Source organism: Hyperoodon ampullatus, assembly GCF_949752795.1.
Source record: "Hyperoodon ampullatus genome assembly, chromosome: 2".
NCBI lineage: Eukaryota > Metazoa > Chordata > Mammalia > Artiodactyla > Ziphiidae > Hyperoodon > Hyperoodon ampullatus.
In genome coordinates, this window is record NC_136915.1 from 119,232,698 (window position 1) to 119,376,876 (window position 144,179).

Genomic DNA, 144,179 nt, shown 5'->3' on the forward strand with positions numbered 1-144,179 from the left:
GCCCCCTTCTTTTTGACCCCCAAGGAGGCTTTCTGCACATGTGCAATGTCTCCCTTGCCCCAAGGATAGGAAATGTATGACCTCTTGAGCTTTTAACAGGGTTTAGTCCCACTCTGTCCCTGCCATAAAAATGTCCAACGTCCAGTTATTTACCCTATTTCTCTTGCTGGTTTTTATATCAGGGTGCAGATCTCGAAATATAGACAGGAGTCATAAATATGTAGTCCTGGAGCTCCTCTGTCTTTTGCTTCAGGAAATGTAAACAGGGGGCTGGTAATGAATGTCCAGCCTGGAGCCCGTCTTCTTCTCACCCCAGGAAGTGTGATCAGGAGGCCAGTTGTAAATATCTAGCCTGGAGCCCATCTATCTCCTGCCTCAAATCTACTGCTGACACCGGGTTGTGGTAAAGTGCAGCGTTTATTGCAGGGAGGCAAGCAAGGAGTTCAGGACAGCTAGTTCTCAAAAAGCCCACACTCCTCAATGGGTTTCAGCAAAGCTTTTTTTTTTTTTTTTTTTTTTTTTGCGGTACGCGGGTCTCCCACCGCTGTGGCCTCTCCCGTTGTAGAGCACAGGCTCTGGAAGCCCAGGCCCAGCGACCACGGCTCACAGGTCCAGCCTCTCCACGGCATGCAGGATCCTCCTGGACCGGGGCACGAACCCACGTCCCCTGCATCGGCAGGCAGACTCCCAACCACTGCGCCACCAGGGAAGCCCTCAGCAAAGCATTTTTAAAGGCAAGGTGAGGGAGTAGAGTCCCAGGGTATGTGATCAGCTTGTGCACAATTCTCTAATTGGCGGTGGTGAGGTAACAGGACAGTGTCACGGGGCTTAACATTATCAATCTTTAGATGCCAATAGGTCTGGAAACTACTGCTCATGATCATCAAGTAGCTAATTTCTTCCCTTTGGTGGTGGTTTTAGCAGCTGTAAAACAACTCAGGAAATGTGCATCAGATGCTATTATATAGGCACTTCAGGAAGGAGCTAAAAGCAGAGGATATGGGGGAGGGGTCTGTCCCAAGAAGGCCCCATAGGGTCCTGCTGAGTTATAAAAGTATTATATTTAATGCTGATACCTCTAAAGACACGTCTGTTTTAATCAAACTGTTGCAGGAAGGGGGATCCCTTCCAGGGCCCGAGAGTGGGCTCTTATCCAACACTTGGAAATGAATTGTCTGAGGAGACACACGTGCTGACAAAGCAGGAGACTTTATTGGAAAGGAGCGCCAGGGCAGAGAGCAGCAGTGTAAGGGAACCCAGGAGGACTGCTGTGCCATGTGGCTCACAGTCTCGGGTTTTATGGTGATGGGATTAGTTTCTGGGTTGTCTCTGGCCAATCATTCTGAATCACGGTCCTTCCTGGTGACAAGTGCATAGCTCAGCCAAGATGGATTCCAGCAAGAAAGATTCTGGGAGGTTGGTAGGACATGTGGACTGGTGTCTCCTCTCTTCTTTTGAACTTTCCAGAATTCTTCCGGTTGGTGGTAGCTTGTTAGTTCCGAGTTCCTTACCAGGCCCTCCTGTTGTAAGATAACTCATGCAAGTGGTTACTATCGGGCCTGGCCAGGGCGGGCAGTTTTGGTCAGTGGTTCCCCAACACAACAACTCGGGAAATGTGCATCAAATACTGTAATCTAGGTACTTCAGAGAGGAGCTAAAGCAGAGGATATGGGGGTAGGGCCTGTCCCGGGAAGGCTCCATTGGGTCCTGATGGGTTATGATAATGTAAAACTCACTTTTAGTTTATAAAAACTCACTTTTTTAGTTTATATAAAAAAAAACAGTTGGATCCAAATAGTGTTTCTGGCAGATGGAATAAGTTAAGGTTACCTACTCAGATGGCATAACTTTTTACTAATATTTGTGATGACTGAAGATTTTTCATCTACCTAGTTTCCAAATAGCTCTTCCTTTTTCTGATAAGAATTACCTCACTGACATCTGCATTTCAAAGACATGGGCTAGATAAGAGTTCCTAGAGAAGACTGGGTAATATATTTACATCTCAAAGACCAAGGAAAGAAAGCAAGTTCCTCTAACAAGGAATTTTATTTTCTAAATCCAGAATTCTATAATACTGACAAGCTTTTGAGATGAATGGGAAGGTTTTGGAATTGGTAAGCAGCGTAAGTGAGCTTTAAATGGTTTCTTGGGCTACATTCAGTTCTTATAAGAACAGTTTTTTTTGTTGTTTGTTTTTTTGTTTTTGCGGTACGCAGGCCTCTCACTGTTGTGGCCTCTCCCGTTGTGGAGCACAGGCTCCGGACGCGCAGGCTCAGCGGCCATGGCTCACGGGCCCAGCCGCTCCGTGGCATGTGGGATCTTCCCGTACCGGGGCACGAACCCGTGTCCCCTGCATCGGCAGGCGGACTCTCAAGCACTGCGCCACCAGGGAAGCCCAGAACAGTTGTTTTTGATTCCTCAAAGAAATACACTGCAACCTGAATACCTCAAAAGGCTGACCCACCAGATAAATGGAATATTTCCTGGCATATCAGTAAACAAAGGACGTCACAGTCATCAATGATTGCAGCCCTCCAATGTGAGCCAATGAGCTGGTGAGCCCATGAGCTGGTGAGCCCTGGGGAAACTCAGGGCTGAAAAGAATACCTGCCATCTAGCAGCCATCAGACTGCAGCCACTCCCTGTGGTGAGCCCCAAGAAAACTCAGGATGTGAAAACACAGGGTACTGGCCCCAGATACCTGAGGTGCATATCAAAGGAATGATTTCAGTGATCCCAGACTCTTGCATCTTCCCATACGTAGAAAAGCACTAAATTCCTTGAGATATCTGGTTTTCTTTAATTAACAATAATCTTTTGACATTCCGACTACCTGATCTCTGTTGCAGAACTCCTATATATCCTGGCTCCTCCACTCACCTCCTTGGAGCAGTTTCTCAGAGCTATCTGAAACGCTGTCTCCCAGGCTGCAGTTCTCATTTTGCCCCAAATAAAACTTAACTCGCAGCTCTCACATTGTGCAGTTTTTTTTAAGTCAGTCAACACACCCATCCAACTACATCATCTTCAGTTTGCTTCTTTATATCAGGAGAAAATCTTCAACTAAATAGAACTTAAAAGAAAATGTCAGTACATCAACTATACTTCAATAAAAATAAAATAAAATTTAAAAGATGGAGTTGCTCAACTTTAAAATAAAAGTATCCTATGTTCTATATATATAGCTGTTTCTCTTTGGAATGTTTTTCTTCCCCCTGGGTACATAGTGTTATTTAGCTTAGGGGAAAAGGCCTTAAAAAATAGGATGTAGGGCTTCCCTGGTGGCGCAGTGGTTTACAGTCCGCCTGCCGATGCAGGGGACACGGGTTCGTGCCCCGGTCCGGGAAGATCCCACATGCCACAGAGTGGCTGGGGCCATGAGCCATGGCCACTAAGCCTGCGCGTCCGGAGCCTGTGCTCCGCAACGGGAGAGGCCACAACAGTGAGAGGCCCGCGTACCGCAAAACAAAAACAAAACAAACAAGCAAAAAAGGATGTAAACATAATAGCTCTCCCAAGATCCAGAGCCACTCACAAAAGTCGCCAAGACAAAAACTTAGATAATTCCCCTGAGAGCTGGCAACAGTCAGTAGGACCACAGCTATAAATGGGATGCACCCTTGTTTTGTGCTAGTCTCAGCCTATCAACAACCAGTGTTGTGGTTGGACCAGCTCTTGTGGTTCTTATAATGATTGCCAGATGCCCTTCAGCAATAACCATCAGGAAACTTTGAAAAAAATAGAGGCTTATTACTTATAACACCTGGAAATTACACAGCACACCTGGGGCCACACAGCAAGGTCATGGGGAGACAGAGAGTGCACGTGGGCCCGGGGTTCTGCTTTTATTGGGGCTGAGGGTGGGTCCTAGGGTTTTGGGGGCTCATTGTTTATTGGTGAATTTAAAACGTAAGAGCAGAAATTTAAAGGACAGGATGGAAAAAACAAAAACCATGTAGACCAATTGGTCAGTTATTTAAATCTACCAAAATCTCTAAAACAAAGGAGCCTCAGTGAGTGGAGGTGGCCTGGCTCTTTATCTACTTGTGTGGTTGGTACTGTGTTTAGCTGAGATAGCCTTCTTTGAAAGGGCTGCCCCTTGAAATGGATGCCTTGGCAATCAAAGCTTAAGGCAGCCACTTGTATTGCAAAAAAGAAGAAAACTGTCAGGGCTTACACTACAAACCCATATTTCTGCCTGGCCATAATTTGGGGGCCCCAACCTGATGGTTGCCAAGTCAAGTTCTCAACACAAAGTGAGACAAACAGAAGAAAAGAGCTGTCCCTGGGAGAGAAGAATTGACAACCAATAGGTACCCCAAAACCAAAATCAAAAAAGCCTGAATTTGGAAAAGAAAGGACAACATGAAATTTTATTTTCCTCTCTTGACCAGGCACTACAGAGACCTGGGAGACCTGACTATGGTAAGAATTCTCATCCTTCACCAGCTTCTGCCAGTTTTTCCAGGATCCCTTCTGGAGGCTCTGGAGCATGAGGTATTTAGAGTGTAGCTCTGGTATCTATCAGAATTTAACAAGGGTTTCCATTAATCTTAGTTCTAGTGTCCCCTTGGCTGTTTAAGGGAATAATTGGTAGCAGTTTACCAGAGACTCCCTCAGAGTCTCACCAACCCTGAGAGGGGCCATTTGGTGACCTTCCTTTGAGGGTAGATATGGGGTATCTGTAAGGCCACTAACTTGGCAGACTTTTGTTTACAGTTCTATAGTCTCTTCAGAGTGGAAAGGCAGTTCGGACAGAGGATTAGCAGACTGTGGGCGCTCAGGTAAAGGAGGACAGGGGAGTAGTAGGAGTCACATCAGTCTTGTAGTCTTTTGTTTTAGGTACCTCTTGTGTCTTTACTTTTTCATTACCCTTTTGCAATGAATCTTTCAATGAAGCTCTCTGGGACTCTTGAAGCCTTTTGGAGGCATACCAATTAAAATAGGTATCCCATTCTGTTTGTTTGATTTGAGGACTCTTACTTTCAAGTGTACTTTTAAATGAGCCATCTTGTCTAACTGGAAGATTCCCTATAATGGCCGTTGTCATTCTAAGTTGTCTTAGTAAGATGTTGCCATTTTTGTAGATATCTATAGCTTCTTGGACCGCATTTATCAGACATAAAGTAGGCAGGTGTGCCAGAAGGTGGCAAGCTTAATTCTTTGATATTTGAGGGTCCCACTTGTGTAGCTAAGCCTTGGATCTCTTAGAGCCAAATTAATGCTTAATGGGGATGTGCCACCCGATTGGGGATTATGTGGTGTTTTCTTTTGTTTGTTTTTTTGATTATTTTTTTGGCTGTGTTGGGTCTTCATTGCAGTGAGCGGGGGCTGCTCCTTGTTGTGGTGCATGGGCTTCTCAATGCGGTGGCTTCTCTTATTGCGGAGCACAGGCTCTAGGCACATGACCTTCAGTAGTTGTGGCTTGAGGGCTTAGTTGCTCCACAGCATGCGGGATCTTTCCCGACCAGGGCTCGAAACCGTGTCCCCTGTATTGGCAGGCAGATTCTTAGCCACTGCACCACCAGGGAAGTCTCGGGGAATGTGGTGTTTAACAGTGTACCTAGGGGACTTCCCTGTTGGTCCAGTGATTAAGAATCTGCCTTCCAATGCAGGGGACTTGGGTTCCATCCCTGGTCGGGGAACTAAGATCCCACATGCTGCGGGGCAACTAAGCCCACGTGCTCCAACTACTGAGCCCGTGCACTCCGGAGCCCCCTCACCACAGCTGCAAAGAAGTCTGTGTGCCGCAATGAAGAGCCCAGTCACTGCAACGAAAGATCCTGTGTGTCATACCTAAGACATGACGCAGCCAACAAATTAATTAATTAATTAATTAAAAACCAAAAGTGTACCTTGTTACATGGAAATTTTCATCAGGTTGGCATGTAACCTACTGTTGATCTAAACCATTCCTTGACCAACTTATCCTAGCCCAGCAGTCTGAGAGTGAGGTGGTGAGCCCTCTGACAGCATTTAAGTGTTTGATCTGTGGCCACCAATTTCGTTGCTTTGGTTTTCAAGATTCCCATAGTAGTAGATTTTTTTTTTTTTTTGCGGTACGCGGGCCTCTCACTGTTGTGGCCTCTCCAGTTGCAGAGCACAGGCTCCGGACGTGCAGGGACAGCGGCCATGGCTCACGGGCCAAGCCACTTCGCGGCATGTGGGATCTTCCCGTACCGGGGCACGAACCCGTGTCCCCTGCATCGGCAGGCGGACTCTCAACCACTGCGCCACCAGGGAAGCCCAGTAGTAGATCTTTATTCCTTTAATGAGAATATCTCTTTATAGTGGCAAATGTTGTAATGTCTTTCAGTAATTTGACTTGCCTACTTAGATTTTGATGAGCTTTTGGTCAAAATAGTCCAAATTTATTGTCTTAATTCAATTTCCCAAGTCCCCCAGCAGTTTATGCTGTGGACTTACCTCAAGCTTTGTGAGTTTCCTAATGGATGCCATCATGCTTTCTTTTGCTTCAGGGGCTCCTATTATTTTCCCTCATTTAAATAATTCTCCCTTGTTCAACCAGACTTACTGTTTCTGACTGCTTGAGCACTGTTCCTGAGATATGTCAGTACCTCCTGAAGGTGCTTACACTATAGCTGATTGGGCATAAACTCAAATGTTGTGGCCTACTAGGTCTCACCATGAAATATCTGAAGTCTCTCACACCCCAAATTTCCACCTAAAAGGATTAGAACAAACAAACTTGAGCTCCAAATGGGAACTAGGTGGAGCTCGATCTAAGAGAAATTGCCAGAGATACTGGAGAGCAGCTGGAGAGGTAGCAAACTAAAGTGGCTCTGTAGGAACCTTCACCTTCATCTAGGAGCCAGCCCGGGAATCTTCAGTGGCTGTTTTCACATCACACCTCATTGACAATAGAGGCTATACCTTCGAGAGATTGCAGGTTCGCTTCCAGACCACTGCAATAAAGCCAATATTGCAATAAAACGAGTCACACAAATTTTTTGGTTTCCCAGCACATATGAAAAGCTATGTTTATACTATACCATAGTCTATGAAGTATGCAACAGCATCATGTCTATAAAACAATATACACACCTTAATTTACGATGACCTTATTGCTGAAAATACCAAAACAATTTCAATAGTAACATCAAAGATCACTGATCACAGATCACTATAACAGATATAATAATAATGAAAAAGTTCAAAATATTATGAGAATTACCAATGTGCCACTTTGTGACACAGAGACACAAGGTGAGCCAAAAGCAGTTGGGAAAAATGGTACCAATAGACTTACTCAACAAGGGTTGCCAGAAACCTTCAATTTGTAAAAAATGCAATATCTGCAAAGTGCAGTTAAGTTAGCACAATAAAATAAGATATGCCTGACCTGTCCAATAACAAAACTAAAACAATTTAGTTACAAGATTGATATCCTTTATTCAAGGGAAAACAAGCCATGGATTGAGGTAGTACAGTTCCTCATAAGCAGTGGAGAACTCTTCCCAAGGGATTTGGGCAAGATCAAGTTTTATAGAGCTTTAGAAGAGGCAATGTGGAAACAGGGCATGACTGGCTAGGAGGTTGGGAATTTCCTTATAAGGCTAACAGGTCCTGATTTCTAGAGTAAGGTAAGCTAAGTAAAGCTGAGTTGGAGGATTATGATTGGTGTATGTTACGTCCCTGGACAGGTTTTTCCTGTTAAGTGCAGGCTGACTTAGGTTTAGATTTATGATGTGGTCTGGTCCACTGGGGTGGCTCCAATGTGTGGGTCCCATTATATAAATTAACCCTTAAGGCGTTATGTCAGCTCACGGAAGTCTTTTCAGTGGTTAAAGAAATTTTTTCACCTAAAAATCAGATAAGGGCTGGAGGTAGATTGGGGTTGGCAGGTGGGGTAGAACGGGGCCAGTAGAAAAGCCTTGGCCAAAGGAGTGGGGCTGTTGAGGTTTCTGAAGACCACAGAGTGTAAGAACAGGTTTCAAAATGTCATTTCCTTGAATATTACAGCTTGCTTCCTCAGAGAGCTTTTGGGAGAGAGGCCCCAGCAAAGGGCCGCAAGAGAGATCCCAGAGCAACTCATGTTCTGGGGATGTTGAGGGTGAACAAGTGTCAATGAGGGTGACAACAGAAAGCAAAAAAGGGAAACTAGCATTGACTGGATACCCACAACGAAACCAGGGACTTTGCTAGCAGGCAAATTCTCTTTTAATTTTCAAAAACCTTGAGTGCAGTGGTTCTCAACCAGGGGCAATGTTGCCCCCAAGAGAACATTTGCCAATGTCTAGAGACATTTTTATTTTCACAACTAGGGGGTGCCCCTGGTATCTAGTGGGTAGAGGTCAGGGATGCTGCTAAACATCCTACAGTGTATAGGACAGGTCCTCACAATGAGAATTATTTGGCCCCAAATGTCAATAGTACTGAGGCTGAGAAACCCTGCTTGAAGGACAGGCAGGCTAATCTTCATTTATACAGATGAGGAATCTGTAGTTCTGAGAAGCTACCTGTCATTCAAAACTAGACTTACACAGCTCTAAAGCCCTGCTCTTGACCATGCCATAGTGACAAGAACAGTGATGGGTAAGAAAGATAAAGAACCAGGGCACTAATTGCTGCCCAAAGATATTTGTCGGAGGAATGAGTACAAGAGTGAACGACAAAGGGGAACAAGAGGATGGCTGTGATCATCCTGTTGCCACTGTGACACACGTCTTTGTCCTTGTTCCACAATCCAAAACAGAGTCAGGATATGATAATAAAGAAAATCAAATGGTGGGGGCTGGCCTCAAGTCGCTATGTTCGATCTCAGGAGGAGTCTGATGCCAGTGTTTGCGCCTCTAAATAGATCTAGAAGTATGGGGAGTCTGCTGACACACTCTCCTCCATTGCCTTTTCTAAGCAGAGAGTCAGACAGGTTCTGAGCTGAGTTTGGGTGACCATTTATTCCCCTCTTCCTCCCAGAGGCTGAGCCCAGCTGTGACCCCAGAGGAAGAGGAGAAACTGTTTCCCAGTTTCCACATTTTCTGTGAATTTGGAGTGGGACTCAGCCAGATTGATTCTGGGAAACCCTGAAACTTCTGAGAGGGAAAAGTTGAGACGAAAGAGGGTGGAAGGGGAGGAGCCAATGACAAAAACAGCACTTCTTTTCACTTCCTCTTTTGGACTCCAGAATTTGTCTGTTCTCTGGGGTGGAATCTGTCAAGCCTCGAGAGAAGTCTGTGCCTGCTGGGCTGTGCTGTCAGAGCCAACCTGCTCGCTCCAGGAGGTGATGGGGATCCCCTCATTCCTAGCCCTCCCTGCTGCCAGGAGTGACCGAGCTGACTGCACATCCTGCCATCCTTTGGGCCACATGCTACTGTGGACGGCTCTGCTATTCCTGGGTGAGGCAGGGTCCCCAGGAGGGGCAGTGGAGCAGGGACAGAGGCAGGCATGCTTTTCTAACTCAGCTGCTGTCATCTCGGTTGGGGCTGGGCTTGGGCAAGGATGAGGGCTGGTGCGTGAAGCACGTCAGGAAAGTCAGGAGGGTGAAGGCAGGCTGATGAAAATCAGATTCTGACAACCTTGCTGGCCTTGGCAAATTATGAAATTGGCAGAGTTTTCCTTTTTAATTAACTTATTTATTTATTTTTGGCTGAGTTGGATCTTTCTTGCTGCACGCGGGCTTTCTCTAGTTGTGGAGAGCAGGGGCTACTCTTCGTCGCGGTGCGTGGGCTTCTCATTGCGGTGGCTTCTCTTGTTGCAGAGCATGGGCTCTAGGTGTGCGGGCTCAGTAGTTGTGGCACGTGGGCTTAGTTGTTCTGTGGCATGTGAGATCTTCGCGGATCAGGGCTCGAACCCGTGTCCCCTGCACTGGCAGGTGGATCCTTAACCACTGCACCACCAGGGAAGCCCAGCAGAGTTCATTTTTTTTTAAGTCTTTTGCCCAATTTCACTGGGCACCCAGGTCCCTGGTGCTCTGCCACCCGCCAGAGCAGAGCGAGCTGCGAGCAAAGTCTGGTGACCTAGACTTGAAGGACTAATGAGTGGCCAAGGTGTTTACCTTCCTTAGAAATTGTTTCTCACTGGGACCGTATCTTAGGCGGGAGGGCTAATGCTGTCTTAGGCCAATGGGAGGTGGGGGGAAGCAGTAAAACGCATGGTTGGGGGCAGTGGCTGTTCTCTTTGCCCCTGAAACCACTTCAGGCAGCAGAAGCCTATTCTCTTTATGTGAAAGGAGATTCCCCTGGGCAAAAGCACAGGAGGGTCTGGGTTATCCACGGAATAGGGATCAGAGAATACATAAGCCAGGCAATTCTAGAATCAGTTGTGGGACCAGAGGAATCATGCATACCTCCTTGCACTGCAGACAGAAGTGAAGAAAAGACCAAGCGCAGCAGAGCAAATTTACTAAAGTGTCAGAATGGCAATTTAGTCTTTCTGAAGATGGAGACAGTAAATTTATAGAGATACCAATCTGGCCCCTGTGTGGTAATTTCATTAACACACAGCTAAACAAGTAAAGACATGGAAACCCAGGTGAACATAATGCAGACAGAGACCATCAAGAGAGTTAAGGGGATTTGCAAGGAGGTGATTATTTATAATGATGTATCATCATATCGGAACACCAGGCTGATCTTTGCTTTCTCTTTTACAGCTCCTGTTGTTGGGAAACCTGGTAACTGCTCACCACATCCTCTCCCTCCCCCAGCTACCCTCTCTCTGCTCCCTGCACCCTGTCTGGAGGTGCTCTAGGGGCACCAGCAATCCAGGACCGAGGTAGAGCCAGGAAAGAGTAATTGCTCCCACAAGGTGCCCTGCCCCGCCCCCCTGCTGTGTCCACCCCTTTCCTTCCTCCCAGGGAAGCTGAGGATGCACAGCCATGGGGCACAAGCGCCTCAGCCCTTATGCTTCTGTTATGGTGAGACCTCACAGATTCTGTCACAGAATATAACTGTCCTCTGTCTCAGTCACCTTCCTCTTTCCAAACTAAATCACAAGCCCAGGCCATTTTAGTTTCAGTTGCATACAAAATCACATGATCTGCTTATGTTATTCCCATAACATATCTGGCACGTTAGTTAATTTGCTCTGCTGCTGTTGTATTTTCCTCACTTTATGTCTGCAATGATAAATCTTTTACTTTTCATGTATCTGAAGGCTTCAGGGCCTGTTCCCCTGGACACAAATAGGAGATACCACTGGTTCTGGTGGGATGAACACTGCTGGGCACTGCTTTCTCTGCACCACTAACCTCTCCACCTCCCAGGACTGGTAGTGGGATGGGGCTCTACCTGGGCTACTGAACGCAGGGCTCCCTAGACTGGCCTGCCAACCTTTCTCCTCTTTCTTATTCTTCTGAGGCCACAGAGACTCCTCTGTGCTTGGGTGTCAGGACAGGTCTATTCTAAAGGAGAAAGAATGGGGACTTCTCTGGTGGTCCAGTGGTAAAGAATCTGCCTTACAATGCTAGGGGACGCAGGTTCAATCCCTGGTCAGGGAGCTAAGCCTGTGCCTCAACTGGAGCCCACGGGCCACAAACTATAGAGCCTGTGCGTCACAATTAGAGAAGAGAAAACCCACACGCCATAACTAGAAAGAAGCCCGTGCACCAAAAGGAAAGATCGCACACTGCAGCGAAGATCCCTCATGCCGCAACTAAGACCCGACACAGCCAAAAAATAAATAAATAAATACAGCTTTTTTGTTGTTGATCTGACTCCTTCCATTCTTTTTTAAAAATGTATTTATTTCTTTTTATTTAGAAATAAATACATCTTAAACAAAAAGAATGGAAGAAGTCAGAACAGAAACGTGGTGTCTGACTCTCAGCCTGGCACCTCCACCAGATGTCCCCATTTGTTTTCTTCCAGCTGTGCAGAGAGTTTATCCACTAGTGTCTGAATGCCTCAGCTTACAGGGGAGGAAAGTGATTCCCCTAAGGATGTATGTGTAGTGTGTTTGTGTGTGCGTGCGTGTGTCTGTGTGTGTGTGTGTGTGTGTATGCTTGCCCCCTCTCCCATTCCCCTACCTCTTATCCCCTCCCCTGGGGAGGAGGCAAGCACCCTGAGAGAACCTGGGTTCCTGGGGGCCCCTGTTTGGGCTGCATGAGTGGGAGGAGCTGCCTTTGGTTGCACAACAGTTCTGGGTTGGTTTCCTCTCTTGATGTCTCCAGCATGGCCACAGTTTTCCATCATCTGAGATTTGGGGTCTGCTTAGGCCCTTGGGGTCCCTTTCCTCATGCTGCCTTCTCTCTCTGGCCCTCAGCAGGTCACCCGAAGGCTGTGGTGAACATTCAGCCTGCGTGGATCAATGTGCTCAAGGAGGATTACGTGATGCTGATGTGTCAGGGGACCAACCTGTATGAAGGCAACCTCACCCTGTGGTTCCATAATGGGAGCTTCATCCAGAGCCAGAACCAGTCCAGCTATAGCTTTAAGGCCAGCAGCAATGACAGCGGGGACTACAGGTGTCAGAGAGAGCAGACCAGCCTCAGCGACCCTGTGCATCTGGATGTGATTTCCGGTCAGTGGAGGAAGGCCTGGGAGAGTCTGGGAGAACAAGGATAGAAGAAATCTGCTTACGTGGCAGAGGTTTTTTGGAAAGGGGAATTGCCTGCTTACTGGGAAGCATGGCTGTGAGTTGTTTGAAGGGGTTTTTGTCCACTCATTTCCCTTTTCACACACCCCATTGCTTAGTACGTGTGGTGAGGTGGAAGTTCCTAAGAGATTTCTCAAAATATGTTGGGCTGTGTTGTCTCGGTGCTGACTGAGCAAGAAGGTGACAAGGCCACTGACAGTCAGCTGGGTATGAGAGAAACAGAAGGAAATCCCTAATTCTTGGAAAAACTTCCATTTTTATGGGAGAGTCAAATGCAGAGACAGACCACAACTAAATCCTAGCCCTGGAAATTAAAGCCATGTAAACATGATGATTTCATTTACCTTTGAGCTTCAGTTTCCTCATCAGCTCAGTGGAGATACTACTGCCTCCCCCATCAGGTTCTGGTGAGAATCAGCATTTCCCTGCCCCCGTGCCCTCTGTGCAACTTGAGGTGAAAGTTGTGTCTTAACCACCTTTTATATCCAGCCCCAGGCACGGGACAGGGCTTAATAGATGTTTGCTGAACAGATCAATGATCCTCCAAAGCTCCTGGCAAGAAAACATTCTCCATAGAGAAAAGCTGCAGTGTGATTATGATGAATATTGTCATCGCTATTCTTCACTTAGTCCCCTTCCCTCACCCAACTCTCAGATTCTCCTCGAAGGTATCTAGGCCCGGTGGGCCTGCAGCTCCAGGCCTGCAATCTCTACCCTCTGTGCTCAGCAGGAAAAGACAGTCCTGGAGGGAAGCACCAGAGGCCCGGCAGGGCCTCAACCTCAGTGCTCCTGCCTCTCTAGGAAGGGGTGGAAGTGAGGGATCCCTCCCCCGAGACTGAGCAAGTTCCCACCCGACCAGCAGGTGCGTTGACAAGGAACCCTGGCACATGAGGTGGACACCACCCTGAAGGACCTAGGTGAGGAGCTAGATGTGAAGGCCTGGCGCCAGAGCACCAGCCATGGGGACCCTGAAACACTATCATGGAGACTAGAGTCAACAGAACACCAGCTGCACCACTGGGAGTCCCTACTCAGGTGGTAGCGCTCGTTCCCAGACAGCTCAGTGCCACGGTATGAACAGCAGGCGGAGCAGGCACTGCAGGGGCAGCTCCGTGGGCCTCAGTATCTCCACCAGTTCGTGTCCAGCAGCAGCTCAGCAGGCCCAGCTGCATAGCCTGGCTGCTATCTAGTGGCCACAACTGCTGGCAGCCAGCAGGCCAGCTCCCCCAAACACCAGCACAACGCAGCAGCTGAGCACCACCCAGGCCTCAGTCAATCTGGCCACAACATCAGCCTCCCAACTCACCAGCCAATCCCGGAGTGAACTCTCCCAGTGTTACCACTTTGACCCAATGTGTGCTACTGGGGAACACCACCTCCTCCCCCTCAACCTGTCCCAGGCCCAGATGTATCTAAGACCACATCTTAGCTGGGAAACCTATTCCAGGTAAAGCAGACCTTGGCCCAGAATGTGCCTCTAGCTTCTCAACTCATCCTTTTGCCTATTAGGGCAGTGGCAGTAGTCCAGCAGGAGGGGCTGTCTGCTCAGGCTGCTGGAGTCCATGTAGATGCAGTTTAGGTAAAGACCTTGGCACTGAGGAACAACAGGCTCAGCCCAAAGCTCCACCCAGAAAGCTATTCCCCTGTTTAGCCTCCCCCAGGCCTCTAGCCAGGCCCTAGCTGTGGCTCAGGCTCCCTCTAGGGCCTCAGGCCAGTTCTTTAGCCTTAGTCCAGCTGGTGGGGCAGTGGGAAGAGCATTCGAAGGTACATGGGTCCAGGCGGAAGTGGCCACCCACCTGGGCCTTTGGGTCAGTGGCCCTCCTCAGGAATAGGTGGTGCTTGGAGCTCTCCCAGGAAAGGCACAGGAGTGGTGGAGCCCTTGCCTGCATCCCCAACAGTGACTGATCCAGGGCAGCTAGTGCAGTGGCCAAAAAGACAGAAGCAGGTGGGAGTGGTCAGCAAGACAGGACAGCTGCACCTGCGCCCAGCCAGACCCTTACTAGCTCAGTCACCACACACAGATCCAGCCCCATTCACTGATTTAGCAACAGCAACAGATCCAGCTCTTGGAGAAACAGGTGGTGATGCGGCAGCAGATTGTTATCTACCACTGGCGACAGCTCCAGCACCATCAGCTCCGGTACCCTCCCCACAGCTACACCTCTCCAGCTGGTCCAGCAGCAGCCACAAGTCTCACTGCCCCTCAGCCACCACAGTCCAGGTCCCTGTTGTCTTCTGCATGCAGTCCGTGCACCTGCCGGGCAAACCCAGACGCTGGCTGTCAAATGCAAGGAGGAGGGCGATGACGTCTCCACGTTGGGTTCCGTGCTCCTGCCAGGGCTTCTCCAGTAGCAGAGAGCCCCAAGGCCACGGAGGAGGAGAGCAGGCTTGGAGAAGAAGCTGAACTAGTGACCAGTGGGAATGCTAATTCACCAAGCAGTGAATTAGCAGCCGTGGCCCCTGCCCATCAGCACCTCCTCCTACACTAGCCATGGTGTCCAGATAAATGGTGACTCAAACAAACCTCCACAAGCCATTGTGAAGCCCCAGATGCTCACCCACATGATTGAGGCCTTTGGTATCCAGGACGGAGCAGAATCTGTCCCAGTGTGCTGTTCTCCATTACTGAAAAGCCACTACAGACTGGCCTCCCAACAGGGCTGAATGAGAATCAGTCAGGTGGCCCCTGGGGAGGGGAGAGCCCATCTGCTGAGTAGTCAAGAAGACAAATCTCCTGAAGTTCCAGCACTGTGGGAAGTACAGTCCTGGAGAACAGTTTTGTGACTCCAAGAGTTGTACTAAAGAGTTGTGCTCCATGACGTACTAAAAGGTACAGTGTGAACCGTAGCTGCCAGTTCTGGTTGAAGAGGAGAAACATGAAAATGTTTCAGGAAGCCCACTATGCCTTGTGTTCACCAGTGTGGACCCTGCTGTAGCTCCTCTTCCATCACCCATGCTAAGATCCAGGGCAAGTGCCACAGGGGTCAGGAGGACTCTAGCTGGGGTTCAGAGAATTCCAGTCATGGTAAAGAACTCTCTCCAATGTCCCTGGGCCTTTATCGGTGAGAGATGGACATGGGGAATGTGACCCAGGGAACCTCCATACAGCTGTGCCTACATCAGGATTCATTGCATCAACCCTGTGTTCCTGTCCAGTAATCTTAGCCACTGGAGTGCAGAGGAGGTGTATGAGTTTATTGCTTCTCTACACGGCTTCCAGGAGATTGCAGAGGAGTTTTGTTCCCAGGAGATGGATGGAAAGGCCCTTTTTTGACCTAAAGAACACCTCGTGAGTGCCGTGAACATGAAGCTCGGCCCTGCCCTCACGATCTGCACCAAGAAATTGTCCTCGAGGAGACCTAAGGTGGCCCTCTTGCACAAACCAGCCTAAGGCTGCCCCTTCCACTGTCCAGGTTACAACCTGGTACCAGTAGAGACTTTGCTGAGAAGCAAGTGCTGTTCTAATGACGTGCACCTGCAGTAGAGGGGATTCCCCAGACAGGGAGGAGAAGTGCAGGAATTGGTTGCTGGTGCTACATGGAAGCAGCTTTGACATTTTCTCTGGGTTGTACTTCATTTAAAAAAATCTTCACAATTCTCAGCATTCCCACCTACCCCAATCCAACCTTTATAAAAGAGGCAGTCTAGGGCTTCCCTGATGGCACAGTGGTTGAGAGTCCGCCTGCCGATGCAGGGGACACGGGTTCGTGCCCCGGTCCGGGAAGATCCCACATGCCACGGAGTGGCTGGGGCCATGAGCCATGGCCGCTGAGCCTGCGTGTCCGGAGCCTGTGCTCCGCAATGGGAGAGGCCACAGCAGTGAGAGGCCCACGTACCGCAAAAAAAAAAAAAAAAAAAAAAAAAAGACGTAGTCTAGGGAACCAGGACTGCTCACCTAATCCTGGAGTGGAATCTCTAGCCAGGGCCTGAGTTCCTCAAGAGCAGGAATACACAGGATGGTATGGGAGGAAATGGGTGGAACGCAGTGGTGGCTCCCCAGTGGGAGAGGTGGGGTGTTCTGGCTTGTGTGACCCAAGTCGCAAGATCTGGTGCTCCCCACCTGCCCTCTGGGTTGTCCCACTGTAGCCGTGGCCCAGAGTTTTCTCTTCGTTGTCACTCCCTCCCTCAGTATTGAACATTTTCTCCTGCATTTGTGGCAGGCTCAGCGGCCAGTGTAGAGCCTTTTTTGGCATCATTCCGATCTGCTGAAGGGGCTAATAATCGTGGTGACTAGCACACGTGTGGCTGTTGTCATTTCTTTCTCATGTCCCGGCTCCCTTCCAACGTATCTATTGTTTTCTACCCTTTCTTTCCAATTCCAACTCTACTCTGTCCTATAGCTTTAGGAAAAAGGAATGCGTGGGCTGAGGTCAGATTATAAGTACCCACCTTAGCCTCTATTCCCTATATGACAAAGAAATTAAATATCTTTTTCCCCAGTAAAAGGATGAAAATCGGGGGAAAAAAGTACACAGCAGGCTAATGGCCCACCCGTGTCACTGCTGCCAAAGTCCCCGCTGAAGTGAAATTCCATATTTACTAACATGCACCAAATAAGCTAATATTTGTTAGATGTCCGTGACTTTCCCCAAAGACACTTGACTCTGCTGTGTCCCCCTCACATGTTGTCTCCTATGTCACACTGAGTCCTTCCCTCCCTCCCTCCCTCAGGGAAGGGACTGTACTCTTGGGTCTCCTGTATCCTTCCTGCAGAAAGAAGCCTGTTGGGCAGGACAGGAACAGGAAGACAAGCATATCCTGAGCACCTACTATGTGCCAGGAACTACTGTAGATAGCTAATGGTATTATTGTGACTCTTTTCACATACGAGGAAACGGAGGCCCAGAAAAGTTAAATTATTTGCCCAAGATCACAGAGCTCATACATGATGGAGCCAGAATTACAGACCAGGGGTGTCTGATTCCAGACTTAAGCTCTTCCCTCCACACACAGGGGCCCACCAGTAAGGATGGTCTGGGTCTCGGATTTGAGTCAAGACCTCCTGGGTCCTGTGGTCCCTTTGTGTCTTTCAGACTGGCTGCTGCTCCAGACCCCCAGCCTCGTGTTCCAGGAAGGGAAGCCCATCGTGCTGAGGTGCCACAGCTGGAAAAACAGCCCTCTGAATAAGGTCATATTCTTCCAGAATGGAAAATCCAAGATGTTTTCCCATCTGCGTTCCACCTTCTCTATCCCACAAGCAAACCTCAGTCACAGTGGCGAGTACCACTGCACGGGATTTATCGGGCAGACAGTGCACTCATCACAGCCTGTGACCATCACTATCCAAGGTGGGAACCAATGCTGTTCAAGGAGCTTTACACCTTGGAAGGATAGGTAGTTAGAGGATCACTGATCTTTTTCGTACTTCAGAACCTTTGTTCTCACGAGTATGCCTGTTTGACATCAACGGGAAAGTTCTAGCTTGACCTAATTGCTGTGTGAATTTGCAGCTCTGTTCCAGCTCATTTCTCAGGGATTATAGAAATGGGTGTCCTTCATTTGGAGTTTTAACTCTTAGGGGACAGAAGCCACCCTTTCATCCTCCATATCCATCCACCAGACATTGCCACTCTCCCTCTTTTCCACCTTATTCAAACCACTTTATCATATGTCCCTCTAGGTGTCTTATGCTTGCTTGTGTCTCCCTACTGAACCTCTCAGCCTAAGCTCAAATCTTAGCTCAAAGCAGCTGCGTTGGCATGAGAATCTCTCTCTACGTACAAAGAAAGAGGCTTCTGACTGTTCTTGAGAAATTGTACATTGTGGGATCCATATCATACCCTTTCAGTCAGCATCACAAGCTATTTATGCCAGACTAATGTTGGTTAGTGAATACCCAGTCCTGGGCTCAGAGGAGGTGGTGAGTGAAGATCTGTTGATGTGGTCTGTGGATTCCCTAGTTCAATGTTTCCCAAAGGCTGTTCCCCAATCACATAACTCCTTGAGAGGGCTTTCAGAATGAAGGGTTCTGTGATCAAATTAATGCAGAACGCACTACATACTCTGTTCCTCTCCTTTTATATTCATAATTCAGATTAAAGTATTCACGAAGTCCTGTCTTAAAGGAAACTTTTAAACTAGGTTTCATAAGGCATTTGCTAAACCCAGGTAACCACAAAACCTTTTTTCTTTATAACTTCTATTAATGTCCTTCAGAAGAGATGTGCCTGAGGTCATCCTTTGGGAAATGCTGATCCAGTGCTTTATTTGGAAAGGCAGAGAGAGGAAGGATAGATCCTCTGAAGCCTTCCGGGGCTAGCTGTCTGCTCTTGGCCTTTGCCTCAGCCTTTAGCTTGGGTGACTTCACAAAGGCTTCTCACCGGGGACCTGAGCGTTTATTCCAAATTTCTGTCGTAACAGCTGTCATTTTTCCCATCCCTCTGCCTCTCCTATTAGGTTCGGCAATTCTATTCATCACTCCACCTTGGTATCAAATCACTTTCTGCCTGGTGATGGGGCTCCTTTTTGCAGTGGATACAGGGCTGTATTTTTCTGTGCAGAGAGACCTTCAAAGCTCAGTGGGAGACTGGAAGAACTGCAAAGTCAGATGGAGCCAAGGCCCTCAGGATAAATGACCCCTCATCCCACAGCTAACAGCAGTGGCAGCAGCATCTCTTCAGGCCAAAACTTTCCTCTTCCCCAGGCCCCACCTTGACAGCAACGTGGGCTAAGGAGCCTCCAGGGAAAGAAAAGGCCTGTGATCTCCAGAGCTAAAATCCTAATAGGCCCTACCTTCACTGATTTCCCTAAGGCCAAGGCACAGTCACAGCCCACCCAGCTCTACAAGGACTCAGAGCAAATGTGTTTTCACAGATCTTTGACAGAGGTTCCTCAAATACATGAAATCTCAGGAAATCCTGCTTCTACTTCCAAAATAAATCCAACAATCTGACCACTTCTCAGTACTCTACTACTAGCATCTTAGTCCAAGCCACCATCATCTCACTTGAATTACTGCAGCAGCCTCCTGACTGCTCTCCCTGCACTCACCCATGACACTTGACAGTCCATTCTCACCATAACAGCCATTGTGTGTTGTATCTGTCACGTCTTTTCTTGAAGCCATGCAATAGCTTCCCTCTTGCATTTAAAGTAATAGCTAAAGCCTTTGTAATGTTCTACAAGGCACTACATGATCTTGTTCCTCAGTGCCTCTCTAACCTCATCTACTGCTCTCCTTTGCTTCCTTGAACTCTTCAGTTATACTTCTGCTACAGGCTTATATGTTATTTACTGTTTCTGAAATGTTCATTCATACAGATATCTACATCATGCTTCATCATGGTCTTTACTCAAATATCACCTTATCAGTGAGGTCTCCTTGATCATTCGGTATAACCCCACTCCTCCACCATCTCCTAATCCCACTCTCCTGCTTTATTTTCCCCATTGTACTCATCACCAACTGGAGTACCATATGTTCACTTGTTTGATTGTTTACTGCTGTATTTTTCCCCTATTGTATGTATCACCAATTGACTATCCCCTCTCCCATCAGAATATGCTCCAGGAGAGCAGGGCCTTTGTCTGTTTTGTTCACTACCATATACTTAGAGTCAAGGTCAATGTCTGGCACTTGATAAAGCACTCAATACATATTTGTGGAATGAGTAAATTCTTTAGCATTTGAAATTAGAGACATTTTTAGGTACATCTACTCCATCTTCCCAGAAGCAGAGGTCCAATTCAGTACTACTGAACACCCTATTAGATACTACCCAATATATACCACTAGTACATGCATTTCAGCTTTGAATATATTTGCCTACACTCAGTATTATTTACTTTCACCCATCACATCTTTTAAAGTAGTATATCAGTTGGACCTACCTCCCTTTAATTGAATTGACTTCCTAAGCCTGTAGAGTAGCATTGTGAAAAGCATACTGAAGAGAGCCAAACAACCTGGATTTGTGTTTCATTTCTACATTTGCTAGCTGGTTTGTCTTGAAGAATTCATTTAACTATTTTATGAATTAGATTCTTCTTCTGTAAAATGGTAATATCTTTATCTCCCTCCCCAGGGATATCATGTGAGGTTAAAGTGTAACAACATATATGGAAGCATAATGTCTTTGGAACATAATAGGCGTTTAATAAATGCTCATGGAACCTGATGTCTTTGGAGCACACTATTTGGCTGGCATTTTCCCCTTAAATAGATAAGATTGCTTTTACTATAGTAACTGAAAAAAAAGGTAAGAAGGTCTAAGTTGGAGTTGGGGTGGACTAGAAGGTAGAACTGAGTTAGTTACATTTTTGTGGCTAGTCACATCAGAAAAAAAAATGGGGATAATCCCATTTGACCAGCTGTAGCCAGTATATTAAGCTCATATGCTGTAAAAATACAATCTCAGTGGCATAAAACATCAAAGGTTTATTTCTTATTCATTTTCTGCTTCCAGTCTTCCTGAAAGACTCCCCAGGAAGCTGTCTTTCATGGGATGGCTCAGGTTTATACTTCCATTTCAACACCAGCTACCACACATTGCCAAGGAAGGCAAAGAGAACAGTGGCAATTAGGATGGTAATTAAATGCCCTCTGCCCAGAAGTAACATATCACACATACTTAAATTTCATTGATCAAAACAAGTCATATGGGGGCTTCCCTGGTGGCGCAGTGGTTGAGAGTCCGCCTGCCGATGCAGGGGACACGGGTTTTTGCCCCGGTCTGGGAGGATCCCACATGCCGCGGAGCGGCTGGGCCCGTGAGCCATGGCCGCTGAGCCTGCGCGGCCGGAGCCTGTGCTCCGCAGCGGGAGAGGCCACAACGGTGAGAGGCCCGCGTACCGCAAAAAAAAAACCAAAACAAGTCATATGGCCTGATCTCAAGAGGCATGGAATTGCAATCCCTTTCTGAGGCTAGAAGGAGGAGAATCATAAACATTGGTGAGCATCATCAATGTCTATCACACTAACATTCCTTACTGTACCACTGTGAGGGGTAAAAATGAATAAAGTATATGTGGCACTATCTGATAGACATAGCGGATCACTCCTCTTTTTCTTATTAACAGAAGCAGGATTTATTTGGGTATAGAGCAGGTACATAGTTTAGGGGAAACAGGAATCCTCTTTTGCTCCTGGATGAAATCAGAGATTTTTAAAGCTAGAAAGTGTCAGAAATGATGAAATTCAATCTTGTCATCTTAAAATTGAGAAAGGTATAGCCCAGATGGTTGAAATGACTTGTTCAAGGATGTACAGATAGTTGGTATCACAGATCTTTATATATAGTTTTGGATCATACTATACAACTTGCTTTTTGTGCTCAGTTTTGGGTCAAGAGCATCCCTCCACAATGACCTTATTATTATTATTATAATTATTATTATTATTATTTTCGGTACGCGGGCCTCTCACCGTTGTGGCCTCTCCCGTTGCGGAGCACAGGCTCCGGCCGCGCAGGTTCAGCGGCCATGGCTCACGGGCCCAGCCGCTCCGCGGCATGTGGGATCTTCCCGGACTAGGGCACGAACCCGTGTCCCCTGCATCGGCAGGTGGACTGTCAACCACTGCGCCACAAGGGAAGCCCCACAATTGCCTTTTAAGTCATCACTTGAATGTCTCTTCTACTTTTTAAAAAAAATAATTTATTTATTTATGGCCATATTGGGTCTTTGTTGCTGCGCACGGGCTTTCTCTAATTGTGGTGAGCACGGGCTACTCTTCGTCATGGTGCGTGGGCTTCTCATTGCAGTGGCTTTTCTTGTTGGAGAGCTCAAGCTGTAGGCGAACAGACTTAGTTATTCCGTGGCATGTAGGATCTTTCTGGACCAGGGATCAAACCCATGTCCCCAGCATTTGCAGGCAGATTCTCAACCACTGTGCCACCAGGGAAATCCCTGTTCTACTTTTAAAGACACTCAACCTAAGTTACTAAACATAAGTGGATATGTTTAAGTGTATGTATAAAATTTGCATTGCATAATAAGCTTCTGTATTATGAATTAAAAAATAAAGTGAATGACATTGGAAGCACGCCTGTGTAATGCTGTGTCTAGGTACAGAGGTGCTTGCTTTCAAAGGGCTATACCTGGAACTCTTGGGGGTAGATGTGCAGGTGGGGTTTTGAGGCTGCTGAGGGCTGGGAGAGAAGGTCAGAGTAGCTTGACAAGGCAGTCCCTGAACAGTCCAGGGCACAGACCCCAGGCCTGGCCACCTTTTCCTTTCTGAAGTGAGCACCCTTTTCTTGCAGGCCCTTGCCTAAAATGTCCTAACTTTGACACGCAGGCCTGGGCAGCCTAAACACTGAAAGTGAATGAATTTAAAGCTGACAGCTTCTCTCCCTCCTGGGTTATAAAACAGGTTCCTTCCTTTTGAGGATGATATGATTTTCCACCATGGAAGTCACTCATTGCATATGTCTTCAAACATTCCCTTTTTTCCAGTCCAGAAGTGGGACTGACATCTGCATCCTGACTCCCTCCTCCCTCTTCAAAGGCCCTGAAGCATTCCAAAGGATTCTGAGCCATCTGAGGAGAAAAGACCCACTTACAGAGCAAAGGTTTTTAGTTCCTCTTTTTAAAAATTAGGAGTTGCCTTTGAATCGGGTGAATAATAATATATTATGTAATAGTTGAAGCTACTAGAGTTTAACATTAGAATGTGTCATGTTCCCCTGGGTACTGTGCTCTTAGTATAGTGGTGACTATCCCTGTCTGTCATGCAGGAAACCAGAGTTCCTTCCCCCATGGTGAGGTTATAGAGAACATTTGCTTCTCTTTCCTCCATTTCCATCCTCACATCTCCAAAAAGTCTCCTTCTTTTGGCTTTCTGGGAGTCCACGTCAAATAGAAACACCAAAAAATTCAAATGGGATATTCTGGATTAAGGAAAGTGAGACATGGCAAAGACTCACTTTGCAAGGCCATAGCACTGATGGCAACAAATGTGGCTTTACTGACCAGTGAACTCATCTCCTCCCCTGGCCTTCAGGACATACGATGGACTGCAGCCTCCAGGAATTTACTCCCCATGTGCGTCCTGGGCTCCGGCTGGGAACCCGTCCAGGCCTCAGAGAAAAACGCACACTGTGCCTTTCCAACCGGCCCCTTGGGACGATGCTCCTTGGAGACACTGGCCCAGGGAGGAGGCTCAACCACAGGAGGGGCATTTCACCACAGTTCATCCATCCACATGCTCCTTCCTCCTGTGCTGTGTTCTCTCCAGGGCTGGGTGGAGAGGTCATGCCTGGGTCCCCAAGCCACAACACCAAGTTCCGGCTCCTCTCAGGAATGCGACTTGGTAAAGGAGGAAACACCAAATGAACCCAGCCTTCAACTAATTGGTTTTGTTTATTTCAGTGTCACAAATCCTAGAATAGAAAAAGTCTTAACATATACACACTACTATATGTAAAACAGATAACTAATAAGGACCTAGGTAACTCTTCTCAGTACTTTGTAAATGACCTATATGGGAAAAGAATCTAAAAAAAGATTGTATATATGTATAAGTGATTCACTTGGCTGTACAGCGGAAACTAATACAACATTTTAAATCAACTGTACTCCAATAAAATTTTTTTAAAAAAAGAAAGGAACACAGTGCACTGGCCGGGAATCGAACCCGGGCCTCCCGCGTGGCAGGCGAGAATTCTACCACTGAACCACCAGTGCTAACTAAATTTAGAATGCCATCTCTTAAAGACATCTCTGGCCCTAGTTTCATTCCAGAACAGAAATCGGGCCACCTCTCTTAGCCACAATTTCGAAAACACTGCCTTTAGGTTTCAAAACAACAACAACAACAACATAATAATAATTAAGACTTAAGAAAAAACCCTATTATTTAAACCCCTGCCTCGAGGCCATGGCTCTATTCGCATGGTGACATGCTTTCCGGCTTTTCTCGAGCCGCTGGACTCTGAACAGCCCTCTTCAACCACCCAGAGGAAGAACTGTTTTCTTGAGAAGTTTTTGCTTTACCTGAATTCTGCCCCAACCGCTCGCCCTTAGAACAAGCCGGGAGAAGCTGGAACTTTCTCTGCAGCTCTGAGTCAGACGCAGCTGGGGCCGCCCCTCCTTGCACGGCCCGATCCGCCCGAACCTTCCCCCGGAGCCAGCCCGGCGCCTCCTGGGCTGAATTAGCGGAGCGGGGGACCGGGCGGCTCTGGGCTCTCCGCGAAGGCGCTGGAAGTTTCGCGTCGGCGGGGGCGGGGGGACGGCGGGCCTCCGGCAACCGGATAAAAAGCTCGTGGAAGCGGAGCCGAGCAGATCCGAGCTGGGCAGGCAGGAGAGTCGCACCGCTGAGCGCACCTCCACGGCTGAGCCGCTCGAAGTTCCGCAGACTCCTGCATTTGAATCGGTATCACACTCGTCCCCAGAAGCGCGAGAAGCCACAGCCATGTCTGCTGCAAGGGAAGTGGCCATAGGCATCGACCTGGGCACCACATACTCATGCGTGGGCATGTTCCAGCAAGGCCGGGTGGAGATCCTCGCCAACGACCAGGGCAACCGCACCACCCCCAGCTACTTGACCTTCACCGACACCGAGCGTCGGGTGGGCGATGCGGCCAAGAGCCAGGCGGATCTGAACCCACACAACACAGTGTTCCACGCCAAGTGACTGATCGGGCGCAAGTTCGCAGACCCCACTGTGCAGTCGGACATGAAGCACTGGCCCTTCCAGGTGGTGAGCGAGGGCGGCAAGCCCAAGGTGCGTGTGTTCTACCGCGGGGAGGACAAGGCGTTCTACACCCCGAGGAGATCTCATCGTCCATGGTGCTGAGCAAGATGGAGACAGCGGAGGCGTTCCTGGGCCAGCCCCTGAGGCACGCTGTAATCACGGTGCCCTCCTACTTCAACGACTCCCAGCATCAGGCCACCAAGGACGCGGGTGCCATCGCGGGGCTCACTCAACATGCCGAAGATCATCAGCCAGCCCACGGCGGCTGCCATGGCCTATGGCCTGGACCGGCAGGGCGCCGGAGAGCGCAACGTGCTCATTTTCGACTTGGGTGGGGGTACCTTCCACGTGTCGGTCCTCACTATCGACGCCGGTGTGTTTGAGGTGAAGGCCACGGCTGGAGACACTCATCTGGGTGGAGAGGACTTCGACAACCGGCTGGTGAACCACTTCGTGGAGGAGTTCCGGCGGAAGTACGGGAAGGATTTGAGCAGGAACAAGCGGGCCCCGCGCAGGCTCTGCACAGCCTCTGAGCGCGCCAAGCGCACCCTGCCCTCCAGCACCCAGGTCACTCTGGAGATCGATTCCCCGTTTGAGGGCGTAGACTTATACACTTCCATCACTCGAGCCCGCTTTGAAGAACTGTGCTTGGACCTCTCCTGCAGCACCCTGGAGCCAGTGGAGAAGGCCCTAAGGGGTGCCAAGCTGGACAAGGCCCAGATCCATGACATTGTCCTAGTGGGTGGCACTACCCGCCACCCCAAGGTACAAAAATTCTTGCAGGACTTCTTCAGTGGCAGGGAGCTGAACAAGAGCATCAACCTGGATGAGGCTGTGGCTTATGGGGCTGCTGTGCAGGCAGCAGTGTTGATGGGGGACAAGTGTGAGAAGGTGCAGGATCTCCTGCTGCTGGATGTGTCTCCCCTTGTCCCTGGGGCTAGAGACAGCTGGTGGGGTGATGACTACGCTGATCCAGAGGAATGCCACCATCCCGACCAAGCAGACCCACACTTTCACTACCTATTCAGACAACCAGCCTGGGGTCCTGATCCAGGTGTATGAGGGTGAGTGGGCCATGACTAGGGACAACAACAGGCTGGGATGCTTTGAGCTCAGTGGCATCCCTCCTGCCCCACGTGGAGTCCCCCAGATCGAGGTGACTTTTGACATTGACGCCGGTGGCATCCTGAGTGTGACAACCACTGACAGGAGCACAGGCAAAGCTAACAAGATCACCATCACCAATGACAAGGGCCGGCTGAGCAAGGAGGAAGTGGGGAAGACGGTTTGTGAGTCTGAACAGTACAAGGATGTTCAGGATGAGGGTGAGGCCCAGAGGGACAGGGTGGCTGCCAGAAACTCTCTGGAGGCCTATGTCTTCCATGTGAAGAGCTCTTTGCAAGAGGAGAGACTTAGAGACAAGATTCCTGAAGAGGACAGGCGCAAAGTACAAGACAAGTGTCAGGAAGTCCTTGCTTGGCTGGAGCACAACCAGTTGGCAGAGAAAGAGGAATATGAGCCTCAGAAGAGGGAGCTGGAGCATATCTGTCGCCCCATCTTCTCCAGGCTCTATGGGGGGGCTGGTGTCCCTGGCGGAGCAGTTGTGGAGCTCAAGCCTGACAGGGAGCCCCCAGTACTGGCCCTGTCATTGAGGAAGTCGATTAAATGGCCCCTCCTGGCAAGGCAGCTGTGACTGTAAGGGCTGGGCTTGTGGATTTTCTAGACTGTCTACTATGATCCAGCTTATGTTAGAGGTGGGAGTAGAGGAGAATCTTGCCCCCAAACAGGGAGATTTTTGGTCAGTATGTTTTATAACTGAGGTATTTGCCAGTTGACTTTTAAAAATTCTTCTTCTCCTACTTCAGACAAGCAGAAGTAATCATTATGAACATTTGTGTGGCACTTTATCACTGCTTTTATCTACATTTAATGTATTTTGTTACTTGCATGTATGGATTTTGTTATGTGAAATAAGAGAGCTAAATAAACTTTTAAAGTTTCTTCTTAGTTTTCATTCTATCCAATTAAGTAGATGAAGGGGCAGGGCTATCAGAAGCAGAAAATGTTGGGGTGGGTGCTGAAAGAGGGATGGGAATAAAATTCATGAGGCTGTGTGCATGATTTCTATAAGGGAAAACAAGATAAGAGGAAGAGTTTGAGGCAGGCACATTGAGATAGTATTGAAATGAGGTCAGACAGGAGAGAATTGTGACACTGTGTTAAAAGAGGGAGGAAGGTGGAGCTGGAAAAGCAGAGAATGAAGAGAAACTTAAGCCCTAGCAAGACCCTAAAATAAAAATTCTGTATTAGGAGCCCAGTTTAGTTTGTCAGTCAGTGTGTCCTAACACACTGCCAAAGAGTTTATATGCTAATTATCTGCCTCTAATAATGTGACCTTATTCATTGTTCATTAGAGAGCAGACCCCAAGTCTTGGACTCTGGGGAATATGTTAGACTAAGAGTGTAAGTCTAGTGGTGTAATTAAAGTTATTATTATATTATCTATGTGAGAGAAATAGCATGGCCCCATCTGCTTTCTGCTGATGAGCCCTAGGATGATGATGATGATGACAATGGCAATTGTGTAGCAAAATGGCTACATTGGAACCAGAAGGCTTAGGTTTTCAGTGCTGTTACTTTATCTACTCTGCAAGTTAAACTCTCTGAGCTTCAGTTTTCCCTTCTATATAATGGGGATGATGATGAAATAGTACCTCAGAATTGTTATAAGGGTACAATTATCTAAATATGTGAGGAGTGAAGAAGAATGTTAGGCATATAGTATATGAGCAACAAATATTAGCTATCACTAATTATTATTAATTGATTGTCAACTATGTACCAGGTACTTGATTATACAATGTAATCATCACAGCAACATCACAGTGTATTATCTCTTTTGAAGGTGAGGATCTGGAGGTTAAAAGACATTAAACGATTACTCAAGGGCCATAGCTATTAAGTCGGGGAAGCGGGGTGGTGGGGAGAGTTGGAATTAAGAGCCCTGTCCTGCCTGATTCTAGAGCCTGTACATTGTCACCTCACAAACAGGCCGTAACTCCACTTATTACCAGATCTTCACCCAGATGTTGTGAAATTGTACATATTATTCCTTTAGAACACAGTTGGATGCTGAGCCCTGAGAGAAAAAGTACGCTTTATTGTATATTTACATTATCCATTAAGTGAATATGTGTTTTTTATAGCAAGTGACTGAACCTGGGAAATATCCTAAGGCTCAACTCTATTGCCAGTTAAATGACATATAAGAGAAGGATAAATTTGTGTAAGTTACTTCCCAGTCAGCCCAATCCACACTGTACCTCTCCCAGGTGCAAAGAGAGATTTATTTTTATCTCAGAAAAGAAGGCAGCCTTGGTTAGAGCAATGCTATGTTATATTTAGCTAAGGGTGATTTCTTGCAGGTAGAGAGGAGGTTGCAGTAACAACCCATTTGTCCCCTGGTTGTCATTTCACATTTTTAACTGCTTTTTCCTGCGTCTTGCCTAAGTCCTATGCCAGCTGGCTTCACATTGAAGGAACCTGCAAAAAAGAGATGATGTCACATACACATTCTGTATTATACTTTCCCTGTCCTGAATTTCCTTCCAGCTTCCAACATTGACCACCCCAAACTGTTTGTAACTTCTCAAGCAGAATGATGGCACCTACAGGGTTTAGACAGTTTCCTAGCATTTCAACAATCTCTCTCTCTCTCGTTAAAAACACACACAGCATATAAGAAGGAGAATTTCATTGTGCTTAGTTGTCAAAACACTTCAGATCTTCTCATTTGGATGGTATCTATTTTTCTACAGAGGGATTTAAACAAACTAACCACTTCATCTACTTTTAAATGACTGTTGATGCTTTAGATTCTCTGGGGATTGTTTCCTGTTAATAGGCATCTAAATGTCATTGTATTGTGTGTGTATATATATATAGTCTTAGTTCGATTACTGTAATCATAGCTATGCGTGATTACAATAAAAATATTAGAACAAATTAAATATTTGTTCCCCAAAATATTAGAACAAATTAAATCAAAATATATGCCCATTATTAAAAAATCAAATCTTGCTACAATCCTTCTAATGAAAAACCAGCAGTCTTGGGAATTCCCTGGTAGTCCAGTTGTTAGGATTCTGCACTTTCACTGCCATGGCTGGGGTTCAATCCTTGGTATGGGAACCAAGATCCCACAAGCCTCATGGGGTGGCCAAACAGCAACAAGAACAAAAAAACCCCAGCAGTTTCTTGCCCCACTCCCAAATGCTACTCCTAACAGGCAACCACTTTCAAGTTTTTTTTTAAGGCCTTTTTATTTTGCAATAATTTTAGACTGACAGAGAGTTGTAAAGATACTACAGAAAGTCACTGTATATACTTCATCCAGCTTCCCCTCATGTTAAGAAGATTTCATATTTTTCCACTAATGTTCTTTTACTGTTTCAGAAGCCAATCCGGGTTAACTCGTTGCATTTAGTCATCATGTCTTCCCTAAAATTTGCAACAGTTTCTTAATCTTCCGATGTTTTTCAAGACCTTCACATTTTGAAGAGTACTGGTTAGGTATATTTGGTAGATTGTTCCTCAATTTGGGTTTGTCAGTTTTCTCATGATTACAGTGGGGTTTTGGGGAAGTATACCACAGGGTGAAGTGCCCGTCTTATTGTATTATATCAGGAGGTATGTGATATCAATGTGACTTATAAATGTGGGAATCTTATGAAATGTAGATTCAGTAGGTCTGAGGTACAGCCTGAGATCTGTATTTCTAATAAGCTGCTAGGTCATCTCAATCCTCACAACAATTCTATCTCCATTTTACTACAAGCAAACTAAGGCTCAGAAAAGTCAAATACATTTCCCAAGGTCGCAGCCCAGTAAGTAACAAAGAATGTAGTTTGTCTGGCGAGCTTTCATTAACCAACCTAAGATCCTTCCATCCTCATGCTTATGGACCTCACACATTCAGCCCCTTCGGACTGACAGTTCTTCCCTCTTCCGGAAAGCACATGATTTTTCTATAAATCAGCTCCTCCCAAATTAGAGAGTAGCTTGTTTGCGGTCTTCAAGAAAAAGTTCTTGAAACAACTCCATGAGTTTACCTTTGCTCTCTAGTACTTTCCCCCGTTTGGTGTGTTGATTTCCGTTCCGGGTCTTTGAGGACCCAGCAAACGTACTGAATTAGAATTGGTGGTGGGAGCTGGCCCGGCAAGATGCTGGGGAATCCGAGTCTCACCAAAGTTTGACACTGCAGCCTGAGCATGAAAAGACTCAGGTCAGCTACAGCAAGTTTAGGCATCTGGGTTGAGGGCTTTTCCTTGTTCAGGGGAGTCTTTTGTATCTACATGCAGTAAATAGGCACAGAGAAACCGGAGTCTAAAGGAAAGAAAAAAATTTTTTTGTATTTAGGGATAGATCTAGATATATTCAGTTTCATAGCCAAAACGAAACACAATCTTCATGTGTAGATAGGCAGCATAGAAAGGTGTTTATTAATCGATACTCCTTTCTCCACGAATTCAATCCTACTTGTATTTTGGAAAAAAGTGAGCAAAAGTATGCTGTCAGAAGTGGGATTCGAACCCACGCCTCCAGGAGAGACTGCGACCTGAACGCAGCGCCTTAGACCGCTCGGCCATCCTGACACCCGAAAACAAAGTTTTCTTATTGCCTTCTAAGATTGTCAAACATCTCGGTACCGTGATGTAAAACTCTATCAATGCTGTTTGCTGTTTATTTGAATAAACTTAGAACTCTCCCTGGACTTCTTCGCAAAACAGGAAAAATAAAACTGGCTCCGACTCCTATCTCTTACTTCTTCATCATCCTAAACTGTAAAGATCCATTTCTCCAGTGTCCCTTCGAGCTCTCCTCTAGCTCCTTCTCTCGGGGGACCGAGCCACACGAGGGTGGACCTCCTAGCTGGCCGGTCCCCCTCGAACTCTCCGCCCCAAATCGCCGTTGCCGAACCCAACACCCGGTGGATCCAGTGCTGGGGCGCGCCAAGCGGCGGAGCTGGGAGCGCGGACGACAGAAGGCGGCGGGGGAGAAAATTCCCCGGGCCAAGAGAGGCGTTGGCTTTCACTCCGGGCTCCGCGTGTTCCAGCACTCCGGCTCCGGGCGCCGGGTGTTCTCTGCGTTCCCGGCCCCGCGTCGTTAGTTGGCGGGGCTGACTAAGAGAAGTAAGGACGGGGTCCATCCTCACCGAGAAAAGGCTTTGTGTGCTTTGGGATCTCGGATATGAAGCAATACCAAAAGCCATCTGTGACGTCATGGCTAGTAGTATACTTATATATGTAATTCAGGAGTAACGCGCATGCGGGCGTTGGTGGTATAGTGGTAAGCATAGCTGCCTTCCAAGCAGTTGACCCGGGTTCGATTCCCGGCCAACGCAGTTTCCGTTTTATCACCCTCAGCAAGTTCCTGAAGAGAGCGAGAAATAGACCGTGCAATATATTTTTAAAGCCTGAGCGAAACTGGGAACCGAAACTAAGAACTGCAGCCAAACCTCCGTTTCTCCCCTGACCTCCTTGTATACCCTGGGGAACTCATTCTCTGCCCAGCAACATTTTGGGGGGATTAGATTCTAAAGGCTTTCTTTCCTCTCTTACCTTCCCTCCTGCCTTCCTTTTTAAACTGCCAACTCGTGAGAAATCTTTGGTATCTTCTGGATTCTGCGATGTCTTCTCTGAAACTCAGCCTCGGAAGGGGGCCATGGATTTGTATCTGCGAGACTCATACGGTAGCTACAAGCTATTGGGCACTTGAAACTGGCGGGTGCGTCTGAGGAACTGCATTTTTTTCCCCCCAAATCTCCCAGTTCATCACACCCCCACCCCCACCCCCCGCCGCTTTCCCCCCTTGGTGTCCATACCTTTGTGCTCTACATCTGTGTCTCAATTTCTGTCTGGCAAACCGGTTCATCTGTACCATTTTTCTAGGTTCCACATATATGCATTATATACGATATTTGTTTTTCTCTTTCTGACTTACTTCACTCTGTATGACAGTCTCCAGATCCATCCACGTCTCTACAAATGACCCAATTTCATTCTTTTTTATGGCTGAGTAATATTCCATTCTATATATGTACCACATCTCCTTTATCCATTCGTCTGTCGATGGGCATTTAGGTTGCTTCCACGACCTGGCTATTGTAAATAGTGCTGCAATGAACATTGGGGTGCATGTGTCTTTTTGAAGTATGGTTTTCTCTGGGTATATCCCCAGCAGTGGGATTGCTGGATCATATGGTAATTCTATTTTTAGTTTTTTAAGACACCTCCATATTGTTCTCCATAGTGGCTGTATCAATTTGCACTCCCACCAACAGTGAAAGAGGGTTCCCTTTTCTCCACATCCTCTCCAGCATTTGTTGCTTGTAGATTTTCTGATGATGCCCATTCTAACTGGTGTGAGGTGGTACCTCATTGTAGTTTTGATTTGCATTTCTCTAATAATTAGTGATGTTGGGCAGCTTTTCATGTGCTTCTTGACCATCTGTATATCTTCTTTGGAGAAGTGTCTGTTTAGGTCTTCTGCCCATTTTTGGATTGGGTTGTTTGTTTCTTTAATATTGAGCTGCATGAGCTGTTTATATATTTTGGAGATTACTCCTTTGTCCATTGATTGGTTTGCAAATATTTTCTCCCATTTTGAGGGTTGTCTTTTCGTCTTGTTTATGGTTCCCTTTGCTGTGCAAAAGCTTTGAAGTTTCATAACGTCCCATGTGTTTATTTTTGTTTTTATTTCCATTACTCTAGGAGGTGAATCAAAAAAGATCTTGCTGTGATTTATGTCAAAGAGTGTTCTTCCTATGTTTTCCTCTAAGAGTTTTATAGTGTCCAGTCTTACATTTAGGTCTCTAATCCATTTTGAGTTTATGTTTGTGTATGGTGTTAGGGAGTGTTCTAATTTCATTCTTTTACATGTAGCTGTCCAGTTTTCCCAGCACCACTTATTGAAGAGACTGTCTTTTCTCCATTGTATATCCTTGCCTCCTTTGTCATACATTAGTTGACCATAGGTGCGTGGGTTTATCTCTGGGCTTTCTATCTTGTTCCATTGATCTATGTTTCTGTTTTTGTGCCAGTACCATACTTTCTTGATTACTGTAGCTTTGTAGTATAGTCTGAAGTCAGGGAGTCTGATTCCTCCAGCTCTGTTTTTTTCCCTCAAGACTGCTTTGGCTATTCGGGGTCTTCTGTGTCTCCATACAAATTTTAAGATTTTTTGTTCTAGTTCCGTAAAAAATGCCATTGGTAATTTGATAGGGATTGCATTGAATCTGTAGATTGCTTTGGGTAGTATAGCCATTTTCACAATATTTATTCCTCCAATCCAAGAACATGATATGTCTCTCCATCTGTTGGTATCATCTTTAATTTCTTTCATCACTGTCTTATAGTTTTCTGCATACAGGTCTTTTGTCTCACTAGGTAGGTTTATTCCTAGGTATTTTATTCTTTTTGTTGCAGTGGTAAATGAGGGTGTTTCCTTAGTTTCTCTTTCAGATTTTTCATCATATATGTATAGTAATGCAAGAGATTTCTGTGCATTAATTTTGTATCCTGCAACTTTACCAAATTCATTGATTAGCTCTAGTAGTTTTCTGGTGGCATCTTTCAGATTCTCTATGTACAGTATCATGTCATCTGCAAACAGTGACAGTTTTACTTCTTCTTTTCCAATTTGTATTCCTTTTATTTCTTTTTCTTCTCTGATTGCCATGGCTAGGACTTGCAAAACTATGTTGAATAATAGTGGTGAGAGTGGACATCCTTGTCTTGTTCCTGATCTTAGAGGAAATGCTTTCAGTTTTTCACCATTGAGAATGATGTTTGCTGTGGGTTTGTCATATATGGCCTTTATTATGTTGAGGTAGGTTCCCTCTATGCCCACTTTCTGGATAATTTTTATCATAAATGGGTGTTAAATTTTGTCAAAAGCTTTTTCTGCATCTCTTGAGGTGGTCATATGGTTTTTATTCTTCAATTTGTTAATGTGGTGTATCACATTGATTGATTTGCATATATTGGAGAATACTTGCATCTCTGGGATAAATCCCACTTGACCATGGTGTATGATCCTTTTACTGTGTTGTTGGATTCTGTTTGCTAGTATTTTGCTGAGGATTTTTGCATCTATATTCATTAGTGATATTGGTCTGTAATTTTCTTTTTTTGTAGTATCTTTGTCTGGTTTTGGTATCAGGGTGATGGTGGTCTCATAGAATGAGTTTGGGAGTGTTCCTTCCTCAGCAATTTTTTGGAAGAGCTTGAGAAGAATGGGTGTTAACTCTTCTCTAAATGTTTGATAGAATTCTCCTGTGAAGCCATCTAGTCCTGAACTTTTGTTCATTGGAAGATTTTTAATCACAGTGTCAATTTCATTACTTGTGACTGGTCCGTTCATATTTTCTATTTCTTCCTGGTTCAGTCTTGGAAGGTTATACCTTTCAAAGAATTTGTCCATTTCTTCCAGGTTGTCCATTTTATTGACATAGAGTTGCTTGTAGTAGTCTCTTAGGATGCTTTGTATTTCTGTGGCGTCTGTTGTAACTTCTACTTTTCCATTTCTAATTTTATTGATTTGAGTCCTCTCCCTCTTTTTCTTGATGAGTCTGGCTAAAGGTTTATCAATTTTGTTTATCTTCTCAAAGAACCAGCTTTTAGTTTTATTGATCTTTGCTATTGTTTTCTTTGGTTCTATTTCATTTATTTCTGCTCTGATCTTCATGATTTCTTTCCTTATGCTAATTTTGGGTTTTGCTTGTTCTTCTTTCCCGAGTTCCTTTAGGTGTAACGTTAGATTGTTTATTTGAGATTTTTCTTGTTTCTTGAGGTAGGCTTGTATAGCTATAACTTCCCTCTTAGAACTGCTTTTGCTGCATCCCATAGGTTTTATTGTCGTGTTTTCATTGTCATTTGTCTCTAGGTATGTTTTGATTTCCTCAGTGATCGCTTGGTTATTGGGTAATGTACTGTTTAGCCTCCATGTGTTTGTGTTTTTTCCCCTGTAATTGATTTCTAATCTCATAGCATTGTAGTCAGAAAAGATGCTTGATATGATTTCGGTTTTCTTAAATTTACTGAGGCTTGATTTGTGACCCAAGATGTGATCTATCCTGGAGAATGTTCCCGTGCACACTTGAGAAAAAAGTGTAAACTGCTGTTTTTGGATGGAATGTCCTATAAATATCAATTAAATCTATCTGGTCTATTGTGTCATTTAAAGCTTGTGTTTCCTTATTAATTTTCTGTTTGGATGATCTGTCCATTGGCATAAGTGAGGTGTTAAAGTCCCCCACTATTACTGTGTCACAGTCAATTTCCTCTTTTATAGCTGTTAGCAGTTGCCTTATGTATTGAGGTGCTCCTATGTTGGGTGCATATATATTTATAATTGTTATATCTTCTTCTTGGATTGATCCCTTGATCATTATGTAGTGTCCTTCCTTGTCTCTTGTAACATTCTTTATTTTAAAGTCCATTTTATCTGATATGAGTGTCGCTACTCCAGCTTTCTTCTGATTTCCATTTGCATGGAATATCTTTTTCCATCCCCTCACTTTCAGTCTGTATGTGTCCCTAGCTCTGAAGTGGGTCTCTTGTAGACAGCATATATATGGATCTTGTTTTTGTATCCATTCAACAGCCCTGTGTCTTTTGGTTGGAGCATTTAATCCATTCACGTTTAAGGTAATTATCAATATGTATGTTCCTATGACCATTTTCTTAATTGTTTCGGTTTTGTTTTTTTAGGTCCTTTTCTTCTCTTGTGTTTCCCACTTAGAGAAGTTCCTTCAGCATTTGTTGTAGAGCTGGTTTGGTGGTGCTGAATTCTCTTAGCTTTTGCTTGTCTGTAAAGCTTTTGATTTCTCCATCGAATCTGAATGAGATCCTTGCTGGGTAGAGTAATCTTCGTTGTAGGTTCTTTCCTTTCATCACTTTTAGTATATCATGCCATTCCCTTCTGGCTTGTAGAGTTTCTGCTGAGAAATCAGCTGTTAACCTTATGGGAGTTCCCTTGAATATTATTTGTCGTTTTTCCCTTGTTGCATTCTATAACTTTTCTTTGTCTTTAATTTTTGCCAGTTTGATTACGATGTGTCTCGGCGTGTTTCTCCTTGGGTTTATCCTGTATGGGACTCTCTGTGCTTCCTGGACTTGGGTGGCTATTTCCTTTCCCATGTTAGGGAAGTTTTCGACTATAATCTCTTCAAATATTTTCTCGGGTCCTTTCTCTCTCTCTTCTCCTTTTGGGACCCCTATAATGTGAATATTGGTGCGTCTATGTTGTCCCAGAGGTCTCTTAGGCTGTCTTCATTTCTTTACATTCTTTTTTCTTTGTTTCTGTTCCGTGGCAGTGAATTCCACCATTCTGTCTTCCAGGTCACTTTTCCATTCTTCTGCCTCAGTTATTCTGCTATTGATTCCTTCTAGTGTATTTTTCATTTCAATTATTGTATTGTTCATCTCTGTTTGCTTGTTCTTTAATTTCTAGGTCTTTGTTAAACATTTCTTGCATCTTCTTCATCTTTGCCTCCATTCTTTTTCTGAGGTCCTGGATCATCTTCACTCTCATTATTCTGAATTCTTTTTCTGGAAGGTTGCCTATCTCCACTTCATTTAGTTCTTTTTCTGGGTTTTATCTTGTTCCCTCATCTGGTACATAGCCCTCTGCCTTTTCATCTTGTCTATCTTTCTATGAATGTGGTTTTTGTTCCACAGGCTGCAGGATTGTAGTTCTTCTTGCATCTGCTGTCTGCCCTCTGGTGGATGAGACTATCTAAGAGGCTTGTGCAAGTCTCCTGATGGGAGGGACTGGTGGTGGGTAGAGCTGGCTGTTGCAGAACTGCATTTTTAAGTCTATTTAATTGAAATCAACACATTAACTAATTGAAATTAATTAATTAATTGAAATAAATCAACGTAAAAATGTAAACAGATACTCAATCCAGCTATTGCAGAACGTTTAAGTACGTTAGGAACAGCTTTCGTAAGTGAATCCACTTTTTCAACTGTAAGTGTCATGAAATCTAAATATTAATCAAGTTTTTCCAATGAAAATTTGACGTCTGAGTAGAAATGTGCTGTCTGTAAGTGTAAAATACTTACCGGTTTGAAAACTAAGAACAACAACAAAATCTAATTAATATTTGTGTATTAGTTACATGTTGAAATAATATTTTGGAATATTGGGTTAAATCAGATATATATTTAAAATTATCACCTGTTTTTTCTTACTTTTTACTGTGGCTATTAGAAATTTAAAACTACCTGTGGAGCTCCCATTATGTTTCAGTTGCAACGTGACAGTCTAGATACAGTAAAATAACAACTTGACCAACAACCAACCGTCTTTCAAGGAATAAATTCCTATGGCAGTTTAGAAGTAACTTCCTAAGCAATGATTTTAAACCCTCTACTGTTGGTTTCCTCGTCGGCATACTGGTGAGTGGCCTGGCCTGGCCTGTCAGGTAGGAGATCAGCATTCGATTCCCAGATGGGGAGATAGAAGAACTTTTTTGTTCTCTCTCACTGCCGAGACAAAAACTAATCTTAAACAACTTTGGATTCTCTCCAAGAGAATGTCTCTTGCATGCGAATTTCCTGGATGGTGGGCAAGAGTACTAGTAGGTATGGTTGTTTTGACCCTGGTTCTGCGTTAAATGCATTGGATCATTAATCCTGCAATCACGTTTCCACCTGATCTGCTGTTGAATGGGCCTACCACTGAGTGTATCTTTTCCCATCCCCATTATTTCCTGCTGCCCTCTGGAAGAGCATCCCAGGATTCAGGCTCTGCCTTAAGCCCTGTATTCCAGATTCCCACCTTTCCTTCTTATCTTCTCCTTCTCCTTGTTATCGACGATTCTCTAGGCGCTCCTTCTTTCTTCCTCCTATGTATATTGCTATTCAGTAGGCGCCAGCCTAAATTCTCAGGCCCCCACTCTTTCTATTGCCATACTACGTGAAAGTATGCAACTTTATGAAACAACCTCCCCTACAAGGGGTGATGAGGAATAAACGAAGATTTTATGTCTAAACCAGAAACAGAGAAATGAGACACTGGTCTGACAATCAGAAGACCATTTTTTTGTTTGTTTGTTTGTTTGTTTATCACTAATGAATGGTTTGCTTTTTTGCAAGTCATTTAACTTCTCTGGGCTGCGGTTTCTTCATCTGTAAAGTGGAGGAGCCAAAGTACAGTTTTTGAGATGCTTTGCAGCCCTAGAGTCCTTCGAAGTAGTGCCTTGCACTAGCACCTGGTACATACTATATGCTCATTTTTTTAAAAGATAATATTTTTTCCTGAATATAAAGGTAATATATAGTCCTTATAGAAAATATGGAGAATAAGCAAATCACGAAGAAGTAAAAGGCACCCATATTTCCATCATCCAGGAAATCCTTATTAATATTTTGCTGTATGTTTATCTCTTTGGCATTTTTAAAATGCAAGGTTGGAATCATACGGTACATACTGTTTTTTTAAACTACTTGAGTGTTTACTTAAACATGTGAATATTTCTATATTTATTAAATATTAGTCTAAAACATTAGTTTAATGACTTCATTGTGTTATACTATATGGCTGCACCGTAATTTTTTTAATCTCCTATTTTTGAACATTTATGTCGTTTCCAGTGTTTTTTCCTCCTCTGGTGGGGCAGTTCTTGAAATCTCTGCTCAGTAGTCTTTTAGCCTTCCAGCTATTATTTTCACACTGGCCTCCCTCAAATCAGTACACATCAGGTTCAAGGGTGAGCCAAAGATATGACAGGTGATTCATTTGCGGAATTGCTTTTCCCTAATGATGCTCCCTCCTTTCTCAGATTTACTCCTTTAATTTCCAGCCAATTTGGCAGCTCTAAACTCTACCTTGGTGCATGAGGTATAAGACTGGTTTTCAGCATGAGTTTATATGCCTGAGGGTTTGACTGGTGAGTGCCCTCAGAATGAAGATATTACACATTGTGGTTACTTCTTCCAAGGCTTGAATCCTCTGTATTTTCTATCTAATTTAATTGCTCTTCAGTGCCTTCAAACAGATTTTTTTAAAATATTTTATCCAGAATTTATCACTGTTATCTGTGGAATGGTTAGTTCTATGAAAACTATTCTTCCATTATGAGAACTGGAATTGCTTTTAAATTTTATTCATAATGTTTGAAGTTCAGAAGTTTCTAATTTCATGTAGTCAAATATTTTTCCTAGTAGTTTCTTTCTTAACTTTTTATATACATAGAAAAGTCTTTCCCACCCTGATATCAGATCAGTTTTTAACCTTTATTTTCTCATAGTAATTTTGTTCGTTTTTACTTTTTGGCATTATCTCTTTAATTCTTTTTGAAATTATTTTGAGATATAACATAAGGTAAGTCCATACCTCTACCCATCCCTCCACCTGATGGTTCTCTGTTCAATTTATCCGATAGCCCACCCCCCAATCACTGATTTGAAATCAGTGATTTGACATCGTTGATGCGTACTAACACATCCATGCTCTTCAAACAAAGCAAAACAAAAACTCTGGGACATCCTTGACTCCAGCCCCAGCTTGGATCCATGAAACAGTGGTGAAACTAGAAGATATCGAGCTTCCTTTTGGATATTGTAGCTGATTGTGAGTCAAAGGCTTACACTCTTTTACTCTGCTGTCCTTTGTGTCATTTCCTGAACATGCTTTTTGATATTCAGCTATGTGAGTGATGTCCCACTCTGATTTCCAAAACAGTTTGACAACAGACCCACCTTGGATCATGAGATGTTAATCATGAATCCACGAGATTTCAAGCTTTCTCTTAGATATTGAGGATGATTGGGATGGCACAAACTTTTTTCTATTACACTGCTTGGATCTTTTCCACAGGAATTTGGGAGGAGGAGTCCAACACAAGGACTTGGAGCCCTTTCCCCACCCCCCACAAGTTGTCATTTATGAACAAAAACATGCACAGACCCTTGCCACAGCTTATCACACCATAATCACATCCGTAGCCCACTACTACCTAGTTCTTTAGAGCTTTCGATCCCCTCATACCCTATAAGTCCCATACTGAGGATGGAGATGGGAAGTCTGTTTGCTTTTATTTTAATTTGGCGTTGATCTTATTTTATTTTTGCTTTTTCAGTTTACTCACTGCAGTGGATATGTGGATTGGTTTGTTCAACACCTATTCCAATGGCATTCTGGCATTGTTGTAGTGGCCTGTGCTGTAGTGGCTGGAAAACCAAACTATATTTTCTAGATTCCTCTGCAACTGGGGTTCCGGATATGATTTACTTTCACCAACCAGATACACTTTAGTGAGATTTTGATTTGGAGCCGAGTTACATGGGAGAGAGGCAGGAATATAATTTTGCTGATATAAATAGTGGCTAATACTGCTTTGTTATAGAACTAGAGATTGTGAAAGCTTTTAAATTTATTTTGCAGCAGTTTTTACTGTATAGTGTGGTAGTCCAATATACAGAGTAGTTTTGGGGGAGTTATTCCTGGAAGTCGGCCTGGAGTCTGTTTTTTCAGTTTTCCCAATGCCTCATTAATTATCTGTACCCCTCAATAAATACTTTGTATTTAAACAAGCTAGAGTAGATTATCTTGTTTGCAATTAAGAACTCTATGTGCTCATCTTTGAATGAGAAGTAATCTAAGTAATCTATCTAGATCTGGTGTTTGTCCATAAATATGGGGATAGAGGCTTTTTGCTTCTCCCTCATTGTCCACTTAAATGCTATTATTTTCCTCCCAGATCTTAAGCAGAAAGGCTAGTTTGCATTAACAAAGATTAAATTTTAACAAAACAATTCACACAAAACAGCACATTATAAATATAAAATGTAGAAAATAATAAAATGAGCATCCCTGTATTTCAATACCCTGCTCAAGAAAGAAACAGAACAGAAGAAGCCTTCTATGTTTCTCTCTTTGATGCATTTCTCTCCTTCCCAATAAGGAGTCTTATTTTGGATTTTATATTTATTATTTCTTTGGCTTTTATAAATTTCACTACATGTGTATGTGTTATCAAATAATATATTATTTGTATTTTCACACTTTTAAAGTTTATACAACTGGTATCAGGTGGTATGTATTCTTTTGCAACTAGCATTTTTTCCACTAAATATTATTTTTATGGAATTCATTTATGTTGAAACACCGAGCTAGGAATGGTATTCTGAAGATTTAAAACAGTTACAAGAATATACGTTTCAAATATTCTCTATTATTCTTTAATTATATATATAGACAAGTGTGTTTATGTATCTTATAAAACGGATTTCCGGGTAATGTAAGGGCAAATACTATGTCAAATATTTCTACTCATCTCCAAATTAGCTGATTTTTAATAATTGTTGGTTTTGTTTTATACAGCTGTCACTAGCTAAATGATGCCGCTACCTGAGCCCTGGTTTAACATAGTGGAAATCCATCAAATTCCTCCAATTCCTTTCCAATAAATTGATAGTCATTAGGTAACTTGTCTCAATAAGCAGAAAACTTTTTACTAAAATTAGGAAGGGATGGGTGTTGATACTGAATCCCTTGTCATCTTCTGTGGAACTAACAGCAATTTTATTGACATTTTTTTCTAGCCTTTAAAATATTGTCTAAGGTTTTATATATCTGTTATCTGTATTATACAAAAATCATTTATTGGAATGACATGTATAATTAGGTTGACCTCAGCCATTCAGGCTGGATGAGGCAACATAATGTGGTGGTTAAGCACATGGGCTCTGTTGTACTTCCTGTGTTTGAATCTTGGCTCTCTGTCTCAGTTTCTTCATCTGTAAAAGGGGATAATGATGATAATTACAATTCCCAAATGAGTTAATAAATGTTTAGAATGGTGCCTGGCAATGCACAGCATTAATTATTCATTTTATTACTAAAACAAATTTTAATGCCCATGGTGGGAGGATGTTTGGGATTAAAAAACAAAAACAAAAACAAAACCTCGTCACAGGAAAGGAAGGTGAAATAAAACATGGATGGAAAAAGAGAACAACTGCACCTCAGTCATCCCTTAGCCCCCGATTTTTCTTATGCTCCAGTGCCACAGTGCCAGCAGGGGCCACAACACCTGGCTGATGCCTTCATTGTGCCCTATTACTGCCTGCCTGCTCTCTCTGTTATTCCCTGACTCTCTTGGTGCCAAGATTTCGTGGAGGCTGCAGTTCCCAGAAGTGGCCACAAACAAGGGTGACTACAGAGCTGTACTGAGTAGTGGTGGGTAGCCACTGTCTTGGGGGGCCAAACACTGGACACTTATTAACTGGACCATGGTTCAGGCAGCCCTGTCCTGGGAGACGTACAGGGACAGGGACCTATATCCAGGACCTGCAGTAGGCTGGCTTAAATTAGACCTGCAGGTTGGGAGGCATTGAGTGGCCTCCTTGGAAGTGACTGCCTACAGTCACTTAGAGTTGGCCAGCAGTGGTATGGGGTGGGTTTCTGGGGTGTCTAGGGAGAGCCAAAGCGGAACCCAGAGGATGATTCTTTCTGAGGAGTTAATTGGTATGGCACTGACCACTCAGAATAGTTACTAGCTATATATTTCCCTCATTGTAACAGGATTAATTGCATTTCAGAAGTTTTCTGTTGTTTTTTTTCTAACAGATTTAACAGAAAATACTGTTTAACTCATATGCTGAACATTGATGGTTAGTACAGTATTTATTCCTTTTCCCAAGTGCACATGTAAAACCTTGAGCATTTGATAATTCTGGTATGTTATATTTTTATTACTACTCTCTAAGTATTTTTAAATTTTCATTCAATTTCTCTTTGATCCATGAGTTATTTAAAAACAGGTGTTTTTAAAGTTTCCAAATATGTGAGGTCTTCAAAAGTTATTTTTGTACAGTAATTGCTTTCTGAGTTAAACTTCATTCTGTTCAAAGATACATATGTAGTAGTGCCAATTCCATGAGTACGTTAAGACTTGTTTTATGGACTCATATGAAGTCAATTTCCATAAATATTCCAGGTGCATTTGAGAAGAAAGTATAACCAATAATTATTGGTTGCAGAGTTCTCTCTCTATGTATATATCTATTAAATCAAGCTTGTTAAATGTGTTTATATGCTTTTATTCCCCTTCTGCTTGACCTATCAAATGCTGAGAGAAGTATGTTGAATTCTCCCACTGTGGTGATGGATTTGTCAATTTTCCTCTTGGCATAATAATTCTTGCTTTTATATTTTAATGCTATTTTAATAGATACATATGTGTTTAGAATTATTATATGTTCATCGTGAGTTTAATCTTTTATTAGCATATGGTGACCATCTTCATCCCTAGTACGGCATTATTTCTTAAACTTTATTTTGTCTGATATTATTGATATATAGCTATATACCAACTACCAACTTTCTTTTTGTTAGAATATTCCTGGCATATCTTTAACAATTCTTTTACATTCAGTCTTTCTGTTTATGTTTTAATGTCATTCTTCTAAACAAAATAAAATGTATTTTAAAAATCCACTTTTGTCTTTAACTGGCAAGTTTTCTCCAGTTATACTTGTTGTGATTACTGATATATTTTCGATTTATTTACCACCCCATTTTGTACTTGCTGTAATGTGTACATGCAAAGTGAAGCATAGGAAATATATGTATATTTAGAATAAACTTGAAAGTTATTTTTAATTTTTGCATCCAATCCAATAAAGGAGATGAAGATGAGAGTAGTGACTCCCAAACTTGGACTTCACAAAGGAGTAAAAATTTCCCCCAAATGCTGGTGACCAATATAGGGTTGCCAACTTTTTATTTTGCCAAGTTAGGAAATTGATAAAACAATCAGAGCCACATCAACTATCATCTATCCTCATCATAATTTTATAAAAGAAAGGACATTTAAAAACAAAAATTTAAAGTGTGAAAAAGCAATGCCAGCTTAGAGGTCATTTAGCAAACTTATCTGAGATACACACACACACATATATATAATTTATGCACATACATCTCTATGTTTGTGTGTATTCTCATTTCACTGGAAATCATTGAAAACTTTGACCTGCACCTAAACTGGAACCCACTAATTAAGAGGATGGTGGTGCAGAAGGAAGAAGAAGGTTCTATGTGGAGGGTTCAGAGGTGCCCTGGGGCTTGGGCAACAGAGAAAATGGCTGCTTATGTGTGCTTGGGTGCAGCAAGGAGCCGGTGTGGTAGCCGGGTTGGGTATGCCTGGGGTGGAGGTGATGTGATTCACGAAGCCCGTGACTGTTAAATGGCCCAAGAACAAAGAGAGGAGCTTCTCTCTAAACTGGAGAGAAGAGGAGAAACTTATTAGGCCCAGCACTGACCAGGATCCCTAGGTTGATTATGTTGGATAAAGGGCCTCGGGTAGTTGGATGTGGATTATGTCAGAGTGAAAGTCCTTAAATTACAGCCATTTATAAATCCTGTGTCCCGTCTGGGTGCCTAATATGCTAGTAGAAACCTTTCAAAACAGCTGGGGTTGAAGATTAATTTTGTTATGTTACGCTCCCTTACTTAGATACAACATTTTGCCGGACATGATTGGACATGTGACGCAGTATTTTAAAATTTCACAATAATAAGCTTATTATAAGTTAACACTCGCGCACGGACACATGAATGCATAAATTGTCTAGATCAGCAAAAAAGTATATTGATATACTTCTCAGAGCAAAACCAAGTGAACTCGTGAACCCACAGAGAGCATTCATTCATTTTGGGTTCCCCAAAGACCCTTCGTTCATTCGGTCTCGGCTGCTCTCGTTTTCTTAGCATCTTCCGGGTAGAAAGTGAGTTCTGTCCCAGATCTAAGCAGGTGCTAGAGCAGGTCCTAGGGGAAAAGACCTGCTTCTCTCGGGGCTACTAACTGTCCTGGTGCGCGGGAACGTGATGGCTCCACCGGTTCCTATGCCAGCCTTAACTAGAGTTCTTCGAAGACGCAGAGAACACAACGGGGTTATGTGTCAGTGAACTAAGTTGGTAAAAAAAAAAGTTTGCTGTCTGTCTCTGTGGCGCAATTGGTTAGCGCGTTCGGCTGTTAACCGAAAGGTTGGTGGTTCGAGCCCACCCAGGGACGGAAATACCACCCTTTTGAATCCCGGGACGTGTCAGTGTCACTCCACTCGGGCTCCGCCCATCCTACCACGTGTTTTGCTAAAAGTTTCGAGTCTACGTGATTAAGGTTGCAACTAGTAATACAATTTTTACTTGCTCGAGTAAGGTTCTACTAAAATTGCATCATGAAACTGATGCTTTAAAAATACTTACCAGCCAGAGGAAGTGAGTATTCATAATCCCAAACTGAAATCTTTTACCCAACATCTGCCTGCCTTGCCTTTGTACTTTTATTTTCTAACTCGTGAAACGGGCGTTTCCAGACCCTGGGCCCTTAGTCATGCTACGTCCTACTGGTTACCAATTTTTGGAGAACCTACCTTCTAAATATTTGAATAACCATCTTCCTCTTCAGCCTGCTGACATTTACTTCTTCATTACTTATCCCTTCGATTACTGCAATAACTACCTAGCCGCCTAGGCAGTTTCCTGTCATCGGCTGTCCTCTCCTTTCCAGCCTCCAGGTAGCTGCCAGAGAGGCTTTCTTTAGAAGAGACCTGTTTAAAATCCCTCAATGGCCTGCAGGGTCGACTACAACCTCCTTAGCTTGGAAGGCAGTGCCTTTCATAATCTGGCCCCTGAACTCTCTCCTCTTCTTCACTGACTCTTTAGACTTGAACAGAACCAAACTACTTTCTTGACCCCCTTCTCTGGCTTTTGAATCATTGCCCATATGGGCCTTCAGCGCTTCTCCTTTTTGCCTGGCAAACTCCTAGTCATCCATCATCACAACACCAAAAATTAGGCCTCTTTTCTGCAGCCCTATCTTCATTCTCTTTTTTTTTTTTTCTGGACGCGCATGCTCAGCGGCCCTGGCTCACAGGCCCAGCCGCTCCGCGGCATGTAGAAGGCTTCGCGGATCGGGGCACGAACCCGTGTCCGCTGTTCCGGCAAACAAACTCTCAACCACCGCGCCGCCAGGGAAGCCCCATTCTCTTTTTATTTACGTGTTTATGTTTCTGTTTTTTCTCACTAAGAATGAAAGTTCCTCCAGGGAAAGACCCTGGGTCGTTCATCTTGGTATCTTCAGCACCTAAACTCAAGCTTGGCACATTGTAAATACTAAATAAATGTGAGCTGAATGTTCAGCATTTCCAAATGCGCTTGTCCGATGTCTGAATCTCATCTAATATTCCTATACCAAGCTTGAATTGTCTTGGCATAAAGGTTATAATTGACACAATTAGGCTGGCCAGATACCTCTGCCCAGGCCCCACCTCCTTCCTAGCTCTTTCCTGCTCCATGCTCTAAAACTATCTCTAATTCTCATTCATCCTCCTATCCAATACCACCTATGAAATTTTCCCTTTACCCCGTTGTCCCAACAAGATTTGGTGAATTAGCAAGATGACTAATTCATATGAATTGTGGTGAGATGGTTGCTGAGACGAGAGGGGTTCCTCATCAACCCAAACTAATCCTTATGTAACCGAAAGTGGGGTCGGGCTGCTCGCCACTCAAAAGCTAGTAAAGAGGCAAGGCTGGTGGAAAGGAAAGTTTGCTTTATTTTGGATGCCGGCAACCTGGGGGGAGGGGTGGACCCTGTCCAAAGGCCGACTCCCCTCACTGACAATCAGTGGGCAAGAGATTTTATAGGCTGCGGGAGGGGGCTACATGCAGAAACAGCACAGTCAGCTCTGACAGTCATCTTGACCAATTGGTCACAGGTGGTCTAAGCAGCGTCATCTTGATTGTTTTAAGTACAGTTCCTCTTCAGTTTGAGGGTCGGTTTGTTCCCATTTCCTTGAGGCCAATTCTTGGAATTGTGGCAGCTTTTGTCATGGCTACAATCTGGACATCATGTACTTAACTCTTTCCACCTGGTCAGGTTTCAGTATCTATAAGACAGCTCACAGGAAATGGCTCAGAATATTATCTATAGCCTTTGAGAAGGAACTAAAGGTCCTTGACTATGCTTAATGACTAAACTATTATAATTTGGTCTCCTTTGACTGTTTTCCTTCGTTTCTGCATTTTTTCACTTCTCTGATTAAACTTATTCTTTGGCTAAAGTTTTTCCACAGACAAAAGGCAGGCAGAGGACATGGGGGACAAGTACCATAGGGTCCTGCTCCGTTTCACTGATAGAATTTTGGACAATGGGAGGAAAAAAAGATTTTTTCATTCTTGTTTTATTACCATGGCTTTTCCATCTTCTGTCTGACAGTAGAAGCAGGATCTTGTAAAATGCCTTACTGAAATCAAGAAATGGTTCTATTTAAAACTTCTGAAACACAAAGAGAGATAGCTAAAGCTTTCTTCTATAAGCAGTGATTGCCTTCTCCACCTCTACTCCATTGTTACTGACATGCTGAGGGATTTCAAAATTTCATAATTTAACTCAGTAGAGTTCAGTACATTTAATATTGGTTATCCAACATTTGTTTAAAGGATGATGTGATCAAAGCTGTATCTGAATTAGATACTAAAATGGAAAAGCTGGTTTTATAGTCCCTGCCACTGCTCTCTAATTCTCACTATTGTGCCCAGTAAAAGCATTCTCACCTCCTACCCATTCCTTCCTGTGCAGTTGTGGTTGACTTCTTCTCATGCTTTCTCTGTTTGGGTGCGGAGGTATCTCTGTTCACTGAGCTTAATATGGGACAACAATGTTGCTCTCCTTCCAATGGCTTTATTCTGTGCTTTCTTTTCTAAATCCTCCAACCCCTACACCCCTTCCTGGACCATTTCCTACTCATGACATTAAGAGGGTTGATCATTGTATACTTGCAGACCATCCCAATTCTGACATGGGCTCCCCTGAAAAACTCTATTCTACATCACCTCTGTGATTTTCTTTTACCTCTACCATGGCTCATATTCTAGGAAGACAGCCCAGGTGGTGGTCTTCTCTGGTCTTTCCTGGACTACCCTGCTCTTCCTTAGCCACCCCCTTCATTGGTTCTGCTGTCTCCCTTAGACCCCCCAGACGTACCCGCAGTCTGTCTAGAAAGAGTTTTAGGATGCCTTGAAGGCAGCCAGCCCTGCAGCAACAGATGCAGACTACTATCCAGCTGGTTCTCAACCATGAATTCTCTTATTTACATATCCATTTATTTAAGGACAATATTCATACATCAAGGGTAATCATCAAGAGTCTGTATTGTTGCTTTGCTGGGACGGAATGGTTAGAATAGAGAAAGCATCCATGTCGCTCTGAGACTTCTATTCCTGGTAATGCAGCTGCTTACTGGGGCTTCACTGTTGGCACTTGAAGATCACAGTCCCTTCCTTTCCATAGGAGACCAAGAGAAAACAGAGTTGGGTGAAGAACCCTCAGCCTAGAGTCTGAGGTGTAATTTTCCTGCTGCTCCCAGAGATGCCTGTTGGGCATGGTGGGGCTGTGAATTTAGAAAGGGGTTCAGAGATGCTTCTTTTATCACTACCATGGGATGGGGATGCTGCTTTTATGACCCTCATTTGCCCTGAGGGCCCCGAGTCCATGTGACTTTGCCATTCCTCCAGTCCTCCTTTGAGTTTCGAAGGTCTCTCTTCATAGAAAAATACAGCCCCGTGTCCACTGCAAACAGGAGTCCCATCACCAGGAGGAAAGTGATTTGGTGCCAAGGTGGAAAGAATGATGAGCTGGATGGTGGACTTTCTTGACCTAATAGGAGAAGCAGAGGGATGAGAATAAAATGACATTTGTTGAGGCAGAAATTTGGAATAAACAGTGAGGTCATCAGTGGAAAGTCTTTCTGACACCTGATAAGAGACAGATTCTAAGGAATATGGGGGAGTCTGGCGGAAAGCCATAGCTTCCTCCCACTGAGTCTGGGTCTTAATGCTACCTGAGCAAAAGTGTTTTCATGTTTGATGGAGGTATGTGACATAGTGTTGAGCAAGGTAGGTTGTAGCTGGGTTTTGTGTGAAATTATGAAAGTAGTCAAAGTTTAGGTTGGTGTGAGAACACTATTTCTTAATTCAGTAACTTTCTCTTATGTCTCAAAATAATACTCATTGTTTTTACCCCGCTAAAGGAAATCTTAAAAAAAAAAAAAAAAAAGTGAACCATTGAAATCTGCTACTTACCATCGGAAAATTGATAATATTTCTTTATCACGGCTCAGTAACTAATAACCCAAAATGGAAAGAGGTAGAATTTGCTTGTTGTCAACCTCTTAGCCCTTAATATTGTTATTTTAAAGTCATTCCTCACTGTAGTCTATAAACTGGTAACATTAGAGTGGATTTTTAGTCTTAATTTTTTTAACTCTTAATTTTGATTTAATTTCAAACTTAAAAAAAGGTTACCAGTAAATTATAAATAACTCTCATATATTCTTTACCTAGATTTACTAATTGTTGGCATTTTGCCCCTATTTTCTTTATTATTTGCTTTCTCATTCTCTATTTGAGAGTATTTATTTTCAATTTAAATTGTGATAAAGTTATTTTTTATACAAATTATGGCACTGTTTTGTTAAAATCTCAGAAGATGTGTGGCTATCTTGCTGTCTTACTACATGTAAATTGCTTACAACAAACATCTTAGTCTGATTATAGGTGGAAGTTTTGTGAAATTAGGAAGTCCAGGAGCACCGTGGCAGGGGATCTCTGACCCTGGAGGATGGTACTACAGAAACTGCAGATGTTTTCTAAGTGACTTAGTGGAATTCAAAATTCTGTCATAGGACATTGGCGCCTGTCCAATCCTTTCATTTTATCTAGTGGTTCAGTATACAGGTTTTGAATCTTTGGTGTGCCCTTGGAGACACAATAATTACCCCCCTCCCTTTTTTCCACCTCAGTTACTTCATCTGTAGAGTTAATATTACCGATCTCTTAATGTTGTTGTGAGGGATTACTATGATCATCAGACTAGTTGCATGTAAATAAGCACTCAGCACAGTGTCCAGCACATTGAAAGATGCCCGATAAATGTCAGCATGTCTTTGTTACAGAAGTGGAAACTGAGGTTTAGAGAGTCTAACTGGCCACAGTTACATGGTTAATTAGCAGCAGAGCCAGAACACAGGTTATGGGTTTTTCTGTGAGAAAGTGAGGTGATACTGCCAGCTTCGCTTTTGGCTATGACTTGAGGTTTGGAGGGGAAAGGAGAACAGGTAATGATGGGCCAGCATGATAGAGACAGATAACATTATGGATATAGTTTGAATGAGGTGAGTAAGGACAGGCATATTTATGGGGGAGGAAATGTGACTTCTGCACCTGCTGTCACATTGCAGAGTGAATGACCCTTGTAAAGAAGTCTGTGGAATGGTCAGCAATCTCCTCCCAACTCATCTTCCCAGTGTGAATGCAGAGTCCCCACACATGGTGCTCTGGGCCCTTTAGATGTGCTCTGTACATCTCTTACCTTGAACAGTGATGTTCATAGCCTCTGAAGACTCGTTTTTACTCCCGATAATCCCCCTGCAGAAGTAGGAGCCACTGTGTTCAAGTTTTGCTTCTGGAATGTAGAAGTCAGAATTCTGATAAAAAAACTTCTTGCCTTTGCCATTCTGGAAATATTGAACCTTTTGTACAGTAGTTTTCTTCCAACTGTGACACTTCAGCTCAATGGGCTCCCCCTCCTGGACCACCCACCGAGGGGCCTGGAGCAACAGCCAGCCTGAAAGACACAAAGAGAACACAGGCCCAGGAAGCCTCAGCATTCAGTGCAAAGCTTTTGTGAAGGGAGGGGATGCTCACAACCCAGATCCTGGGGGATGATAGAAAGCCAGACTGGGAGCCATCCTTACATAGCTTTTTTTGGGAAAAAGCCAACTGGGCCCTGCAAGAGAACTCAAGTCACACCAAGAACTTTTGTCTAATGGTGGAGAGGGAGAGACACACACATGGTCAAAACATAAGGTTAGAGCATAGGGTCTAAGTGATGAGGCAGGTGAGAAGCAATTTGCAATATCCTTAATTGGCTACACTTCGATTTGCTATGGCAGGTAATAAGGAGCCATTGTAAGTTCTAGATGAAAGAGTAAAAATTGTATTAGAAAATGAAGATTTGCCCAATTAAAGGAAAGGTAGACTTCAGAAGGAATGGATAGTTGTAGGAATATTGGAAGACTGTTGCAGCCAGTCAGGAAGAAGGTTACTCAGTGGCCACAGGAGTGGCTGCAGAAATCATGAAGGAGAACTCAATATAAAAGTCAGGGAGGGGGGACTTCCTGCATGGTGCAGTGGGTAAGAATCCGCTTGCCAATGCAGGGGACATGGGTTTGATCCCTGGTCTGGAAAGACCCCACATGCCATGGAGCAATTAATCCCGTGCGCCACAACTACTGAGCCTGCACTCTAGAGCCTGCAAGCCATAACTACTGAAGCCCGGTGGCACAACTACTGAAGCCCGTGTGCCTAGAGCCTGTGCTCCGTAACAAGAGAAGCCACTGCAATGAGAAGTCTGTGCAGCGCAACAAAGAGTAGCCTCCGCTTGCCACATCTAGTGAAAGCCTGCATGAAGCCAAAAAAGAAAAAAATTAAATTAAATCTTAAAAAAAAAAAGAAGTCAGGGAGGGGGAAAAAAAGCATGCGTGGTAGTGCTGATGGTAATTTGTGGTTTCTGAAGGGCCACAGCGTCTCAGCAAGGCCATCTTCATTACTGAGCACAGCCTCTGAGAGAGAGAATGTTATGTCACCAAGATACTTGTTTTCACAACTGCCTTGCCAAGTAACCAGCCTCCACACACACAGAGAGAACTTGAAATTGTGGTCAGGAAGTTGGCCTGAATAATTTAAAATGATATTGCATAGAAATTTTAAAGTGACATGAGAAAACATTCATCAGACAATGTTAAGTTAAAAAGACAGAATACAAAAAGTATGTATGCTCAGAAAAAAAGAAAAAACATGGACTTAAATATTAACAGGGGTTACCTATGTAATCATATATGTATATATATGGTCTGGTTTCTTTGGGGGGAACATTCTTGTTCCATTCTGGCTGTCATGGACTCAGTGAATGTCCAAATGTACATTCATTAAACTAACATTTTATTGAGCACTTACTATGTTGTGCAGACTGGGGATACCCAGATGACTAAGACAGATCAAAGAATCTGTGATCTAGACATAGAACTAATTACAATACAGTGTGATAAGTGCTACAACAGGCTAAGAACAAAGGACTGAAGGACCAAAGAGAACGGAACAAAGAAATTCTGCCCAAAGAAAGTAAGGAAAGCTTCTCAGAGAAGTAGATAAGCGAAATGGGTCCTAAAGAATGATCAGGAGTTTGCCTGCTGAAGTTAATGCTCTTGGTCACAGTTTAAAACAGTTCTCACTGATTAGACTTCTAAGGTCAGTTTGTAGAGCCAAGTTTAAGACAAACTAATAACTACCAGATATGACTTGTCTGTTGCTTCCTGTTGGTAATTCCCCATTTTATTTGGTCATAGGTGGCCATCTATCTCTCACCTAGCTAGATAATAGACATTCCTCTTTGTAGCTCTGTAGACTGAGAACCATGTCAGCTAAGTGACACAGTCAGGCAAAGAAGCCAAGAAAATCAGCTTCAGATTCCATGGAATTCTGTTGTAGGTCCACCTTCATTAGGCCCTCCTTCCCCTCCAGACTTGTTCCACTCACATACAATATACAGATGGGGCAGCCATGAAAATAGAGTCAGGCTTACAAGGTGACGCTGCAGGTAACGGGCTATGTGGTGTGATTTCAGGAACACCAGGAGAGATCTCTGCCTCCAAAATACTTCGTCTACTTGCATCTAATGAGTGGATTCTGTTAATACACAAAGACTTTGATTCCATGATGAATATGCAGGCTGAATGTGTATATATATCTCTATTAGGAGAGATATCACATGGCCAAATTTATGCTGAAGTGTATATTTTGAGTGTGGCATTAATGGGAAGAGAGAGATAGATATTATGGTAAATTAGGGATGGCTTGTGGGGTAGCTTAGGGCATTGTGTGTCTGAGAGTGAGGAGATTGAGGTCCTAAAATGGATTCATTAATTTATTCAATAACTATTATTGAGCATCAGTGTCATGTCCTGACCTTCAGATAACACCATTCATGCTGTATGTATTCTATGCGAATGTTGATTCCTGGAATTGTGCAGTGCAGCAGCCCTGTAGTATATGCCAGGCTTTGACTTTTTGCCTAAGGCCTACTTATAGCTAGGACTACAATTCTGATATAATTCAGTAGGACTACAGATCATCTCATCTTAGTTTTAAGCCCCAGGAACATCATCTTCTGGTGCTTCCCAAGTCTTTCAGGGCCTCTTGTTTTACCATTTATTGGTGATTTCCCTTTTCCCCTTCACCTACTCACCCATGTAGACTTTTAGCTTCACCGGGTCACTGAGTGTGGAGAGGCCTGTCTGACACTTGTAGTCTCCACTATCCTCAACTTTGGCATCTGTGATGAAGTAGCTGGAGGCCTGGTTTGAGATGAGAGTCCCATTGTGCCACCACTGTGTGGAATTGTCTCCAAGAGGGTAGTCCCCCTGGCACTTTAGAGTCACTTGGTCATTCGTGAGCACCCGGTCCCACTGAGGGTCTAGGAGTACCACAGCCTTTGGGAGATCTGCCGAGGAGTCAAGAGAATGTAGATAAGGGCAGGGAAATGAGCCAACCCTACAATGGCATTCCCAGGGAGGCTCAAAACCCATTGCGAACCGAGAGTTGGCAACTCAGCCTTAGCATAGCACTCAGTCTGAGCATATTGGCTTGGAGAGGCTTGGCCTCCTTCTTGGTCTCTCTTTATCTTGAGCAAAATTGGCCAGAGAAGCATAGGGTCAAGCCCTACTGTGTTGGGGGAATTACCCCTGCCAACCCCACATCAGCAATTTCCTATGCAAAGAACATTTCCTAATACCCTGTGGCTATTGCACATTTACATTCCTCACTTGACCCATCCAAGACCACAAAGGAAACTCACCAGCTTGAGTGCCAGCTGAAACTGTAAGAAAAAAGAGTGAAACGAATATTGAGTAGCAGCTGAGATCAGGGTGACTGGAGTGTGGAGTGAGTTTAAACTCCCCTGCCCACCTCTGCCCTGGGAGGCCTGTGTTCCCAAGAATCAAGATAAATATAGTGGATAGCTCTCCCATTGCCTGTCCTCTGGTCTCCAATGTCTGTGCCTCCTACTACCTTGTCCACCCAAACCAATTTTCAACGCCATTCCCTTACTCTGTGGTCCCCGTTCGAACTCCCAGATTAAGGGTACAGATCAAATATCCCTGAATCAAGCCATAAAAACAACCTCACCCCAAGTCCCCTGGAAAGGGAGGAAATTAAAAGACTTAGGAACACTGGAATGTGAGAACGGAAGAGACAGACCTTCAGGACCATCTAGTCCATACTCTTCAGTTTATAGATAGACAAACTGAGACCCAGAGGGGTGAAGTAAGGGAGACCTCACGTCCCCCTTCATCTCCTGATTATGCCCAAATCAGGGCCAGCAATTCTCCACATCTCTAACACTTGAAGCTTTGTCCTAGAAGCTAAATCTAGATCTATAGACATGGTAAGGGGTCCTATCCCTTGGTAGGGGTCTCATCCCTTGCCTGAAAAGGGATGTCTGCTGAACCCAGGGCATCTTGAGCTCAACTGCCAGGCAGGGTGATTCTGACTTACCTAGAACCAGCAGAACCGTTGGTGGTAGCAGCTGCCACATGCTGTGCATTAGAGTAGACAAGTCACCACAGATATCAGAGCCCTAAGGGGACCTAGTTGACTTGAAGAGAGGAAATAAACAGCCTTTCTCTCCACCCCTCAAGCCTATTACTCATCAGTTTCCTTTTCTGGAAACCTCATTTGATTCCTGAATCTGAACTCTGACAAATGAAACCCCACCTCTCTGGTTTGGATCCACCCGGTGACACGAACAGGACAACAGGACCCTGGGAATGAGACTCAGTAAGGAGGACATTCCCTGAGGGGGTCTCTTGTTCTACCTCAAAACTTCTCACTCTCCTGCTTGGCCCAGACCCATCTCCACCCAGCCAGGGCCTGCATACAGAAAGCAGTCATTTAAATCATCAGGTCATTAGAAGTGTCCCTCACCCCAATATTATCTCCACCAACATTTTCTTTCAAAATTGGAAATGCATATGCCTCTGGGATCTCTTACTAACCCCTTAGTGTGAATTCGATCATGAGATTTACATCCTCTATTAAAAGAAACACAGGCAGTGGGAGAGAAATGGGCTCTGGGAGGAGGAGTTACCATTGAAAGGTTGGAAGGAACACAGAAAAGGTGGAAACGGGGTGGGGGGGAAGGGGGCAGGGTGAGGCGAGGACTAGAGCATTTTACCTTCACCCCAGTGTTATTAGGGCTGTGCTGGGCCACAGTAGTTCAGGTTAGCTTGGGCCCCTCAGGGACCCACTGGGCCTCAGCTGGTCTGTGAGCCTAGCAGCCTGAGTTCCAGGGCCTCTTACCAGAAAAAGTGTAGGCGCAGTGGTTAGGAAGTGGTAAGGTTGCTAACCTCTTCTTCTCTTTTCTCAACATTCCTCCTGCCAACACATACACACCCATACCCTCCCCCACCCTCACCCCTACTTTGTTTTGCTCTCACATCAGTCCAGGTCTCAGACAGAAAATCAAATGGCTCTGCTTGGCCATATCATGCCCCCAGCAGATTCCTGGACATCTGGGGCAGGTCTCACTTGGAAAAACCTTGGAAAAGCCCAGGAGGTGAGCAGCAGACAGAAGTGAGCCAGTGATGTTTGGCAGGGGTAGAGTGGACGCAGGGGCTGGCACAAGGGCCTGCTGAGCACTGCTTTGGACTCACGCCCCTCTCCACTCCAGAGTCAAATAAAAACTGCTTCACAGGTTTTGATTTCTGTTTTGTTTTGCTCCTGAGTAGAGTTCATTGATCCTCCACCATCCCCATCCTCCCCCAGCATGTTCCTGCAGCAACCCTCCCCCACAGGCCCTTGGATTAGATGTCTGACTAAGATGGCATTCTAGTGCTCCTTCTTAAGTGATTTGTTTACACCTTCCAAAATCCAGACTAGTATCTGAAAGCCTCAGGCTCTATGATATAGTACTTCAGATGCTTATCTGGGAAACCTAAAACAGAAAGAGTACCTTCAGGGCTTTCTGCGGTTTCTGAGGCGAAAGGTGGCTAACCCCCCCTCAGCGCTCTCTGTTGTTCATTGCTACTGAAGTGGCTTTCTGCAATGTGATGTGGTGCAAGGCATTCACTTTAGTTTTCCTTCTTTGAGGTTTTATTTTCTTGTTGACTCGTTTTCTGTCTGTGGCCTTCAAATGGAGGGAGGAACTGTCAGCTGCCCAGAGGGTGGGCTAGACAGGAAGGAGAGGAGGGAGAGCACAGGAGGACAGCAGAAGAATGGGAAACGTTCTGCAGGTTTTCCTGAACAATCCTCCAGTTGAGTGTGTTGGGGTGGTATGGGTTAATTTTACAGTGATAGGTAAAATGCAAAGTTTTAAAAGAAAGACAGATGGTCTTGGCATATTTTATTTTATTTTTTTATTTTTTGCGGTACGCGGGCCTCTCACTATTGGGGCCTCTCCTGTGCGGAGCACAGGCTCCAGACACACAGGCTCAGTGGCCATGGCTCACGGGCCCAGCCGCTCGGCAGCATGTGGGATCCTCCCGGACTGGGGCACGAACCCGTGTCCCCTGATTGGCAGGTGGACTCTCAACCACTGCGCCACCAGGGAAGCCCCCTTGGCATATTTTAGGCTGGAGTGTTTGTCTTCACGCTTGCTTTTTCTTTTCTCCCTCATCCTTTTCTTTACTCCCTCCTTTCTTCTCTTCCCTAATGTTGAAATGACAGCCACAGCACAAGGTTCTGAGATTACAGAGTTCATCAGTTATCATCCCCTGGGATTTATAGTTTCTTAAGGGGAGACTACCAGATGAGCATCTGAAGTGCTTTAGGGACTATGAGAGTATTTCTGAAATTCTGTGTATGCACAAAGAAGCCAGTGGCTAATTCTGTCTGGGGGAGGACTCCATGTGGAAGAGAGAACACTTTAATTGGATCACAGATAATTATATGTTCAGCAGGAAGGCTTTTGAGGGAAATAGTCATTTCAGGCAAAAGGAGCAGCATCAGCAGAGACTTGGAGTGAAATAGGCTGGCATGTTTACAGAGCTGGGTATAGCTCCACAGGATTTGTGAGTACTACAAAGGAGAAGCACAAGCTCTTAAAGGGTTAAGAGGGCTGTATTTCAGGTGAGTGTGGGATGGAATTCCAACTCCACCACTTATTTAACCTGTCGAGGTCTCAGTTTCCATATCTCTAAACTTGGGCTAACAAAAATGGTACTAACCCCAAGGAGTTGTTGTGAGGTTTAAATGAAATAATGCATATAAAGTTGTTGGTTCCACATCTGGTACCATACTGGTTGATGACTATTAGAAGTGCAACACAGGAGGTTGAGGCCTTCTCTCGTTTTCTGACTTAAGTTGTGACACTCCCATCCCCTGTACTCCTTCAGGAGCTCGTGCTTCTCCTTTGTAGTACTCATCACATTTGTGGACTATAAGTTCTTTGAGGGTAGGGAATCTGTTCCTCTTGTTCATCATTGTATCCCCAGCATATTGCACAGTGTCTGGAATAGACTAGTCATTCAATTAATATTTATTGGGTGATCATAAATGACTTTGTATGTCACGGTGAACAACTTGTATGTTCTGGAACTGCTATCACAGTAGTTTTTACAAAATGTAAAACTGATCATCAAGGTTTTAAGCTGGGGAATGACACAGTCCAAGCAACAGGTTGGAGGGGAGAAAGATTGAAGGTGGAGGGAAAATTTGGGAAGTTATTTTAACAGTTTAGCTGAAAGATAGGAGATTCTCTGATAAAAAAGTGAGAATGCAATGGAAGCGTCTAGGAGAGATGTTAAGTAAATAGAACGGATGGGATTTGGCTGAGTAATTGGCAATGAGGAATGATGGAGGAAGAGGGGCTAGGTGATGCTCAACTTTCTGATTTGGGTGATCAGGAGGATGGTGACATATTTCCTGGACATAAGAAATAGAGGAAGAGGAGCAGACATTGGGAGAGGGAGATAAGGATCTCAGCTTTTGACACTGAGTTGGAGGTTGGTGGTGATTTTAGGTGGAGATGCCAAGTAAGCAGTTGGACGTATGGCTGTGGAACTCAGAAGGGTCTGGACAAAAGAAGATTTAGGAGGCACCAACATGGTTGATGTTTTAAACTTTTGATAAAAGCTTTAGGCCCTCTCCCAAGAAAAAATGCACACATACACATCATTTTTCCTATAATTTAAGAAGCTGCATGTGAAGCCCATCCAAAGATCCTAGGTTAAGATGAAGTATAAATATCATCTCTCTGATTATAAGAGTATTGAGTGAGAAAAAAGGGGAACAGTGAGGGAAAGGAAGGGGAAATGAGGGGAGAGGTGGGGAGGGGGAGAGGAGAGGACCAATGACAGAAACTTGACACTCAGCAACTTTGACGGGGTGTATAAAGGAAGAATAGCTGACAAAGGAGATTGGGTAGGAGGGGCTAAAGAAGTGAGGAGAACAGGACAGCCCAGGGAGGACGGATCTTCAATGAGGGAGAAGTTAACAGTATAAAATGCTGTAGAAAAGTTCAAGAAAGGGTTCTTTCAATGTGGCAATCTGGGAACAATTCATGACCTTTGCCTGAGCAATGTTAGGGGCTGGGATTGGGGGACAGGAGCTTGATAACTTTTGGTTGAAGGCTGAGTAGAAATGAAATAGTGTTTTAATGAGTTACCACTCCTTTTAAGAATCTCTGTTATGCTTTCATAACAGAGAAAGCATAACAGAGGGGATCCACTCCTCTCCCCCTTTTTATCAGCACCTCAGTGTCCCTGGGGGAAGCCTCCACTGTGAGTAGTCGATAGAAAGTGGTAGTTGCTTTTTACTACAGAAGCCAAAGGAGTCAGATCTCCCCTTCCGTCACCTTGGGCTCGTGTTATGGGCTAAATTGTGTCTCCCCTAAATTTATATGTTGAAGTCCTAATCCCCAGTACCTCAGAATGTGGCCATATTTTGAGATAGGGACTTTAAAGTTAAAATGAGGTCATTATGGTGGACCCTAACCCAGTATGACTGGTACAGTTATAACAAGAGGAGATTAGGACACAGACATGCACAGAAGGAAGACCATGTGAAGACACAAGAAGATGGCTATCGTGGGCTTCCCTGGTGGCGCAGTGGTTAAAAATCCGCCTGCCAATGCAGGGGACATGGGTTCGAGCCCCGGTTGGGGAAGATCCCACATGCCTCGCAGCAACAAGCCTGTGCACCACAACTAATGAACCTGCACTCTAGAGCCCGCGAGCCACAACTACTGAGTCTCTGTGCCACAACTGCCTGTGTGCTTAGAGCCCATGCTCTGCAACAAGAGAAGTCACCACAATAAGAAGCCCGCGTACTGCAACAAAGAGTAGCCCCTGCTCGCTGCACCTAGAGAAAGCCCACGTGCAGCAATGAAGACCCAATGCAGCCAAAAAAAAAAAAAGAAAAAGAAGAAGATGGCTATCAGGACTTCCCTGGTGGTCCACTGGTTAAGAATCCATCTTGTAATGCAAGGGACGCCGGTTCAATCCCTGGTCAGGGAACTAAGATCCCACATGCTGCGGGGCAACTAAGCCAGCGTGCCACAACTAGAGCGCCTGAGTGCCGCAACTACAGAGCCCATATCCTCTGGAGCCCGTGCGCTGCAGCGAAAGATCCTGTGTGCCGCAACTAAGACCCAGTGAAGCCAAAAATAAATAAATAAATATTTTTTAAAAGATGGCTATCTTAAGCCAAGGAGAGAGGCCACAGGAAAATAAAACCCTGACAACACCTTGATCTCTGATTTCTAGCACCCAGAACTGTGGGAAAATAAATTTCTGTGGTTTAAGCTCCCCAGTCTGGGGTACTTTGTTATGGCAACCTGAGTTGACTAATACAGAAAGCCAGAGCAGGCCTGTGATCGAGGCTTGGCCAGTTTGTCTTTTCTGGGATGTCGAATTCTGAATAAGTGAGACTTATTCACTTATAAGCGAGATTCACTTAGAAGAGAGGGAGATGGTTGGGTCCCATTCACCACAACAGTGGGATAGGCCGATCTACCTCCAGCTTCCCCCCCATGATAATTTCCTTTCTTTAAACTGAATATATCCAGAATCTGATACAGTTGCTTATTATCAAGAGCCCTGAGTGATACAGTAAGAAAGGAGAATTAGAAGATGGTACTTCTGAACTTCCCTGTTGGCACAGTGGCTAAGAATCCACCTGCCAATGCAGGGGACACAGGTTCGAGCCCTGGTCCACAAAGATCTCACATTCCGCGGAGCAATTAAGCCCATGCGCCACAACTACTGAAGCCTGCGTGCCTACAGCCTGTGCTCAGCAACAAGAGAAGCCACCGCAATGAGAAGCCCGCACACCGCAACGAAGAGTAGCCCCTGCTCGCCGCAACTAGAGAAAGCCTGCGTGCAGCAATGAAAACCCAACACAGCCAAAAAAAAAAAAAAAAAGAAGATGGTAACTAGAGGGGGTCAAGGAAAAAAAGGGAGATTTTGTTTTGTTTTAAGTAAAGATTTGAACTTGTTTACGGGTCTTTGGGAAGAAGTCAGCAGAGTGGGAGAAGTTGGATGCATGATAAGGAGGGAACACCTGATGAAGCAGGTGCAGATCCTAAAGACATGAGAATAGAACATGGGTGGAGTGTTGGTTCTGAACTGGGTATGGAACACCTCTCGCACTGAGCTAAAAGCAGGAGGTGAGAAAGATGCATATGCAAATCTATTTTCAGAATTGAGTAAGAACGTTAAAGTAGTTTGTATCCGCTAGCCTTGATTTTCTTGGGTAAGGAGTCGGTCATCTGTTGAGAAAGAGGGGGTGAAGGTGATGATAGTAGGGGGCTTAAAGATACCAGAGAAGGTTTAGAATGACCATTACAGTGAATAGGAGAAGGAGCTGACAGTTTACATGTAAAAGGATTGCCAAGCAATGCCAAGGGCCCAGCAGAGGTTGAAGTTTATGGATTTGTAGCTAGGCCAATCCTCAGTGTTGGCAACTTTTCTTCAGTAGTATTCAGGCCAACGGCTCTCTGGCTAGCTTGCCGAGAGCAGTCCTGAGCAGGAATGCAGGTAGGTTATGCCACCTGTAGAACCTCCAAAGCAGTGCATTTGGATTGCGGAAATACTAGAATGAAGGCAGGTAGAAGTTCAGTGAAGTCATCCAACACACAGAGTCAGGAGAGGGTGTGTGCGAGGCAGGCTGGCCTGGTCGTCTTTGGCATAGCCCAGGACAAGAATTCCAGCTATCGATTGCTGTGTAACAAACCATCCCAAAATTTAAAATAATAATCATTATGGTGTAAAATAACTATTTTATTGTTCTCATGGATTATATGGGTCAGGAATTCAGACAGGGCATGGTAGGGATGGCTTATATCTGCTCCACCATATCTGGGGCCTCCCCTGGGAAGAATCAAACAGCTAGGGGCTAGTATCATCTGTAGGCTTTTTCATTAAAAAATGGGGGAAAACTGAGAAAGACAAAGGCGCTCGGAAAGTAAAAAATACTAAGAAAGATACCCAGGTTCACAGACACTGAATCTCAAACATAGATGGAAAATGCACACAGAATTAGACACACACACAGAGGTCTGGAAACAGATGTGAATATAGAAACACACAAAAGCAGTCAAGAAGAGAGAACAACTCCAAAAATAGGAAGAGACAGACACAAGGGAAGAAAACTACAAGGAATTGAAATCGATTTTGTGGTGTAACCTTAAACCACAGCCTGTATTTTAGCAGTGGTCACTGAAATAATATAGCCTATTGACAGGTAAGAGCTTTACAGAAATTTGATGTTCTATGCAAATGCCCTACCTTGTTATCTCACATCAGAACACACTTAGACTCCTCCCAAACTTGAAGAATTTTAAGTTGGTGATGTGTTATGGTAAACATACTGGTTGAGGAGGAAGGAAATCCAGGTTTTGGTTTCAGTCTGACAGAGGCTAGCTGTCAAGCCACTTCTCTTTCCTAAAGTTCTATTTCCTCATCTGTAATTGAGGTAATTGAGCTAGAGTATGTCTAGTTCTTTCCATTTTAATATTCTATCATTTTGAATGCTGGCTTCCACTTGTAATTTCTAGGCATTGCAGAAAGTGAGGCAGGAAAGACAGGGCCGAGCCCAAGGACAGCCTCCTCATGTATACGCATTAGGGAGAAGGCAAAGACACTTCCTTGTTTTGCACTTAATGAGGCCATGATGCATGGAGGAATGACTTCTAAAACAGGAACATTGTAGCATCTGAATGAGAAACTCTCACCATGAAAACCGAGGAGCGTGCGCAAAAAAAATGCACAGGTTGCCTGATGACCCGATAGGAGCTTCACTCGACTAGTACGGAAAAATTTAAGGGAAAACAACTCTTAAGAGTGCATGTAAGGTGGCTTCAGGAGACAAGTGCACAGGACCAGGAGTGCATGTAAGGTGGCTTCAGGAGACAAGTGCACTGGACCAGGAGCTGATGCAACCTGGTGCATCCAGGCCACACTTCAACCCTCCCCTCAATGAATATTCCACCTCTAATCAAAAAGACCCCCACCCATTCAAGAGCCTAAAAATAAGATTTAAAAGGAGATAAAAAATTCTGCGGGGCTGGCCTCACTTGGGAGGACTCCCACACTCTTCTTCTCCAAGTGTGTAACTTTCGCTTCTGCCCTAAATAAACTGCTTCTTTGTTCTCTTTGCTCCTCAATCTCTGTGTGTTTTTCTTTGTGTTATGTGTCCCTTGCCCAAATTCTTTTGGATGAGCTGAACAAGAGCCTGGACTTTTGATAAAGCTTTTTCGGTATCAAAAGTAGTAAACTTTGGCTTTTGAAAATCCTAATGAAGGCCACTGGGCTATTTTTGAGAGCCCAGGGAATTTTCTAACAGAGCTAGCAAATTTTCTAACAGAGCTAGAAAGCAAAGGAATGCTTTCTCTTCCATGCAAACCAGATAAACCTACTAGAAAAATAAAAGTGACACTGAAAAGAAACCTTAATTTTGAAAGGGAAATGGAAATACTGTTTTGTTTTGGTTTTTCATTAGTGCTATCCCTTCATCAGGGGGAATGTGAGCAGAGCTCAGAACCATTCCTAGAGATTCAGCCCTTGTTCCTCTCACCTATATTTTGTGTTGGTGCTTTAAACAATGTTTTTGGAAAATACACACATTATCTATAATATATTCTTTCTGTTTCTATATTCTTCTAATTCAGAAGTAAATAAAGTAAAAATGACAGTGATACCTCTCTCCCCCAATTTCACTCCCCTCTTCAAGGATAACCACTGAGAAATTTGTTGTCCTTCCAGAACTTTCCCTATACATTTATATTCATGTAAACACACATCTACCCTTACATATTTATATTTTGTTCATTTTTGTTGTTATTGTTTACATATCACATCACATAATTATTCTGCAACTTGCTTTTTTACAATTCCACATACACATAGGCACACAAATGCACACACCACTCAATATTTTCACTTTTTTTTTTTTTTTTTTTTGGCCGTGCAGCTTGTGGGATCTTAGTTCCTAGACCAGGGATTGAACCCGGGCCCCGGCAGTGAAAGCTTGGAGTCCTAACCACTGTGAGACAGGCTGGGACCTGGGACACTTTGCTGGGACCTGGGACCCTTTGCTGCAGTGTTGCAAGGCTTGCACCTGGACACACCTCTCCTCAAGCAACAAAATACAAAGAAACTGTATGGGACTAAAAATAACTGTGTGCGTGCACAGTTGGCACAAATTCTGGACCCAAAAGACGCAAAGAGACCAAAAAACCCAACTGCAACTTTCGAAGAGCTTGGAGCAAAAACAGGGTGTCCTGAGCAAAAGCAGGGTACTGAGCATGCTCCCTGCACACAACCCCACCTAAGAGGTGGGCAAAACACCTAAGCCACCCCTCTGTTCCGACCCCCTGGACACACACCTACCCTCCCCCCACATAAGGAACAAGCTTGCCTCCTCCTTCAGAGAGTGAGCAAGCAAGGGAACCTGTTGTTTGTTCCCGCTACCCCCTGCTGCAGCAGGGGCCCCAATAAAACCTTGCCTGAATTTCTTGTCTGATCTCTAGTCAATTTCTATTGATTGGGAAAGGTCAAGAACCCTGGTTGGTAACATATTTTGTGGCCCGCAATGGGGGCTTGTCCCCTCTGGGGAGAGGATCTGGGCCCCTCCAGGACCACAAACACAGCTTCCCCGTGGGTGACAAGTGGCCACCTGAACCTCTTGTTTCAGCGTCACCGCATTTGGTAAGTCTGCCTTCCTGGCCTCTGGGGGCCTCAGTACCCTCATTCAGGCAACGCTTTCCCCCTCCCCTTTGTCCTTTTCCCCCTCACCATTTCCCCTTTTCCCTCCCCTGATATCTACTTCTCTCTCTGTCTTCTCCTCTCTCTGTCGTTTCTTACTTCTGTCCTATCCTTCTGAGAGAGTGGACATGAGACAGCTACAGTGTCACTCCTCTCAGCTTGTGAGACCTGCTCCCTCTGACCAGCAACGAGGGACGAGCAGAGGTGGGAGAGGCTCGCCTCATACCATGCAAACCTTGGTCCAGCGGCCTCTCCCTGAGCGGAGATTTATGAGCATGATAGAGGTTGAAACCTCATCTCGTGTAGTGGATGGAAGTCCAATTGTCCCAATATTCTCCCCTTTATTTTCCTGCCACCAAGAGAAGTCCCATTGGGAACGGGCTGAAGTGGCAGATTTCTATATACTGGGGTACGTGTGGGTGAGAGTCCCACCTGTGGGTTGGGGACCCACAGACTGATCTCGGAGGGACATCGGTGAGCGGTCCTGAAGAGAGATCTTAGTTCCCTGCCCAGGAATTGAATCTGAGTAGCCTGGATGAAAACCAGGAATCCTAACTGCTAGGCCACCAGGGGCTAGAGGTTAGAAGTGAAGTGGCCCTAGCTCTTTCCCCAATTTGAAAGCAAGAATGTTTCAAGGAGGCAAAAACTGTTAAAACAGGTACAAAGTTTATTATTAAAGACACAGCACAAGGAATGGGAGAGCACACAGAGAAGCAGTTTGTTTATCTAAGACAGAAGCAAGGCAGAAATACATGCCCAGAGAGAAAGGGTATGGGCGTCCTCTTTAATGAGGAGGAGCGCAGTAAAGAGGTGATTTAAATCCCTTGTATAGGACAGTTCTTCCGGGTCTCCGTTTACCTTTGGCCAATTATCTCGTTTCTTTTTTCACACCTGACTGGTCCCAAGACCCTCCCCAACATGCGTGTGCAACTTTTTGCTAAGATGGATCCCACCCCAGAGGCGTGTGGGTGCATGCCCACACTTATTATGGCGTGGTGCCCCCTCCATTTTTGACCCCCAAGGAGCCTTCCTGCGCATGTGCAGACAGGGAGGTTTTTCTTGACCTCAGGAGTGGGCACCTTATCCCTTTACTTCAGCAGAGCTCAGCTCTGCCACTGGCTTTGTCCTTGGAGTGTCTGGGTGAGAACAAAGCTTCAGTTTTACTCCACGTGACAAACACCAGCTGTCCGGCCCAGGTGCCCATCCATCTCGTACAAGACAACGTACAAATTGTGTGCATGGGTGAGAGTCCCATCTGTGAGTTGCAGTTCTGCAGACGATGTACAACTGGCTGGTTTCTGGGCTTGATCACCCCGGTGGGCAGTGGACAGGGTGCTGCTTCCTTCACTGGCCCTTTCTGGAAGCGCGCAGGTTGGTGCCTGAAGAGACACCAGCAGGGGGCAGGTTGAAAAGGCAATCTCTTTCTGTCTCTTTCTCTTTTTCAGTCTTTTCTGTCCTTCCTCCCTTTACCTCTCCCTTGGTCCTCACACCTGCACCCCCGTCCCCTTTATCTTGAAAACTTCTTGTTTGTGTCTTTTAAGTTTTTTCTTTTTAAAAAATTATTTATTTATTTATTCATTTATTTATGGCTGTGTTGGGTCTTCACTGCTGCACGCAGGCTTTCTCTAGTTGCAGCGAGCAGGGGCTACTCTTCATTGTGGTGCATGGGCTCCTCACTGTGGTGGCTTCTCTTGTTGCGGAGGGCAGGCTCTAGGTGCACGGGCTTCAGTAGTTGTGGCACGCAGGCTCAGTAGTTGTGGTTCACGGGCTCTAGAGCACAGTAGTTGTGGTGCATGGACTTATTTGCTCCGTGGCATGTGGGATCTTCCCGGACCAGGGCTCGAACCCGGGTCCCCTGCATTGGCAGATGGATTCTTAACCGCTGCACCAGCAGGGAAGTCTGAGCTGGTTATTTCTGAATGGAAAGAATAAGGGACAAAATATGGGTACAGAAAGTTATAGAAGGTTTGTGGGAGGGGAACATTGAGAAAAGAATTTGGTATGTAGTCAGAGTCTTCTAAGGTTGCATTAAATTTAATTAGGTAAATGGATTTTATAAAGAGTAGGCTGATACAGGACTGGATTTGGTTTTTCTCTCTCATAAGAGAACAAAGTTTTCCTGGAATACTCCTTTTGGTATCAGATTGTGTGAGTTTCTCTGCCTTTAAGTGATCTGTGTTTACTTTTGATATTGTTTTTCCCACCTTAGCTCAAGGAATAATGGTTTCACAGCGACCTGTGATCCTTTCTGACCAGGTGTTTTAAACGTTTTTCAAGTTTTTGACAGACTTCCCAAATATCAAATTCTAATTGAAATTCTCTTGACTTCCAGTTAACTTTGGGGTGCTTCAGGGGACCCCTGGAACATCCCAAAGAGAGATCCTAAACTAATTGGGTTAATCTGTAAGGAGGGGTTTGGCAGGTTCTCAGAGAACCCTGACAAGTTTAGGGATGAATTTATCACGTTGGGGTTGACATTCTCTCTCACCTGGGAGGACATCACGGATATTCTGGCCCACTGTTGCACCCTGGATGAAAAGGAGCGTATACTGAGAAAGGCCAGGGAACACGCAGATGGCCTGCTGGCCACCAATCCACACCACCAAATTTATCGGGTGGGGATGCAATCCCAGAACATGACCCACGCTGGGACTATGAAGAATGTGTAGGCCAGGCTAGGATGAGACATTATGTTACTTGTCTGTCAGAAGAAATGAAAAGGTGTATGGTGAAGCCTGTAAATTATGATAAGGTCCGAGAGGAAAAAGATGAAGACCAGGCAGTCTTCCTGAGCTGGGTGACGGAGGCATTCAGGAAGTACACCAATACAGACCCTAAGACCACAGAAGGGAGGACATTATTGGTCATGCATTTTATCACCCAGGCTACTCCTGATATCTGGAGAAAATTGCAAAAGCTTGAGGCTGGGCCCCAAACCCCATTGTCAACCTTGGTAGAGCAGGCCTTCATGGTCTATAACAACTGAGGCTTAATGGAGGTGGCCAATAAGGATAAGAGGCTAATAAAACGCAGCTTTTGGCTGCTCTGATTCACCCACCACCTCGAGGTGACCCTGGAGGGCTGAGAAGGCTGGACAGACCACCAAGAAGCTGCCTGGCCCGAACCAGTGTGACTTTTATCAGAAGGGGGGCACTGGAAAGGGGGAATGTCCTGAGCACCCTCCTGTGGGATGCCCGAGGGGCAACCCCAGCAAGTCCCAGTTCCTTGCGAATCTCTCGGATGAGAGATGCCCGCACGCTGACTGATAAGGCCTGAGCGCCTGCCAGCCTCCAGATCCCACTCGATCCATCCTCATTACTCCAGCGGAGCCTCGGGTCACCCTTGATGTGGCAGGTAGGAGAATTGAATTTCTTGTAGACACTGGAGGCACCTTCTCTGTTCTGACTTGGCCAGCCTGCCCCCTCTCCAACCATGACTGTACTGTGACAGGAGTTGATGGACAGCCAAAGGTAAGGTGATTTACGTCTCTCCTTGCCTGCAGAATCAGGTCCATTATTATTACTCACTCATTTTTGTATATGCCAGAATGCCCTGTCCCTCTCCTGGGGAGAGATTTGTTAAATAAGTTAGGAGCTACTATATTCTTAGGACAGGGTGAAGTCCAAGGAGGTAAATAATTCAAACAGAGAATGTGTCTATTAGCCCCAGATGACCCACCTGTTGGGCATCAAAATATTCCCCCAAGGAATTAGAGAACAGGTAGATCCTACAGTTTGGGATACCTCGGTGCCGGGAAGGGCAAAATGTGTTCCCCCTATAAAAATAAGGTTAAACCTGGGGAAAATACCCCTGGAAGAGACAATATCCTTGTCCTTTAAAGCCTGAGGCCCTGAGGGGAATCCAACCGCTGCTCAGCAGATTCCTAAAACACAGACTCATTAGGCCCTGCCAATCCCCTTGCAGCACGCTGATCCTCCCTGTTCAGAAGCCTAATGAGGAGTATTGGTTTGTGCAAGAATTATGAGCAGTGAATGAGGCAGTCACCTCTGTTCACACACTGGTGCCAAATCCATACATCCCCCCTCACCCAAGTGCCAGGGAGCGCTCAGTATTTCTCTGTTTTGGACCTCAAAGATGCACTTTTCTGTATTCTCCTACATCCAGACTCTCAATACCTTCTTGCCTTTGAATGGAGGGACCCTGACACCCTGGAGGCTACCCAGTATACCCGGACAGTGCTTCCGCAGGGTTTTCGGGACAGCCGCCATCTTTTTGGAAATGCGTTAGCAAGGGAACTGAGGGAACTGAGCCTTGAGAACGGGACTCTGCTACAATATGTTGATGATTTATTGATAAGTAGTGAGACCAAACAAGATTCAGATCAAAATACTGTTAGGGTCCTAAATTTTCTGGCAAAAGGGGGATATAAAGTGTCTCCAACCAAGGCTCAGATCTCACAGCAACAGGTTCAATATTTAGGATTTGTTTTGACCCTAGGGGCACGAGCCCTGGCCATAGATCAAAAACCAGCAGTTAGTGCTTTACCATCTCCAACCACAAGGAGGCAACTCCGAGGCTTTCTCAGGATGGCTGAGTTCTGTTGTATCTGGATTCCAAATTATGGCCTTATAGCAAAACCCCTATGTGAGGCTCTAAAGGGAGGAGAAAGGGAACCCCTTCCACAGAATAGGGACCACCAGCGGGCCTTTGAGATTCTAAAGACTGAGGTGAGTGGAGCACCAGCACTGGGGCTTCCAAATTTGGACAAGCCCTTCTCCCTATATGTTCGTGAGAAGTCAGGGATAGCACTAGGAGTCCTGAGCCAAAAGCTGGGACCGGATCAGAGATCAGTGGCTTACTTTTCAAAACAACTGGACTCAGTGGGGCTGGGATGGCCAAGCTGCCTTAGGGCAGTAGCAGCCACAGCCCTGTTGGTTAATGATGCTTCCAAGCTCACCCTGGGACAACACTTAGATGTGTTAAGCCCTCATCAGGTACAATCTGTGCTGGAAGTCAAAGGACATCATTGGTTGACTGGAGGAAGGTTAACAAGATATCCTCCTAACGGACACCCCAGACATTACCTTAAAGGGGTGCCAAACTCTGAACCCAGCAACTCTGCTTCCAGCAGTCGAGAGTGGAGACTTGCTGCATCAGTGTATGGAGACCATAGAACAGACTTACTCCAGCAGGACTGATCTTCTAGATGAGCCTCTTGACAGCCCTGAGGTCAGATGGTTTACTGATGGGAGCAGTTTTGTAGAAATGGGAACCCGATAGGCAGGGTATGCCATAGCTAGTCTAGATGAAGTCATAGAAGCCAAGGCCCTGCCACCCCAGACGTCAGCCCAGAAGGCTGAACTAATTGCATTAATGAGAGCTTTGCAATTAGGGAAGGATAAGAAATTAAATATTTTTATTGACTCTAAATATGGGTTACACATGCTACATGCTCATGCTGCCATTTGGAAAGAAAGAGGAATGTTAACTGCTAAAAATTCCCCCATAAAACTTAAAGATTTGATTCTGGCTCTTTTAGAAGCAGTGCAGCTTCTGACCCAGGTAGCAGTAGTCCACTGTAGGGGCCATCAGAGGGATGGATCTTTTGTGAGCCAAGGGAACAGCAAAGCTGATCAAATAGCAAAACAGGCAGCTCGACTGCAGGAACCTGAACAAGTTATGGCTCTACTGACTGGCCCCCCCTGAACTCCCTAGCCTTCCCCAGTATTCCCCACAGGAACAGGAAAATGCTGAGAAACGGGGCCATGAGAAGGGAAGCACAGGCTGGTATAAAAAGGAGGATAAGGTTCTAATCCCTGAGGCCCAACAATGGAAACTCACTAAGAGCTTACATGATGCCACCCACTATGGGAGGGATGCACTGTGGGACTTGATGCAAAAGGCTTTTTCAGGGATGGGGCTTAAAAGAACAGAAAAACAAGTAACACTTGCCTGTGATTTATGTGTCCGTAATAACCCACAGACCCATCCAATTCCCCTTTCGTTACTCAAGCCAACGCACACCGAGGGACATATCCAGGGGAAGACTGGCAGTTAGATTTCACCCAGATGCCCCCACGATCAGGATATAAATATCTTCTTGTGTTTGTTGATACTTTCACAGGATGGGTTGAAGCCTTCCTCACCTGATCTGAAAAGGCTATGGAAGTCTGTAAGTCCCTTTTAAATGAAATAATTCCTCGGTTTGGACTTCCAAAGTCCTTCCAGAGTGATAACGGGCCCTCTTTTATAGCCAAAATCACCCAGGGACTCACAAAGGCCCTAGGGATAGGATCTATGAGCTACACACCTCTTGGCACCCCCAGTCTTCAGGGAAGGTAGAGAAAATGAACCATACTTTAAAGAAAACCTTAGCAAACCTCTGCCAAAAAACTCATGAACCCTGGACCAACCCCGAGGAGTGGTCTGAGGCTTAGCCCATTTAAAATGACCTATGGGAGGCCTTTTCTTACTACTGACATTCTACTGGATGAGGAAGTGTACCAGGCCCTGAGATATATTATTAATCTAGGACAAGTTCAGAAGGCAATCCAGGACTATGCCCACAAGGCACTGCCAGCTCCCACTAAAACTACAGAGGAAGGAACAGTTCCTTCACAAATAAACCCTGGGAACCAAGTTCTTCTTAAAACCTGGAAAGAAGGGTCCCCTTGAAGACCAACTATTGCCAAAATGGAAGGGCCCCTAAAAAGTAACTTTAACCACCCCCACTGCTGTCAAACTGCAACGGGTATCTAGTTGGGTACATTTGTCCAGACTAAAGCTTTTACCTTCAGAAACCCCTCAGGTCACAACAGAACAATACACCTGAGAATCAGTGGAAGATCAGAGATACCTATTCAAAAGACAGGCACCATCAACAGATAAGTAAAATGGTGTAGTGGGTTGGCTCCTAAGTGAAGCCTTAATGAGACTTGGGACCTCTCTTGTTTCCTTGGCTGATGTGGTTCTTGACGATTGTCTGGACCTTGATTACTTTCTGGCCGAACAAGGCAGAGCGGCTTCATGATTTTAGCTGGGTGATTTTGCCTCCCTTGTCTGGCCAGCAGTTAAGGAAGCCCAAAGTTAACTCTGGTTCCTTCTCTTACTAGGCCCTTTAATGGCTGTCAATGTTCTCCTCCTTTTTAGCCCTTGTTTGTTTAACCTTTTGGTTAAGTTTGTGTCATTTAGCCTCCAACAGTTTGAAGTAAGGCTCATGATGGCTCAAGGAATTCAGCCCATTCCAGCGGAAAGTGGCCCAGGTCCCTACAGTTCCTTGGAACAGTCACTGAGGGACTTCTACACCTCTAGGGTAGGCTAAGGTCTGTGGCCCCTGTCCAGCAGGAAGAAGTTTCAGAAGAAGAGAACTCTGGCCCCTTACCCCTTAAGAATAAGGGTGTAGAATCTCTCAGGGGGGAATGAGACAGGCTGGGACTTGGGACCCTTTGCTGGGACCTGGGACCTTTGCTGCAGTGCTGCAATGCTTGCACCTGGACACACCTCTCGTCAAGCAACAAAATACAAAGAAACTGTATGGGATTAAAAATAACTATGTGAATGCACAGTTGGGGCAAATTCTGGACCCAAAATGTACAAAGAGACCAAAAAGTCCAACTGCCACTTTTGAAGAGCCTGGAGCAAAAACAGGGTACTGAGCACGCTCCTTGCACACAACACCACCTAGGAGGTGGGCAAAACACCTAAGCCACCCCTTTGGCCTGACCCCTGGACGCATCCCTACCCTCACCCCATATAAGGAACGAGCTCGCCCCCACTCGGGCTTTGTTCTTGCTCCCTCGTGCTGCAGCAGGGGCCCCAATTAAGCCTTGCTTGAATTTCTTGTCTGGCCTCTAATTTCTATTGATTGGGGAAGGCCAAGAACCCTGGTTGGTAACAAATGGGCCGCCAGGAAATTTCCTTACATTTTTTTTTTTTGGCTGCGTCAGGTCTTAGTTGCAGCGCGTGTGCTTCTCTCTAGTTGTGGCACGTGGGCTCCAGGGCACCAGGGCTCTGTAGTTTGAGGCACATGGGCTCTCTCATTGAGGCACGCAAGCTCAGAAGTTGTGGTGCGTGGGCTTAGTCGCCCTGCAGCATGTGGGATCTTAGTTCCCTGACCAGGGATCGAACCCACGTCCCCTGCATTGGAAGGCAGATTCTTTACCACTGGACCACCGGGGAAGTCCCTCCCTCACATTTTTTAATTGAAGAAAACATACTTTAAAAATATGTATTTTTGAGGAGTGTATGGAAAGGAAGAGACAGTGTTACTCCATTGACTTTCTTGTATCCTTAAGAGACTCATTATCAACACTAGAACAGGGCTTTCTCCTGTAGAGACCTTGCCTACTTCTCCCTTTCTTCCGGGCTGACAGAACCTGATTTTGTTCAGATATATGGTGGCCATGAGCTTTAGAGAAGTAGACCTTTTCCTAGCCCCAGGAGGTGGTTTTTGGTTAGTCTAAGTCAGTGGTTCTCATATCTGAGCTGCATCAGAATCATCTGGAGGACTTGTTAAAACACAAATTAGTGGGCCCCACTGTCAGATTTTCTGATTCTGGTGGGGCCCCAGAATTAGCATTTCTAACAGATTATGATGTTAATACTGCTGGTCACATTTTGAGAACCAGTTCCCTTGCCAGTGATTGACTTAGGACTGAACATGTAATACAACTCTAGACAATGAACCCTCAGAGGCAATCTGCTTGGGGGGGGGATTCTGGGGCATAAGAAGTAATAAATTCTCTGTCAGTCTTTGAAGATGGTGATGTTTAAGGATGTGATGCTGGGAGCTGCTGCAGCCATCTTGCTTACATGAGGGAAGTGGCTAACATGCTAATGATAGCAAAACAAAGAGAAAAAGCTGGGTGACTGGTGACATTATGGAGTTATAGATTAACCAACCCTCGAACTACCCTATCTTCAGAAAACTTGATATGTGACATAGAAAAATATTTCTTGTTTAAGCCATCTGAGAGGAGTTTCCTGGTACTTGCTGCAGAAAGTCCCCTAACTGATACATACACCTCTCTCAGTGCCCAGGGAGACTCCAGGTGATGTAGTTGCAGAGCAATTTACCTAGTCAGATTTTGGACATTTTTAGGTTTTTTCTAATTTTCATTATTTTCAATAGTGCTGCAAAGAACAACAGTTTTTCTTCTTCTTTTTTTTTTAAATATTTTGGCATTTTTCCAAAGGCCATTTTCCCAGAAGTGAAATTATGATGTCATAGGCATGCATATTTCTTAGCTTTTGATAGTACTTCCACATTTCTTTCCAAAACAATTGTTTTAGTTTACACTGCATTCAGAAACCTGTGAGAGGGACTTGCCTGGTGGTACAGTGGTTAAGAATCCACCTGCCAACGCAGGGGACATTGGTTCAAGCCCTGGTTCAGGAAGATCCCACATGCCGCGGAGCAACTAAGCCTGTGTGCCACAACTACTGAGCCTGCGCTCTAGAGCCTGCGAGCCACAACTACTGAAGCCCGCGCACCTAGAGCCCATGTTCCACAACAAGAGAAGCCACTGCAAAGAGAAACCCGCGCACCACTATGAAGAGTATCCCCTGTTCACCGCAACTAGAGAAAACCCGCACGCAGCAAAGAAAACACAACGCAGCCAAAAAAAAAAAAAAAAAAAGAAAGAAATCAATGAGAATCCACTTAATCACATTCTTTTTCTTAATCTTAGGCAATTAATAGACGAAAAATGGGGTCTCGTTATTTTAACTTGCATTTCTTTGATTTCTAGTGTGTCTGAACATTACTCTGGTTGCAGCTTATAAAGAGGTTGGAGGGAGTAAGACTGGGAGTAGAAAGATGAGTTAGGCTCTTGCAGTAGTCCTGGTAGCAGATGAAGATGGCTTGGGACCAAGGTAATGGTAGTCAGGTTTGGATATTTAGCAAGGAGAACTGGCAAAATTGGATGTGGGTTATGAAAGAGAGTAAGGAAACCACAATGATATCTAGATTTCTGGCTTAGGAGGTGCCATTCCTTGAAGTGGGAAATATGATGAGAAGTTTAGGTGGGATGGAGTGGGGAGATACAGTTCAGGTGTGGCTCTTCTGAGTTTGAGGTGCCTGTGGGACATATCAGTGGAGTGGTCAGGATCAGTTGGATATCTGGAAGGAGAAGTATGGGCTAGAACTAGAGACATGGCCTCAAGCTGAACTGTGCTTTAGGAAATTAACTGGAAGCCATAGAAGTGATTCCTTTATTTGCTAAGACCTTGAGGTAGGTCTATTTCCAGTGACAAGATGATAATTTTGAGTCACTTAGAACCTCATTTATAGTTCTTCAAATGTTCGTATCAAATATTTACTTGCTACTGAGCAGGGCAGTTTCAGCCCTCCCAAGGAACAGATTCCAGCAACTCTCAGCATGTTTGGCTTAAGACAGTGTTTCTACCCTCCTGAATCTTTACCCTTGCTGGAGACCATGCATTTGATACAGTTAGAGGGCAAGGCAGGCCTGAGGGGGAGCTTCTAAGCCATTTGAGTAGCAGACCCTAGATGTTGAGATCTAATTCCTAGTTTTCTACTCCCGCTTCAAATTGTGCCCTTACCACTAAGGGCCTAAAGCCAGAGTGCTAGTGAATGAAAGCAAGACGTTGATGCCATTGTCTGAGGTCAGGGGTCACTCAAGCACAAGAGCAGAGCAGGTGACTTAAAAAAGAGCATCCCCAGGTTCTCCTTGCTCCTCAACCTGACTCCCACTACCCTAGCCCGTTAGCTGGCTGCTTCTTCTGTTAAACCACTGAAATCTTTCTTTAGCTTTTTTTGGAAACTTGGGTATTTCGTCCTTCAGAGGAGACTCACATTATCCACTTTGTGTCAAAAGAGGGCAGTAGAGAGCAGCAAAGAGCCTGCTTTTGTAAGCCGAGAAAAAAATAAAACAAGTCAGTCTACAGCATTATCCCAACGTCAAGGTACCCAGAATATGGCACATCATGCTTCATGTGCTCATGAATGGGAGAGATCTTTGTGGAGGCAGGGCCATTGCTGGAGAGTCAGCAAAACTTAGGTGACTCCTCTTGCAAACAAGAGTTTAGCTATGTGCAACTTATGGTTTTATGGAGAAGGAGTCTGGTCTTGAGGAAGGAGCACCAATTGGCAAAATAGCTCTGTTCACAGAAAACAGCATGGGAGAACATATGGCAACACATGGCAAATTTGGGGAACAGCAAGAAATTTGGTATTGGTGGAACATAGGATTGGGGTGGGGATGGCAGTGTTAGGTGCACTCTCAGATGTTATGTGCCATCCTGAAGGGTTTAGATGTCATCTTGAAGGGCTGAACATCATTCTGAAGGCCATGGGAAGTCACTGAAGGATTTTGAGCAGAGCAGTGACCTGATTTGTTAGGAAATTTTGGTTTTCAGTTTTTGTTTTTTGTTTTTTTAATATTCATTTATTTATTTATTTGGCTGCGCCAAGTCGTAGTTGCAGCAGGCGGGATCTTTTAGTGCGGGATGAGGGATCTTCCCCTTCTTCCCCTCTAGGGTCTTTGGCTAACCTAATTATTAAATTATTAAATTGACATAAGACACATTAACAGGGGAAAAATAAATTTAATTTTGTACATTCATATGTGTGTATGGGAGCTCCACTAAGATATGAGACTCAAAGAAGTAAACAGAGCAGGAAGCTTTTATACCTTTCAGACAATGAAACAACAATTTTGTGAAGAATTGACAAAGCGGGGGTGTTGGGCTATGGGTAGTAAATGGTGAAGAATAAACAAGGGGTTTTTTTGTTTTTAATAAATCTATTTATTTATTTTTGGCTGCGTTGGGTCTTTGTTGCGGCACGTGGGCTTTCTCTAGTTGCAGCGAGCGGGGGCTACTCTTTGTTGTGGGGCTTCTCATTGTGGTGGCTTCTCTTGTTGCGGAGCACAGGCTCTAGGTGCAAAGGCTTCAGTAGTAGTGGCACGCGGGCTCAGTAGTTGTGGCTCACAGGCTCTAGAGCACAGGCTCTGTAGTTGAGGTGCATGGGCTTAGTTGCTCCGTGGCATGTGGGATCTTCCCGAACCAGGGCTTGAACCTGTTTCCCCAGCATTGGCAGGTGGATTCTTAACCACTATGCCACCAGGGAAGCCCAACAGAGTTTGTTTATGTAGCCTTCTTGGCCCTAAACTCCCCATCTCTGTTGATAAGAATGTCTCCCTTTCTCCTGGTACAGGGAGGGTACTTTTTACTTCGGGTATTTATCTCCTGTTTTCAGGGAAGAAGGGTGCGGTTGGGAGGTCAGAGTGACCTTCCAGCTTCTGCCATTAAGAAAAAAGTGCTTCAGCTTAAAATACTCAATATGCCAAGCTACCATATTTTGGGACAGTGTATCCTGAATCCCAACAGTGTATACTGATATCTCGTGTTTTCAATTTGCATTTCCCTGATAAGTAATGATGTTGAGTATGTTTTCATGTGCTTATTTGGCCATTTACATATCCTCATTCATGAAGTGCCTGTTTATTTATTTACTTACTTTTGGCTGCGCCACAGGGCTTGTGGGGATCTTAGTTCCCCGACAAGGGATCGAACCCGGGCCCCTGGCAGTGAAAGTGCAGAGTCCTAACCACTGGACTGCCAGGGAATTCCTGTGAAGTGCCTGTTTAAATCTTCTGTTCACATTTTAACTCGGTTGTCTGTCTTCTTATTGATTTGTAGGAGTTCTTTATGTATTCTTGATATGAATCCTTTGTTAGATATGCCTATTACAAATATCTTCTCCTAGTCTGTGGTCACTCACTTCTTAAGTGTTGTCTTTTGATGAACAAAAGCTTGATAAGTCTTTTTGAAAACAGTTATAGAAGATGGATTAGAATGGAGCAAGACTGAGGAAGGAAAACTAGTTAAGATTCTGTTTCAATATTTTAGGCAAGGAGTAATTAGGACATGAAATTAATAATAATAATAATAGCAAGTACTTACATAGCACTTACTACGTGCAGGCACCATTCTAAGCATTCCAAGCAATAAATAATTATCTTATTTAATCCTTATACCAAACCTATGAGATAGTTGAACTATTATTGTCCCTATCTTACAAATCAGAAAACCACGGCACAAGTAGATTAAGTGACTTGCTCAAGGTTTTATACTGCTAATAACTGGCAGGAGGGAAAGAAGTTTGAGAAAATTTAATTATCGATTGGATAGGAATGATGAAGGAGAGTAAGGGACCTAAGATAACTTGAAGGATTTTGACTTAGGTAACAGATCATAGAGAAAGAAGTGCATGTTTGGAAGGAATAAATGAGTCTCATTTCGGAAAAAAAAAAATTGAAGTGGAAATGCCTAATAAATAGCTGATTATACTTTTCTAGAATTCAGAAGAAAAGTGTTGGCTGGAGATAAAGATTTGAGAGTCATTAGCACACAGGGAGCAGAGCAGGGTTTTTTCACCTCAGCACTGCTGACATTTGAGGTCGGATAATTCTTTGTTGTGGGGGACTGTTCTGTCATTGGAGGATATTCAGCAGCATTCTTGGCTTCTACCCAGTAGATGCGAGGAGGAATATTCCCCAGCTGTAACAACAAAAAATATCTTCAGACATTTGTCAGTATCCCCGGGGGGAAATCACCTTAGTTGAGAACCACTGGTCTAGTAGAAGCTATGTGTGTGGGTAAAATCATTTAGAAGAGATGAGAAATATACGGTTTCCCAATTTTAACAAGTTTATTCTCAACCCTTTTAAGCATAAACATAAAATTTTTCATCTTCTTTTAATTTTTTCTTAAGTTTCAAAATTGATTTGTCAAATTGCAAGTATAAAATTGTATCTCAATGCTGAATAATCTTTTCAAACTACACTTCTACCTCTCTTTCCCCTTCCTATTCTGATACACCCCCTGGGGCAGTCTCTCCCCATTTAGAAAATCATTGGAGGAGAGAAAAGTACACTGAAGACAGAGAGATGAACAAGCACCAATATTTAATGGGTGGGTGAAGATAGAGGAGCATTCAGAGAAAGTAATGAGGCATCAGAGGGGCAGCAGAAGAACCCTGTCTTGATGAAAGAGATGCTGTACAACATCAAAGTATTTTGGCTCTGCAAACTGCAATGATACATTCTGCCACTGGGGTTCATAAGTTATTTCTTAGAGAAGCAAGAGGATTTTGAGTACTCCCTGGGCTTGGAATGAAGGGAGAGTTTTATGTGGCAGCACCCAAGGCAACATCTAGGACAACTCATGGGAGGAAGCTTGGAGATTCAGAAAGAAAACGTCCTTCCTCTTCAAGACCAGAGATAAGGAGGATTGCAGAGCAGCCCCCTGGAGCCTGAGGAGATGACCTAAAATTTTCATCTTGAAGGGAAGACTAGAAAACAAGGTCTAGACACCACTGAGGTTCCCACCTATTTTGGAAGGACATTGTTGTATGGCATGCTTAGAAACTGGGTTCTGGCATTCTTCTTTTTCTCATTTCCATTTCTTAAGAAAATGTTCTTTTTAAACCGTCTAGACAATTGTGAGTTGGTCAAGAGAAAGATTTAAATGTCTTCACATTTATGCTAATACAGCCTCTGCAGCAGTTATGCCTTTGGTGGCTGGCTATGGTGGTGGCACTGATAACATAGCTCTCTAAGATTTTTAAAAATTAAGATCTATTGGTGTTTTGATTATTTTTCTCTTTATCTCTGGTTTCAGGAGTTTGGATATGATGTGTTTAGGTGGTGTGTGTGTGTGTGTGTGTGTGCATGTATTTAGTCTGCTTATAGTTCTCTCAGCTTCTTGGATCTGTGGTTTGATAACTTCTATTATGTTTGAAAAACTCTTGGCCATTATCTCTTAAAATGTTTCTTCTGCCCCGTTTTTTCTCTCTTCTTTGGGATTTCTATTACACATACATTATACCAATTTATAATTATTTCACACTTCTTAGATGTTCTATTTTCTTTCTTTTTTCACATTTTATCCTTTGAATTTCAGTTTGGGTAATTTCTGTGAATCCATCTTCAAGGTACTGATTATTTCTCAGCTGTATGGAGTCTACTGATGAGCCTCTTGAACATATTCTGCCTCTCTCTTACCATGCTTTAACATTTTCTAATATTTTCATGTGACTCTTCTTATAGTTTCTCTCTATTGAAATTCCCCATCTGTTCATGCATGTTGTCCATGTTCTCTACCAAAGCCTTTAACATATACTTTTAATTAGTGCCAACATCTAGATCATCTCTAATACAGTTTCTCTTGCTTGAATTTTCTTTTCTTTTTTTTTTTTTTTTTTTGCGGTACGCGGGCCTCTCACTGTTGTGGCCTCTCCCCTTGCGGAGCACAGGCTCCGGACGCGCAGGCTCAGTGGCCATGGCTCACGGGCCTAGCCACTTCGTGGCATGTGGGATCTTCCCGGACCAGGGCACGAACCTGTGTCCCCTGCATCGGCAGGCAGACTCTCAACCACTGCGCCAGCAGGGAAGCCCAAGTCTTTTCAACAAATGGTGCTGGAACAGCTGGACATCCACAAGCAAAAAAAAAAAAAAGAAAAATCTAGACACCAACCTTACACACTTCACAAAAATTAACTCGAAATAGATCATAGACTTAAATGTAAAATGCAAAGCTATAAAACTTCTATAAGATAACAAAGGACAGGGGACACAGTTTCGAGCCCTGGTCTGGGAAGATCCCACATGCTGCGGAGCAACTAAGCCTGTGCTCCACAACTACTGAGGCTGCGCTCTAGAGCCCGCGAGCCACAGCTACTAAAGGCCGCACGCCTAGAGCCCGTGCTCCACAGCGAAGAGTAGTTCCCGCTCAACGCAATTAGGGAAAGCCCGCACGCAGCAACAAAGACCCAACGCAGCCATAAATAAATAAATAAATAAATAAATTTATATTAAAAAATAGATAACAAAGGAGAAAAATCTAGATGACCTTGGGTATGACAATGACTTTTTATATACAACATCAAAAGTGTGATTCATGAAACAAATAATTGATACTTGACTATTAAAATTTAAAACTTATGCTCTGCAAAAGACTGTCAAGAGAATAAGACAAGCCACACACTGGGAGAAAATATTTGCAAAAGTCATTTCTGATAAAGAGCATCCTGTCCATTCCCCTCATTTCACTGAGGTCCAGAGAAGCAAAGTGCCTTGCCCAGTACCACACTGTGGCAAAGATGGCTCTGAAATCTGGTCTCATCTCTCCCTTCCTAACCTAGGTCCTCAGAGATAAATAGCCCTCTGTTGTCTAAGCCCCTCATTTTGTCATGGGTCTTTGCTTCCTGAGAAATAGCCCTTCCTCTCTCATATTATTTCTCTCTCCTCTCATCAAAATTCTTCAGCACTCTGCTGTTCTGAAAACGAGTGACTGGTGAGCAGATCCTCACTCTGAAGTTAACGATCAACATAGCTTAGGGTATTTGCATTTCTAAAAGGTTGTTAAAAGTGACAATGCTTTAACGCAAAGACCTGAATTCCTAAAGGAAGTTTTCAGGCTGGACAGTTGATGCTAGTGTGTGGACCTGGCTGAGCCACTTCAAACGAGAGCTTCTATAGCTCCATCATTTTTTCTTCCCTCTTCCCTTCTGTGGTTGCCTTTCCTTTCAGACTTCTTCCTCCTTTGGGGGTCAGCGGTTGATTGTTGTGTTGCCTGGGTGTCTTGGCTCTTGAGGAAGTGACTGTAACAAGGAAACCCTAGAAAGGACTGATAAAGCAATTACAGAAATCTGCTGAAAGGGTGGTCAGGGTATTAAGAAGAAGAGAAACAGAACCCAACCAAGCAGAGAAACAAAGAAAAAAGCAGCTTCTAATTCAAGTGGCTGGAATCTGAGAGTATCTAGAGTGGGGTCAATTGAGTTTCTAGCATTTATCTGTCCTTCCCAAAGTGGGTCCATAAACACCATCCCCCACTGGAAGCAGTGGACTAGATTCTCCTAGTCTTTTTTTTTAACTGACTATATGGCCCACACTGTACCTTTCATATCCATGACTCATTTATTTTGCAAGTGAAAGTCTGTACCTCTTAGTCTCCCTCATCTATTTCTCTCTTTGGCACCCCCCTCCCCTCTGGCAACCACCTGTCTGTTCTCTGTGTCTATGACTCTATTATGTTTGTCCTTTTGTCCTGCTTTGTAGATTCCACATATAAGTGAAGTTATATAGTATTTGTCTTCCTCTGACTAATTTCACTTAGCATAATATTCTCTAGGTCCATCCATGGTGTCACAAATGCAAGGTTTCTTTTTTTTTAATGACTGAGTAATCTTCTATTGTGTATATACATCATACCTTCTTTAATCCATTCATTTATAGATGGACACGAATGTTGCTTCCATATCTTGACTCTGTAAATAATGCTGCAATGAATGTAGGGGTGCATATAACTTTTCAATCAGTGTTTTCATTTTCTTCAAATACCCAGGAGTGGAATTGCTGGATCATATGGTAGTTCTGTTTTTAATTTTTTGAGGAATCTCCTCAAATACTGTTTTCCATAGTGGCTGCACAATTTGCATTACCACCAACAGTGTATGAGGGTTTTCTTTCCTCCACATCCTTAGCAACACTTGTTATTTGTTGTCTTTTGATAATAGCCATTCTGATAGGTGTGTGGTGATATTTCATTGTGGTTTTGATTTGCATTTCCCTGATGATTAGTGATGTTGAGCATCTTTTTATGTGCCTGTTGGCCATCTGTAAGTCTTCTTGGGACAAATGTCTATTCAAGTCCTCTGCCGTTTTTAATTTTTATTTATTTAGTTAGTTATTTATATTTGGTTGTACTGGCTCCTTAGTTGTGGCATGTGAACTCTTAGTTGCAGCATGCATGTGGGATCTAGTTCCCTGACCAGGGATCAAACCTGGGCCCCCTGCATTGAGAATGTGGAGTCTTAACCACTGCAGCACCAGAGAAATCCCATCTCTGCCATTTTTTAATTGTTTTTTTTTTGTTTTGTTTTTGTTGTGCGGTTGTATGAGTTATTTGTATACTTTGGATGTTAACCCCTTGTCAGATACACTGTTTGCAAATATCTTCTCCCATTTGGTAGGTAGCCTCTTCATTTTGGTGATAGTTTCCTTTGCTGTGCAAAAGATTTTAGTTTGATGTAGTCCCATTTGTTTAATTTTGCTTTTGTTTCCCTTGCCTGAGGAGACATATCAAAAAAAATATTGCTAAGACCGATGTCAAAGAGTGTACCGCCTATGTTTTATTCTAGAATTTTTATGGTTTGTGTCTTACAGTTAAATCTTTAACCCATCTTTTTTTTTTTTTTTGTATATGGTGTGAAAAAGTCCAGTTTGATTATTTTGCATATAGAAATCCAGTTTTCCCAACACTATTTGCTGAAGAGGCTGTCTTTTCCCTATAGTATATTCTTGCCTCAGATTAACTGACCATGTAAGTATAGGTTCATTTCTGGGCTCTCTATTCTGTTTCAATGATTTATGTGTTTGTTTTTGTGCCGGTACCATATTGTTTTGATGACTATAGCTTTGCAGTATAGTTTGAAATCAGGGCGTGTGATGCTTCCTGCTTTGTTCTTCTTTCTTTCTTTCTTTCTTTTTTTTTGCAGTACGCGGGCCTCTCACTGTTGTGGCCTCTCCCGTTGTGGAGCACAGGTTCCGGATGCGCAGGCTCAGAGGCCATGGCTCACGGGCCTAGTTACTCCACGGCATGTGGGATCTTCCTGGACCAGGGCACGAACGCGCGTCCCCTGCATCGGCAGGCAGACTCTCAACCACTGCACCACCAGGGAAGCCCTGTTCTTCTTTCTTAAGATTGTTTTGGCTGTTCAGGGTCTTTTGTGTTTCCATTCAAATTTTAGAATTATTTGCTCTAGTTCTGTGAAAAATGCCATTGATATATTAGTAGGGATTGCATTGAATCCATAGATTGCCTTAGGTCGTATGAACTATTTAACAATATTGATTCTTCTAATCCCTGAGAATGGTATATCTTTCCATTGGTTTGTGTCATCTTCAATTTCTTTCATCATCTCCTAGTCTTTTAACAGTAATGATAAAGACTAAATTTGTTTGCCAGGTTCTGTATGAAACACTGTTAAAAACAACGGGCCCAAAATGGAATCACTTATGCTAAATACCACATCATGAAACTGAGACTTACTGCAGTTTTGGCTCTCCCAGAAATGGAATCTTAAACCCATCAATCAGGAATTGCCTAATAAGCACCAGTTAGGTAATCTGCCTGATAGACCCTTGCCATCCCTTAAAGGAAAGTGACCCTGCCATAACCAATCTGTTTTTTTAGCCTAGTACAACTTCCTTGTTCCTGTTCCTATCTGCCTATAAAAGTCTTTCATTTTGTACAGCTCCTCAGAACTCCTTTCTATCTGCTAGATTGCATGCTGCCTGATTCATGAATTATTGAATAAAGCCAATAAGATATTTAAATTTACTCTGTTGAAGTTTATTTATTAACAGCACAATTTATGGATTTTCTCATTTAATCTTCACAGCATTATATGGTAAATAGTAATCTCCATTTTACAGATGAGGCAATAGAGCTTAGAGGGGAAGATTAATATGTCTAAAATTACACAGCTGGTAAGGAAAGAGGCTTTTGATCTGTGTCTGCCTGTCTACAAAGTCCATACTCTTAATCACTGGACTTTTCTGACTTTTGAGTTATTCATACATTTCCTATCTCCAGACATATACATTTTATTTTATTTTATTTGGGGGGGATGAAGGTGTTTCTATTTTTCTTTCACTTTTTAAGGATATTTTCACTGGATACAGAATTTCTAGGTTGACACTTTTGTTTTCTTTCAACACTGAAAAAATATCATTATATTGTCTTTTGACTTCCATACTGCCTGTTGAGAAGTCTGGGGTAAATCTTGTTGCTTCTTTGAAGGAATGTGTTTTCTCCTCTGGCTGCTTTACAATTTTTCTGTTTGTATTTGAGTTTAAAGCAGTTTTTTATTTTTTATTTTGTGCCTAGATAGGCTTTTACTTCAGACATATACATTTTAAATTGAACCATTCCTCTTAAAGAATTCTCCTTTCTCGTTGGCATATTGCAGTTTTGAATAAATTGTGTGCCCCTATATTTATAATCACTTTCTTTTAGAAACATCTCGTACTTTGTTCTTTCTTTAGTTTTGTTGTTGTTTGTTTGTTTGTTTGTTTTTTCCCCATTTTGATGGGAAAGAAAGACTCCTCTTTCTGTTTTGGTTCTGCCAGGGAGGAAAAATAGTTTTCCCTCCACCCTTCTGAGGTCTTGGCTGAGACATCCCCCCACCCTAATAAAAAAACAGATTAACAGGAGAAAAACAGACGGAATTTTAATAATAGGCATAACTCCTATATACATGGGAGATACCCAGGAAAACTGAGTGACTACCTGAAGTGGCCAAAGCCATCACCTTAAATACTATCTTCTGCTAAAGGCAAAAGAAAGATTTTGGAGTAGGGGGAGCCAGTTTTGGGAGGTTATCAAGAAAAGCGCAGTGCAGAGTAAGGTTGTTATGCAGATTTAAGTCTGTGACTTCTCCATTGATAAGAGTTTCTTGTGATTTAGAGTCATCCTTCTCTTCCTGGTGTATATAGACACACTTATAGTGGAGATTTCCCTTATAAATGTAAATTTCCCTTACAACAGGTAACTTCTCAGTTTTCAGAACTTTTCCAGTGTCTGCTATTTCTTAAAAATAACCAGATCAAGATAATTCTTATGCCAAAGAAGCATATTTTGGAGTGGCATATTCTGCTCACCTTCACAATGAGTTACAAACAGCCAACTACTCTTTTCCAAATAATGCAAATGCTTAAGCTATAGCTAATCAAATAATTTCCTTGCATTGCTGTCACCTTTTCTCTATAAAAGTCTTTCTCCAAGTTCCTATTTGTGGAGCACTCCTAACCACTTTCAGTTCATCACTGCCCAATTGGAATCGATTTTTGCTCAAATAAACTCTTAAAAAATTTTAATATGCATCAGTTTATCTCTCAATAGTTTGTGTGCAAATGAGGATGATGTAATTTACCTTCCAAAATTGTAAGTATTCGTGGTAATATATGTAAAGTGCCTCCTCCATAGTAAGCATTCATATGCTTACATACTAACTATTAATTTTGGTCTCTTAGTGTGTAAACTATATATTGCTCTTTGCTTTTGTCTTGTCAAATGACAAAACTAAAACAATTGAAGAAAAGTTTTATGATTTTTATTCAAGGAAAAGCAGTCTTTGGATTGGGGGTGTATAGTGCCTCACAAGAAGTGGAGCACATTTCCTGAGGGATTTTGGGCAAGAGTGAGTTGTTTTCTTTTTTAATAAATTTATTATTTATTTATTTATTGTGGCTGCGTTGGCTTTCGTTGCTCCGTGCGGGCTTTCTCTAGCTGCGGTGAGTGGGGGCTACTCTTTGTTGTGGTGCGCGGGTTTCTCATTGCAGTGGCTTCTCTTGTTGTGGAGCACAGTCTCTAGGCTCACAGGCTTCAGTAGTTGTGGCACGTGGGCTCAGTAGTTGTGGCTCTCAGGCTCTAAAGCACAGGCTCAGTAGTTGTGGTGCATGGGCTTAGTTGCTCTGTGGCATGTGGGATCTTCCTGGACCAGGGCTCGAACCCGTGTCTCCTGCATTGGCAGGCAGATTCTTAACGACTGCGCCACCAGGGAAGCCCCCAAGAGTGAGTTTTATAGGGAATTATAAGAGGCAATGTGAAAACAAGGCATGATTGGCTAGGAGGGCCGGTATTTTCCTATAAGGCTGGAAAGTCCTATTTTCTAGGAAAAGGTAAGCTAGTTAGATTTGAGTTTGAAAATTCTAGTTGATGTATTTTAGGTTTCCTTGATAGGTGTTTTCTGTAAGTGCAGGCTAACTTAGGTCTAAATCTGTGATGTGGCTGGCCACTGGGGCAGCTGAAATTTTTGTGGATCCCAGTATACTAATTAACTGTATCAATTCCCCCCATTTTGATCAAACTTTCAGTTGCACTGAGAGTATTGATCAAAATGTAAGGTATTAGCCCCACTCTAATCCCCACTCTAAGCTATCACTTCTTGTCGATGTTGGAGTCAGGTTGACTCTCTCCATAGGTTAGTATATGGAGGTCTCAGTCCCTTAGTTGGCTGTTTTCTTCAGCTCATTTTTGACATTCTAGGCAAAGGGAGATCATTTGTCTCATTGCCAGTGGCTACATATTTGCACTTAAAGCTTTTGAGACAACACAGCACACCAGGGAGACTATTAAAATGACTATAAGCGGAATAATTCCCACTCCAAAGCCACAGTCCCCATGGCCCAAAACAACTTAGATCAAATAGATCAAAGAAAGACTGCATTGAAGAAGACAATTTTTTTAAAAAAAGTTTTATTGGAGTATAGTTGATTTACAATGTTGTGTTAGTTTCTGCTCTACAGCAAAGTGAATCAGTTATACATATACATATATCCACTCTTTTTTAGCTTCTTTTTGCATATAGGTTATTACAGTATATCGAGAAGAGTTCCCTGTGCTATACAGTATGTCCTTATTAGTTATCTATTTTATATATAGTAGTGTGTAGATGTCAATCCCAATGTCCCAGTTTATCCCTCAGCACCTCCCACCACTTTCCCCCTGGTAACCATAAGTTGGTTTTCTACATCTGTGACTATATTTCTGTCTTGAAAATAAGTTCTTTTGTACCGTTTTTTTAGATTTCACATATAAGTGATATCAAATATTTGTCTTTGTCTGTTTGACTTACTTCACGAAGTATGACAATCTCTAGGTCCATCCACGTTGCTGCAAATGGCATTATTTTGTTCCTTTTCTATGGCTGAGTAATATTCCATTGTATATATATACCACATTTTCTTTATCCATTCCTCTGTTGATGGACATTTAGGTTGCTTTCATGTCCTGGCTACTGTAAATAGTGCTGCAATGAATATTCGGGGGTGCACGTATCATTTCAAATTATGGTTTTCTCAGGATATATGCCCAGGAGTGGGATTGCAGGATATGGTAGCTGTATTTTTAATTTTCTAAGGAACCTTCATATTGTGTGTGAACCTTCGTACTCCACAGTGGTTGTACCAATTTACATTTCCACCAACAGTGTAGGAGGGTTCCCCTTTCTCCACACTCTCTCCAGCACTTATTGTTTGTAGATTTTTTGATCATGGCCATTCTGACTTGTGTGAGGTGATACCTCATTGTAGTTTTGATTTGCATTTCTCTAATGATTAGTGATGTTGGGCATCTTTTCATGTGCTTTTTGGCCATCTTTATGTCTTCTTTGGAGAAATGTCTATTTAGATCTTCCATGCATTTTTTGATTGGGTTGTTTATTTTTTTGATATTGAGCTGCATGAGCTGTTTGTATATTTTGGAGATTAATCCCTTGTTGGTTGCTTTGTTTTTAAATATTTTCTCCCATTCTGTGGGTTGTCTTTTCATTTTGTTTATAGTTTCCTTTGCTGTGCAAAAGGTTTTCAGTTTAATTAGGTCCCATTTGTTTATTTTTGTTTTTATTTTCATTACTATAGGAGGTGGATCAAAAAAGATCTGGCTGCGATGTATGTCAGAGAGTGTTCTGCCTAGGTTTTCCTCTAAAGTTTTATAGTATCCAGCCTTACATTTAAGTCTTTAATCCATTTTGAGTTTATTTTTGTGTATGGTGTTAGGAAGTGTTCTAATTTCATTCTTTTACATGTAGCTCTCCAGTTTTCCCAGCATGTCTCATTGATCTGTATTTCTGGTTTTGTGCCAGTACCATACTGTTTTGATGACTATAGCTTTGTAGTATAGTCTGAAGTCAGGGAACCTGATTCCTCCAGCTCCGGTTTTCTTTCTCAGGATTGCTTTGGCTATTCAGGGTCTTTTGTGTTTCCATACAAATTGTAAAATTTTTTGTTCTAATTCTGTGAAAAATGCCATTGGTAATTTGATAGGGATTGCATTGAATCTGTAGGGTGCTTTGGGTAGTATAGTCATTTTGACAATATTGATTCTTCCAGTCCAAGAACATGGTGTATCTCTCTGTTTGTGTCATCTTTGATCTTTCATCAGTATCTTATAATTTTCTGAATACAGATCTTTGGCCACCTTAGGTAAGTTTATTCCTAGGTATTTTTTTTCTGATATGATGGTAAGTGGGGTTGTTTACTTAGTTTCTCCTTCTGATCTTTCATTGTTAGTGTTTAGGAATGCAAGAGATTTCTGTGTATTAATTTTGTATCCTGCATCTTTACCAAATTAACTGATGAGTTCTAGTAGCTTTCTGGTAGCATCTTCAGGATTTTCTATGTATAGTACCATGTCACCTGCAAACAGTGACAGTTTTACTTCTTCTCTTCCAATTTTGATTCCTTTTATTTCTTTTTCTTCTCTGAAAAAGTCCTAGCTGCAGCTAGGACTTCCAAAACTATGTTGAATAAAAGTGGCAAGAGTGGACATCCTTGTCTTGTGATCTTACAGGAAATGCTTTCAGTTTTTCACCATTGAGAATGATGTCTGCTGTGGGTTTGTCAGATATGACCTTTATTATGTTGAGGTAGTTTCCCTCTATGCTCACTTTCTGGCAAGTTTTTGTCGTAGGAGACACTTTCTTAAGCCAGGTGGCTTTTTCAGTAATCTTAGGTAGCTGAGTTTCAACTTCCCCAGAAGTGTGACTCCAAGTACAGCAAGTGGTGTTGGCTAGAGCACAGACACCTTCTTTCGGTCTAAAAGATAATCAAGGCCTATTCTATTATAAGAACAACTTTGGCCAGAGAGTCTACAGATTATTGTCAGGCAGCTATTGCTTTGCCAGTAGCTTCTGTGATAACTTTAAGAGTTAAGGAGAGGCTCCTGATCACAGCCTCATTTACACTTCCTGCTAATCAGGGAAGTAGGAATCTGCCACAGGAAGCAAATTTTGAATCAGGAATGCCTCCCGGTAATTCTCAATTGATCTGTAATTTTAGTTGAGAGGAGCAGCCCAACGTGAAGCCTTGGTTTGATTGTGGACAGTCAGAGACATAAAGAGTTAGCTCAGACCATAGTGTCCCATCACTTCCCAATTACTTAAACACTGAGCTTCCCATGCATGAAGGGGCACTATCCTCCACAGATAAAGATAAACCTGGGGGCTTCCCTGGTGGCGCAGTGGTTGAGAGTCCGCCTGCCGATGCAGGGGACATGGGTTCGTGCCCCATCCGGGAAGATCCCACATGCCGCGGAGTGGCTAGGCCTGTGAGCCATGGCCGCTGAGCCTGCGCGTCCGAAGCCTGTGCTCCGCAACAGGAGAGGCCACAGCAGTGAGAGGCCCACATACCGCAAAAAACAAAACAAAAGAAAAAAACAAACAAAAAAGATAAACCTGGGAGGAGCACAGATGGCACCACCAAAAGAGGTATTCCACGGTGGAGAATACTGGAATAGGAGTGCAGAGTGACCACCCAAGCCCTGGAGGTCAGATGATTTATGATTTAAGAGTTAAGGGTCTGTAGACTGCACAGAGTATTGTTCTGATTTCTCTTTCTGTTAGTTGTTCTGATTTCTCTTTGTATTAGTTGTTAACTGGACACAGAGAAATTGACTTACAGGGTCAAGGTTAGGAGTCTAACAGGATATAGAGGGTACTTCATTTGGTCCAGAGAAACTGAGGCATTGGAAATCAGGGAGACGTTTGTAACAGGCAGACTACAAAATCACCAGCATCATAGACCAACTGGGGTCTTTGGAGGCAAACCCAATAATCAAATAGGTCTCCCCCTTTGCAAAAGCCCCAGAAATACAGATGCTAGCATTATCTTTACAAGTGACAGAAAGAAAAAGAAGAGTGGTGAAGCAGGTACAAAGGGGAGAAGGTATTTCATGATGAGAGTGAAAGGACCAGGATTCTTGTTCCAAAGTCTCAGGTGGAAGCATTCTACTTCATGAAATCAGCAGCTTCTCATTCAAGTAAACTTGATTTTGAGCATTTGTACAGGACCAGATGTCAGATGGAGCGTTTTTCAGTTGTGAAATATGCATGCAAGATTTGATACCTTGTAATTTGGTAGCAGTGTCAGTGGTCAAGGATTCTTGGTAGAGTCCTTTCCATGAGTCTCACTTTTGCAAAAGCATTAGAGTAAAATAATAACTGTCTGTTAATGACAAAAGACTTAAAATGCCCATGGATAAAAATCTGATAATTCATTTGATAAGGAAATGTAGTTAATTCTGTGTTATACAATAAGTTAGGATGATAATTGGACACTGAGTGTATTGACACAATTCTAGAATCTTTAAACAATTTCTGGAATACCTGTATCAGTAACATATATCCATACACATATAACCTAAGAAGGTTTATCATCACTTATTTGACAATGCTTCCCATGTAATTTAGCATACCAAATAAACCTAATTAGTTCAACATCTCTCCTTTACAAGCTGAGAGCCAAATCCCTTGAGAATTCCAAGGGGGTCTCTGGGAAATCTCAGTGTTAACTCTCAGGTAAAAAATGCTGCATTTAGAATTTGATTTCGGGAACGTGTGAAAATGACAAAAGGTTTGAACATTTGACTAAATAAGATCACAGATCATTATGAAATAATACTTAATTATCTATTTAACTAAAGTGACAATAAAAGATTTTAAAGGCAAATGCAGAAGGTTGCATAGTTATGAACAAAACTTAGCTCTTTTAATATTGAGAAGACTGTGTTTTCTTAAGTAGTCAATGACCTGATAAAGGCAACATGAAGCACAGGAAATTATTTTGGTAAGACACAAAATATTTGCTTTCCAGGTAGATTATCAGAAAGATTAAAAAAATAATGATAATAAACTTTCACAGCCTTTTATATTAAGAGCAGACCAATAGTACAATAAAACTTTGTTTTTTTTAACAGACAGAAGACCAAGTCTAATTTTGCCCCAGGATACTTTTTGAAATTAAAATTCATTAAAAAAATTTAAATAGATCCATTCCGATCTTAGCCACCCTTCCTGCTTGACTACACCCAAAATTTCTTTTCCAAGAATCCTTTTCCACAAATATTCTCCAACTTTTTATATACATTCTAGTTTTGTCCTGTTTTTTCTTTTTTTTTTTCTCTTTCTCATTCTGGAATAAACATTTTACTTTAGGACAAAATTACTCTTTTTTCCCCAACAAAAACACATCTCCATGTCTTGTATAGAAATGTTTCCCTTATTATTTCTAGTAGTTTTATATTAATTATAATTCTTATCCTTAAGAATCTCTTGATTCCTAGTGAAAACTAAAAAGTAAGCAATTGTGGACTGTCACTTGCCAATTCTGCGGATTGGCAAATTTGCAAATACATTTCTTAATTTCGGGAAACATATTCTTCCTCATAGTACATTTTTTCAATGTGACACAAACCATGTTTACTAAGAGATGAAAATATCTTTAGTTCCTCTGTAAAAGGAAGTCAAAAGTGGATAAACCTATATTCAGTACTTAATGTTTCAGTATTTTATATAAACTTGGAAATGATCTAGATATTTGACAAATATCCATCATTTAAGCTACCTTAGTGTAACTTTAGGATTCAAATAACCAAAATAATTTTGGAAACTATTTTTAAGTAGATGTACCATAAAGCATAATAATTGTTCAAAAGTTCACTTACAAACTTGTATCTTATTTACATATATTTAATTTACTTGTTCTGAACATCTATGTTTAGATTCCTCATGACAATTTAAGAGACATTAAACAGCTAACCATCGTCATAAGTTAGCTTTCTTGCTGACAAATTCTCTAACAGAGATAAAGTGAGCTTATTTGACTTTTAGTAAACCTAGGTAAAATAAAAGTATGGTATTTAATGCTGATAACTCTGAAGACATGCCTGTTTGAATTAAACCAACAAATTTAAACTAGCTTTATTTTACAGAAGCTTATCTTACATCATGTGACCTTGGCAAACATTTGGGTTAATTTCTGTATTACTGAGAGTATAGTTGATTTATATAAATGCTTAAATTTCTTTAAGCCAATTAAGTAGAGCTCGTTACAAATTAATTTTGGCAGTACCACCTGAAGGTAGAAAAAACCTACGTATATATGTATTATAACATATATACATAGACATACATAAACATACAGACAGATGCAAACAGAAGTCTTACAAATTTCATTTTAAAATTTTAGCCATGAGACAGCTATGATAATACAAAACTCAGTGGTTTATAAAAGAATAGTTGGGTCAAAATTGTGTTTCAGGCAGGTGGAATAAGTTAAAACTACCTGCTCAGATGGCTTAAATTTTTTACTAATATTTGTGAAGACTGAAAATTTTTCATGTATGTAGTTTCCAAATAGCCTTTCCTTTTTTTTTTTTTTTTTTCCTAATAAGGATTACTTCTCTGAAGTTTGAATTTCAAAGAAATGGCACAGGGTAAGAATGCAAGTTCCTCCAAGAAGGACTTTCATTTTCTATATCTAGAATTTTATGATACCTACAAGATTTTTGAGATGAATGGGGAGGTTTGGGAATTGGTAAAAAGGATAGGTTGGCTTTGCATTTTTTCTAGAGCTGCACTTCTGATCTTACAAGACAAGGACAGTTTTTTCCTAATTAATTAATTAATTAATTAATTATTGGCTGCGTTGGGTCTTCTGTGCTGTGCGCGGGCTCTCTCTAGTTGCTGTGAGCAGGGGCTACTCTTTGTTGCAGTGCGCGGGCTTCTCATTGTAGTGGCTTTTCTTGTTGTGGAGCACAGGCTCTAGGCACACAGGCTTCGGTAGTTATGGCATGAGGGCTCAGTAGTTGTGACTCATGGGCTTAGTTGCTCTGCAGCATGTGGGAGCTTCCCAGACGAGGGCTCGAACCTGTGTCCCCTGCATTGGCAGGCAGATTCTTAACCACTGCACCACAAGGGAAGTCCCAGGACAGTTGTTTTTAATTCCTCAAAGAATTGGGTTGCAGCCTGAATAATCTCAAAGCGTTGATCCACCCATCCAACTATACATTATCTTCATTTTGCTTCTTTATATCAGGGAAATCTTCAACTAAGATACAAACCAAAAGCACTCTATGTTCTAGATTTGTACTTTTTTTTTTTTTGGAGTATTTTCTTTCATTCAGCTTAGGGGAGAAGGCCTTAAAAAAAGGTCCTATCAGGCTCTGAATATCAGCTTCCAATTTGACCGACTTCTGACCATAGTGCTACTTTAAAAAAATCCTTTCAAATATCTTGTCAGGTTTCAGCTGGGAAAAAGAGTAAATATTTCTGGCAGTATTGAACAACCCCATGAACCCAAGGGTGTTCTGAAAGAGGATACAAAAGATTCGAACCCTCCCAAGGTCCAGAGTGACTTGCAGAGATAGCCACGAGAAAGAAGACTTAGACAGTTCCCCTGAGAGCTGGCAAAAGTCAGCAGAACCCCAGAAGCCAATGGGGTGCAACCCTGTTTTGTGCTGATCTCAGCCTATCAACAACCAGTGTTGTGGTTGGACCAGCTCTTGTGGTTCTTATAATGATTGCCAGATGCCCTTCAGCAATAACCATCAGGAAACTTTGAAAAAAATAGAGGCTTATTACTTATAACACCTGGAAATTACACAGCACACCTGGGGCCACACAGCAAGGTCATGGGGAGACAGAGAGTGCACGTGGGCCCGGGGTTCTGCTTTTATTGGGGCTGAGGGTGGGTCCTAGGGTTTTGGGGGCTCACTGTTTATTGGTGAATTTAAAACGTAAGAGCAGAAATTTAAAGGACAGGATGGAAAAAACAAAAACCATGTAGACCAATTGGTCAGTTATTTAAATCTACCAAAATCTCTAAAACAAAGGAGCCTCAGTGAGTGGAGGTGGCCTGGCTCTTTATCTACTTGTGTGGTTGGTACTGTGTTTAGCTGAGATAGCCTTCTTTGAAAGGGCTGCCCCTTGAAATGGATGCCTTGGCAATCAAAGCTTAAGGCAGCCACTTGTATTGCAAAAAAGAAGAAAACTGTCAGGGCTTACACTACAAACCCATATTTCTGCCTGGCCATAATTTGGGGGCCCCAACCTGATGGTTGCCAAGTCAAGTTCTCAACACAAAATGAGACAAACAGAAGAAAAGAGCTGTCCCTGGGAGAGAAGAATTGACAACCAATAGGTACCCCAAAACCAAAATCAAAAAAGCCTGAATTTGGAAAAGAAAGGACAACATGAAATTTTATTTTCCTCTCTTGACCAGGCACTACAGAGACCTGGGAGACCTGACTGTGGTAAGAATTCTCATCCTTCACCAGCTTCTGCCAGTTTTTCCAGGATCCCTTCTGGAGGCTCTGGAGCATGAGGTATTTAGAGTGTAGCTCTGGTATCTATCAGAATTTAACAAGGGTTTCCATTAATCTTAGTTCTAGTGTCCCCTTGGCTGTTTAAGGGAATAATTGGTAGCGGTTTACCAGAGACTCCCTCAGAGTCTCACCAACCCTGAGAGGGGCCATTTGGTGACCTTCCTTTGAGGGTAGATACAGGGTATCTGTAAGGCCACTAACTTGGCAGACTTTTGTTTACAGTTCTATAGTCTCTTCACAGTGGAAAGGCAGTTCGGACAGAGGATTAGCAGACTGTGGGCGCTCAGGTAAAGGAGGACGGGGAGTAGTAGGAGTCACATCAGTCTTGTAGTCTTTTGTTTTAGGTACCTCTTGTGTCTTTACTTTTTCATTACCCTTTTGCAATGACTCTTTCAATGAAGCCCTCTGGGACTCTTGAAGCCTTTTGGAGGCATACCAATTAAAATAGGTATCCCATTCTGTTTGTTTGATTTGAGGACTCTTACTTTCAAGTGTACTTTTAAATGAGCCATCTTGTCTAACTGGAAGATTCCCTATAATGGCCGTTGTCATTCTAGGTTGTCTTACTAAGATGTTGCCATTTTTGTAGATATCTATAGCTTCTTGGACCGCATTTATCAGACATAAAGTAGGCAGGTGTGCCAGAAGGTGGCAAGTTTAATTCGTTGATATTGAAGGGTCCCACTTCTGTAGCTAAACCTTGGATCTCTTAGAGCCAAATTAATGCCTAATAGGGATGTGCCACCAGATTATGTGTTTTTTTTTAACATATTTATGTATTTATTTACTTTTGGCTGCGTTGGATCTTTGTTGCTGTGTGTGGGCTTTCTCTAGTTGCGGCTAGCAGGGGCTACTCTTCCTTGCGGTGTGTGGGCTTCTCATTGTGGTGGCTTCTATTGTTGTGGAGCATGGGCTTTAAGTGCGTGAGCTCCAGTAGTTGTGGCACGTGGGCTTAGTAGTTATGGCTTGCGGGCTCCAGAGCACAGGATTAGTAGTTGTGGCACACAGGCTTAGTTGCTCCGTGGCATATGAGATCTTCCCCGACCAGGGCTTGAACCTGTGTCCCCTGCACTGGCAGGTGGATTCTTAACCACTGTGCCACCAGGGAAGCCCCGATTATGTGGTGTTTAACAGTGTACCTTGTTACATGGAAATTTTTGTGAGGTTGGCATGTGACCACTGTTGATCTAACCCATTCCTTGACCAACTTATCCTAGCCCAGGAGTCTGAGAGGGAGGTGTTGAGCACTCAGTACAGTCCACATGTATTGTCTTAATTTAATTCCCCAAGTCCCTCAGCAGTTCATGCTGTGGACTTACCTCAAGCTTTGTGAGTTTTCTAATGGATGCCATCATGCTTTCTTTTGCTTCAGGGGCTCCTATTATTTTTCCTCATTTAAATAATTCTCCCTAGTTCAACAAGACTTACTGTTTCTGACTGCTTGAGCACTGTTCCTGAGATATGTCAGTACCTCCTGAAGGTGCTTACACTGTTGCTTAGATTGGGCATAAACTCAAATGTTGTGGCCTACTAGGTCTCACCATGAAATATCTGAAGTCTCTCACACCCCAAATTTCCACCTAAAAGGATTAGAACAAACAAACTTGAGCTCCAAGTGGGAACTAGGTGGAGCTCGATCTAAGAGAAATTGCCAGAGATACTGGAGAGCAGCTGGAGAGGTAGCAAACTAAAGTGGCTCTGTAGGAACCTTCACCTTCATCTAGGAGCCAGCCTGGGAATCTTCAGTGGCTGTTTTCACATCACACCTCATTGACAATAGAGGCTATACCTTCGAGAGATTGCAGGTTTGCTTCCAGACCACTGTAATGAAGCCGATATTGAAATAAAATGAGTCACACAAATTTTTTGGTTTCCCAGTGCATATAAAAGTTACGTTTACACCATAGTCTATGAAGTGTGCAATAGCATCATGTCTATAAAACAACATACATACCTTAATTTAAGATGACTTTATTGCTAAAAATACCAAAACAATTTCAATAATAACATCAAAGATCACTGATCACAGATCATTATAACACATAATAATAACGAAAAAGTTCGAAATATTGTGAGAATTACTAAAATATGACACAGAGACACAAGGTGAGCCAAAAGCAGTTGGGAAATATGGTACCAATAGACTTACTCAACGAGGGTTGCCACAAACCTTCAATTTGTAAAAAATGCAATATCTGCAAAGTGCAGTTAAGTTAGCACAATAAAATGAGATATGCCTGACCTGTCCAATGATAAAACTAAAACAATTTAGTTACGAGATTATTCAAGGGAAAACAAGCCATGGATTGAGGTAGTACAGTTCCTCATAAGCAGTGGAGAACTCTTCCCAAGGGATTTGGGCAAGACCAAGTTTTATAGAGCTTTAGAAGAGGCAATGTGGAAACAGGGCATGACTGGCTAGGAGGCTGGGAATTTCCTTATAAGGCTAACAGGTCCTGATTTCTAGAGTAAGGTAAGCTAAGTAAAGCTGAGTTGGAGGATTATGATTGGTGTATGTTACGTCCCTGGACAGGTTTTTCCTGTTAAGTGCAGGCTGACTTAGGTTTAGATTTATGATGTGGTCTGGTCCACTGGGGTGGCTCCAATGTGTGGGTCCCATTATATAAATTAACCTTTAAGGTGTTATGTCAGCTCACGGAAGTCTTTTCAGTGGTTAAAGAAATTTTTTCACCTAAAAATCAGATAAGGGCTGGAGGTAGATTGGGGTTGGCAGGTGGGGTAGAACGGGGCCAGTAGAAAAGCCTTGGCCAAAGGAGTGGGGCTGTTGAGGTTTCTGAAGACCACAGAGTGTAAGAACAGGTTTCAAAATGTCATTTCCTTGAATATTACAGCTTGCTTCCTCAGAGAGCTTTTGGGAGAGAGGCCCCAGCAAAGGGCCGCAAGAGAGATCCCAGAGCAACTCATGTTCTGGGGATGTTGAGGGTGAACAAGTGTCAATGAGGGTGACAACAGAAAGCAAAAAAGGGAAACTAGCATTGACTGGATACCCACAACGAAACCAGGGACTTTGCTAGCAGGCAAATTCTCTTTTAATTTTCAAAAACCTTGAGTGCAGTGGTTCTCAACCAGGGGCAATGTTGCCCCCAAGAGAACATTTGCCAATGTCTAGAGACATTTTTATTTTCACAACTAGGGGGTGCCCCTGACATCTAGTGGGTAGAGGTCAGGGATGCTGCTAAACATCCTACAGTGTATAGGACAGGTCCTCACAATGAGAATTATTTGGCCCCAAATGTCAATAGTACTGAGGCTGAGAAACCCTGCTTGAAGGACAGGCAGGCTAATCTTCATTTATACAGATGAGGAATCTGTAGTTCTGAGAAGCTACCTGTCATTCAAAATTACACTTACACAGCTCTAAAGCCCTGCTCTTGACCATGCCATAGTGATAAGAACAGTGATGGGTAAGAAAGATAAAGAACCAGGGCACTAATTGCTGCCCAAAGATATTTGTCGGAGGAATGAGTACAAGAGTGAATGACAAAGGGGAATAAGAGGATGGCTGTGATCATCCTGTTGCCACTGTGACACACGTCTTTGTCCTTGTTCCACAATCCAAAACAGAGTCAGGATATGATAATAAAGAAAATCAAATGGTGGGGGCTGGCCTCAAGTCACTATGTTCGATCTCAGGAGGAGTCTGATGCCAGTGTTTGCGCCTCTAAATAGATCTAGAAGTATGGGGAGTCTGCTGACACACTCTCCTCCATTGCCTTTTCTAAGCAGAGAGTCAGACAGGTTCTGAGCTGAGTTTGGGTGACCATTTATTCCCCTCTTCCTCCCAGAGGCTGAGCCCAGCTGTGACCCCAGAGGAAGAGGAGAAACTGTTTCCCAGTTTCCACATTTTCTGTGAATTTGGAGTGGGACTCAGCCAGACTGATTCTGGGAAACCCTGAAACTTCTGAGAGGGAAAAGTTGAGACGAAAGAGGGTGGAAGGGGAGGAGCCAATGACAAAAACAACACTTCTTTTCACTTCCTCTTTTGGACTCCAGAATTTGTCTGTTCTCTGGGGTGGAATCTGTCAAGCCTCGAGAGAAGTCTGTGCCTGCTGGGCTGTGCTGTCAGAGCCAACCTGCTCGCTCCAGGAGGTGATGGGGATCCCCTCATTCCTAGCCCTCCCTGCTGCCAGGAGTGACCGAGCTGACTGCACATCCTGCCATCCTTTGGGCCACATGCTACTGTGGACGGCTCTGCTATTCCTGGGTGAGGCAGGGTCCCCAGGAGGGGCAGTGGAGCAGGGACAGAGGCAGGCATGCTTTTCTAACTCAGCTGCTGTCATCTCGGTTGGGGCTGGGCTTGGGCAAGGATGAGGGCTGGTGCGTGAAGCACGTCAGGAAAGTCAGGAGGATGAAGGCAGGCTGATGAAAATCAGATTCTGACAACCTTGCTGGCCTTGGCAAATTATGAAATTGGCAGAGTTCTTTTTTTTTAAATTAGTTAATTTATTTATATTTGGCTGAGTTGGATCTTTCATGCTGCACGCAAGCTTTCTCTAGTTGCAGTGAGCAGGGGCTACTCTTTGTTGCAGTGCGTGGGCTTCTCACTGTGGTGGCTTCTCTTGTTGCGGAGCACAGGCTCTAGGCACACGGGCTCAGTAGTTGTGGCACGTGGGCTCAGTAGTTGTAGCTCGCGGGCTCCAGAGCACAGGCTCAGTAGTTGTGGCACACGGGCTTAGTTGTTCTGTGGCATGTGGGATCCTCGCGGATCAGGGCTTGAACCCGTGTCCCCTGCACTGGCAGGTGGATCCTTAACCACTGCACCACCAGGGGAGCCCGGTCAGAGTTCATTTTTTTTTAAGTCTTTTGCCCAATTTCACTGGGCACCCAGGTCCCTGGTGCTCTGCCACCTGCCAGAGCAGAGCCAGCTGTGAGGAGAGTCTAGTGACCTAGACTTGAAGGACTAATGAGTGGCCAAGGTGTTTACCTTCCTTAGAAATTGTGTTTCACTGGGACCGTATCTTAGGTGGGAGGGCTAATGCTGTCTTAGGCAAATAGGAGGTGGGGGGGAACACTTTGTGCTTGGGGGCAGTGGCTGTTCTCTGTGCTCCTGAAACCATTTCAGGCAGCAGAAGCCTATTCTCTTTATGTGAAAGGAGATTCCCCTGGGAAAAAGCACAGGAGGGTGTGGGTTATCCAGGGGATGGGGATCAGAGAATACATAAGCCAGGCAATTCTAGAATCAGTTGTGGGACCAGAGGAATCATGCATGTCTCTTTCCACTGCACAAACGTGGGGATACGTCCTGTCACCGATCAAATAGAAAGACAGGATCTTAGGCTGCAACTGAGCGCTCCTTTCTGACCATGTTCTCAGCTGTGAGCTAGGGACCAGGGACTGATAGTGCTGGTGGGTGGAAGAGTCTAGGGAAGACCAAGTACGGGTGCCTTATTGCCAGGAATGTCTCCCCAAGCTCAATTTCTAGAGTATCTACCCTCAGATCTGCTTCAGTATGGTCCCAGAGGACATGCAGCCACTTTCCAAGTTATGTACTATGATCGATAGTAAAATCCGTTCAGCTCTGGGAGCCTTGGCCCTCAATGCTGGATGATACTGGGACAGGAGGTGGAGGAGAGGAAGAGAGAGTATCTGGGACAGGAGGTGGAGGAGAGGAAGAGAGAGTATCCTCCCATGAGCAGGATGAAATGGATTGAAGCAGAATAGCATGAAAAAGGAGCACTGAACTACCTCACTTTTCGTATGGAGAAGCTCAGGCCTGGAGTAGTGGCATGCTTCCCTACCTCTGCTATAGTGATACCAATGTGATGCCTAGACAGGATTCCTGGGAGAGACTTTTGGAACTTTTATCCATTTGCCCTTTTGCTAAGTCACAAAGATTGACTCCATCTTTTCCATTCTCATCTGGGCGGCCATATTTAGGTCTTCATTGCTCAGTAACTCAATTTTTACACCACGTTCTGATCCAGTCTTGACTGTCCTGTCTCCTGTTCTCCGAATCCATGCTGCACACTGAGGCCATGACTTCTTCAACTACAGCTATGGCTGAGTCACTGTACTTCATAAATGCCTTCAGTGCTGCTCCATTGCCTACTTTATAAAGCTCCAATTCTACACTTTTTTTTTTGCGGTACATGGGCCTCTCACTGTTGTGGCCTCTCCCATTGTGGAGCACAGGCTCCAGACGTGCAGGCTCAGCAGCCATGGCTCACGGGCCCAGCTGCTCCGTGGCATGTGGGATCTTCCCGGACCGGGGCACGAACCCGTGTCCCCTGCATTGGCAGGCGGACTCTCACCCACTGCGCCACCAGGGAAGCCCTCCAATTCTACTCTTAAAAGTAGATTTTCATCTAGAGCCAGGCAGTGTGTACACATATTCTCTGCTTTCCGGGATTCCACAAACTGCCTTGTTTAAAAATTAAATAAATGCTATGTGCAGGCTCTGTTCTAGGACTTGGAGATTTATCACTGAACAAGAGAGACAGCCTTCCTGACCTAAAGCACAAGGTCTTTGCCTCCCTCACAGTGACAGTATTATACTGAGTATGAACATATTTAGTATTCACTAATATTTGTTGAATGAATAAATGGAAGGTGCCTTCTCTCTACTTTTCTCATCTCTTACTTGTTTCTTCTCTTCCTCCTCCTCTTAGTCCTGCTTCTTTACCCATTCCCTGCACTGCCACATTGTCACCCCTGCACACTCTGCTTTTCAGCTATCACTTCTGTGTCAATAATTTCCAAACCTATCTTTCTTGTTTGTGTCAAGTACAATTTCATATTTCCACCTGCCGGTTGGAGACCTCCAAATTGATTTGTCAGCTCAGAAACAAAACACATTCAAAATCCAACTCTCATCTTCCCCTCACAAATGTTCTTCTCCTCCTAACATTTATATTTGTGTGAGCACAACTAATGTTTTTCCTAGTCACCCATTTACAAGACCCCCATATCTCTTCAAGTGCCATGTTCTCTCTCCCTCTTAAATTTCTCTCATGCCCGTGTCCTCATCTTTACGTTCTATTGTCAACGCAATTTTGGGCTCTCTTATCTCCCACCTAGATGGACTCAATGAATGATTTCCAGAGCATTGGCAAATAAAATTAATATGGCCACTGCCCTCTTTGAGCTTACATTCTACTGAGGGATATAAACAGTAAATAAAGGAACACAAATGCATAAATATGAACTGGAAAATGGCTATGAATCTGTAAACAGGATACTCTGATAAGAAAACTTGTTGCGCGGGACATGAGAGAACAGCCTACGTTAACAGGATGATATGGCAAGAATTTTCTGAGGAAGTGTCTTTTTCTTTTTTTTTTTTTTTGCGGTATACGGGCCTCTCACTCTTGTGGCCTCTCCCGTTGCGGAGCACGGGCTCCGGACGCGCAGGCTCAGCAGCCACGGCTCACGGGCCCAGCCGCTCCGTGGCATGTGGGATCTTCCCGGACAGGGGCATGAACCCGCGTCCCCTGCATCGGCAAGCAGACTCTCAACCACTGCACCACCAGGGAAGGGAAGGGAAGCCCTGAGGAAGTGTCTTTTATGCTAGGACCTGAAACATGATAAGGATTAAGCCATTTGAAGATACAAAGAAAGCAGGTTTAGAGTATAGGGATCAGCATACAGAAAAGCCCCAAGTTTGAAGAATGTGAAGAGGTCTGGTGTTATTGGAGCTCAGTGAGTAGGGGAAGTGTGGCTCAAGATGAGGCTGGAGAGGTGAGCAGGGCTTGTGTCAGGTGTGGCCTTGTACATATTTACATTTTATTTTCAGAGCAAAGGAAGAGCACTGAAGGCATGTAAGCAGGAGAGTGATATTATCTGATCTGTTATTTTTAAAATAACTCTAGCTTCTCTGTGGGGAATGTATTGTCGGGGGAACAAAATAAGGGAAGAGATAAATTAGGAGATGGGAGAAAGCTGCTGGTGACCTAAAATAGTGTGGACATGGACTGAAGCTGTCGTATTCAAGAACTAACTGGAAGCAGGATGATCATGGCTTTACTGGTGCAAAGGCTGATGGGGTTTGGGAGAGAGAGAGGAATAAAAGAGGACTTACAGTTTTCAGGCACAAGTACCTGGGCAGATGGTGAAGATATACACTTATATGGGGGAACCTGGGAGAGAAATAGAATTGTGTCCACTTGATTTGACATTGAGATCATTGGTGATTTTGACAAGAAAAGTTTTAGTGGACTGGTGAGGGCAGAGTTCAAATTGCAGAGAATGAAACAGTGATTGGAAAGAGAAGAGACGACGACAGCCTTTGTAGAAAAAGAATTGAGAAATCAGGCTGGGAAAGGGAGCAGAAAAATAATTTTGGAATTATATGTGGTGTCAAGTGAGATTTTTTCCTTTCAGTGAAAGATCCTGGAATGTATTTATGTTGATAGGAAAGGTCCAGCTGAGAAGGAGAAATGGGTGAGGCAGAGGAGAAAGGGAATAACAGAGAGAGGAAAATCCTGTAGCGGGTGAAAGGGAATGTGACCTAGGATAGAGACTGACCACAGATAGGAGGAGAGATATCCCCAGTGAAAACCAAGAAAGGAAGATGGATAGAGATGCAATAGGTTAGGAGATTTAGTTGCGGGAAGATGTGAGACCTCCTGTCTAACTGCGTTTGTTTTCTCTGTGAAGGATAAAGGAAGGCATCATCTTTGAGTGAGATGGGACTGGAGGCAGAGGACTGGAAAATTTGAGGAGTGAGGAAAAAATGATTGTCCCTACCAAGAGCCACAGAGCAAACGTACTAGAGAAAAGTGTCAGAACGGCAGTTTAGTGTCCCTTTGAGTATGGAGACAGTAGATTTACAGAGATACCAACCTGCCTGCTTATGTGGTAATTTCATTAACACACAGCTGAAGAAGTAAAGGCATGGACAACCCATGTGGAACGTAATGCAGACAGAGACTGGCAAGAGAGTTAAGGGGATTTGCAAGGAGGTGATTATTTATAATGATGAATCATCATATCTAATGAGAAAGTAGGCTGATCTTTGCTTTCTCCCTTACAGCTCCTGTTGCTGGGAAACCTGGTAAGTGTTCACCACATCCTCTCCCTCCCCCTCTCTCTCTCTGCTCCCTTCACCGTCTCTGGAGGTGCTCTGGATGCACCAGCAACCCAGGACTGAGGTAGAACCAGGTGAGAGTAATTGCTCCCACAAGATGCCCTGGCCCCTTCTCCTTCCTCCTTCCCTTCCTCCCAGCGAAGCCAGGGATGGGCAGCCACGGGGCACAGCCTTTCTGTTTCTGTTCTGGTGAGACCTCACAGATTCTGTCACACAAGATAACTGTCTTCTATCTCAGTTGCCTTCCTCTCTCCAAACTAAATCATGAACCCAGGCCATTTTAGTTTCAGCCACATGCAAAATCACATGATTTGCTTAGGTTAACCCCATGGGTTGATAAATCCTCTACTTTGCATGTATCTGAAGGCTTCAGGGCCTGTTCCCTTGGACACAAATAGGAGATACCACTGGTTGCAGCTTGGTGGGATGAACACTGCTGGGCACAGCTTTCTCTGCACCACTAACCTCTCCACCTCCCAGGACTGGTTGTGGGATGGGGCTCTACCTGGGCCACTGAACGCAGGGCTCCCTAGACTGGCCTGCCAGCCTTTCTCCTCTTTCTTATTCTTCTGAGGCCACAGAGGCTCCTCTGTGCTTGGGTGTCAGGACAGGTCTATTCTAAAGGATAAAGAATGGGGACTTCACTGGTGGTCCAGTGGGAAAGAATCTGCCTTACAATGCTAGGGGACGCAGGTTCGATCCCTGGTCAGGGAAATAAGATTCCCACATGCTGTAGGGCAACTAAGCCCACACAACTAGAGCCCACGGGCCACAAACTACAGAGCCCACGTGCCCTGTTGCCTGCATGCCACAACTAGAGAAGAGAGAAGGGCACACGCCATAACTAGAAAGAAGCCGGTGCACCACAACGAAAGATCCCACACTGCAACAAATATCCCTCATGCCACAACTAAGACCTGACACAGCCAAAAAAATTAAAAAATAATAAATATATCATTTTTTTGCTTCTGACTTCTTCCATTCTTTTTTAAAAAGATGTATTTATTACTTTTTATTTAGAAATAAATACATCTTAAGGAAAAAAGAAACTAATAAGAAGCTGCTGTATAAAAAAATAAATAAAACTCTAAAATTCAAAAAAAATAATACGCTGTAAGGGTATATGGTACAACAGAATATAGCCAATATTTTATAAAAACTATAAATGGAGCATAACCTTTAAAAATTGTGAATCACTTTATTGTATACCTGTAACTTATATAATATTGCACAGCAACGATACGAATAAAAATTTTTATTCCAAAGAAAAACAGAAAGAATGGAAGAAGTCAGAACAGAAACGTGGTGTCTGACTCTCAGCCTGGCACCTCCACCAGATGTCCCCATTTGTCTTCTTGCAGCTGTGGAGAGAGTTTATCCACTAGTGTCCGAATGCCTCAGCTTACAGGGGAGGAAAGTGATTCCCCAAAGGATGTGTGTGTAGTATATGTGTGTGTGTGTGTGTGTGTGTGTGTGTGTGTGTGTGTGTGTGTTTGCTTGCCCCCTCTCCCATTCCCCTACCTCTTATCCTCTCCCCTGGGGAGTAAGCAAGCTCCCTGAGAGAACCTGGGTTCCTGGGGGCCCCTATTTGGGCTGCATGAGTTGGAGGAGCTGCCTTTGGTTGCACAACAGTTCTGGGTTGGGTTCCTCTCTTGATGTCTCCAGCATGGCCACAGTTTTCCATCATCTGAGATTTGGGGTCTGCTTAGGCCCTTGGGGTCCCTTTCCTCATGCTGCCTTCTCTCTCTGGCCCTCAGCAGATCTCCCGAAGTCTGTGGTGAACATTCAGCCTGCGTGGATCAATGTGCTCAAGGAGGATTACGTGACGCTGATGTGTCAGGGGACCAACCTGTATGAAGGCAACCTCACCCTGTGGTTCCATAATGGGAGCTGCATCCAGAGCCAGAACCAGTCCAGCTATAGCTTTAAGGCCAGCAGCAATGACAGCGGGGACTACAGGTGTCAGAGAGAGCAGACCAGCCTCAGCGACCCTGTGCATCTGGATGTGATTTCCGGTCAGTGGAGGAAGGCCTGGGAGAGTCTGGGAGAACAAGGATAGAAGAAATCTGTTACATGGCAGAGGTTTTTTGGAACGGGGAATTGCCTGCTTACTGGGAAGCATGGCTGTGAGTTGTTTGAAGGGGTTTTTGTCCACTCATTTCCGTTTTCACGCACCCCATTGCTTAGTACGTGTCGTGAGGTGGAAGTTCCTGAGAGATTTCTCAAAATATGTTGGACTCTGTTGTCTCGGTGCTGACTGAGCAAGAAGGTGACAAGGCCACTGACAGTCAGCTGGGTATGAGAGAAGCAGAAGGAAATCCCTAATTCATAGAAATCCTTCCATTTTTATGGCAGAGTCAAGTGCAGAGACAGACCACAACTGAATCCTAGCCCTGCACATTACTAGCCATGTAAACATGATGATTTCATTTACCTTTGAGCTTCAGTTTCCTCATCAGCTCAGTGGAGATACTACTGCCTCCCCCATCAGGTTCTGGTGAGAATCAGCATTTCCCTGCCCCCGTGCCCTCTGTGCAACTTGAGGTGAAAGTTGTGTCTTAACCACCTTTTATATCCAGCCCCAGGCACGGGACAGGGCTTAATAGATGTTTGCTGAACAGATCAATGATCCTCCAAAGCTCCTGGCAAGAAAACATTCTCCATAGAGAAAAGCTGCAGTGTGATTATGATGAATATTGTCATCGCTATTCTTCACTTAGTCCCCTTCCCTCACCCAACTCTCAGATTCTCCTCGAAGGTATCTAGGCCCGGTGGGCCTGCAGCTCCAGGCCTGCAATCTCTACCCTCTGTGCTCAGCAGGAAAAGACAGTCCTGGAGGGAAGCCCCAGAGGCCCGGCAGGGCCTCAACCTCAGTGCTCCTGCCTCTCTAGGAAGGGGTGGAAGTGAGGGATCCCTCCCCCGAGACTGAGCAAGTTCCCACCCGACCAGCAGGTGCGTTGACAAGGAACCCTGGCACATGAGGTGGACACCACCCTGAAGGACCTAGGTGAGGAGCTAGATGTGAAGGCCTGGTGCCAGAGCACCAGCCATGGGGACCCTGAAACACTATCATGGAGACTAGAGTCAACAGAACACCAGCTGCACCACTGGGAGTCCCTACTCAGGTGGTAGCGCTCATTCCCAGACAGCTCAGTGCCACGGTATGAACAGCAGGCAGAGCAGGCACTGCAGGGGCAGCTCCGTGGGCCTCAGTATCTCCACCAGTTCGTGTCCAGCAGCAGCTCAGCAGGCCCAGCTGCATAGCCTGGCTGCTATCTAGTGGCCACAACTGCTGGCAGCCAGCAGGCCAGCTCCCCCAAACACCAGCACAACGCAGCAGCTGAGCACCACCCAGGCCTCAGTCAATCTGGCCACAACATCAGCCTCCCAACTCACCAGCCAATCCCGGAGTGAACTCTCCCAGTGTTACCACTTTGACCCAATGTGTGCTACTGGGGAACACCACCTCCTCCCCCTCAACCTGTCCCAGGCCCAGATGTATCTAAGACCACATCTTAGCTGGGAAACCTATTCCAGGTAAAGCAGACCTTGGCCCAGAATGTGCCTCTAGCTTCTCAACTCATCCTTTTGCCTATTAGGGCAGTGGCAGTAGTCCAGCAGGAGGGGCTGTCTGCTCAGGCTGCTGGAGTCCATGTAGATGCAGTTTAGGTAAAGACCTTGGCACTGAGGAACAACAGGCTCAGCCCAAAGCTCCACCCAGAAAGCTATTCCCCTGTTTAGCCTCCCCCAGGCCTCTAGCCAGGCCCTAGCTGTGGCTCAGGCTCCCTCTAGGGCCTCAGGCCAGTTCTTTAGCCTTAGTCCAGCTGGTGGGGCAGTGGGAAGAGCATTCGAAGGTACATGGGTCCAGGCGGAAGTGGCCACCCACCTGGGCCTTTGGGTCAGTGGCCCTCCTCAGGAATAGGTGGTGCTTGGAGCTCTCCCAGGAAAGGCACAGGAGTGGTGGAGCCCTTGCCTGCATCCCCAACAGTGACTGATCCAGGGCAGCTAGTGCAGTGGCCAAAAAGACAGAAGCAGGTGGGAGTGGTCAGCAAGACAGGACAGCTGCACCTGCGCCCAGCCAGACCCTTACTAGCTCAGTCACCACACACAGATCCAGCCCCATTCACTGATTTAGCAACAGCAACAGATCCAGCTCTTGGAGAAACAGGTGGTGATGCGGCAGCAGATTGTTATCTACCACTGGCGACAGCTCCAGCACCATCAGCTCCGGTACCCTCCCCACAGCTACACCTCTCCAGCTGGTCCAGCAGCAGCCACAAGTCTCACTGCCCCTCAGCCACCACAGTCCAGGTCCCTGTTGTCTTCTGCATGCAGTCCGTGCACCTGCCGGGCAAACCCAGACGCTGGCTGTCAAATGCAAGGAGGAGGGCGATGACGTCTCCACGTTGGGTTCCGTGCTCCCGCCAGGGCTTCTCCAGTAGCAGAGAGCCCCAAGGCCACGGAGGAGGAGAGCAGGCTTGGAGAAGAAGCTGAACTAGTGACCAGTGGGAATGCTAATTCACCAAGCAGTGAATTAGCAGCCGTGGCCCCTGCCCATCAGCACCTCCTCCTACACTAGCCATGGTGTCCAGATAAATGGTGACTCAAACAAACCTCCACAAGCCATTGTGAAGCCCCAGATGCTCACCCACATGATTGAGGCCTTTGGTATCCAGGACGGAGCAGAACCTGTCCCAGTGTGCTGTTCTCCATTACTGAAAAGCCACTACAGACTGGCCTCCCAACAGGGCTGAATGAGAATCAGTCAGGTGGCCCCTGGGGAGGGGAGAGCCCATCTGCTGAGTAGTCAAGAAGACAAATCTCCTGAAGTTCCAGCACTGTGGGAAGTACAGTCCTGGAGAACAGTTTTGTGACTCCAAGAGTTTCTGCTCCATGACTTGTACTAAAAGGTACAGTGCAAACTGTAGCTGCCAGTTCTGGTTGAAGAGGAGAAACATGAAAAAGTTTCAGGAAGCCCACTATGCCTTGTGTTCACCAGTGTGGACCCTGCTGTAGCTCCTCTGTCATCACCCATGCTAAGATCCAGGGCAAATGCCACAGGGGTCAGGAGGACTCTAGCTGGGGTTCAGAGAATTCCAGTCATGGTAAAGAACTCTCTCCAATGTCCCTGGGCCTCTATCGGTGAGAGATGGACATGGGGAATGTGACCCAGGAAACCTCCATACAACTGTGTCTACACCAGGATTCATTGCATCAACCCTGTGTTCCTGTCCAGTAATCTTAGCCACTGGAGTGCAGAGGAGGTGTATGAGTTTATTGCTTCTCTACAAGGCTTCCAGGAGATTGCAGAGGAGTTTTGTTCCCAGGAGATGGATGGAAAGGCCGTTTTTTGACCTAAAGAACACCTCGTGAGTGCCGTGAACAGGAAGGTCAGCCCTGCCCTCATGATCTGCACCAAGAAATTGTCCTCGAGGAGACCTAAGGTGGCCCTCTTGCACAAACCAGCCTATGGCTGCCCCTTCCACTGTCCAGGTTACAACCTGGTACCAGTAGAGACTTTGCTGAGAAGCAAGTGCTGTTCTAATGATGTGCACCTGCAGTAGAGGGGATTCCCCAGACAGGGAGGAGAAGTGCAGGAATTGGTTGCTGGTGCTACATGGAAGCAGCTTTGACATTTTCTCTGGGTTCTACTTCATTTCAAAAACTCTTCACAGGGCTTCACTGGTGGCGCAGTGGTTGAGAGTCCTCCTGCCGATGCAGGGGACGCGGGTTTGTGCCCCAGTTCGGGAGGATCCCACATGCCGCGGAGCGGCTGGGCCCGTGAGCCATGGCCACTGGGCCTGCACGTCTGGAGCCTATGCTCCGCAACGGGAGAGGCCACAACGGGAGAAGCCACAACAGTGAGTGGCCCACGTACCGCAAAAAAAAAAAAAAAAAACTTCACAATTCTCAGCATTCCCGCCTGCCCCAATCCAACCTTTATAAAAGAGGCAGTCTAGGGAACCAGGACTGCTCACCTAATCCTGGAGTGGAATCTCTAGCCAGTGCCTGAGTTCCTCAAGAGCAGGAATACACAGGATGGTATGGGAGGAAATGGGTGGAACGCAGTGGTGGCTCCCCAGTGGGAGAGGTGGGGTGTTCTGGCTTGTGTGACCCAAGTCGCAAGATCTGGTGCTCCCCACCTTCCCTCTGGGTTGTCCCACTGTAGCCGTGGCCCAGAGTTTTCTCTTCATTGTCACTCCCTCCCTCAGTATTGAACATTTTCTCCTGCATTTGTGGCAGGCTCAGCGGCCAGTGTAGAGCCTTTTTTGGCATCATTCCGATCTGCTGAAGGGGCTAATAATCGTGGTGACTAGCACACGTGTGGCTGTTGTCATTTCTTTCTCATGTCCCGGCTCCCTTCCAACGTATCTATTGTTTTCTACCCTTTCTTTCCAATTCCAACTCTACTCTGTCCTATAGCTTTAGGAAAAAGGAATGCGTGGGCTGAGGTCAGATTATAAGTACCCACCTTAGCCTCTATTCCCTATATGACAAAGAAATTAAATATCTTTTTCCTCAGTAAAAGGATGAAAATCGGGGGAAAAAAGTACACAGCAGGCTAATGGCCCACCCATGTCACTGCTGCCTTTAGACAAAGTCCCCGCTGAAGTGAAATTCCATATTTACTAACATGCACCAAATAAACTAATATTTGTTAGATGTCCGTGACTTTCCCCAAAGACACTTGACTCTGCTGTGTCCCCCTCACATGTTGTCTCCTATGTCACACTGGGTCTTTCCCTCCCTCCCTCCCTCCCTCAGGGAAGGGACTGTACTCCTGGGTCTCCTGTATCCTTCCTGCAGAAAGAGGCCTGTTGGGCAGGACAGAAACAGGAAGACAAGCATATCCTGAGCACCTACTATGTGCCAGTGACTACTGTAGATAGCTAATGGTATTATTGTGACTCTTTTCACATACGAGGAAACGGAGGCCCAGAAGAGTTAAATTATTTGCCCAAGATCACAGAGCTCATACATGATGGAGCCAGAATTACAGACCAGGGGTGTCTGATTCCAGACTTAAGCTCTTCCCTCCACACACAGGGGCCCACCAGTAAGGATGGTCTGGGTCTCGGATTTGAGTCAAGACCTCCTGGGTTCTGTGGTCCCTTTGTGTCTTTCAGACTGGCTGCTGCTCCAGACCCCCAGCCTCGTGTTCCAGGAAGGGAAGCCCATCGTGCTGAGGTGCCACAGCTGGAAAAACAGCCCTCTGAATAAGGTCATATTCTTCCAGAATGGAAAATCCAAGATGTTTTCCCATCTGCGTTCCACCTTCTCTATCCCACAAGCAAACCTCAGTCACAGTGGCGCATACCACTGCACGGGATTTATCGGGCAGACAATGCACTCATCACAGCCTGTGACCATCACTGTCCAAGGTGGGAACTCTGTGAAGATGAAAGGAGGGGAGAGGAGGGGTTAGACAATTAGGGGTAAGGTCACATGGACCTACAGGGAGATCTGAGAAATGCCCTAGCAGCAAACCTGGGCTCTGGAGCAAAGGGCAGGGGCATGGCACCTTGCTAAGTACTGGCCAGAGCTTGGAGCCCTCAGCTTCCAGGTGATAGGTGACAAGGCTGTTGTTCCACTTTGAAATGTAGGCCCCATCACACCAAGCCCAGCAGCGGAACAGAGCTCTCTCATTGGTGCAGAAGCTCTAAGCGCCTGGACATTCCTAAGAGCTGAGATTTCTCCTAATTTCTTCTCATGTCTCATGATATGTCCATTCACTCTCAGAGGCATGGCATGTCCTTGACAGTTCAAGGCTGTGCTGGGTACAGTGGTGGAGGCGTCAGGTCCACCCTCTCTGCCATCCCCGAGGGCTAAGAGGAACCCTTCCCTCTGCCTTACACACTCAACAGCGTGCCTTCATTTGATTAGCAGAGAAACGTGGGTATGGGAGAGGCACAAGCCCAGTTCCAGAAATCCTGTGCTGGTGAGGTTGAGGGGGGAAGTGAGTGTTGCGTTGGAGCAGGGACAGGGACGGGTACTGCCTGTTCTGACGCCTGTGTTCCCCAGGGTCCAGCTCGAGCAACTCCTTGTCGGTGACCATAGCGGTGGCTGTAGTCGCTTGGATTGCTGTAGTGGCTATTGCTGGTGCCATAGTAGCCTGGTTCTACCTCAGGCGAAAGCAGATTTCAGGTTTGTGCCTCCCCTTGGTCTTGTTATCAGTTCCTACTTACTCAAGGCCCTAACCCCAAACATTGCTAGAACCCTTATCTTTGGGCTAGAGAATCCTTAGCATTCAAATATAGTCCCATATTTTGTTCATTCATTCATTTAACAGGCCTGAACAAACTTGCTTATGTGTCAAGCACTGTGATAGACTCTGTGGATTATGCCAGGATAAAGAAGTTCAGTCTCTGCCCTCAGGGAGTTCATAATATTGTGGGGAAGACTGAAATGCAAATAGATCAGTATAATTAGAGGGGATAAGATCAGTATTAGAGAATGCAAAGGCTGTGATGGGGGACAGAAGAGCTGGCGCAACCCAGCATGGGCCGGGGCAGTGAGAGAAGGCTTCACAGGAATGCAGTGTTGTGTCATGACTGAAGCACACCTGGTGGGGCCAGACTGCCTGAGTTTAAATCCCAGCCCCTCAGCTCACCAGCTGGATAACGTTGGGTGAGTTAGGTATGCAATATGTTGAGAAGATGGAGTTGGTGTATTAATTTAAGAATATGCAGGTCATGACCTGCTGAAAGGGGAGGCACAAGCCACCCACATGGGCCTGGCAGCTCCCTCAGCATCTGATTTCACTTCCCAGATTGGGGAAGTGAAAACCCCGGGGTCAGTTTGATTGAAAGTACAGTTTTGGTACACTCACACAAAGGAAGTCGAGTCACAAGACTTGCTGCTCACAGATCCCAGAAATGGGAAAGTGGGTGGCAGTCCCCTGTCCCCGGTCACGGGTGAGCAGGAGAGAGCAGTGTAGCAAGCAGCTATTACTTATAAGGTGATTGGGGTGGAGGACACTATTTTGCGGGCTTAACGCTAAGTGGTTATTTTCAAAGGTGCCCCAGGAAAAGCAAAGCGAGAACTTACGGCGGGAATCCTGAACTCGAGTCCTTATCTCAAATGTTCCGATTCTGGGTGTAAGCAGGTTATCATACTGTAAAATGCCTAGGCAGCAGCTCAGGAAAACAAAGTTGTTTTTTTCAGGAAAATACAAGTTGTTTTCTCATCACATTCACCTTCTCTGTGCCTCAGTTTCTTCATCTGAAAAATGAGGCCACGAACAGAACCTACCTCCCAGGGTTATGAGGGTGAATGAGTCGGCAGCTAGCAGACAGCAAACAATCACATAGTGTGAGTTGTTATCGTTATGGAGGAGGTGATGTTTGAGGGTTAACCAGGCAAGGAGGACTAGAAGAGCATTCGAGGCATGGGGGCCAAGACATGGAAATGAGAAGCATTGTGGCTAGGATGGGGATCATGGAAGAGTAAGGAGGTTGCTGTAGGCAGTTTGATGCCACTGAAGCCATAAATTACGAGGCAGAATAAAAGGAGAGATGAAGCAGGGCAGAAGGTTGTATTCCAGGTCACGGAATCCACGTAGGCTACCTTTGAAGAACTAAGCTGTATTCCAAAGGGGTTGGCAAGAGCACAGGAGGGCAGTAACCACGTCTCCTTGTTCTGCGCTGCCCCCCCTCCGCCCCCCGCCAGCACCTAGCACATGCTTGCCACGCAGCAAGATGGTCAACAAACATTTGTTCACTGACTGATCAGCTGAAGAACTTCAACTCTTGGAAAGCAGCCTCCTTCCCCCATAGTACTAACGTAAAAAAGCCGAGAGAAGGGAAGGTGCCATACAAGTCTAATCAGCAAATGGTCACGATTCATAACACTGAAAAGCTAGCTTGCTGGTGAGAGAAAGCGCTAAAGATATCCAGATACAGAGAAAGTAAAAGGGAAAAAAGACTCAGAGCCATTGACAAAGAGAAAATAATACTGCTAATACCTCACAAAGCACTTTGCAGTTGGTTCATAGCCAAGACCTCAGTTACTGGTGTTAAGTAAATGTAGAGATTCAGGGAGAGATACCGAGAGGGAGAAAGAGGTGTTTTTTAAAAGGCAGAGCAAGCTTAAGAAAGATGCAATAGAATGGCCTTTCTGACAGTCCCAGGAGTCCCTGCTGTTAACCTAGCCAACTTACATCTCTCTAGACCAGCCCTTTTACAGGCTAGGGCAGTCCCTGGGGAGTGGGGAGGAGAGGAGGCGTCTGTGTGGGAGAAGGGTGTGTGTTGTTTCTAACCCAATCTTGCCTCTGGTCGTCCTTGGTCCTGAAGACTCAGGTCCTACCCCATGATCCTACTAACCTCCTATGTGCCCCTCCTAGCTCTCCCAGGAACCCCTGAGCACAGGGAAATGGGAGAGACCCTCCCTGAGGAACCAGGTGAGTGCAGCTCCCCCTCTGGGGGCTCAATGACACCCTGCCTTCTGCATCAAGAAGCTGCTTGTGTGAGTTCTGCTGGGAGCACAGGAGAGGGAGGGGGCAGTGGGAGGAAGGCAGGGGCTCAAATCTCTTGGTCAGTTCTGAGACTAACTCCTGGGCCTAAAGAGGACCTCACTGGAGACAAGGAGAAGATGAACACCTGTCCTAGATAGAGAGGCGAGGGCCTTGTCCAAGTTTCTGGGGCCAGACTGCTGGGGATTTTTCCAGAGCAGGACATCAGAGATACTTAGGTCTTTCTGTGGAGCTTTGGAAGAGCTGGCAGAGGACTGGGGTTAGACGCTGTAAGACTAAGGCAAATAGAATTAAGGGGATAAAATTCTAAAGGAAAGGAGAAAGAGCCCTAAGGAATAAAACCTAGATTTGCTGCAGAGTCTGTCTCTGTGGGATGATTGGGTAAGGGTAACAGGGCTCACCTCTTAGTGGAACATTAAGAGGAGATTTTGGCCTGAGAAAGTTCTGGGGTACTACGTGCATTAGTGGGCTTTACTCTGTGGGCAAAGCTTGGTTCTAATGCCCACTCGTGTAGGCTTATTAAAATGCAGGCCTGGCTCTAGCTCTGTCACTATCATAAAATGGAATCTTGAGTGTCATTCCCCCTCTTGGGGCTTAGTCACCTCACTGAGGAGATGAGTGGGTTGGCCTGGGTGATCTCTAAGCCCTTCCAGGCCTGACATTCTGAGAGTCAGTGACCATCCAAGCCCTGGCCCAAGTGGGAATGTGTTAAAGGAGCAGTAATATCCCAGGCGACTTCCTGACTGCAGTTAAAACCAGAGCACGAAGGGAACTGGAACTTTCTCTGGGGACTCCCAGACAGCAGAAACGGACAGGAAAAAGAAGCCCTCGAGGACTCCACCTCAGATGGCTGGAGTATGACTCAGAGCAGAGCCAACAGGTTTGAGAGCTTGAGCAAAATGGCACAGCTGTCCGGCTGCACTTTGAGCAAGGCCCCTATGTCTTGTGGCCAGGCCAAATGGGGATATGGACCAGAGTCTTCACCAGGGCCAAACTGCCGTAGAAAAAGTGCAAACACAAGTGGATTAGCCATTTTGATGTTTGCTTCTACCTACACTGGCATAAATATATTTCACAAGGCATTTATTTCACAGGAAGGTATTGGGGCTGATGGTTTCCCAAAAGGCACAGCTAAGTTGCTGGGATGGTTGAGGGATGCATTAGAAGGAGAATTCAGGACGTGGTTTGTTCCAGAAGTTGGAGCATGGCACACAGGGACTCATTGTGTCCTGGAGATGAATGAAGACACTAGATGCATTGTCTCAGACTCCCTCCCCACTTCCTGAGGAATGCTGCTTTGCAGTTACTGAGGCTGCTTTTCGCACTGGCAAAGTGAGTTTATTGGCAAAAACATGAGGACATTTGGATGTGTTTTAGATATTTACCAGGGAGAGTGCTGGCTGGGTTGCTTGCTTCCTTCTTTCCTTCCCTCCAGCCTCCCTTGCTCACTCTCACTCTCATGCTTTCTTTCTTTATGAGATCAGGGAGTGTCAGATTCTTCAAAGTTCCAACAAAGATATACTACATCTGGCCAATGTGGAAAGGCCACCATCTGTGGCTGGCAAAAATCTGGATTACTTCACTCTAATACTCAACACCCCCATCTCCTCCCCAGTATATCTCAGATCCCCAGGGGATGAAGCTTTTGGCCTGAAGGCCTGAGTTGGGGTTCAGTGGTCCTCGCCTCAAGCCTGGTCTGGGCCTCAAGCAGCAGCGCGGGTAAGCAGTGCCCTCACTGATCTCTGTTCTTTTTGCCCACAGCCAATCTCACTGATGCTGAAGAGGCTGCCAAAATGGAGGTGAGCCATCCCAGCCACCTGCTTTTCCTTCTCCTTCTCCCTTGCCACTTCTTCTGTTGCCTTCATTCTTGTGACCTCTCTGTGGATCCCCATTGCTCCTTTCTGCTTTCTCTAGGCTGAGAATACAGTCACCTATTCACTTCTCTCGTATCCGGAAGTTGCAGAGGAAGAAACAGAGTCGTCGGATTACCAGAACCACATTTAGTTTTCATTGTCTTGCCTGGGACTTGGGGAAGAGAATCAGAGAGGCCAAGATCTGGTGTCTTCTGTCCTGAATTCCTCTGAAGGAGGAGAAGAGGATGCTGCAGTTCTAAAGGAGAATGACTCTTCCAGAGTTATCTATGTGAATCCTGAAGCTCCCTGTTTTGAAAGCCACAGACGATATGGTCTCAAATAACTGACTGCTGATTTCTTCTGTGCTTCAGCACTTCTCGCCATCAGGACTCTTCTGTTAAACATCCACAAAGCCAGTGAAAATTACCTTTATTAAGAGATTGTAGAAACATGGGAAATGCTTATGTTACAGGTTACATGAGAAAAATTAGATAAATATGTATGATTTCAAAAATGTTGAGATAGACTAACATATGCCAATATATTAAAAGTGATTGTTTCAGGGTGGTGGAATTATTGGTGCTTTTCATTTTCTCTGTTAATTTTTCTGTACAGATCATATATTACTTTTATAATAAAATACTACACTAACAACATAAACGCTGTACCGGCTGGAGTGTAGACTGATTTGGGGTCTGTTTCTTTTCAATGGTAAGGATCTTGGGAAGGTAGTAATGGGTAGGAAGTGAGGGAGAGAAAAGATTTGGAGTGTAGGACGAGTACCCCTCTTCTAAAAACTGAATATCCATCTTCCAATGAATTTGTGTTCTTGTTTTCATGTCTTCTTCCCCTTCCTCCCATGACAAATAAACACCAGTTCTCAGGAAGCCAAACTTCAGATGAGTCCTCAGTGGAGACTGCTGACTCCGCCCTGCTCTCCTCCTATTATAGTTAACAGAAGGATGTGAACTTCTCAGAGAAGTTCCCGGTAGGTTAGAAACGTGACTGACAGCTTCGTTGGGAGTTTGGTTGGTGCCCTTGGAGAGGGCTCCTTTTCTTGGGACTCTAAGAGCTTCACTGTGCAACATTCTTCCAATCAGGATTTAGCAGCTTCCTTTGTTGGGTAGTTTCCATAGCTTTCTATAATACTCACATACTGTATTTATACTCACATATTGTTATAATAATAAGGAATAGTAATTGCAGTTACTGGGTTATTGAGGGGCTTACTTTATGCCAAACTACACGCTTTAGAATTAGAGCGTTTAAGAGTATTAGCCATTCATAGTTCTTCTTTTGCGATTTTCTTGTTCACATACTCATGCCCATTTTTATAGTAACAACGTATGTCCCTTTATTTATACATTACATGGTAGCAACTTATTTATATGTAAATTATTTTACTCTGCTAATTTTTAAAATAAAATTAAAATACAGATAAGCAAAAAAGATAATTAAGATTACCTATAAATTCACAAATCAGAAACAATCAATGCTAAGTGTTCTTTTTCGGTTTTAATATTTTTTTATTGAAGTATAGTTGATTTACAATATTGTGTTAATTTCTGCTGTACAGCAAAGTGATTCTGTTATACATATATATACATTCTTTTTTTAATATTTTTTCCCTTATGGTTTATCATAGGATATTGAATATCGGTCTCTGTGCTATACAGTAGGACCTTGTTGTTTATCCATTCTGTATATAAAAGCTTGCATCTAATGCTAAGGTTTAAAAGATGTCAATCCACATTCCTGTCTATAGCAATATGTATAAACATATGGATCACATTAGATTTTTACATATAGGCAAAAAGTCATACTCATTGTGAGCATGAAAACTCAAATAATACAGAAATACAAAGAGGAAAATTGAGAGTTCCATTTTGTCTTTGCCCCCCATCCCCATTCTGTTCTCCCTTCTGTGGGTAACCACTATCGAACATTTGGAGTATATTTGTTTTTTTTTTTGATATGCATCTAATACATATTTATAGTTTTTTTAAGGCCATAAATGGGATCACACTTTACATATGCTTATGCATTTGGTTTATTTTGATTAATAGTTTATTATGGGGCTCTTCCATGGAAGTATTTTTTTAAGGTTTATATAGTATTCTATAGAACAATTTCTATGCCATATTTTATTTAACCAACATTTTAAATATTAGCACTTTTTCATTGTTATACACAATACTTCAATGACCAACATTCTTGGATGATTATTTTGACTACACGTGTATTTCTGCAGGATAAATTCCTAGCAGTAGAATCATTGGCTCAAAGGATACTCTCATATTATCTTTAAGAAAGCAGTTTACATGTCCTCCCAAAGGAGGACATATTAGGGTACCCATTTCCTGACCCCCTGTCAATGTTGAGTGTTTTTAATTTTTGCCAGTCCAATTATAATGGACAGTGTTCCTATCCAGCATGAATTTCCCCTGATTCCAGTAACAGAGCCTGATTTCCCTTTGACTAAATAGCTCTACCTCCCCTCAGTCCAAGTGGGTAGGTGGGCTGACTTCATGCCTGATTTTAGAGGAGAGCATGCACCCCAAACTGGATCAATCAGGAGCTGTTTCCCTGGAATTTAAATCTTGAGCAGAGTGACACTATGACCGAAAACAAATGAAGTTCATTCATCCCAATGGCACTGCCCAGATGAGACTAACTTCCTACAGCCCTGAATTGGCCCTGTTTCTTATAGTTTCTAAGATCCTTCAACTTCCTTTTATGTCAGTTAATTTAGATTTGATAGAATTCTCCTATAATATCCTATGGGCTTGATACCTTTCTTAGGATAGACCTTTGACAAACTTTTTTTCCTGTCATTATTTGTCTGATCAGGCTTTTCTACCTCTTTTGGAGTCAATTTTGAAAAATGTTACTTTCCTAGAAAATCATCCATTTTATTGGTATGCAGCTGTACACTGTATTTTCTTCTATTTTTTGGTAATAATTTGTGTCTGTACTTACATCCCCCCTCTCATACCTAGCTTTTGAGCTTGCTTGCTTTTTTGTCAGATGACTTCTGCTGGAAATAACAGGAAATCTGATTCAAGTTGGCTTAAACAATAAGGAAATGTATTATCTCACACAACAAAAAGTTCAGAGACAGGGTGTCTCCAGTGCATCAGGACTCTGGATCCGCTTTTCTACAAGCCTTTGGGCATTGCCCTTGGCCTAGCAGCATGATGATTATAGCAGTTCCAGGCATCACTCCCAAAGATCTATAGGAAGAAGGGACTATAGGAAGAAGGGACTAACTCTCTCTTCTGTCTCTTTCTTAAGAGTGAGAAAACCTTTCTCCAGCATTCCTCCCATCACATCATATTGGTCAGGAATGGGTCACATGTCCATTTCTAAATCAATCACTAGAAGGGGAATAACCTACTTTAGCTTAATCATTTTGAGGTGGAATGATTTTTTGAAGAGTCGACCACCTTGACCATTATATCTGTTTACCTTAATCAGGCTTGCCAAATATTTGTCTGTCTTTTTTGGTCTTGTCACAGCTTTGGACTTAATGATCAAGTCTTTGCCTTTTGTTTGTTTTCTTTTTCTTTTTTTCTTTTTTTTTTTTTTTTTTGGCCACACTGTGTGGCATGCAGGATCTTACTTTCCCAAACAGGGATCAAACCCTCGCCCCTTTCAGTGGAAGGTGGAGTCTTAACCACTGGACCACCAGGGAAGTCCCCTTTTTGTTTGTTTTCTAATGTAGTATTTCTTTCTTCCACTTTATTTCTTTATTTTTAAAATATTTATTTATTTTCTTTATCTATTTTCTTTTAATTTTTTTGGCTGCGTCTGGTCTTAGATATACATGGCATGCAAGATCTTTCCTTGTGGCGTGTGGGCTCTTCATTGCAGTGTGCAGGCTTCTCCCTAGTTGTGGTGTGCAGGTTTTCTCTATCTAGTTGTGGTGTGCAGGCTCCAGGGCGTGTGGGCTCTGTACTTTGTGGCATGTGGGCTCTCTTGCTGAGGCGTGCGAGCTCAGTAGTTGTGGTGCACAGGCTTAGTTGCCCCAGAGTATGCGGGATCTCAGTTCCCCAACCAGGGATTGAACTGGCATCCCCTGAATTGGAAGGAGGATTCTTTACCACTGGGCCACCAGGGAAGTCCCTCTTCTACTTTATTTAGATTTACTGTCTTATTCATTTATTTCTAAACTTCTGGTTTTTGTTTTGTTTTGTTCATTTTTGCGGTACGCGGGCCTCTCACTGTTGTGGCCTCTCCCGTTGCGGAGCACAGGCTCCAGATGCGCAGGCTCAGCGGCTATGGCTCACGGGCCCTGCCACTCCGCGGCATGTGGGATCTTCCCAGACTGGGGCACGAACCCGTGTCTCCTGCATTGGCAGGCAGACTCTCAACCACTGCGCCACCAGGGAAGCCCTAAACTTCTGTTTTTAAACAAATTCACAAAAGGCTATAACTTTTCCTCTTATTGCTATTTGGCCACATCTGTAAGATTTTTTTTTTAACATCTTTATTGTAGTATATTTGCTTTACAATGGTGTGTTAGTTTCTGCTTTATAACAAAGTGAATCACTTATACATATGTTCCCATATCTCTTCCCTTTTGCATCTCCCTCCCTCCCACCCTCCCTATCCCATCCCTCTAGGTGGTCACAAAGCACCGAGCTGCTCTCCCTGTGCTATGCGGCTGCTTCCGACTAGCTAGCTATTTTACATTTGGTAGTGTATATATGTCCATGCCACTCTCACTTTGTCACAGCTTACCCTTCCCCCTCCCCATATCCTCAAGTCCATTCTCTAGTAGGTCTGTGTCTTTATTCCCATCTTACCCCTAGGTTCTTCATGACCTTTTTTTTTTCCCCTTAGATTCCATATATATGTGTTAGCATACGGTATTTATTTTTCTCTTTCTGACTTACTTCACTCTGTATGACAGACTCTAGGTCCATCCACCTCACTACAAATAACTCAATTTCGTTTCTTTTTATGGCTGAGTAATACTCCATTGTATATATGTGCCACATCTTCTTTATCCATTCATCTGTCGATGGACACTTAGGTTGCTTCCATGTCCTGGCTATTGTAAATAGAGCTGCAATGAACATTTTGGTACATGACTGTTTTTGAATTATAGTTTTCTCAGGGTATATGCCCAGTAGTGGGATTGCTGGATCGTATGGTAGTTCTATTTGTAGTTTTTTAAGGAACCTCCATACTGTTCTCCATAGTGGCTGTATCAATTTACATTCCCACCAGCAGTGCAAGAGTGTTCCCTTTTCTCCACACCCTCTCCAGCATTTATTGTTTCTAGATTTTTTGATGATGTCCATTCTGACCGGTGTGAGATGATATCTCATTGTAGTTTTGATTTGCATTTCTCTAATGATTAATGATGTTGAGCATTCTTTCATGTGTTTGTTGGCAATCTGTATATCTTCTTTGGAGAAATGTCTATTTAGGTCTTCTGCCCATTTCTGGATTGGGTTGTTTGTTTTTTTTTGTTATTGAGCTGCATGATCTGCTTGTAAACTTTGGAGTTTAATCCTTTGTCAGTTGCTTCATTTGCAAATATTTTCTCCCATTCTGAGAGCTGTCTTTTGGTCTTGTTTATGGTTTCCTTTGCTGTGCAAAAGCTTTGAAGTTTCATTAGGTCCCATTTGTTTATTTTTGTTTTTATTTCCATTTCTCTAGGAGGTGGGTCAAAAAGGATCTTGCTGTGATTTATGTCATAGAGTGTTCTGCCTATGTTTTCCTCTAAGAATTTGATAGTTTCTGGCTTTACATTTAGGTCTTTAATCCATTTGAGTTTATTTTTGTATATGGTGTTAGGGAGTGTTCTAATCTCATACTTTTACATGTACCTGTCCAGTTTTCCCAGCACCACTTATTGAAGAGGCTGTCTTTTCTCCATTGTATATTCTTGCCTCCTTTATAAAAAATAAGGTGACCATATGTGCATGGGTTTACCTCTGGGCTTTCTATCCTGTTCCATTGATCTATATTTCTGTTTTTGTGTCAGTACCATACTGTCTTGATTACTGTAGCTTTGTAGTATAGTCTGAAGTCAGGGAGCCTGATTCCTCCACTTCTGTTTTTCTGTCTCAAGATTGCTTTGGCTATTCGGGGTCTTTTGTGTTTCCATACAAATTGTGAAAGTTTTTGTTCTAGTTCTGTGAAAAATGCTAGTGGTAGTTTGATAGGGATTGCATTGAATCTGTAGATTGCTTTGGGTAGTAGAGTCATTTTCAAAATGTTGATTCTTCCTATTCAAGAACATGGTATATCTCTCCATCTATTTGTATCATCTTTAATTTTTTTCATCAGTGTCTTATAATTTTCTGCATACAGGTCTTTTGTCCCCTTAGGTAGGTTTATTCCTAGATATTTTATTCTTTTTGTTGCAATGGTAAATGGGAGTGTTTTCTTAATTTCACTTTCAGATTTTTCATCATTAGTGTATAGGAATGCCGGAGATTTCTGTGCATTAATTTTGTATCCTGCTACTTTACCAAATTCATTGATTAGCTCTAGTAGTTTTCTGGTAGCATCTTTAGGATTCTCTATGTAGAGTATCATGTTATCTGCAAACAGTGACAGCTTTACTTCTTCTTTTCTGATTTGGGTTCCTTTTATTTCTTTTTCTTCTCTGATTGCTGGGCCACATCTGTTCGATTTTGATATGTATTTCTGTCATTGCTATTTGTCTCTAAATAATCTATAACTTTTGTTTTATTTCCTTCTTAACTCAAAGTTTATTAAATGAGTGTTTCATTCTGTTTGTTTGTTTTCTTTCCAAGGGGAATGAGCACTATCTTTTTTGTTGTTATTTTCCACTTTTATTGCAAAATGATGTGGTCCATATGATTTTTTGGCATGTGAATGTTTTAGATGTGTATGTGAAGACAATGTTTTCTTTCATTTTTAAATAAATTTAAAATAATCTGTTAAAGTAATACACACATAATTTGAATTATATAACAGAATACAAGGCATATAACAAGAAATAACTGATTCTTGTACCTTCCCTCACATCTCCTCAGTCCTGTTCCCCAGAGGCAATCACTTTCAACAAGTTCAGATATGTAGTCTGTTAATTTATCTCCATATTTCCAAATAATACAATATGCTATGATTTCTTGATTTTAAAGGTTAGATATTATTCATTTGATTTCCTACTATAGAATATGAAGACTGTTCTTATTATACCATGGTTACTCAGTTCCCACTTTCCTTACTCAGTGCTCCAATATAGTTTTATCACTGTTTTATGGCTACTGTTCATTCCTGAGATAAATAGTATTTTCTGATTACATTTCTTCTCCTGAATAATCTTTTTTTCCATCTAGAGATAATTACTCCTTCATTTTTGTCACATTCTTAGTTTTCTATGTGCCTATTGTTAGCTTTTTCCAAATTTTTCAAAAAGTTTCTGAAGCAGATTAATGCTATTTCCCATGTGGGCAAATGCACCAAATAGTTTTTCATTTTCTTTTTTTCTTCTTCTTCTTTTTCTTCTTTTTCCATCAGCAAGAAGTTTCTCCTGGAAATCTCTTTGACACTAATTTGGATTGTTTGATCTCTAGGCCCCCTGCACAGCTGTTGTTCTGGGACTTTCCTTCATCTGTCTTCTGTATTAAACCCCTTTTTCCTGAATTTTATGTATTCCCATTTCTTGATTTACTTGGTTGGAGCAAGTTTGCCATGTGTCCTGAGAAAGGGTGTGTGGGTGATATAACAGATGCCGTTGATGCCCAACCTCATATTCACTCAACTCACCTGAGTTCACCTGCACTTCCTGGCTGGTTCAATTTCTCCTGAGAATTAAACTAAGGTAAAGGAAAATTAGTCACCTGGAAACACCTACTCCCCCTGGATATGAGAGAGGCTCTAACAGTCTAACTTCTCCTTTTACAGATTTTCCAGCTATCCCCTATTTTCAAAATCATTCCTGATCCACATCTTGTGTTGTACCTAATTCCTCCAATTCCTGAACTTTTCTGGGAAATTCCAGGAAAATTGTTTTGCTTCTCAATACCATTCCCCTCATTAGGGAAATAAAGTCAATTCCCTATGACTCAATTTTCTATAACAGCATGACCAAGATTTGTGGTCATCCCAACATTGCTTCATAGATATTAAATAAAATATTATTGTTAAATGGTTGAATACTAAAGAGACATCTTTATACCCCTGTTTATCTTAATCAGACTTGTCTAAGGTCTATTTCATTGGTCTTTTCACAGAATTAACTTTTGATTGTTTGATCAAGTCTTTTGTTTGCTTTTTATTTTGTACATTGAAATCTCTTCCATATTTGTAATAACTTTTACTCTTGAATAATATCTCCTTTCTTATTTCTAATTTTACATTTTTTTAATACCAAAGAATATGTATAAAGCTATCTATGATATTTGCTCCACTAGTCTCTTGTTTATTGTATTCCTGTGTCCACTGGAATTAAATATTCCTTAATTTCTTTTTTATTTTTGTTGAAAAGCACAATTTCATCAGAGTATTTAAATTATACAAGTATTTATATTAACAAGATTACTTAAGACTTAACTATTAGTCAAATAAACTCTTCAATTTATTATTTCCACATATCCAATGAAAATCTGTTTTATAATAGTGCATACTTTTGGTATCAAGTCTAAGAACTCTTTGCTTCGTATTAGATCCCTTTTTGCTATGAATTACCAACTACTCAAGCAACCATCTATTTAAAAAGTCTTTCCCCATTGAATTACTTTTGCACCTTTGTCAAAAGTCTGTTGGACATACTTGTGTGGGTCTATGTTCTGTTCCATTAGTTTATATGTCTGTTCCTCTGCCAGTCAAGTCTTGATTATTGTAGATTTATTTCTCTCACTTTATTCTTTTTCAACATTATTTTGAACTATTCTTGTCCCTTTGTCTTTCCATGTGCATTTTAGAATAATATTGTCTATAACTACAAAATTATCTTGTTAGGATTTTGACAGGAATTGTGTTAAACCAATATATTAGTTTGGGGAGGAATGGCTTCTTTACTATGTTAAATTTTCTAATCCATAAAACATGGTATGTCTCTCCATTTATTTATATTAAATTTTTTTCATCAGTAGTATGTAGTTTTCATCATACAAATCCTGTACATGTTTTGTTAGATTTACACCTGTTATTTCTTTTCAGTGATTATAAATGGTATTGCATTTTAAATTCCAGAGTCCACATGTTCATTGCTAAATATATAGAAATACAATTAATTTTTTACTCTTTACCTGTGTTTTGCAAACTTGCTGTATATTCACTTATTAGTTCTAGGAGTTTTTTATGAATCCTTCAGATTTTCTACATAGACTATCATCATGTACAAGTAGGGATATTTTTATTTCTCTCTTCCCAATCTGAAAGCCTTTTAATTTTATTTTCTTACTTTATTAAACTGGCTAGAACTTTTAGCATTATGTTGAGTAAGAGTGTTGAGAGCAGATATCTTTGACTTGTTTCCTATCTTAGCGGGAAATCAAGCTGTGTTTCACTGTTAAGTATGATGTTAGCTGTAGGCCTTTTATAGATGCTCTTTATCAAGTTGAGGAAGTTCTTTTCTATTCCTCTTTTTTTTTTCCCTGAGACCTTTTATCTCAATGGGTGTTGATTTCGTCAAGCGCTTTTTTTTTGCATTAATTGATGATCATCTGGGACTTCCCTGGTGGTCCAGTGGTAAAGAATCACCTTCCAATGCAGGGGACATGGGTTCAATCCCTGGTCGGGGAACTAAGATCCCACATGCCACGGGGCGACTAAGCCCGCGCACCACAACTACTGAGCTTGCACGCTTCAGTGAGAGAGCCTGTGTGCTGCAAACTACAGAGCCCATGTGCCCTGGAGCCTGCACGCCACAACTAGAGAGAAGCCTGTGCCACAACAAAAGATCCGGCACGCCTCAACGCAGACCCCACGTGCAGCAACTGAGACCCGATGCAGCCAAAAGAATAAAGAAAATAAATAAATAAAATTTTAAAAAATTGATAATCATCTGATTTTTCTTCTTTGGCCTGTTAATATAGTGAATTACACTGAAAAAATTTTTTAAATATTTAAGCATCCTTACACTCCAGGAATAAATCCCACTTTGTCATGGTGTGTAATTCTTTTTTATATGTTGCTAAATCTATTTGCTAATATTTTGTTAAGAATTTTTGTATTTATAGTCATGAGAGTTATTAGTCTGTAATTTTCTTTTTATACGTGTGTTAAACCTGTATTTGTTTTGGGCCAAGGATATGGTCTATCTTGGTACATGTTCCATGAGCACTTAGAAATAGTGTGTATTCTTTGTCTGGCTTTGGTATCAGGTAACTTCTTAAAATGAATTGGGATGTGTTCCCTCATCTTCTATATTCTGGAAGGGACTGTAAAAAATTGGTGTTAATTCTTCTTTAAATGTTTGGCAGAATTCTCCAGTGAAACCATCTGGGCCTGGAGATTTCTTTTTGGGGAATTTTAAAGTTACGAATTCAATTTCTTTTATAATTATAGAGCTATTCAATTATCTATTTCATTTTGGGTGAATTGTGGTAGCTTGCACATTTCAAGGAATTGTTCCATTTTATCTAAGTTGTCAAATTTATGTGTATAAAATTATTTGTAGTATTTAAAAATTTTCCTTCTGATATATGCAAGTTCTGTAGTGATAGCCCCTGTTTCACCCAGATATTGGTAATTTGTGTCTTCTTTCCTTTTTTTTTGGTCAGTCTTGCTAGAGGTTTGTCCATTTCTTTTTAATCTTTTCAATAAACATCAACTTTCTGTATTTTTTTGTTTCACTGATTTTCTCTATCTTTTCTCTGTGTTCATTGTTTTCTGCTCTTCTCATTATTTCATTTCTTCTGTTTACTTTGGACTTACTTTGCTCTCCTTTCTCTAGGTTTTGAGGTGGGAGTTTAGCTGATTGATTTGAGATTTTTCTTTTTTCTTTTTTTTTTAGATTTTTCTATTTTTTAATGTAGTGGTTCACACTCTAAATTTCCCTCTCAGCAGTACTTTAACTGTGTCTTACAAATTTTGATATGTTGTATTTTCATTTTCATTCAGTTCAATGTATTTTTTAATTTCCTTTGAGACTTTCTCTTTGACCCATGTATTATTTGGAAGTATGTTGTTTACTTTCCAAGTGTTTAGAGATTTTTCTGTTCTTTTCTGTTTGACTTCATTGTGTCTGGAAACCATGCTCTTTATGATTTCAATTCTTTCAAATTTGTTGAGTTGTTTTTTTGTTTGTTTTTGCCCAGGATGTGATCCAGCTTGGTGTATATTCCATGGACACTTGAAAAGAAATGAGTGTTCCACTGTTACCGGGTGAAGTGTTCTACAAATATTAGATCCTGTGGGTTGATGGTGTTGTTGAGTTCTTCCATATCCTTGTTGATTTTCTGTCTAGTTGGTTTATCTATTGTTGAAAGAGAGACGTTGAAACCTCCAACTGTAATTGTAGATTTGTCAAGTCCTCCTTCCATTCTATCACTTTTGCTTCACATATTTTACAGCTGTACTATTTGTTACATATTAACGTAGGGTCTTTTTGGTTGATTGATCCTTTTATCATTATATAATGTCCCTCTCTGTCTCTGGTAATAACCTCTGCTCTGAAGTTTACTTTATCTGATGCTTTTGTGGGTAAGGTGGGGCCACATTTTCCCCTGCGATATTGCTGGAGTGGAGCATTCATTGTCTGAATGTTTTTGGTAATGCTAAGCTGGTCCTTTTCTAGTCATTTGGCTAGAGAGAACATACTTCTGCTGGGGCTTCTTTTTTTGGCTGTGTCATTGGTATTTCTGGGTCTCTGGTTTTCAACTCCAAATTTGAGATATAAAGCAAAGAGAAAACCCAGGGAACACACCACTGTGTCATCCTTCAGGTCCCAAAGTCTCTAGCTGTTCTACTTTCTTCTTCCCAATTTTTAAGAATCTTATTACATTATATGTAATGTCCAGGACTTTTATTTGTGCTTAGTAGGAAGAATAGGGAAAAGTGCCTTTTACCCACATTCCCAGAAGATGTCTGAAGCATTATATTTTTAATATGCATACTTAAACTTATATTTTCTATCAATATATAGAGTTAATCATAGGCTATATTTTCCTCCTGAACTTGTTGTGGGGAAAAGCTCCCAACCAAACTCTCCATAGGAAAAGTCTCTAGGTGGAGGAATTATGTGTGATTTTCCCTTTATTTCCTTTTTCTGTGTTTTCTACACTTTCTACAATTAGCATGTATCATTATAAATTATATTTGGAAGCTTGATGTTCTATGTGCCTTATGTTATTATTGTGAAGTAAAGCCCTATCCATTTCTACATCACTTCTACCACAAAATAGAATTTTATAAGCCTTCTTTTTGCTTATAGTGCTAAACAATTAAAACTGCAGGTTCTAATCTGAAAAATGCATGTTCATAACTAATAAAAGAAGTCTCAGAAAGAGATGTCCCCTCTCTCCTGGATCAACAGAGGGAGCATTACCCTTCTGCCTAATAAAGCTGGCTCAAAGAATCCAATTTGATATATTGTTAAACTGAAGACTTTGATAAGAATATCAGAAGATCTGGGCTTCCCTGGTGGCACAGTAGTTGAGAGTCTGCCTGCCGATGCAGGGGACATGGGTTCGTGCCCTGGTCCGGGAATATCCCACATGCCGCGGAGCGGCTAGGCCCGTGAGCCGTGGCCGCTGAGCCTGCGCGTCCGGACCCTGTGCTCCGCAACGGGAGAGGCCACAACAGTGAGAGGCCCACGTACCGAAAAAAAAAAAAAAAAAGTCAGAAGATCTGAAATGCATAATTCTATTTGGTTATCTTATTTCATAATTTGTTACTTGGGCAATAATGTAATTGACATCTCTGTATTCCTGCACAGAATAAATACTTATAAAATTGCTCTGTCAAAGAAGAGACGGACGGGCTTCCCTGGTGGCGCAGTGGTTGAGAGTCCGCCTGCCGATGCAGGGGACACGGGTTCGTGCCCCGGTCTGGGAGGATCCCACGTGCCGCGGAGCGGCTGGGCCCGTGAGCCATGGCCGCTGGGCCTGCGCGTCCGGAGCCTGTGCTCCGCAACGGGAGAGGCCACAGCAGTGAGAGGCCCGCGTACCGAAAAAAAAAAAAAGAAGAGACAGTTATTGACACTTGCACTTTCTCAGTCATGTGTCGGGGGAAAGAAGCCTATGGTTCTGCTAGATAGTCTCATTTAACGAAGACATTGAGAGACTTATTTCAATTAATTAACAAATTACATTAATAAGTCCATGTGGGGCTGAAAGCTGAAGGCTGTGCTCTATGCTGACAGGCCCCAATAAAGCAGCAAAGAGAAGGCAGATAGACCATCATTTTGGGCACCAGCAAGAGCCTGCTTGCTTCTGTGATGTACCTCTTGCCAGCTCAGAATAACTCTGTTTTGCTGAATCAATCTGCAGAGCCATCACAAAGAGAGTAAGGGACTTCCCTGGTGGTGCAGTGGTTAAGAATCCGCCTGCCAATTTAGAGGACACGGGTACAAGCCCTGGTCCGGGAAGACCCCACATGCTGTGGAGCAACTAAGCCTGTGCGCCACAACTACTGAGCCTGCACTCTAGAGCCGGTGAGCCACAACTACTGAAGCCCGCGTGCCTAGAACCCATGTTCTGCAACAAGAGAAACCACTGCAATGAGAAGCCTGTGCACCGCAACAAAGAGTAGCCCCCGCTTGCCACAACTAGAGAAAGCCCACGCACAGCAACAAGGACACAACGCAGCCAAAAATAAATAAATAACAAAGAGAGTAAGTAAAAATGCACACAAATATATTGTTTAATCCTCTGGTCAAAGAACCTCAAGCAGTTTCACTTTCTCAAGGAGAAAGAGCCCAGGGCACTATCCTCTGAAATACTCTTAATTCTTTTATTTGCTGCCAGCAATCAGGTTAAAGGAATAGTTCTGAGCACTATCTTCCAGGAATATGTGAGTTTTCTTTATGAAAATGAGGTCCACCTGGCAGCAGGGTGAGTTTCCTCATACTTCTAGTCTCCTGGAGGTAAGGAATTGGCTTTATTTGGGAACAGGGAACTGCTTCCTGGAAGAGAAAAAGTAGCGTGAGAGGTCTCGTGCCTCGGGGAGCTCAGAGCATATTTGTACATGCTTTCTGAATGTGTGTTCTAAAACTCTAATTGTGGACTTCCCTGGTGGTGCAGTGGTTAAGAATCCGCCTCCCAATGCAGGGGACATGGGTTCGATTCCTGGTCCGGGAAGATCCCACGTGCCTTGGAGCAACTAAGCCCATGCACCACAACTACTGAGCCTGTGCTCTAGAGCCCACGAGCCACAACTACTGAGCCCACGTGCCACAACTACTGAAGCTTGCACGCCTAGAGCCCGTGCTCCGCAACAAGAGAAGCCACCGCAATGAGAAGCCTGCCTACTGCAACGAAGAGTAGCCCCTGCTCACCGCAACTACAGAAAGCCCGTGTGCAGCAACGAAGACCCAACGCAGCCAAAAATAAATAAATAAATGATTTTTAAAATCCCCCCTCTAATTGTAGGTGAAACAGGCATCCAAAGAGGGGTATGTCAATTCATATCTGGCATGTCTGGAGATGTCCAGCTTCTATCTGAGCAACCTGAAACTGGACCTGAGTGTATTCTTTCTTTTTTCCTCCCCCTTCCTCCCTTTTTCCCTCCCTCCCTCTCTCTCATTTCTCCCCTCCCTTCCTTTGTTCCTTTTTTCTCTTGGAAGAAATATAAAAACAAGCTAAGTCAAGATGTGAGGAGTAACTTAGTGTACTGCAATACTTTTTCAAATCTTAGGAATAAGACAGGTGGCACCATTATAGATCCTATAGCTTTGCAAATAGTCATCCAAGCACTCAGTAGCTACAGTGTTGTTATAGACAGTAAAAGGACAATAAAAGTTTATGCCAATAATTTGATAACTTAGACAAAATGGACAAATTCCTGGATGTACAAAAACGATCCAAGTTTATTCAAGGAGAAATAGATAAACCTCAATAGCCCTATATCTATTAAAGAAATTGAAATTATTATCAAAACTTTCCCACATAAAAACCTTGAGTTTCAGATGGCTTCACTGGTGAATTCTAACAAACATTTAAGGAATAGATAATACTAATTTTACACAAAGTCTTCCAGAAATAAGAAGAAAGAACACTTCTCAACTCAGACATCCAGGCAAAGACATTATAAGAAAAGAAACCTAGAGACCAATATTTCTCATGATCATAGATGCAAAAAATGTTAAACCAAATTTTAGCGAGCCCAACAGTATAAAAAAGGACAGGATATCTTGAGCAACGCAAGGTTGGTTTTATATTTGAAAAGCAATTAATGTAATTCACTGTATTAATAGAACAAAAAAAATCATCATTTCAATAGAGGCAGAAAAAGCATTTGACAGAATTCAACACCCATTAATTGTTTTTTAAAAATAATAAGTGGGAACAGAAGGAAACTTCCTTAACCTGATAAAGGGCATATATAAAAAAACTTACATCTAATGTCATTTATAGTGAAAGACTGCATCCTTTCTCCCCAAGATCAGAAACAAGGTGAAGATGTCTGCTCTTACTACTCTGATTCAGCATAGTCCTGGAAGTTCTAGCTAGTGAAATAAGGCAATAAGAGAAAAAATTTAAATGCACAGATGGAAAGGAAGAAATAAAATTTTCTGTATTTGAAAATGACCCAATGGTCTATGTAGAAAATCCCAAAGAATCTATATTTTAAAACTCCTATAACTAATGAGTGAGTTCAGCAAGGTTACAAAGTCAATATACAAAACCATTTAGTATTTCTATATACCAACAATGAACAATCAGAAATTTATTTTTTGAAGTACCATTTACAATAGCATGAAGAATATGCCATATTTAGGGTTACATTTGACAAAAGATGTGCAAGATATATATATATATACTAAAAACTGCTAAGAGAAATTAAGGAAGACTTAAATGGGGAGCATGCTGTGTTCATGGATCAGAAGACTTGGAATTGTTAAGATGTCAATTCTCTCCAAGTTGATCTATGGAATCAAAGTCCCAGCAGGCTTTTTTTTTTTTTTTTTTTTTTTTATTAGTTTCTGCTTTATAACAAAGTGAATCAGTCATACGTATACATCTGTTCCCACATCCCCTCCCTCATGCATCTCCCTCCCTCCCACCCTCCCCATCCCACCCCTCCAGGCAGTCACAAAGCACCGAGCTGATCTCCCTGTGCTCTGCGGCTGCTTCCCACTATCTATCTACCTTACGTTTGGTAGTGTATATATGTCCATGCCTCTCTTTCCCTTTGTCACAGCTTACCCTTCCCCTTCCCCATATCCTCAAGTCCATTCTCAAGTAGGTCTGTGTCTTTATTCCCGTTTTACCCCTAGGTTCTTCATGACATTTTTTTTTTTTTAAATTCCATATATATGTGTTAGCATACGGTATTTGTCTTTCTCTTTCTGACTTACTTCACTCTGTATGACAGACTCTAGGTCTATCCACCTCATTACAAATAGCTCAGTTTCGTTTCTTTTTATGGCTGAGTAATATTCCATTGTATATATGTGCCACATCTTCTTTATCCATTCATCCGATGATGGACACTTAGGTTGTTTCCAGCTCCGGGCTATTGTGAATAGAGCTGCAATGAACATTTTGGTACATGTCTCTTTTTGAATTATGGTTTTCTCAGGGTATATGCCTAGTAGTGGGATTGCTGGGTCATATGGTAGTTCTATTTTTAGTTTTTTAAGGAACCTCCATACTGTTCTCCATAGTGGCTGTACCAATTCACATTCCCACCAGCAGTGCAAGAGTGTTCCCTTTTCTCCACACCCTCTCCAGCATTTATTGTTTCTAGATTTCTTGATGATGGCCATTCTGACTGGTGTGAGATGATATCTCATTGTAGTTTTGATTTGCATTTCTCTAATGATTAATGATGTTGAGCATTCTTTCATGTGTTTGTTGGCAGTCTGTATATCTTCTTTGGAGAAATGCCTATTTAAGTCTTCTGCCCATTTTTGGATTGGGTTGTTTGTTTTTTTGCTATTGAGCTGCCTGAGCTGTTTATAAATTTTGGAGATTAATCCTTTGTCAGTTGCTTCATTTGCAAATATTTTCTCCCATTCTGAGGGTTGTCTTTTGGTCTTGTTTATGGTTTCCTTTGCTGTGCAAAAGCTTTGAAGTTTCATTAGGTCCCATTTGTTTATCTTTGTTTTTAGTTCCATTTCTCTAGGAGGTGGGTCCAAAAGGATCTTGCTGTGATTTATGTCATAGAGTGTTCTACCTATGTTTTCCTCTAAGAGTTTGATAGTTTCTGGCCTTACATTTAGGTCTTTAATCCATTTTGAGCTTATTTTTGTGTATGGTGTTAGGGAATGATCTAATCTCATACTTTTACATGTCCCTGTCCAGTTTTCCCAGCACCACTTATTGAAGAGGCTGTCCTTTCTCCACTGTACATTCCTGCCTCCTTTATCAAAGATAAGTTGGCCATATGTGCATGGGTTTATCTCTGGGCTTTCTATCCTGATCCACTGATCTATCTTTCTGTTTTTATGCCAGTACCACACTGTCTTAATTACTGTAGCTTTGTAGTATAGTCTGAAGTCAGGGAGCCTGATTCCTCCAGCTCCGTTTTTCGTTCTCAAGATTGCTTTGGCTATTCGGGGTCTTTTGTTTTTCCAAACAAATTTTGAAATTTTTTGTTCTACTTCTGTGAAAAATGCCAGTGGTAGTTTGATAGGGATTGCATTGAATCTGTAGATTGCTTTGGGTAGTAGAGTCATTTTCACAATATTGATTCTTCCAATCCAGGAGCATGGTATATCTCTCCATCTATTTGTATCCTCTTTAATTTCTTTCATCAGTGTCTTATAATTTTCTGCATACAGGTCTTTTGTCTCCTTAGGTAGGTTTATTCCTAGATATTTTATTCTTTTTGTTGCAATGGTAAATGGGAGTGTTTTCTTGATTTCATTTTCAGATTTTTCATCATTAGTGTACAGGAATGCCAGAGATTTCTGTGCATTAATTTTGTATCCTGCTACTTTACCAAATTCATTGATTAGCTCTAGTAGTTTTTCGGTAGCATCTTTAGGATTCTCTATGTATAGTATCATGTCATCTGCAAACAGTGACAGCTTTACTTCTTCTTTTCCAATTTGGATTCCTTTTATTTCCTTTTCTTCTCTGATTGCTGTGGCTAAAACTTCCAAAACTAGGTTGAATAAGAGTGGTGAGAGTGGGCAGCCTTGTCTTGTTCCTGATCTTAGTGGAAATGGTTTCAGTTTTTCACCATTGAGGACAATGTTGGCTGTGGGTTTGTCATATATGGCCTTTATTATGTTGAGGAAAGTTCCCTCTATGCCTACTTTCTGCAGGGTTTTTATCATAAATGGGTGTTGAATTTTGTCGAAAGCTTTCTCTGCATCTATTGAGATGATCTTATGGTTTTTCTCCTTCAACTTGTTAATATGGTGTATCACATTGATTGATTTGCGTATATTGAAGAATCCTTGCATTCCTGGAATAAACCCCACTTGATCATGGTGTATGATCCTTTTAATGTGCTGTTGGATTCTGTTTGCTAGTATTTTGTTGAGGATTTTTGCATCTATGCTCATCAGTGATATTGGCCTGTAGTTTTCTTTCTTTGTGACATCCTTGCCTGGTTTTGGTATCAAGGTGATGGTGGCCTCGTAGAATGAGTTTGGGCCAGCAGGCTTTTTTAAAGAAATAAATTTATTTATTTTGGGCTACGTTGGGTCTTCGTTGCTGCACGTGGGCTTTCTGTAGTTGCTGCGAGCAGGGGCTACTCTTCGTTGCGGTGCATGGGCCTCTCATTGCGGTGGCTTCTCTTGTTTCAGAGCACAGGCTCTGGGCATGTGGGCTTCAGTAGTTGTGGCTCATGGGCTTAGTTGCTCTGCGGCATGTGGGATTCCTGGACCAGGGCTCGAACCCGTGTTCCCTGAGTTGGCAGGCGGATTCTTAACCACTGCACCACCAGGGAAGTCTCCCCACTTTTTTTTTTAAGTTGACATGCTGTTTTTAAATTTTATAAGAAAGTGCAACAATGTTTGTATGGAAATGCAAAATTTATATGCAATAGCTTTTGAAAGTTTGAAAAAAGAACAAAGTTAAAGAGAGTGCAGACATACAATAACAAACATATGGCCAATTTATTTTTGATAAAGATGCCAAGGCAATTCAATGAGGAAAGTATAATCTTTTCAACGATGGTGCTGGAACAGTTGATAGCCATATGTAAAAATTAAACCTCAACCCTCATTTCATACTATAAATAAAAAATTTACTTAAAATGGATCCTATATCTAAATGTAAGCACTAAGCCTATAAAACTAGAAGAAAACAGAAAAAAATCTTAATGACCTTAGGTTTGGCAGAGATTTATTAAATATGATTTAAAAACTATATACAAAAGAAAAAAATTATTCTATAAAAGAGAAACTGATAAATTGGACTTTATAAAAATTTTAAATGTCTGCTTTTCAAAAGACAATGAGTGGTGATCATTTGGTAGCACACAGAAATATCAACTCACTATGTTGTGCACCTGGAACTAACATAGTGTTGTAGGTCAATTATACTTCAATAATCAATTTTAAAAAAAGAAAAAGAAAAAAGAAAAGAAACACTGGACCTCACACACACAAACCCCACAAACACACATACACAAATTATTTGGATGATACCCCTCCAAAAAGAAAGACAATGATAAAAAAATAAAATGACAAGTCAGGGCTTCCCTGGTGGCTCAGTGGTTGAGAGTCCACCTGCCGATGCAGGGGACACGGGTTCGTGCCCCGGTCCGGGAGGATCCCACATGCTGCAGAGCGGCTGGGCCCGTGAGCCATGGCTGCTGAGCCTGCGCGTCTGGAGCCTGTGCTCCGCAATGGGAGAGGCCACAACAGTGAGAGACCCGCATACCACCAAAAAAAAAAAAAAAAAATGACAAGTCAGATTGGGAGAAAATATTTCTAAAACATATTGCCTGATGAAGGACATACATCTAGAATAAAAAAAAAGCCCAAGCTGTTACAACTTAATAATAAGAAAACAAGCAACCCAACTTTAAAACATGGGCAAAAGATTTGAATTAATGCTTCATTAAAGAATATATACAGTTAGACAGGGGAAAAAAAGAGAATATATACAGTTAGTAAATAAATACATGAAAAGATTAGTACATGGATGTTTATAGCAGTTTTATTGATAATTGCCAATCCTTGGAAGCAATCAAGATGTCCTTCAGTAGGTGAATGGAAAAATAAACTGTGGTATATCTAGACAGTGGAATCTTTTTTCTAAAAGCTTTATTTATTAAAATTAATTATTTTATTTATTTTTGGCTGTGTCCGGTCTTAGTTGCGGCACATGGGATCTTTGTGGAGGGAGGTATGTGGGATCTTTCATTGAGGCGCGCTGGCTCTTCGTTGTGGCACGTGGGTTTCTCTCTAGTTGTGTCGTGCGGGTTTTCTCTTCTCTAGTTGTGGCGTGCAGGCTCCAGAGCAGGTGGGCTCTGTAGTTTGCTACACACGGGCTCTGAGTGAGGCGAGTGAGCTCAGTGGTTGTGGCGCGCAGGCTTAATTTCCCTTCAGCATGCGGGATCTTAGTTCCCTGACCAGGGATCAGACCTGTGTCCCCTGCATTGGAAGGCGGATTCTTTACCACTGGACCACCAGGGAAGTCCCTGGAATCTTATTTTGGGCTAAAAAGAAATCAGCTATCAAGCCATGAAAAGAAATGGAGGAAACAAGTGCATATTGCTAAGTGAAAGAAGCCAATCTGAAAGGGCTACACAGTGTATGATTTCAACTATATGGCATTCTGGAGGAGGCAAAACTATGGAGACAGTAAAAAGATTAGTGGTTTCCAGGGGTTGGGGAAGTAGATGGATGAGTAGGCAGAGCACAGAGGATTTGTAGGGCAGTGAAAATACTTTATATGATACTATAATTATGGATACATTTGTCTAAACCCATAGAATGTACAGCCCCAAGAATACACCCTAATGTAAACTGTGGACTTTGGGTGATTATGATGTACTAGGTTTATCAGTTTTAACAAAGGTACCAATTCTGGTGGGAGCTGGCAAGAAAGAGGGAGGCTGTGCATGTGTGCGAGCAGGAGGGATGTGGCAACTCTGTACCTTCCCCTCAGTTTTGTGATGAATCTAAAACTACTCTTAAAAAATAGTTTTCAAACATGAAACACCTACACACGTGCACACACACATCTGACCTGAAGTGTGCCAGAAAAGGAATTAAGAACTTTTTGTCCCCACCAAAAGGCTAATAAAGAAATTCACAGAAAAAAGAGAAGAAGGTAAGGTTCAGAACAATAAATACAATATTATTCAATTTACTAAAGTTTATAGTGCAAAATTATATTTATTACAACTGTAAAATAAAGGGAGTGATACTTTGCTGTACACCAGAAAATGAACATAACATTGTAAATCAACTATACTTCAATTTTAAAAATAAATAAATAAAATTTAAAAAGCAAAAATACATAAAATAAAAATAAAATAAAGGGAGGGATAAATGCAAGATCAGGATTGTGGTTGATTGTCACAGGGAAGGAAGAGGATGAAATCAGAAGAGACCCACACAGTACTTCACGGATAATGGTAATACTCTATTTCCTCAAGTGGGCAAGGGTGCAAAAGTCTGCATTGCATCATTATTCTTTATACCTTCACATCTTTTATAAATATCTTTTATCTACCCAATTAAAAATAAAGAAAAAATAAACATCAGCCCACTTGTGACAAGCCAGGAGCAGTTGGGGATGATATCAAAGGTCTAATTGGTATTGGGATGGGATGAGGACGGGGACTTGCCTCATTACCCTGTGAAAATTCTGGGGCAGAACTAACTCAAGAAACTGAGGTTGGACTCCATAAGCATGTAACAGACCCAGTGTTGCTCTTTTCCAAGTGAAGCACATCTGTTCTAAATAGCTCATGGATCAGGCTTCAAGTGAGTAAAATTTTCTAGAAGCTTAGTAGAAATTTCAGTGTAAAGAACATGATAGTTTCATCCCGTATGTTCAGAGACCTTCTTGCTTTCCATTTTGAGAGTAGGATCCTGTGAGAGTTGATGCAGACGGTACGTATAGATGAGAGCCTCTATTCAGGTACCTCAATGGTAAGGACAGTTAAGGAGAAGGGGTGGCATGAGATGGAAAAGATTTCTTGGGTTAGTTTGCAAGCCCCTTAAAGACCTAATTCTGAGAGTCTATATTTTAGGGAGTGCTAGGGGTGGAGGTCCATCTAAACACATTTCATTTTCTTAATTTTCATTAGGTCTGGCCCAGACTTCTCTTCCTCTTCTGAGGCTGCTGGTTCTTTCACATCACCTGCAAGGCTTACTGCCTCACTGCCTCCCCCCACACCCATATTCACCCCCTACTCTTACCAGATTCCCCGGGGCCACCTGCACAAAAACATTTGTCTCTCAGATCATGGAAAATGTATTCTAAATTCTTATTTTAGATTGAGAAGTATCCGCTCTCTCATGCCTCCGTTGCTAATATGTCTGTTCTGACGTGTGGTTTTTGCACAGTTGAAGGGTCATGCTGGCCCTCCTTCTGCCTTCAGGCAGGACTGCCTTCCCCCATTTATGATGGCTCATTTCATCCCCAAGTAACCATCTGAGGGCCTGGTGGGTATTATGATGGGGAGGGGAGAGGAGTGTGGTCCCTGTGAAAAAAGGCATGGGCCCTGCCATTGAAGAGACCTCAGTCAAACAGCAAACATTCGGAGGCAGGGACAATGGTTCCCATAAGGCACCCTGGAACTGAAGAGAGATGCTGTGACCTCCATATTGTCCCTATTCCTGACCCTCCTCAGGTTTCTCAAGCTATCGGATGCCTTCTGTCTCTAATTTCTTCAGGATCAGTGGTTAGTACTTTGGCCATGCGCCTGAGGCCTGGGCTTACTGCTAGGTCCTCTGGAAATCGACTTTCTTTTTCCTTCTGCTCTTTCCCAGGGGACTCTCTCTGCCTTGTACTCAGATTTCCACTGAGACTGAAGAGCCTTAGTCATACTGTAGAAACAGAGAGTTGAGGCATGAGTCTAGAAAAATTTATGTACAAATTTGTGTGGGCTTTGGATGGTAGGATTATACCAGGGGACTAATCTGATGTCTAATTTGGTGCCATTACCAATCTTCTTCCCCGTTCTGTCCTGCTCCAGTCTGGTTACTAGAAACATGTAAGGCTTGGAGCAGGACAAGGCAGGACACTTGAATTCTCACCATTGCTCTCCCTGTGACTTTCTGGGTAGCCTTCAAGCAATTTCCTGCCTCCTGTCCCCAGTTATTTCATCAGTGAAATGGATGATTGTTGTACTGACCTTTCCCAGAGTCTGTGAAGGCTGGTGGGATATCAGACAATTGTGTGCTTTGGAAGGTCTCTGAACTCTATGGGGGAATTTTTGAACAATTGAGAAGGCTATCATTTCATCCACAACCCTAAGGGTGCTATTGATGCTGGAACCCACCTGGTCAATCTGAAGGATGAAAGCTGATTGCAAAGTTGAAAATAGGCCCCAGGGATTTCCCTGGTGGTCCAGTGGTTAAGAATCCACCTTCCAATGCAGGGGATGCAGGGTCTGTTCCCTGGTGGGGGAACTAAGATCCTCCATGCCTCGGGGCAACTAAGCCCGTGCGTCGCAACTACTGAGCGCACACACTCTGGAGACTGCGCACTACAACTAGAGAGGAGCCCACGCACCACAACTAGGACCCAACACAGCCAAAAATAAATAAATAAATAAATAAATAAAATTTAAAAATAGGTCCCATATGAAAGGAGATCAGACAGTTAGATTTACTTCCTCTTTTCTAATTTGAGAGGTATCGTGTTGAAGAAAATCAGTGTGTTAGAAGCTGCAGGAGACCTAAACACAGTCACCATGAAGCTGGGCTGTGTCCTCATGGCTGGGGCCTTCTACTTTTCTCCTGCTATGCTCTGGGCAGCCCAGATGCTACTGGGTAAGTAAAATCTTTGAATGTGTGGAAATGGAGATATTCCTGACTTTGGGGAAAAGACCCAAAGGAAAGAAGCATGGACTAACTTCAGCCCTCCAAAGAAGCCATGTTCAGGTGGGATAAGAAGGATAGTATAAGAAAGTTTGGTGTGCAGGACTGAATGGCTCTTTCTGAATATAAAAATCTTCAAACTTTTTCCATCCTAAAAGTCCCCTTGACTATGATGTCTTCTTTAGCTACAATCTCAGTTCTTTTCTTCCTTTTCTCAGATAAATTTCTTGAAAGAGTAGTCTGAACTTGCTTTCTCCACTTCCCCACTTTTCACTCACTCCTCAATGCTTGCAGTCTGGCTTCCACTGGAAACTTCCACTGGAAGTTTTGATCAGGGTGCTATGACCTTTATATTGACACTGCACATTTTTAAAATCTTATCCTGCTGGACTTCTCTGTATTGGGCACTGTTGATCACTTATTCTTCCTTGGCAATATCTACTCCCCTGGCTTCTCCCTGTACTCCATATATCTCTCTTGGTCCCTTTGGTGGCTTCTCTTGTCTTTCTCTTTAAAAAAAATTTTTTTTATTTTATTTATTTATTTTAAATTAATTAATTTATTTAATTAATTTTTTTTTTGGCTGCATTGGGTCTTCATTGCTGGGCATGGGCTTTCTTTACTTGTAGCGAGCGAGGGCTACTCTTCATTCTGGCGCACGGGCTTCTCACTGCACTGGCTTCTCTTGTTGTGAAGTGTGGGCTCTAGGTGCATGGGCTTCAGTAGTTGTGGCATGCAGGCTCAGTAGTTGTGGTGCACAAGCTTCGTTGCTCCGCGGCATGTGGGATCTTCCCGGACCAGGGCTTAAACCCATGTCCCCTCAATTGGCAGGCGGATTCTTAACCACTGTGCCACCAGGGAAGTCCCTCTTTCTCCTAAAGACTGGTGTTTTCTACAGTTGCATCCTTCCCTCCCTACTTTTTAAGTTACAGTCTCCTTAGTGAGCTATTCGTCTGTATAATTTTTACCACTACAACTCTATAATTAAGAGGTCTAAGTCATATCTCCAACCCAAATCATGCTTTTGAGTTTCACATTCAAACATCAAGCTTTGCACAGATATAGCTACCTGTATGTTTCAAGGTATCTCAGCACAGTATGACCAGAGCTCTGTCCTCTTGGTCCCTCCCTCTCCTAATTTCATCTTTTTTTTGTTTTTTTTTTGGCTGTGCTGCACTGCTTGCGGGCTTGTGGGATCTCAGTTCCCTGATCAGGGATTGAACTCCGGGCCATGACAGTGAAAGCCCAGAATCCTAACCACTAGGCCACAAGGGAATTCTCCTAATTTCATCTTTCACTATTTCTGATCTCAGTTAATGATATCCACCCATATATCCTGGTCAAAAACTTGGGAGACAACCTAGATTCCTCTTTCTCCTTCATCTTCTACACATGATCAATTATCAAGTTTGGCAATGTCTACCTTCTAAGTTGGTCTTAGAGCCAGTCTTTTCCCTGAAACATAACTAACGGTATCCTAGGACAAGCCCTCATCATTTCTGTCTTGGGCTAGTCCAACAACTTCCTAACTAATCTTCATGTCTCAGCCTTGTGTCCTTGAAATAAATTCTGAACTCTGCAGCCAGAGTGATTTCTAAAATTCAAGTCTGCTAGCCTAAGCTCCTTATCATGGCATTAAGGGTCCACCATAACTTGGCCTCTTTTAAAACTTTTCAGCCTCTTCTCTCACCCTTTGAGCCTTGAAATTTATTCTCTAATAAATCCCAACTTGCTTATATTCACACACCAGACTCTTACCATCTCCAAAGTTTTGCTCATACTGCTACCTCTGCCTGAAATGAGCTCTCCCCATTGCTCCCTATTCCTCTCTCACTTACTCTGGGCATCCCTAAAGACTCAGCTTAGGTGGCATCTTTACCAGGAAATCTTCCTTGAACCCTCCTCTCTGCTTTGATGGCTGCCTGAGATAATTCTTTCATATTACTCTCTTCCTCGTGCTGAAACAATCTCTTCACATGCCTGTGCATCCACTGAACTGAGAGTTATTTGTAGGCAGGGACAATGCCTTTTTGTTTGTTTTTTAACTTTCTCTTATTTGTCTTTGAATTCTCAGCACCTGCTTTATCCCTGCACAATAGTTGTTTTATTGAATTGTTTTATTGAACTCATAGAGACAGGACTGGGTGACTGTATTAAGATACAGCAGTGATATTGTTGTGAGAACTCTAGACATGGAATCAGATGCTCTGTTTTCAAGCCCCTCTTCTTTTATTTACCAGCTCTATGCCACTTTGAAAAAGTCACTTTTCGTATTTCTGAATTTGGTTTTCCTATCCATAAAATGAGAATAATAATGACTACCACATAGTTTATTGAGTGAAAGTGCCTGATAGCCCAACAGTATTTTATTTTAGAAAAAGACAGGAGGCTGAGTCTAGTTGAGTGACAGTGGAGGAACTGAAAATGGGTAGCAGAGTGTCAAAGGGAGCTGAGAGAGGATCTAAAGAAAGCACTTGGTACTGATGTAATGAGAATTAGGAAGTAGAGAGGGGCCTTGCTAAGGGAAGTTACAAGGTCAAAGAAGAGTCCTGGGCCTTTGGAAGTGGAAGGGAACAAAAGCAAGTAGGATAGGAAAGGACAGAATGAAGAACTGAGTACATGTTAATGAACATGGAGCCAGAAAAGGAGGAGAGGCATTACAAGGGACAACAAGTAGTCATGGAGATGGGAGAAATTTACCTTGCCTTGGTCAACCATGGAACTAAGAGATAGGTTGAGGAGACATATGGTGCGAAATCTGTAACTCTACTGAACCCCAAACAAAGAAAGAATTGTTCCATAGTTACCAGTACAGACTGGGAGTAGAGGTTCAGGTGTAGAGAGAAAGACACAGGATAGACTCTACCATTGCCAGGGAAAGTTCAAGTGACAGAGGACATTAAGTTAGAGATGGCTGAAAAAGGAAGACCTGAAAGGGAGAGCAAGGAAGAAGATACTAAAAGCTAGTTTGTAGATAACATATTCAAGGATGAAGAACCAAGTGAATTTGGGGAAATGAAAATTTGGAAGAAAGCCCCCAAGGACGGTCTGAAGACTAAAGTAGATCACGTCTGAACAATGAAGTAAAAAGAACACTGATTTTGGACTCAGACATACCTGAGTTTCTTGCTCCGCTCCCTATTCTCTTTTTAAATTGGGGTAAATGAATTGACTTTTCTAAACCTGTTTCAGTTAAGATTTATAAAATGGGAGTGAAATCACATACCTAGAAATCTTGCAAGATTTGTGTGATAAGGTGTGAATGTGCCTGGCAGTGTCTGGTATGTGGTAAACACCCAACAAATGTTAGAATCTGATCATCTCCCTTTCCCTCCTGTCTTGTGTCTGCCTGCCCTGGGGTCCTCGTTGTCTTTGGCCTCTGGTTTCCTGCACTGCAGCTGGATGTCATGCTGGTGAGTTCACCATTCTCTCCCCCGCACCCCTTCTTCAAACCACAGTCCATTCACTGACAGCACCTGGAAGCCAGCGAATCAAGTCAGCTGTATCCCTCTGAAAGATCCATATGGGTCTCTTGGAAAAAATGTTTTGATGTCTTCCTATTCTACTCTAAAAAATATAATTCCCTGAGGAGAGGGAGGAACACTTGTGGAAAGCAATTTCCTGTCCTCTTTCTCCAGTCACAGCATCATTTTCTGGTTCTTCTCGGACCACGCCCTCCTCAGGTGCCAGTTTTGAGGCTCTCCAGTGCGAAGGACCTGTCAGCACCCAGGAGAGCAGCTGCCACACTGAGGATGACTTGACGGACCCAAGGGAAGTCGACTTCCAGGTCAAGGGCTACACTTTCAGTGAACCCTTCCATCTGATTGTGTCCTACGGTGAGGTCCCAGGAAGGACTGACCAGTGCAGGCCAGGTCTTTCTCCCATTTCCCAAAGTTCTCCTTTCAGCCCCACAGCCCACTCAGGAAGGTTCCCCCTGACACTGGCCATGGGATGAGATATCATCTGCCCCATCTTCAGCCCAAGAAGCCAGGGTGCGCTCTGTGCTAGGCCCTAGAG

The 144,179-nt window shown here is 43.4% G+C and overlaps 5 protein-coding genes and 2 pseudogenes across 8 annotated transcripts in view; 6 read left to right on the forward strand and 1 right to left on the reverse strand.

The window, feature by feature from the left end:
• Positions 1-9,247: 9,247 nt before the first annotated feature.
• Positions 9,248-116,255, forward strand: LOC307065379 (low affinity immunoglobulin gamma Fc region receptor II-like; the record flags this gene model as incomplete). Its single annotated transcript, XM_079722181.1, has 9 exons — positions 9,248-9,359; positions 10,616-10,636; positions 12,229-12,483; positions 17,592-17,846; positions 111,803-111,925; positions 114,123-114,244; positions 115,001-115,349; positions 116,013-116,050; positions 116,166-116,255. 9 exons carry the CDS (start codon positions 9,248-9,250, stop codon positions 116,253-116,255), a joined length of 1,365 nt encoding a protein of 454 aa, XP_079578307.1.
• On the forward strand, positions 12,590-15,832 carry LOC307048596 (polyhomeotic-like protein 1; annotated as a pseudogene). The gene is made up of 3 exons: positions 12,590-12,595; positions 13,360-13,420; positions 13,614-15,832. The product of its transcript is annotated as a polyhomeotic-like protein 1 (transcript).
• HSPA6 (heat shock protein family A (Hsp70) member 6) lies at positions 24,908-26,854 on the forward strand (the record flags this gene model as incomplete). The annotated part of the gene is given in 7 exon segments (XM_079698517.1): positions 24,908-25,126; positions 25,130-25,258; positions 25,261-25,410; positions 25,412-26,110; positions 26,112-26,784; positions 26,787-26,806; positions 26,810-26,854. Coding segments are annotated over 7 exon segments (1,935 nt in total).
• On the reverse strand, positions 48,707-54,923 carry FCGR3A (Fc gamma receptor IIIa; the record flags this gene model as incomplete). Its single annotated transcript, XM_079698519.1, has 5 exons — positions 48,707-48,920; positions 50,634-50,888; positions 53,568-53,822; positions 54,177-54,197; positions 54,875-54,923. The coding sequence occupies 5 exons, from the start codon at positions 54,921-54,923 to the stop codon at positions 48,730-48,732; spliced, it is 771 nt and encodes a 256-aa protein (XP_079554645.1). The 3' UTR covers positions 48,707-48,729.
• Positions 98,848-111,206, forward strand: FCGR2B (Fc gamma receptor IIb; the record flags this gene model as incomplete). Its single annotated transcript, XM_079697700.1, has 4 exons — positions 98,848-98,959; positions 103,727-103,747; positions 105,538-105,795; positions 110,908-111,206. The coding sequence occupies 4 exons, from the start codon at positions 98,848-98,850 to the stop codon at positions 111,204-111,206; spliced, it is 690 nt and encodes a 229-aa protein (XP_079553826.1).
• Positions 106,010-109,134, forward strand: LOC307048598 (polyhomeotic-like protein 1; annotated as a pseudogene). The gene is made up of 2 exons: positions 106,010-106,076; positions 106,926-109,134. The product of its transcript is annotated as a polyhomeotic-like protein 1 (transcript).
• Positions 116,256-140,035: 23,780 nt separating the features above from the next.
• FCRLA (Fc receptor like A) overlaps positions 140,036-144,179 on the forward strand; it is a gene marked incomplete at both ends in the record, with an annotated part of 6,446 nt that continues 2,302 nt past the window's right edge. Inside the window, 3 exons of one of the 2 annotated variants that reach the window (XM_079728345.1) lie at positions 140,036-140,114; positions 143,561-143,575; positions 143,846-143,998. In XM_079728345.1, coding sequence (XP_079584471.1) covers positions 140,036-140,114; positions 143,561-143,575; positions 143,846-143,998 — 247 coding nt within the window. The remainder of the gene's footprint in view (positions 140,115-143,560; positions 143,576-143,845; positions 143,999-144,179) is intronic. The other variant, XM_079728346.1, reaches the window with a different exon arrangement.